This window comes from Marmota monax, unplaced genomic scaffold (genome assembly GCF_021218885.2).
Source record: "Marmota monax isolate L192 unplaced genomic scaffold, Marmota_monax_Labrador192_F-V1.1 WCK01_AAM20220418_F8-fsc00205, whole genome shotgun sequence".
NCBI lineage: Eukaryota > Metazoa > Chordata > Mammalia > Rodentia > Sciuridae > Marmota > Marmota monax.
Window position 1 is genome coordinate 565,658 of NW_026692417.1, and position 144,179 is coordinate 709,836.

Sequence of the window (144,179 nt, forward strand, 5' to 3'; positions counted from 1 at the left end):
GCCGCCCTAACTGCTATGGGTCCAGCTGCTGTAGGCCCAGCTGCTGTAGGCCCTGCTGTGTGTCTAGCTGCTGCCGCCCCAGCTGCTGTGGGTCCAGCTGCTGCCGCCCTGCCTGCTGCCAGACCACCTGCTGTAGGACCACTTGCTGCCGCCCCAGCTGCTGTGTGTCCAGCTGCTGCAGGCCCAGCTGCTGTAGGCCCAGCTGCTGTGTGTCCAGCTGCTGCAGGCCCTGCTGTGTGTCCAGCTGTTGCCGCCCCACCTGCTGCCAGACCAACTGCTGTAGAACCACCTGCTGCCGCCCCAGCTGCTGTGGCAGTTCTTGTTATTGAATGTCCTGATCTGGATCTGTGAAGCTGCTTGCCTTCATCATCTCAGTCCAGGCAGAAGGCATCTATTCAACAGAACATGTGGACCTCCTGAAATCATGAACTTACGAATAGATCCATGGAGTGCTTTGGAAAACCCTCGTCTATATGCTATTACTTATTCATTTTATAGAAACATTCCATTAGTAGTAATTTAGAATTTGCTGTCAAATTCTGCATCAATTTGTTCTAGAATTCCTAATTCTGATTCAAAATATAAAACTCCTCAAATGTTCCACTTTTAGATTTTTTGTTTTTAGTTTTCGGTATTTTTCCATGGGATCCATTTTCATGTCAAATTGATGTTTTTCAATAAAATTTTTTAGCATTCAGATGCACTGAAAGTGTTCATATCTCATTATTTCTGATAATGAAGTGGTCTGTTCATATTTCTGTCTCCTTTTCTTCATGTCAGAGAAGTACATGTTATCAGAGGGACTTAAAATTGAAAAATTAAATTGGCATTCATCCATGAGATTTTTTTATCCAAACCAGAATTCAGTCTGACAGTAGAAATGATGACATAAAGTTTTTAAAGAGGAATATTTTATGCTAACACATGTAACATAAGAGGTATGAATTGAAATTGATGCCCCCCCAAATCCCCCCACCAAATTATTCTGAATTGATTTAAACTGATTTAGATATAGCATAGACTATAGCTCAAGGATAAGAATTAAGACAGAATTGGAGCAATGATGTTAAATGCTGACCTCACCATTCTTCTTTAGGTGGTAATTAGTATTACAGGTGTCAAAGTAGACTAGACATTTATTTTAAGTCTGCACATTGGTTGCTAACATTATTGCTATGCTTAACCCTTCTTTTTCTAATAGGGGCTGGAAATTGACTGGAATACTACAAGTTCACAGGGTAGAGATCCGGGTTCTGAGCAACACTTACAACTCAGCCAAATAACAGAGAACATTACTTCACACACATAAACTACCCTTTCTTGAGCTCCATTCATACTTTAATACTCAAATTGGAGAGACAAAAACCCAAGCCAACCAAGTGGAACAACTAGAGGACATCTTCTGGACACATGCTCATGTAGCATAACCCTGAGAAGTCCCTAGAAGAAAACCAACTACACACCAAATGACACATACATAAAAGGGGAAGAGGAATCCATTAAACAAATGCACAAATTCAAAACATCTTATATTGTAATGAAACAGGCAAATAAATCCCCACCCACCAAATTCACAATTACCCAATTAAAAAACTCACAGATATGTATGTGGATGAAATTCCAGAGAAAGAGTATAAAAAAACTAATTATTAAAATGTTTAATGAACTAAAAGAAGAGCTAAATAATGAATTTAGGGAGGAAATACAGGAGGTGAAAGATCACTTCATGTATCAATATATCCTGAAAAAAAGAAAACAATCATAAATCCCAAAAACGAAAGACATATTGAATTAAATTAAAAATTCACTTGAAAGTATCATCAATAGACTAAATAGAAAACAAAAATTCATGCTTGGAAGACAGAATTTCAGGCCTTGGGTTCCAAGATGGCAGGCCAGAGGGAGGCAGCACTCTGTGTTGCTCTGTGACCTGGGGTTCAAGTTGTGAGAATATGGCTTCTCTGTGAGCAATATTCCTGCCCCCTATGCAGGAAGCACCATGCCCGTCCAGGACTCCAGCCCTCAGCATCAGAGTAGGTCTCCCAACTAAACTACTTGCCTATGCAGGACTATTGGATACCCAAGTGAGACCATCAGAGGGGGCAGCAGCACCTGCAAAGAACTGGAGCAGAAATCATGGATGCTGCTCTTACGGAGGACCCCTGGCAACTTCCCACAAGTAGGAGCTCCAGCCACCACCCTGTGTGGACCCCCATTTACCAACGTGGGGAATCCCTTGGTTGCCGCCATCTTGGGACTCTGCAGCAGCAGACTTATCCCCAATGCACCATATCCTGCCCGCACCCAGGAATTTCACACAGGCTCTGAAGTCAGCTGACACTGCAAGCCCCAGAGCTTGCCACTAAATTCACCATTTAACACCATCACCAGGCTCCCTCCACCAGAGCAGACACCCCACCACTGAAAGCAGGAGCCTCCATCTTGGGTCACCTTCATCAACATCTTCCAGGTACCCAGTTTCTAACTCCCCACTCTCCCCAGTAGCCGCCAACCCAGCATAGGGACACCCTGGTTACCTTCACTATCCTGCAGGTGGAGATACCAGCTAACAACAGCCAACCCCACCTACTGAATGAGAAGGGAAGCAGGAAAGATACTGATAACTAGTATATTAAAAAAAAAAAAAAAAGCCTTGTGTCTTCCTTCAAAAATTTGTTTTTCTCTTTCTCTCTCTCTCTCTCTCTCTCTCTCTCTCTCTCTATTTTTTTTCCCTCTCCCTCTCCTTTCTCCAACCCTCACATCCCCAACATATGTGAAACCAAGGACTTTGCATGAATTAGGATATTGAGGTCTGTGATGTCTGAATAGTATATTATGTTGTGTTTTACATTCTTTTCAGTCTTCTTTTTTTTTTTTTAATGGGATGGATTCAAACTAAAAAGCTTCTTCTCAGCAAAAGAAACAATTAGTGAAGTGAACAGAGAGCCTACAGCTTGGGAGCAGATGCTTTTCACTTGCACATAGAGCACTAATCTCTAGGGTATATAAAGAACTCAAAAAGCTAAAAACCAAAATAACGAATGACCCAGTCAATCAATGGACCAAGAACCAGAACAGACACTTCTCAGAAGGTGATATACAATCAAAAAATTGAAACAAAATAAACAACTGAAAAAAAAATTGACAAAACAAAAAGTCAGTTCTTTGAAAACATAAATAAAATTGACAGACCCTTAGCCATTCTAATGAAGAAGAGAGAGAAAACTCAAATTATTAACACATGTGAAGAAAAAGAAAATATCACAACAGACACTGCAGAAATACAGAAGGTAATTAGAAATTATTTTGAAAACTTGTACTCCAATAAAATAGAAAATATCAAAAGCATTGACAGGTTTCTAGAGTCCTTGCCCAAATTGAATCAGGATGATATACACAATTTAAACAGATCAATTTCAAGTGATGAAATAAAAGACACCATCAGAAGCCTACCAACCAAGAAAAGCCTAGGACTCTAGGGCATGGCTGCCGGCTTCCTGGTCTTCAGGCCGCACATGTGGCTGGGACGGCTCCTGGCGATCAGCCAGGAGGCGGTGCTGTGGGCGGTGATGGAAGAGACAGACCACCTCCAGGATAGGTCCAGGACTCTTCCGCCCTGGTGGACGCCTGGTGCCTTCCCTTACAGACTATGGGATGGGTGTAACATGTGAACTTGCTCCACCCCTCTGACCTTTATTCTGATTGGCTCCTGTGCAGTATATGATCTGTGTGTACTTTCTCATTAAATGAGATCCTGCTTTGACTGTTCTCCCTGGCATGTCTGATTGTCCTCCGGCAAGGGAGGGCTGGGTGTGGGCAGCCAGTCGACCTTGACCTCTCTTGGCTCATCTTGGTCGGGCGGTGCTTTCCCCGCTTCTCCCACTGGTCAGGAGGAGATGGGGGGCTAAAAACCCCGACATCTGGTGCCCAGAACAGGGACGCTGAACCTGGACATGGAACAGGGACACGAAGGAAGTATTGGCAAGCCAAGCCACTCAAATTTCAAGGTAAGGGTATCCCTGGAAAGATGGGGCAATCTTATACTAAGTATGATGACCCAGATTGTGAAGCCATTGTTAAGGAGCCTCTTGGGTCAGCGAGTCAGTCCTCTAGCTGCCCAGGAAGAGAAAGATTGAAAACCTCACTCTGACAATGGCATCCTAGACCCTTTTGATCCCTGGTCCTCTGGGTTCCACACCAAGTGCCCTTGTCCCAGAACACGTGGCAGAGAGTCAGGATGGGGAGCGGTGTCTGCCATATGATCACCCCTCCCCCCACGGAAATTCTATGCCCTCTCAAAAAAAAAAAAAACCAGAAAAGCCGGGTAAGCCGCCATCTTTATGGCTTTCCTGGTAAATGCTAACCCTGGGGGCAATAGACTGGCCTTATGGTATCCCTGGGAGGCCCAAGATTTGAAAGAACTCAAAAAGGTCGTCTCCGAGGATGGACCTAATTCACCCTGGGCCAAAACTATCCTCCAGGGTCTAGCCCACCAACAGTGTACCACCTAAGTTCCAATTTGCCTTAGATGTGTGGAGAAAGCTTTAACTTTGATGTCTCCCTTTTTCTTTTTTACAAATTTTGACATCCCAGGAGCCCCCACTCCACTTTCTTGGGGAAACCTACTACTGAAAAGTTGGGAGATATGGAGTGTGCCTGGTGCCTGGGGTGGGAAAAAACCAGAGGAACTAATCCTGTAAATGGGAGGAGGGACTGAGGGACTCCCAGCAGCTGCCAAAGCCCTTTTGCTTCGGGGAACTCCCTCCTTCCTTCCCTGCACTGTAAGGATTACTCCACCTCTGTCTACTTAAAAAAGGGGAAAAAAGGGGGGACATTGAATGTAGTAATGTCTTGATATTATAGATTGTTTCTTGGGAATAATCTTGGCTGAATGTGTGTCTAAAAGATGACGTTTTATTGTAACAATCTGGTATCTGAATGGGTTTTTGAAACTTTGAATAATCTTACAGTTAAAAGTTGGGTTTAGGTAATGGTTTAGTTTATGACTTCAGATAATTCATGCCAGAGAACTTAAATACTTAGTATGGAAAACTAAAGAACTGTACTTCCAAGTTGGCAAGTAACTCCCAATCATTCAGTTTTTTTCATCAATTTTTGAATTAGGTAGCCTGGCAAGATTTCATTAGGTGTACCAGTGCATTATTAATTTGGTCAAGGATAGTAATCTGTTCCCTCAGTGTGTAGGATTTAGGAAAGTGTTGGATTGGGACGTTGGTCTGACTTATTGAAATGACATTGAATAGCAACAGTCTTGGAAATTTTTAAAGTTTAATTTTGGATATAGATGGTAGTGTGTGGTTCTCTTTTGGAATTTTTCAGGTGATTTAATGTAACTTAATACTACTTTAGGAACTTCAGAACAAAGGAATGGCTTAATGATCCTGAAGGGATTTCTTCTGATAGTAGCTTTTATATTATCAAGTAAGATCCTATTTTCGATTGACTGGAAGATGGCGGTGAGGGGAGTGCATTGCCCCCGTGTGCTGCTTCATTGTGTGGGAGTATGACAAGTCAGGACTGCTAAAGGCTATCTTGTTAGGAATTTCCAGCAATAGTGGGGTGCTCCGGAACCTGGAGGAAGGATTCCCATCGCACGAGGATCGGCTACGGGGACTCAAACGTGAGAGGTTTGTTGCACGGAGGGTAACACTGCTTATTCAGCAAATCGCCCCGCGGCTAGAGTCTGCAGCGCGCGCTGGGAAACGAGGAGATAGCGACGCAGGGATACAGCGCTGCAGTTTCTGCCAGCCGTGCAAGCACCGTACTCAGGGCTGAATTCTGGGTTTGAGACGGGGGAAGGAAGCGGTCCATCTCGGTTCTCCACACCAGTCAGACCACAGAGGAGGCCAGCAGCCACCATGTTGGAAAGCTGACGTCACCATCCCGGTTTTCAACTGACCGCAGCTCATTCAGCCATAGAACAGGTAATTTCAGGCTGCCATTCGCCTGCGGCTTGCAGACAGATTGCTAGGGTTCAGTGCCTGGGGGCTTCTTAGAACCTGATCTTATCAGAGCGAACACCGAGCGTGGGGCGGCCGAGTTCCGGCTCCCGGAACCGCCCTGGCCCAGGGCTGGGGAGCCTGCGGAGGCTGCTTCTTGGACCCTGCTCCTATCAGAGCATACACCAAGCACTAAGCGGCCAAATTCCGGCTCCCGGAACTGAGCCCGCGGGGACTGCTTCTTGGAGCCTACTCTTATCGGAGCTTACACCGAGCACGGAGCGGCCGAGTTCCGGCTCCCGGAACTGCCCTGGCCCAGGGCTAGGAGCCCACGGAAACTGCTCCTCGGTCCGGGTCCTGCTGAGGGCCGGTCAGGACTCACCCGTTGCTTTGGTTGCCCGGCAAGGGGAACGAAATGCTGCCATTCGCATAGGATACCAACATGGCAGAGATCTGATGTCATCAGAAAGCGGCGGAGGAGAGAACTTCATCAATACCAGCGGCGACAGAAACAGTTGGTCTCCTGGTAGGGGCGGTGAGGCACAGACACCCGAGTCTCCTCAATTTGTCGTCGAGCCAGAGGGGAGGAGCCGGGCCGCCGCCAGCGCCCGGAGCAGGCCCAGCGGCTCGCCAGCGTGGTGACCACGTGACTCCAATTGGCGAGGGGGCGGAGCGGAGCCGCCACCCGCACCCGCAAGGTGGGCAGACCCGCGACCCAGTGGTACATGGGCATGGTAGGAGGGGCAGGGCAGAGCCGCCGCCCGCGCTTGCAAGGTAAACAGACCTGTGACAGCCTGGCGGGTCAGGCCCAGTGGCCTGCCAGTGTGGTACACACGTCACCCCAACTGGAGTAGGGGCAGAGCAGATCCTTCTCCCACACCCGGATCAGGCCCTGCCGGTGTGGTGGCCACGTGACCCCAATTGGAGTGGGGGCGGAGTGGAACCGCCACCCGTGCCCGCAGGGTGAGCAGACCTGTGACCAACCTGCAGATCAGGCCCAGGGGTCCGCAGGCGTGGTAGGAGGGGCAGGGCAGATCCGCCGCCTGCGCCTCCAAGGTAGGCAGACCTGCGACAGACCGGCGGATCAGGCCCAGGAGCCTGCCGGCATGGTACACACACCACCCTAATTGGAGTAGGGGCAGAGCAGAGTCGCCGCCCGTGCCAGGAACAGGCCCAGCGACCTGCAGGCGGGGTAGTCACGACACCCCAATTGGAGTAGGGGCAGAGCAGAGCCTCCACCCGTGCCCGAAAGGTGGGCAGATCTGCGACCGACCAGCGGGACAGGCCCAGTGGCCTGCTGGTACGACAGACACGTCACCCCATTTGGACTAGGGGCAGAGTAGAGCCGCCGCCCGCGCCTGCAGGGTAGGCAAACCTGCAACCGACCGGCGGATCAGGCCCGGTGGCCTGCCGGCGTGGTACACTCGTCACCCCAATTGGAGTAGGGGCAGAACAGAGCCACAGCCAGCGCCCAGAACAGGCCCAGTGACCTGCCGGCGTGGTAGCCACGACACCCCAATTGGAATAAGGAGAGAGCAGAGCCGGCGCCCACGCCTGCAGGAAAGATACGCAAGCAGTATGAAAAGACAAGGAAAGAAAGGACCACAAGCAATGCAGGTCAACGCAACTTTAGAAGAGGTAACAGCTGCAGCAGATGGAATGTCAGATAAAGAATTCAGGATATACATGCTTCAGATGATCTGGAGTATCAAGGAAGACATTAGACAGCAAAATCAGACAATGAAAGATCACTTCGACAATGAATTATGCAAACAAATCCAGGAAGCAAAGGATCAACTATACAGGGAGATAGAGGTTATAAAAAACAAACAAACAGAAATCCTAGAAATGCAGGAAGCAATAAACCACCTTAAAAACTCAATGGAGAATACTACCAGCAGAGTAGAACACTTAGAAGATAGAACATCAGACAATGAAGACAAAGTATTTCAACTGGAAAAGAACATAGACAGCTCAGCAAGACTGTTAAGAAACCATGAGCAGAATATCCAAGAAATATGGGATAACATTAAGAGACCAAACTTAAGAGTCATTGGGATACAGGAAGGTACAGAGCTCCAAACCAAAGGAATGAGCAGTCTATTCAATGAAATAATATGAGAAAACTTCCCAGACTTGAAGAATGAGACAGAATCCCAAATCCTAGAAGCCTACAGGACGCCGAATGTGCAAAATCATAAGAGATCCACACCTAGACACATTATAATGAAGATGCCCAACATACAGAATAAGGAGAGAATTTTAAAAGCTACAAGAGAAAGGAAGCAGATTACATTTAGGGGTAAGCCAATCAGGATAACAGCTGATCTTTCAACACAGACTCTGAAAGCTAGAAGATCCTGGAATAACATATTTCAAACACTGAAAGAAAATGGGTTCCAACCAAGAATTGTGTATCCAGCGAAATTAAGCTTCAGGATGGAATATGAAATTAAAACCTTCCACGATAAACAAAAGTTTAAAGAATTCGCAGCTAGAAAACCATCTCTTCAAAACATCCTCGCCAAAACATTACAGGAAGAGGAAATGGAAAATAACAATGAAAACCAACAGTGGGAGGTAGGACAGTAAAGGGGGGAAAATAATCAAAGAGGAAAACAAACCATGTTTAGTAACAGAAATAAACAAATATGGCTGGAAGAACAACCCATATCTCAATAATAACCCTAAATGTTAATGGCTTAAACTCACCAATTAAGAGACACAGGCTAGTAGAATGGATCACAAAACAAGACCCAACAATATGCTGCCTACAGGAGACGCATTTGATAGGAAAAGACATACACAGGCTGAAGGTGAAAGGTTGGGAAAAATCATATCACTCATATGGACTTCGGAAACAAGCAGGAGTGTCCATACTCATATCAAATAAAATAGATTTCAAGCCAAAGTTAATCAAAAGGGATAAAGAGGGACACTACATACTGCTTAAGGGAACCATACACCAACAAGACATAACAATCATAAATATTTATGCCCCAAACAATGGTGCAGCTATGTTCGTCAAACAAACTCTTCTCAAGTTCAAGAGTCTAATAGACCACCATACCATAATCATGGGAGACTTCAACACACCTCTCTTGCCACTGGACAGATCTTCCAAACAAAAGTTGAATAAGGAAACTATAGAACTCAATAACACAATTAACAACCTAGACTTAATTGACATATATAGAGTATACCACCCAACATCAAGCAGTTATACTTTTTTCTCAGCAGCACATGGATCCTTCTCAAAAATCGATCATATATTATGTCACAGGGCAACTCTTAGACAATATAAAGGAGTAGAGATAATACCATGCATCTTATCTGATCATAATGGAATGAAACTGAAAATCAACGATAAAAGAAGGAAAGAAAAAGCATACATCACTTGGAGAATGAACAATAGGTTACTGAATGATCAATGGGTTATAGAAGACATCAAGGAGGAAATTAAAAAATTCTTAGAGATAAATGAAACACAGACACAACATATTGGAATCTATGGGACACATTGAAAGCAGTTCTAAGAGAAAAATTCATTGCTTGGAGTTCATTCCTTAAAAAAAGAAAAAACCAACAAATAAATGATCTCATACTTCATCTCAAAATCCTTGAAAAAGAAGAGCAAAACAACAGCAAAAGAAGTAGAAGGCAAGAAATAATTAAAATCAGAGCTGAAATTAATGAAATCGAAACAAAAGAAACAATTGAAAAAATTGACAAAACTAAAAGTTGGTTCTTTGAAAAAATAAACAAAATTGACAGACCCTTAGCGATGCTAGCAAAGAGAAGAAGAGAGAGAACTCAAATTACTAGCATACGGGATGAAAAAGGCAATATCACAACAGACACTTCAGAAATACAGAAGATAATCAAAAACTATTTTGAATCCTTATACTCCAATAAATTAGAAGATAGTGAAGGCATAGATAAATTTCTTAAGTCATATGATCTGCCCAGATTGAGTCAGGAGGATATAGAAAACCTAAACAGACCAATATCAATTGAGGAAATAGAAGAAACCATAAAAAGACTACCAACTAAGAAAAGCCCAGGACCGGATGGGTATACAGCAGAGTTTTACAAAACCTTTAAAGAAGAACTAATACCAATACTTTTCAAGCTACTTCAGGAAATAGAAAAGGAGGGAGAACTTCCAAATTCATTCTATGAGGCCAACATCACCCTGATACCTAAACCAGACAAAGACACTTCAAAGAAAGAAAACTACAGACCAATATCTCTAATGAACCTAGATGCAAAAATCCTCAATAAAATTCTGGCGAATCGGATACAAAAACATATCAAAAAAATTGTGCACCATGATCAAGTAGGATTCATCCCTGGGATGCAAGGCTGGTTCAATACACAGAAATCAATAAATGTTATTCACCACATCAATAGACTTAAAAATAAGAACCATATGATCATCTTGATAGATGCGGAAAAGGCATTGACAAAGTACAGCATCCCTTTATGTTCAAAACTCTAGAAAAACTAGGGATAACAGGAACATACCTCAATATTGTAAAAGCAATCTATGCTAAGCCTCAGGCTAGCATCATTCTGAATGGAGAAAAACTGAAGGCATTCCCTCTAAAATCTGGAACAAGACAGGGATGCCCTCTCTCTCCACTTGTGTTCAACATAGTTCTCGAAACACTGGCCAGAGCAATTAGACAGACGAAAGAAATTAAAGGCATAAAAATAGGAAAAGAAGAACTTAAATTATCACTATTTGCAGATGATATGATTCTATACCTAGCAGACCCAAAAGGCTCTACAAAGAAACTATTAGAGCTAATAAATGAATTCAGCAAAGTGGCAGGATATAAAATCAACACGCATAAATCAAAGGTATTCCTGTATATCAGTGACAAATCCTCTGAAATGGAAATGAGGACAACCACTCCATTCACAATATCTTCAAAAAAAATAAAATACTTGGGAATCAACCTAACAAAAGAGGTAAAAGACTTATACAATGAAAACTACAGAACCCTAAAGAGAGAAATAGAAGATCTTAGAAGATGGAAAAATATACCCTGTTCATGGATAGGCAGAACTAACATCATCAAAATGGCGATATTACCAAAAGTTCTCTATAGGTTTAATGCAATGCCAATCAAAATCCCAAAGGCATTTCTTGTAGAAATAGAGAAAGCAATCATGAAATTCATATGGAAAAATAAAAGACCCAGAATAGCAAAAACAATGCTAAGCAGGAAGTGTGAATCAGGCGGTATAGTGATACCAGACTTCAAACTATACTACAGAGCAATAGTAACAAAAACAGCATGGTACTGGTACCATGGGTGGGTGGACCAGTGGTACAGAATAGAGGACACAGAAACCAATCCACAAAACTACACCTATCTTATATTTGATAAAGGGGCTAAAAGCATGCAATGGAGGAAGGATAGCATCTTCAACAAATGGTGCTGGGAAAACTGGAAATCCATATGCAACAAAATGAAACTGAATCCCTTTCTCTCGCCATGCACAAAAGTGAATTCAAAATGGATCAAGGAGCTTGATATCAAACCAGAGACACGCCATCTGATAGAAGAAAAAGTTGGCTACGATCTACAGTCGGTGGGGTCGGGCTCCAAATTCCTCAATAGGACACCCATAGCACAAAAGTTAATAACTAGAATCAACAAATGGGACTTACTCAAACTAAAAAGTTTTTTCTCAGCAAAAGAAACAATAAGAGAGGTAAATAGGGAGCTTACACCCTGGGAACAAATCTTTACTCCTCACACTTCAGATAGAGCCCTAATATCCAGAGTATACAAAGAACTCAAAAAATTAGACAATAAGAGAACAAACAACCCAATCAACAAATGGGCCAAGGACCTGAACAGACACTTCTCAGAGGAGGACATACAGTCAATCAACAAGTACATGAAAAAATGCTCACCATCTCTAGCAGTCAATGAAATGCAAATCAAAACCACCCTAAGATACCATCTCACTCCAGTAAGATTGGCAGCCATTAGGAAGTCAAACAACAACAAGTGCTGGCGAGGATGTGGGGAAAAGGGTACACTTGTACATTGCTGGTGGGACTGCAGATTGGTGCAGCCAATTTGGAAAGCAGTATGGAGATTTCTTGGAAAGCTGGGAATGGAGCCCCCATTTGACCCAGCTATTCCCCTTCTTGGTCTATTCCCTAAAGACCTAAAAAGAGCATGCTACAGGGACACTGCTACACTGATGTTCATAGCAGCACAATTCACAATAGCAAGACTGTGGAACCAACCTAGATGCCCTTCAATAGACGAATGGATAAAAAAAAATGTGGCATTTATACACAATGGAGTATTACTCTGCATTAAAAAATGACAAAATCATAGAATTTACAGGGAAATGGATGGCATTAGAGCAGATTGTGCTAAGTGAAGCTAGCCAATCCCTAAAAAACAAATGCCAAATGTCTTCTTTGATATAGGAGAGTAACTAAGATCAGAGTAGGGACGAAGAGCAGGAGAAGAAGATTAACATTTAACAGGGATGAGAGTTGGGAGGGAAAGGGAGAGAGAAGGGAAATTGCATGGAAATGGAAGGAGACCCTCAGGGTTATACAGTGGAGGGGGTAGAGAGAGAGGAGGGGAGGGGAGGGGAGAGGTGGGGAGGGGGGAGGGTGGAGGATGGGAAAGGCAGCGGAGCACAACAGACACTAGTATGGCAATATGTAAATCAATGGATTTGTAACTGATGTGATTCTGCAATCTGTGTATGGGGTGAAGGTGGGAGTTCATAACCCACTTTAATCAAAGTGTGGAATATGATATGTCAAGAAATTTGTAATGTTTTGAACAACCAACAATAAAAAATTAAAAAAAAAAAGATCCTATTTTCAGTTTTGTGTGAGCAAGTTATTCTAGTGTAGGAAAATTTTTTTCTTTGGCAAAACAAGATGTAAAGCTATGAAATTTTGTGAGTTGTATCTTAAACTTATATCATAGTTTTCAACATCCAAACCTGGGAATTATGACTTAAGGTTAAAATGCCTTGGGCATGAGGCTTCTGCTCAGAATAGCAGTTTTCTCTGCTCCTTTCCACATCTCAGCCAGGACTTAAGTTGAAATGCAAATGGAAGAAGCCTGCAAGCTCAGTAGGAGACTGATCTAGGGATCAAAAAAAGGGGGGGGGGTGGTGGGGAAGGGGTAAAGGTGTCTTTTACCTGAACTCAAAACTAGACAAAACCAAAAAGTAAATTGTATGGTATTACTAATTACTGGCCAATCATTTTTTCTAGGACACTTGCTTTTTCTTAGATTCTGCATTTTTTGAGCTCATGATTTTGATCTTACAGACCTAGGTTAATGTTTTTTCTGATCAACTCTATTTTTTATCAACTGTGGAGTTTTTAAACATTGCAATGGAGATTTCACCTGTGCAAAGCTACAAGGCCTTTACTACTGTGTTATGTGTGCACACTTGTGTTATGTGTTGTATGTCTGTGTGTGTGTATGTCCATATGTCATGAAGATTGGCAGATATATGAGGAGCGCTCATGAAAAATTAAAAAAAAATGGATCCAAATATCTTTTATTCACGTGATTTAAACAGTTCAATTTAAATTGGGTAAACAGATGAAAGTAAAGATGTCTTTAAAATTAAGCTTATCAGTCATATGTTAAAAGGACAAAGATTCCTTAAAACATTAGTTTACCCATAACATTGTGCTTTATTAAGTTTTGTTTCTTGTTTCTAGAGCAAGTAATCTTAAAGAAATTAAACAGCTGGCTAAACAAGAACTGTCATTCTAGAAAATTGTGCTACGTTATTTCTTTAAAAGATAAATTTAGTTAACATAAAAACATCAATGTAATTGTGATGCTATTAATGTGTTCATATCTTCCAGGTCTACAAGTGTGTAAGGTAGAAGCTTTAAAAGAGCATTATATCAATCTGGTGTTCTAAAGTTGTATGGTAATTTTAGGCTTAAAAGAAAAGCATGTTGGAGATTTGTTTGTATCATTTGATGTTCTACGGCTGGACCTGTTGTCGATGGGATACGTGGGGTTTTGTTTTGCTTTCTGCACTGAGGTATGATTCTTTAATTGTAAGAATGAAAGACCATTCTGGACGCTTTGCCTGGTTGTGGCCGGACTCCTCGTTGTCTCCCTCGTGGCATTTGTTGTGACCATGGGGATGGGAACTGGACTTGCTGGCCTCAGTGCACCATGTTGTCAGCACTGCCTCCAATCTCAACTCGATTCCTTGGCTGCGGTAGTCCTCCAAACTTGCTTACCTACCGAGAAGGAGGACTATGTCTGTTCCTACAGTAGGAGTGGTGCTGTTTCTAATTGGGCTCCTCCAGTTTCTCAAGGATCCAGCCAGAGCTGTTCAACTGATAGTGGTCTGGCAGCAATATGCTGTCTTACAAGATACTCACTGTGAACCCTATGAGGTTGGCCACGGTCCCTACTGGGATGTGTGGATGTAAGCCGGGAGCAGAGCCATCTCCGTTCCTTGAGGCTTCCCATTGGGCCTGCAGGCCCTGCAGGTAGGATTGCCCGAAGAGCTAGAGTGGTAGTCAGTGACGGGTAAGATCCCCAGAGGGGGACAACCTAAGAGAGGCACACTCTTGAGTAAGGCAAACACCTGCTAATAAAATGAAAAGGGGGAGATGTAGGGCATGGCTGCCGGCTTCCTGGTCTGAGGCTGCACATGTGGCTGGGACGGCTCCTGGCGATCAGCCAGGAGGCGGTGCTATGGGTGGTGATGGAGGAGGCGGACCACCTCCAGGATAGGTCCAGGACTCTTCCGCCCTGGTGGACACCTCATGCCTTCCCTTACAGACTATGGGATGGGTGTACACGTGAACTTGCTTCACCTCTCTGACCTTTATTCTGATTGGCTCCTGTGCAGTATATAAGCTGTGTGTACTTCCTCATTAAACCAGATCCTGCTTTGACTCTTCTCCCTGGCATGTCTGATTGTCCTCCCAGGAGGGAGGGCTGGGTGTGGGCGGCCAGTCGTCCTTTACCTCTCTTGGCTCGTCTTGGTCAGGGCATGCTTTCCCCACTTCTCCTGCTGGTCAGGAGGAGACGGGGGCTAAAAATCCCGACACAGGACCAGATGGGTACACAGCCGAGTTCTACAATCCTTTAAAGAAGAACTAATACCAATACTCTTCAATTTATTTCATGAAATAGAAACTTATTCTATGAGGCCAATATCACCCTGATTCCAAAACCAGGCAAAGACACATCAAAGAAAGAAAACCTCAGACCAATATCTCTAATTAAATAGATGCAAAAATTCTTAATAAAATTCTGGCAAATCAAAATACAAAAGCATATCGAAAAGATTGTGCACCACAATCAAGTGGGGTTTATCTCAGGGATGCAAGGTTGGTTCGACATATGGGAATCAATAAATGTAATTCATCAAATCAAAAGACTTAAAGATAAGAACCATATGATCATCTCAATAGACGCAGAAAAAGCATTCAACAAAATATAGCATCCCTTCATGTGATACAATCAGTCCACAAATATATGAAAAAATGTTCATCTCTAGAAATTAGAGAAATGCAAATTAAAACTACTCTTAAGATTTCATCTCACTCCAGTCAGAATGGCAGCTATTAAGAATACAAACAATAATAAGTGTTAGTGGGAATGTGGGGGGAAAGGCATGCTCATACATTGCTGGTAGGACTGCAAATTGGTGCAGCCAATATGGAAAGCACTATGGAGATTCCTTGGAAAACTGGGAATGGAACCACCATTTGACCTAGCTATTCCACTCTTTGGTTTATAACCAAAGGACGTAAAAAACAGCATATTACAGGGACACAGCTACATCAATGTTTACAGCAGCTCAACACAATAGCTAAATGGTGGAACCAACCTAGAAGCCCTTCAGTAGATGAATGGATTTTTAAAATGTGGCATTTATATACAATGGAATATTACTCAGCAATAAAAGAGAATAAAATCATGGCATTTTTAGGCAAATGGATGGAGTTGGAGAATATGATGCTAAGAGAAGTTAGCCAATGCCAAAAAACCAAATGCAAAATGTTTTCTCTGATATAAGGAGGCTGATTCATAGTGGGGTTGGGAGGGGAAGCATGTGAAGATTAGATGAACTCTAGATAAGGCAGAGGGGTGGGAGGGGAAGGAGGGGGTAAAGGGTGTAAAAAATATGGTGGAATGAGATGGACATCATTATCCTAAGTACATGTATGAAGACACTAATGGTGTGAATATACTTTGTATACAACCAGAGATATGAAAAAATGTGCTCTATATGTGTAATATGAATTGTAATGCTTTCTGCTGTCATATATAACGAATTAGAATTAAAAAATAAAATTAAAAAAAAGATTTCATCCCTTGAAGACAGGGCATATAAACTTCAATAATCAGAATGAAATACAGGTAAAATATTGAAGGCAATGATCAGAATGTACAAGGTTTCTGGGACAACCAAATCACCAAACTATAGAGTCTTGAGACATTGAGATACAGGCTGAAGGTGTTAAGAACCACTTCAGTGAAATAATAGCAGAAAATTTTTCATAATGTTAAAAGTGAGGTCCACATACAGAACAAGTATAAAAACCACAAATAGGTAAGATTAAAAAAATCTCTCTAAGACACATCATAATTAAAAAATGCCTAAACTAGTAAGGAAAGGGTATTAAAATTTGCGTGAAAAAAAAATCAGGTCACATTTAGAGACAAACCAATAAGACTCACATCTGATTTCTCAAATGAGACCCCAAATTCAAAGAGAGCTTGGGAAAGAGATATTCCAACCTCCAAAATAAAAGAATTGCAAGACAAGATTGTTACATCCAGGGTAGCTAAATTTCAATATTGATGGAGAAAAATAAATTGTATAATAAGGATAAACTAAAAGAAGTCATGACCACTAAGGCAGTACTTTAAAAAATACTTAAAGATACACTACAAACAGAAGAACTCAAAACAAACCTTAAGCCTCCTCTGCCGCGTGACCAGCATGCTAGCTTTATACTAGAGGTTCAAAGCATAGAAGTTAACTAGTGAGATCAAAATAAACACACATAAACTCAAATTACCTTTTTCTTTGACCAGGTCTGAGACAGCTCCCCCTCTGGCTCCTGCCTCGAGCCACCCAGTGGGGCAGCAAGGTTTACACAAGAGACTAGCAGGAGAGAGAGAGAGAGAGAGAGAGAGAGAGAGAGAGAGAGAGAGAGAGCGCATGCCAGAGAATGGCCTTTTATTGGGGAACAAGAAATTCAGGGGAAAATTCCATCCAATGAAAGTCGAGGGGGACAGCATTCCAAGGCCAGGGTCAGTGATTGGTCTCAGGGTCAATGGTCAGTCACACTCCCACACAGATGGGCTCTCGCACCTAGAAAGGGTGGGGATGAGTTCTGACACAGTTTAGCCAGAACGCCTCACACCCAATCAGGGAGGTGCCCAATCACGTGCGAGAACGGCTTCCCACACCTCCCAAATAGATAAAATTCTTTTGAAGAGCAACTAACCCAATAAAAAATTAAGACTCAATTAAATCTAGCAAACAAACCAAATGGAAAGAAATAATAAACTTTTATCTATAACAATGCTGAATGTAAATAATCTCAACTCTCCAGTTAAAAGAGTTAGATTGACAGAATGGATTAAAAATCAAGATCCAACTCTGTGCTGTTTGTAAGAGACTCATCTCATAGGCTAAGCTACCCATAGACTGAAAGTAAAAGGATGGATGAAATATTTCATGTAGATGGAGCCCCCAAACAACCAGGAGTAGTTAGTCTCATAAATGGGGAAGCAGATTTCAAGCAAAAACTAATCACAAGAGACAAACAAGGTCACTGAGTACTGGTAAAGGGAACAATCCAACAAGAAGATTTAATGATAGTAAAAATCCATGCCCCAAATAACAGTGCAACTAATTGGGTTTAAATAAACAACTTCTTGTCATTAAATCACAGAAAGACATAAACACAATAATACTGGATAATTTCTGTGCACTCCTATCACCAATAGACTTCTAGAACTGGAAAATAAATCTAACTAAGTAGCAAGATACATATATAAATCAATAGTTTTTATATTCCCATTGTGAATTTGTTGAGAAAGAAATCAGTAAAATTATGCCAATCATAATAACCTCAAAAAAATAAAATACTTGGGAGAAAAATCTAACCAAAGAGGTGAAAGACCTCTACAATGGAAAGTATAGAACACTAAAAAAAGAAATTATTGGAGACCTTAGGTGATGGAAAGACTTCCATGTTCTTGGGTAGACAGAATTAATATTGTTAAAATGGCCATAAGGTCAAAAGCACCATGTGGATTCAATCATATATACCAATATCATTTTTCACAGAATTAGAAAAAGCAGTGTTAAAATTAATTTGGAAGGATAAGATACACAGAATAGACAAAGACACAGAATAGACAAGAAGATGCTGGTGGCACCAGATCTCAAATTATACTACAGGTCTGAAGTAATAAAAAACAGCATGGTATTGGCATCAAAATAGACATGAAAACCTATGGAATAGAATAGAGGACACAGAGACAAACCCACATACTTACAGCCATCTGATACTTAACAAAAGAGCCAAAAATATATGTTGGAGAAAAGATAGCCTTTTTAACAAATGGTGCTGTGAAACTGGATATCCAAATGTAGAAGAATGAAAGCAGAGTACTCTCTCTCACCCCGCACAAAAGTCAAATCAAAGTGGATCATAGTTTTAGGAGTGAAATCCAAAGAATTGCAACTGCAGGAAGAAAACATGGCGTCAACACTAAAACATATTGGCATAGGCACTGACTTCTTTAACAAGACCACTAAATGAAGAGAAGTAAAATGAATAAGTGAGACAAAATCAAATTTAAAAGCTTCTGTGCAGTAAAGGAAATGATTTAGAATATGTAGAGAAAGCCTAAAGTGCGAAAAAAATTTTCCCAGTTATTTCTCTGAAAGGGGATTAATATGCAGAATATATAAAAACTCAAAAAGCTTAACAGCAAAAAAGAAAGATAGAATCCAATAACCCAATGAATAAATGGACAAAAAGAACTAAACAGACTATTCACAAAAAAGGAAATACAAATACCAACAAATATATTAAACAATGGTCAACATTCTTAACAATCAGGGAAATGCAAATCAAACCTAAATTTATGCTCCAAATCATTTCAGTTATAATGAAAAACATGAAAAGACAAATAGTAATACACGCTGGCAAGGATGTGGGGGAAAATATGCACTCATACATTGTTTATGGGCCTAAAAATCATTACAACCACCCTGAAAAGCATTATGCAGAGTCCTTGAAATTATAGGAATAGAACAACCACATGACCCAGCTATCCCACTCACCAATATTTATTCTAAAAAAAACCCCTAAAACCAGTATACTATAGTGATGCAGGCAAATAAATACATATAACAGTGCAATTCACAACAGTCAAGTTATGAAATAAGCCCAAGCATTGGTCAACAGGTGAATGGTGTAAGAAAATTATATATATATATATATATATATATATATATATATATATATATATATATATATACATATACATACACATACACACACACACACAATGGAGTTTTACTCAGCAATAAATAATTTCATTCTTATGATATTTTCTGGTAAGTGGATAGAACTGGAAAATATTATGGAATATAAAATAAGGCAGACTCAGAATATCAAAGGTCTAATATTTTCTATCTTAAGGGAAAACTGCAGCAAATTAAGGGAAAAAATGGTGAATATCAGGAGGATAGAGGAAAGATAGGTAGAATAAAAGAGGCATAATGAGTGAGAGGGAGGAGGGATGGGAAAAAAGAGGAAATGCAGAATGAATTTGAAAAAATTACATGATATGCATGTTTAAATATATCTTAGAGAAATCAACAATTATGTACAGGAAGGAAGGAGAGTTCAATATGATGTGTGTGACAAGGAATTCTCTTTTACCTTCCATCAGCACAGATGGACCCTAACTGATACCAGAAGATGACCTATCAAATCAAAGATCCAATTGTAGCTGATCTGATGGACGACAAACCTTGGCCAGGCTAGACTGAGAGACACTCTGCTAGGGCATGCATGGAGACCCAAGTGGAAGCCAAACCTTTGCAATTCCCAAGGAAGAAGAGACATACGTGGATCCAGTTCATAAGGAACCAAGTACAGTCTCCACTCTCTGTGGGCTATGTGAATTCTCCTGCTCTTTGTCACTAAAATGAAGTCCAAAATGAAGTGGACATTCTGAACACTGCACAGAATACCAGGTCTGATGAGCAAGAAAGAGGTCTTTCAAGGATACCTCAGTAAGATACCTATATCCCCCATGATGGTCAAGAAGCCCAACAAAGAGCTGGCTACATTTGTACCTTACCCAAGAGTCCCAGCTGGAGAATTCAAGGGCATCCTCTGCTGTATATCTGAGCATTTGTCAATACTCCAACATGGAGGCTCTAGGAAGGTACCACCCCTTGAGCACTTCAGCCAGTTTCTTGATTCAAACTAGGGTTTTGTATGTATTCTGGAGAGGTACCTGCCTTTTCAGCTTGGGTTGCCTCAGTGAGCACCACAATGTGGGGGATCCAAGCATTTGATCCAGTTCCATGGAATCCTAGTATAATGTCAACAGACACCAATATGCAGCAAAGCAGGTGGGACAATGGAGACATGACCACAGGATCCAAGGTCACAACTTCATTCTTTACCCCAAAGTAACTGAACCGATATGGTCATGTGACACTTGAAGCCATGGCATGGTGCCATGTGGTCATGACCCCTTGTGAGGATGGAGCACTAACCTTCAGGAAGCAGGAGGCACATGAAACCAATGACCAACATGTGGGTTGTGATCCCGGTTGTGAGAAGACACTAATATAGAAAATCAAGACATGGAAATTCAATCTGCCTGACTAACCTATACTCCCAGTGATCCTCTGTAGGATATCTGTGCTTCCTTCCTGCATAACTTGAGTTTCTGTGGAAATAGATGTCTTGGCTCCAGAGGCAGGGACACTGCACACGACTTATACTAAAAGCCCTAATGGAATGAAAGCTATGATAGTCACTTTATCACTTTGGGCCTCTCCAGGCCCTAGGTGAATTACTTCTAGGCATTCTTTAAACTTATCCCCTGATTTCTGCTCCTATCCATTCATCATTCACAAGTGTATTATTTAATCTCCAGGTATTAGAGTGGTTTCTGCTTTTTATCTCATCATTGATGGCTAATTTCATTTCATTAGAATCTGATAGGAGGCAAGGTATTTTCAATAGTTTTTTTTTTTTTTTTAATAGACTAATGTGGGAAGCCGTTCTCCCACATGATTGGGCACCTCCCTGACTGGGTGTGAGGTGTTCCGGCCAAGCTGTGTCAGAACTAATCCCCACCCTTTTTAGGTGCGAGAGCCTGTCCGTGTAGGCGTGTGACTGACCATTGACCCTGAGACCAATCACTGACCCTGACCTTGGAATGTGTTGAGAGCCACAGCCAAAGGGGCCCCAGCAAACTTCCAGCTGCCAGCAAACTTCCAGCTGCTGGCTGATGATTGGCTCACAGCGGCCCCAGCAACATCTAGCTGATTGGCTCCTCGGCCCCAGCAACATCTAGCTGATTGGCTCCTCTGTGGTGATGCTCATTGGGCTGTTTCCCTGCCCTTTCAGACCACGGAGCTGCTCATTGGGGGACTTTTTTGGCTCCGCCCACGTGACCCAGCCAATCGGCCTCAAGAGCAGGAGGATTGTGGGAGGTGGAGAGAAGCTGGTGGGGGGGAGAGAGAGGCTTGTGGAAAGCCGGTGGTGGCAGTTGAGGCTCTGAGGGTTTTTCCTGAGAGGCTATTTTGTTTGGCGTGTGTGGTTCTAAAAATAGTTAGTTTCTTTTGACAAGTGGCTCCTGATTGTGCCCAGCCAGACTGCGGCATTTGGTGGCTCGCACGGGGAGCGACTGAGGGTAAGTGAAACTGCTCGCCCCTGAGGGCAGGGCGAGAGGATGGGTAGCCATTTTAAGATTCCTCTTTTATTTTGCTTCACTTTTGTTTTAAGTTGCCTGTCCCTGGAGATGAGTGAGATGGAAGAAAAACCGCTCACATCTGAGGAAAAACTATTTACGTCTGAGGAACAGATAGGGAGAAAGGACGGATGCACATGTCAGGAGGATAGAAAGGCTATAATGACTTTTTGTTGTTCCCTTTTTATTTCATTCTGTCTCGGTTTTGTTTGGCGTCATCTTGTTGGGTTGTATTATAGTAGAAATATGGGATCAGAAATTAGTAAAAAACAAACTGAAAGAGTGTTAAGTAAATTGTTAGAGGAAGGAGGCATCCCAGTAAAATCAAGAGCAGTCAGGGCATACGTTGATACAATACAAAAATGTAGCCCATGGCTTTTTAAGGAGGAGTTGTTAAATATATCACAATGGAACCATCATGGTGAAGATTTAAAAAGAATAGAAAAGAAAAGCCCAGGGACTCTGCCAGTTGGCACATTGCCATTGTGGACATTCGTATCTTGTTTGCTTAGTCCAAAGCCTTCAGTTCAGACAATGGTAGAGGAAGGAGAAGACATAATGATTCAAGTAAAAGAGAAGGTCTCTCAAGTTAGTCAGACAGAGGAAAAGATTCAAGTAAAAGAGAAGGCCTCTCAAGCTAGTCAGACAGAGAAAGAAAGTGTAAAACAGAAAAAGCCATCAGGGGGAAAGTTACAACAGGAGACTGCTACTAACACCTTTCTATCACCAGAGGGTGTAAGTGTCCAACCAACAGCACCACCTCTACAGGAGACTGCTACTAACACCTTTCTATCACCAGAGGGCGTAAGTGTCCAACCAACAGCGCCACCTCCATATGCTGGGAGGCCCCCAACCCCCGCAGTTGATAGTTGGGATCCTGAGACAAGATCTCAAATATTAACATGCCCTGTATTTGAGGCAGGAGGGCAGCGATTTTACCAAGTTTTAAATTTCAAAACAGTGAAGCAGCTAAAAGAGGCTGTAACAACCTATGGTCCTCAAGCACCCTTCACTGTAAGCATGGTCGAATCCATTAACAACTTGAACATGACGCCAGCAGATTGGGCTAATATGTGTAAAGCTGTGCTAAATGGAGGACAATACCTGTTATGGAAGGTTGCCAATGAGGAATTTTGCAAGGAGACGGCTAGGCGAAATGCAGCAGCTGGTTATCCTCAGAGAAATCTAGATATGTTGTTAGGAAAGGGACCTTATGAGGATCAGCAGCAACAAATTGCATATGATCCTGGCGTATACGCACAAATTGCTGCAGATGCAATTAAGGCATGGAAGACTTTACAAGGACATGGAGGTTTACAAGGTCAATTATCTAAGGTAATACAAGGAGCTAATGAACCTTATGCTGAATTTGTAGATAGGCTTATTCAAACAGCTACCAGAGTTTTTGGGAATACAGAACAAGCAATGCCATTACTAAAACACCTGGCTTATGAGCAAGCGAATCGTTGGTGCAGAGATATCATTAGACCATGGAAACATGAAGATTTAAACACATATATTAAATTATGTAGAGACATTAATGAACAAGAGCAAGTCGTGGCAGCTGCAGTAAAACAGGCTTTAGATGCCAGAGACATTAATGAACAAGGGCAAATTGTGGCAGCTGCAGTAAAACAGGCTTTAGATGCCAGGCCAAGAACATGCTACAATTGTGAACAAACAGGACATTTTAAAAGGAATTGTCCCATTGGAGGAGGGTTTAACAAAACTAGGTATCAAAGGAGTAGAATACCAGGTATTTGCCCACGGTGCCGTAGAGGGAGACATTGGGCTAATGAATGCCATTCTCAAACCACCATAGAGGGTACTCCATTATCAAAAAACGAACAAGGACCAGGTGTTTCTCCACGATATCGTGGAGAAAGGCATCGGGCTCCATTGCCAAAAAATGGACAGGGGGCCCAATGCTCCGGGGCCCCAAACCACAAATATACGGAGCACTGGAGGAACCCAGCAACCCCATCAGGGTAGTGCCCAGGACACATTGTCCATCAGATCCCTCATCAGACAAACCAGAGGGAGCGCAGGGTTGGACATCTGCGCCTCCGCCAGAGCAGTACTAACTCCAGAGATGGGAGTTCAAATCATTCCCACAGGGGTGAAAGGACCTCTTCCCAAAGGAACAGTAGGCTTATTATTGGGACGCAGCTCTTCTACTCTAAAAGGACTTATGATAAGTCCTGGGGTAATTGATCCCGATTATGAAGGTGAAATAAAAATTATAGCCAGTTCTCCAAAGGGTATATCAGTAATTTCACCAGGAGATAGAATAGCACAGTTACTAATAATACCCAGCCTACAAGATAAATTTTCCAGTCGTACTGTAGAAAGAGGTTCCAAGGGATTAGGCTCCACAGGTGTAGATTGGGCTATGCTTTCTTTAAATTTAGATTCTCGCCCCATGCTAAAACTAAATATTCAAGGACATGAATTTAATGGGCTACTGGATACAGGTGCAGACCTTAGCATCATCTCTCGTCAAGAATGGCCAAAACATTGGCCATTACAACAAGCCACTCAAACGCTTCGAGGCCTAGGAGTGGCGACTAATCCCCATAGAAGTGCAATGGTATTAGATTGGAAGGATCCTGAAGGATGTGAAGGAACTATACAGCCATATGTATTGGATCATCTTCCTATAAATTTATGGGGACGAGATGTCCTAGATCAATTAGGTTTGACATTAACAAATAACATCAACCAAAATGCACCCACTATTATGACTAGACAAGGTTTTAGGAAAGGAAAAAGATTAGAAAAACAAGAACAAGGTATAGCAGCACCAATACAAATAGATCAAGGAACAGACAGACATGGGTTGGATTTTCAGAAAGGGCCACTGAGACAATAAAAATTACTTGGAAATCAGAAAGACCAGTATGGGTTCCTCAGTGGCCCCTGACTAAAGAAAAGATACAAGCAGCCCATGACCTGGTCAAACAACAATTAGCAGAAGGACATATACAACCTTCTGTATCTCCCCATAATACTCCCATTTTTGTCATCAAAAAGAAATCTGGTAAATGGAGATTATTGCAAGATTTAAGAGCCATTAATAATGAGATGGTTATTATGGGACCTGCTCAATCAGGGATTCCTCAGTTGTCTGCTTTGCCAAAAACCTGGTATGTTTTAGTTATAGATATTAAAGATTGTTTTTTTTCAATTCCAATTCATCCTGAGGATAGTCCACGTTTTGCATTTACTATCCCTGCACTGAATCATGAAGGTCCTGATCAGAGATATGAATGGAAAGTACTCCCTCAAGGGATGGCTAACAGCCCAACTATGTGTCAAATTTATGTTAACAAAGTAATCCAGCCACTTAGAAATCAAAATCCTGAACTACAAATATTTCACTATATGGATGATGTATTATTAGCACACAAAGTTAAAAACACATTGCTAGAATGTTATGCCACACTTACAAACTTATTAAAAAATTATAATCTAGAGATAGCAATAGATAAAGTACAATTAAATTTTCCAATTAATTATTTAGGAGTTCTATTATCCTCAACCATGGTCCGTCCACCAAAAATTCAAATACGAGTAGATCAACTCAAATCACTTAATGACTTTCAAAAGTTATTAGGAGACATAAATTGGATAAGGCCTTATTTAGGTATACCAACAGGAGAGTTGGGACCTTTATTTGATATCCTAAAAGGTCCATCAGATCCAAATTCACCCCGAATGTTAACGCCTGAAGCAAGAAAGGCATTAAAAATCATTGAAACATATATGGAAAATATGCATTTGGATAGAATTGATATAAGTTTGCCTTTATTATTTATTGTACTACCAACAAAAAATATTCCTACAGGAGTATTTTGGCAAGAAGGTCCATTATTATGGATACATTTATCTTATTCTCCTAACACTATTCTTACTAGGTATCCTGAGGCTGTAGGACAATTAATACTCAAAGGAATAAAAGCAGCAAAGGGAGTGTTTGGAATTTCTCCCAATAAAATTATTACTCCATATACTATGAATCAAATTGATGAGTTAGCTAATGAGTTAAATACTTGGGCAATAATCATGTGCAAATCTAATGTTTCATTTGATAACCACTTACCATGTAATCCTTTATTGTCTTTTTGGTCATTGCATCCTGTAATTTTTCCAAAAATGACAAGAAAAACACCTATCATGAATGCTCCAAATATATTCACTGATGGGTCTAATAATGGTACAGCAGCAGTAGTTACCCCTGATCAAACTTTTACATTTTTAGTACCCAAACAATCAGCTCAAAAGGTAGAGCTTAATGCAGTTTTACAAGCTTTTGTGATGTTTAAAGATTCTGTATTTAATTTATTTTCTGATAGTCAGTACGTAGTTAATGCTATAGTATCTCTTGAAGATGCTGGTAGGATTTCCCCTTCTTCTACTGTTTTCTCTTTGCTTTCCACTATACAAAGTCTAATCTGGGACAGAAAAGATCCATTCTTTATAGGACATATCAGGGCACATACAGGATTGCCTGGAGCCCTTAGTTTGGGCAATGATTTAGCAGATAAAACTACACATGACATACATATTTTCTCTACACTAGAAGAAGCTATAAATTTTCATAAAAAGTTCCATGTCAATGCTAATACTTTACAAAAGCGTTTTAAAATAACTAAGGAACAAGCTAGACAAATAATAAAACAATGTCAAAATTGTGTGACCTTTTTTGCCACAAGTTAATCTTGGAGTCAATCCTAGAGGATTGATACCTAACCATATTTGGCAGATGGACGTCACACACTTGCCAGAATTTGGAAAATTAAAATATTTGCATGTTACAGTTGATAGTTCTTCTGGATTTTTGATGGGCTCCCTTCATGCCGGAGAAAAAACTAAAGATGTTATAGCTCATTGCTTACAAAATTTTGCCACTGTGGGTGTTCCAAAACAGTTAAAAACAGATAATGCCCCTGGTTATACTTCTACCTCTTTTAAACAATTTTGCTCAACATTTGGCATTACTCATATAACAGGAATCCCATACAATCCACAGGGACAAGGCATAGTTGAAAGAGCTCATCAAACTATTAAAATGTACTTATTAAAGCAAAAAGAAGGAATTGGGAAGGGGTATATATTCCCCAAAGATAAACTTAAAATAACCCTTTTTACTCTAAACTTTTTAAATTTGGATTCATCAGGACTTAGTGCTGCGGAAAGTCATATGCTTCCAAAAAATGTACATAAGCCCAAGGTACTTTGGAAGGATATTCTAACAGGACAATGGAAAGGTCCTGACCCAGTAATTGTCTGGAGTCGGGGGTCTGTTTGTGTGTTTCCACAGGGAGAACAACAGCCGATTTGGATTCCAGAGAGATTAACCAAGGTCCTGACCCAGTGATTGTCTGGAGTCGGGGGTCTGTTTATGTGTTTCCACAGGGAGAACAGCAGCCGATTTGGATTCCAGAAAGATTAACTAAAGCGATTTCTACAGACCAAAAAGAAGATGATTTGGCTCAAATCCATAACAACTGATATCCAAAACTCCAGTTTGGCTATTCTTACATCTGCAACAGAACCAGGATGCTTTTTTCAATATCTATTTTATTATTGCACTTTGCCATATCATGAAGTTCTATTTTGTTTTTTGAGCTCATACAGACCTAGGTTAATGTTTTGCTGATCAGTTCTATTTTTTGACTATAGAGTTTTTAAACATTGCAATGGAGATTTCACCTGTAAAAAGTTATAAGGCCTTTACTATAATGTTATGTGTTGTATGTATTATATTATGTGTGCACACTTGTGTTTTGTGTTATGTGTTTGAATGTACGTATGTCCATATATCATATATGATGAGCGCTCATGATAAAATGGATCCAAATATTTTTTTCACGTGATTTATATGGTTTAATTTAAATTGGGTAAACAACTGTTGAGGATTGTTTTAATATGTAAACAAAAAAGAAGGTTAACAGATCTGTTTGTTTACTTTCACCTTTCCTTTTCATTATATTTAATAATTATCTTAAAGATAATGTAAATTGTTAAGAAAATTTTTTCTTTTAGTGCCTTCTGTAATGTTACATAATTTTTTCTTTAGCCATTATTGCCAGAATTCCTATCTTCATCCCAATGCTGGTGAAGACAATGTAAATTGTTAAGAAAATTGTTTTCTTTTAGTGCCTTCTGTAATGTTACATAATTTTTTCTTTAGCCATTATTGCCAGAATTCCTATCTTCATCCCAGTGCCGGTGAAGACAATGTAAATTGTTAAGAAAATTGTTTTCTTTTAGTGCCTTCTGTAATGTTACATAATTTTTTCTTTAGCCATTATTGCCAGAATTCCTGTCTTCATCCCAGTGCTGGTGAAGTCAAAGATAAAACCAATCTACAGCTTCTACAATAGCCATCACTGAACTGCTTGCAGAACTTGCCTGGACACATTGTGAGCTCACCTGTATGCATTGTGAACTATCTGTTGGTACAGCGAATTGTGGTAGTGCTGGAGTATTTTTGCTGATGGTGTCACCGGTGGTACAATTTTTCAAAGGAGCCCTCAATTGGCTTAATGTCATGGCATTTTGCATCCTCCTCTACTAGTGATGGTCTAAAATTTGGGGGCCAACAGAGGTGAGGCAAAGAACCTCACCCCCCACACACAGGTGCAAAGGCCTATCCACAAGTATGGCTGTATCCTGGACCGGTAGTCAGTGACGGGTATGATCCAATTGCAGTGGTACCAACCTAAGACAGGAGGCTGACGCCTAGAGGTCAGTTCATCCGATGACGGGTAAGGACCATATGTTGAATTGGACTGCCTAACAGGCACGGTCCCTAAGCCACATGCTTGTTGTTTAAACAGAGAGGGGGAGATGTTGAGAGCCACAGCCAAAGGGGCCCCAGCAAACTTCCAGCTGCCAGCAAACTTCCAGCTGCTGGCTGATGATTGGCTCACAGCGGCCCCAGCAACATCTAGCTGATTGGCTCCTCGGCCCCAGCAACATCTAGCTGATTGGCTCCTCTGCGGTGATGCTCATTGGGCTGTTTCCCTGCCCTTTCAGACCACGGAGCTGCTCATTGGGGGACTTTTTTGGCTCCGCCCACGTGACCCAGCCAATCGGCCTCAAGAGCAGGAGGATTGTGGGAGGTGGAGAGAAGCTGGTGGGGGGGAGAGAGAGGCTTGTGGAAAGCTGGTGGTGGCAGTTGAGGCTCTGAGGGTTTTTCCTGAGAGGCTATTTTGTTTGGCGTGTGTGGTTCTAAAAATAGTTAGTTTCTTTTGACAAGTGGCTCCTGATTGTGCCCAGCCAGACTGCGGCAGGAATGCTGTCCCCCTCTACCTTCATTGGATGGAATTTTCCCCTGAATTTCTTGTTTCCCAATAAAAGGCCACTCTCTGGCATGCCCTGCCTCTCTCTCTCCTGCTAGTCTCTTGTTTAAACCTCGCTACCCCACCAGGTGGCTCGAGGCAGGAGCCAGAGGGGAGAGCCATCTCAGACCTGGTCAAAGAAAAAGGTAAACTGAGTTTATGTGTGTTTATTTTGATCTCACTAGTTAACTTCTATGCTTCGAACCTCTAGTATGAAGCTAGCATGCTGGTCGCATGGCAGAGACTAAGATTTGCTTTGTGACCTCAAACATGGTTATTTTAGAAAATGTTCCATGTGCTGCTGAGAAAAAAGTGAAATCAGACACTGATGTATGAAATATTCTAGAGATGTTTGTTAGGGTCCATGTTACTTATTGTAATGTCACCTTATCACTTGATGCCTTTCATGCCAATGGACTCTCAGACTACAAAAGAAGCTATTCCCACTCGTAACTGACCTCACAATCAGGAGAAATTAGCCAGATGCTACATGATGGGGTGAAGAGAAACCTATTTAGCACATATGAGAGCGAAGGTGTTATCCCTGGAAATATTGTTCCAGTTTTAACTGCAAATGGGCAAATAGAAGAATACAGACCATGAAGGCTCAGAACACAGAGGGTGAGTCCTCGGTGCCTTTTTCAGGCAAGTCCACTAGATCAGCCAAAATCCTGCCAAGTAACACTCATAAGATCACTTTCTCTAGAAATGTTATCTAATTAGTTGGGAAGACATTGGATGACCAATGGGTGGATGGAATGGACCATATGCTTTCCTACCCATAGAGCTTTCACCCTAAAGTGCTCCCACCCTCAAGCTGGTTGTGTACACAGTAGACTGGGCTCATGCTGCTTACTGGCTCTGTTCTCCAGAAGCCACTTCTTCTGGAAATTTCTGCCCTATCTGAACCAAACCTCCTTCCATGGGATCATCCACAGATTATGACAACTGAGTAGAAGGGCTAAGGTCCAGCCTCGTCACCTCACAAGAAGCAGAGATATTCTACCTCTCAGTATCTGGACTTCCTGGAAAATCAGAGTGGGTAGCAATCACAGAGTGTGTTCCATGAGGGAGTCTGACTTGTCTCCCACAGTTTCTTTTAAATATCTCATGAAAGCTTTTCTTCATTCACCTTTCCTAAAACAAAACAGAAGAAAACAAAATAAGGAAACCTCCAATTCAGGTTGTTTTTAGTGAGGCCTAGGGTGGTAGCTTCTTCAGAAAAGTGGTCTTTTGTATATACCTCAGATGCAGTGAAAGAAAGCATTCACAACGACTACTCTGAAAGACACTGAAAATTGGTACGAAACAGCACTTGTTCAGAGGACTTACGAGTTTAATGGACAGTCAAACCAAGAATTGACTGATGATAAGGCAACCATCCACGTTGCATGAAACGTTGTTAAGGAGCAGGCACACTGAGAGTAAGAAAACAAGATAACTCGTCTGGATAAATGTTCAGACAGATCCTCATTTGGGGTTTGGGATCCAAGAATTTATTTGCAAATTGATCCCAGGAAACACTATAGGGATGATGGAAAATGTTCCAACGTGGAGAGGGAAGATAGCAGAGAGTGACATAATGAAGAGATCATTCCTGAAGGTATCTGAGCTCCGACCTCAGTGAAGATCTCTGGTCGACCAGAAGGCTCACCCAGGTGGAATCTGTGCACCTATCCCTATTCACTGGTTGAACCCTGTTCTGGGGGCTTTTTTTTTTTTTCCTCTTTTTTCTTTTTTTTTTAATTTTTATTGTTGGTTGTTCAAAACATTACATAGTTCTTGATATATCATATTTCACACTTTGATTCAAGTGGGTTATGAACTCCCATTTTTACCCCGTATACAGATTGCAGAATCACATCAGTTACACTTCCATTGATTTACATATTGCCATACTAGTGTCTGTTGTATTCTGCTGCCTTTCCTATCCTCTACTATCCCCCCTCCCCTCCCCTCCCCTCCCCTCTTCTCTCTCTACCCCCTCTACTGTAATTCATTTCTCCCCCTTGTATTATTTTTCCCTTTCCCCTCACTTCCTCTTGTATGTAATTTTGTATAACCCTGAGGGTCTCTTTCCATTTCCATGCAATTTCCCTTCTCTCTCCCTTTCCCTCCCACCTCTCATCCCTGTTTAATGAACCCTGTGAACAGAGCTTGGTTTGTATCCAGAGAAGGTCCTCGGGCAGGGAGGACCAGGTGCTTGCTTTCCAAACTATCTTCCTGTATTAGGTTGTGAAATGCTCACCTCAAATTGTATGCTATGATTTCTCAATGTTTAGTGATGAACTACCAAAAAGGGTGACAAAGAAGGACAAAAATTCAAAAAGGAAAAACAAAGAGACACCATAGCTTTATGTTTGTATGCAGGTCTAAGTTACATTTATTGAAGATATAAGATTCTATTGACACAAGGAAATATAACACAGGGCAGTTGGTTCCATGGGGTAACATGAGAGCAGACAGATTCAGGGAAAAGAGAACTCCTTTTGATTTTGGAGACAGCTGATAACGTGGTGGAGGAGGGGCTACCCATGTGGAGGCCAAACGCTATCAAACCACCCACTGGAATGAAGGTTTGTAAGTGGCCTGTGCTGACTGTGCCCAGAGATGGACTCCATCAAGTCTGTTGGTTGAAGAGCAGTGGGGTGGGGGGGGGCGGGGGGGCAGGTGCGGGTGCTGAGCATAAGAAGCAGTGGAGCAGGAGGAGAGGAATGAAGTGGTGGGGCAGCTAGCAGCAGTTGGGCTGGTGGCACAGAGACTAGCAGCAGCAGCTTGGGCGACAGCAGCTGGCCACACAGCAGCAGGGTCGGCAGCAGGTGGTCCTGAAGCAGGTGGTCTGGAGGCAGCAGGGGAGAGACCAGCAGGAGCCATAGCCACTGGAACCTCCACAGCCACTGGAACTACCACAGCAGGGGCTGCAGCAGCTGGAGCCGCAGCAGCTGGGGCGGCAGCAGGTGGTCCTACAGCAGATGGGGCGGCAGCAGCAGGAGCCACAGCCACTGGAGCCACAGCCACTGGAGCCACCACAGCAGGACCCACAGCAGGTGGGGCAGCAGCAGGTGGTCCTGCAGCAGGTAGTCTTACAGCAGATGGGCTGGCAGCAGCAGGAGCCACAGCCACTGGAACCTCCACAGCCATTGGACCCACCACAGCTGCAGCAGCTGGAGCCACAGCAGCTGGGGCGGCAGTAGGTGGTCCTACAGCAGATGGGCTGGCAGCAGCAGGAGCCACAGCCACTGGAACCTCCACAGCAGGGGCTGCAGCAGCTGGAGACACAGCAGCTGGGGCGGCAGCAGGTGGTCCTGCAGCAGGTGGTCTGGCAGCACCTGGGCTGGCAGCAGCCACAGCCCTGGCCAGAGCAGCAGGAGCCACAACAGGAGTTGCACATGGTGTCAGAGACTGGAGGTTCTGGGGGTATTTCCAGGAAGGTGGGTTTCAAAGGTTTGGAGGTCTCTCTGATCCACGTCCCCTTTTATACCCTGCTAAGGGGCTGCTGTCTTCATATGCAACATCCTTTCCTTGTTATTGTTTGTATTAGTAAACAGGCTATTATTCAATTAGGCTCACTCATTTTTGGTCCAATTTCAGGTGGAATGGAGAACAGGATTTCCTTTCCCTGATGTGTTAGGATTCATTTGTCAGTTCTTCCTGGATCATCTCTCAAGTGTCTTTCTAGCTCTCCTTCCTCAAAGAGACGTGTCACATGACATTCTGCCTCTTTCTGCTGGGCTTCAGTGTCAATGTCAGAGTACATCATGTGTGTCTTGGGAAAGATTGACTTTAGCATCCCATACTTATTTCCGGGGCCACAAAATTAAGCATTGGCTTTGTCATCTCATGGCTCTTTCCCTAAGGGTCATCTGGGGTAAGAAGTTTGGAATGTGCATCACAGACCATGCACCAGAGCAGCGAGGACACTAGGACATATTCCCCATTCCCACTCTCAATCTTGTGCATTTTAGTCATTTAATGGAATACACAGAACATTTGTCAGGGGGGAACCTAGGTCATGATATTCCATGTTTTTCTCTCCCCTGCAACCAATATCTAAAAGGAACTTCAGGGTCTCCTGAGGGAAGTTGGCTGTTGAGATCAGCTACACCACAACCTTGAGGTCCTGCCACCCTCTTCTTGGTGGAGAAGTGCTTTTCTCTGTTTTGGCTTCCCTGACTCTGTGGTCCTTACAGGCCATATTGACTCATCCTCTGTGTCCAGCACTCTCTTGACAACCTCTGAGGTTCCTCCTTTTTCATTTCACTCCCACCTGCCGTGATGACTAGGCTTTGGAGATATCAAGCGTTCTCTTTTTTCTTTGTTGTGGTTATTGATCTGGTTTCACCATTTAGGTTTTATAATCTAACAAATCAAACAACCAAATGAAAATCAGAGGCAAACTGAAAACAGTTATCTCGACAATGCATATCAGTGACATATATCCATAGTGAGGATGAAGTCAAAGCTCTAAGGTCACCAAATTCCACTGCTAAAAGCCTTTGACTTCTTTTGCTCAAAAGGAGGGATGCTGCCAGTCCAGTAGGTAGTCTTCTGCATGTAACAAACAGGAAGGAAGAGAGTATTTGGTTTCTCTGTGGTGGCAATCTTCATTGTTTTTATCAAATTTTAGTTAGGCTCTTTAAAGAATAAACCCTTTTAATATTTCCATCCTATTATCTTGCTTAGGAAACGTCTGATTCAGGTGTTCTTATATTAAGGGTTTGTTTGCTGAGACAGGAGAATAAGACGTGTTTAAATACTACAATGTTTGAGTGGGGAGATAATTCACTGGATTGGTGTGCAGGCATGGCAGAGGAAAAATGAAACATATTCAAAAATTTTGATTACTATCAGAAAGTTTTCTACAAACATTTAGGGAGTTTCGCAGAATCGTTTTTCCACAGCAAAGAATCCTATTGTTGAGGAGGAACCATGAAGATCATGGAATATCACTGTCAACCACACACTGGATTCTGATGGAGGAAACTGAATACAGGAGAGACATAACTCTATGCACTCCTTCCTTAATTTTACTCATGGTCTAGGGAAATAGAATGGAGAATTCACTTCTGGTCCATATGGATGAATTATCTGAGGTCTACAAACTCACCTTTTTTATGATTTGGAGTTTTAGAGACAGTGTAGAATGTTTGTTCTCAGTAGGTTTTCCTTTCCTGTATTGAATGGTACGATAAAGAACACATGATGGTAGACACAACTAACACTTTCCAGGAATTGGGTTATGTATGTGAGTAGCATGGACTCATGGCATTAATATATCTTTGAAACAAAGGCATGAAAAAGGCACATTTCCTCTCAGGTGTCACATTTCATTATTGCACAATCTTTTTAAAGTAAATATTTGTAACATATTGTGTCCATAGTTAATATGTACTAGAATTATCTGAATTCACAAGTCTTAGTATAACATATCATCCAAATAGAGACAAAATACTCATGTCTAATTGATAGGAAATTCTACATAGTTTCTATTCAAAGAATTTATTTCCCAGTTAAACTCATAGCTCATTTAAATATTGAGGAATGAAATATATATATAATATTATATATTATAATAATAAATATTGTGAGTTTTTATTTGAAGCAATATAGGTAATCAGAGAAATATGTAGAGTGATAGAAATGTGTCATTGCCATAGATTGTATTTGTATCTGTTCTTACAATATCATTATACATTACTATCTAAACTCATTTCCATATATTTCAGAAAACATTTCAGCTGCAAGAGAAAAATTACCAGTCAAAGGTAGAGTTAAAACAATAGGATTTCACCTGATTTCTCAACCAAGATCCTGAAAGACTGCTGGGATTGGAATAGTATATTCCTACTTCTGAAAGAAAATAGATGCCAACCAAGAAAGCTACAGCCATCAAACTTAAGCTTCAGAATCAAAGATGAAAGCAAACCTTATATGATAAACAGACACTAAATTAATTCAGAACCACAATGCCTCTAATTCAAATGCATACTAAATAAAACATTTTATGAAGATGAATTGAAAAATAAAAACCAAAATCATTATATGAAGGAATTACACTAGAAAAAGACTTGAGTAAGGAACAATCAAGACCAACTGAAACATTAAAAATCATTGAATATGGCAGGAAATAAAATCATCTCTCTATAATAACCCTGAATACAAATGGTCTGAAGTCCTCAATTGAAGACATGAGGGTGGCAGCCTGAAGTACAAACACAAGACCCAGCAATATGTTGTCTGCAATAGACTCACCTCACAGGCAAAGCATCCACAGACTGAAGGTAAAAGAACAGGGAAAACATACACCATTCATGTGGGCCTCATAAACAAGCAATGGTAGCTATTCTCATATCAGAAAAAAAAAATGGACTTCAAGCCAAGATTAAATGGAAGACACAATAAAGAACTCTCCATAGTGCTTTCAGGTATCATCCAACAAGAGATAATGAGCATTAATACTAAGCCTAAAATAATGGAACATCCAAATACATAACCAATCCTCAGTATTAAGAATCACAGAGATGATGATACAATAATACTGATTGACTTTTACATACCTCTCTCAAGACTGGATATATCATCCAGAAAAAGACTTAGTAAAGATTCCACGGAACTAAACAATATAATTAGTAACCTGGACCTAATAGATATCTCTAGAATATTTCATCCATCAATGTCTGACTTCACTTTTTTCTCAGCGGCATATGGAACATTTTCTAAAATAAACCATGTTCTAGGTCACAAAGCAAATCTTAGCCAATTCAAAGTATTATTGAAAATACCTAGCTTCCTATCAGATCATAATGAAATGAAATTAGGAACCAAAGATGATGTAAAAAACAGATCACTCTAACACCTGGAGATTAAATAGTATACTTGTGAATGATGAACAGATAGGAGCAGAAATCAGGTGACAAATTTTAAAAATTCTTAGAAGTAAATGAGAATAAGAATACAATATATGAATATCTCTGGGACAGTATGAAGCCAATTCTAAAAGGAATCTTATAGCATTGAGTTTATGTATCAAAAGCAAAGAGAGATATCAAATATATAATCTAATATCTCATAGCCCTAGAAAAACAAAAAACGAATCAACACCAAATTAGAGCCTAAATCGATGAAATTGAATTTTTTTAAAAATGCAAAACATCAATGAAGCAAGCAGGTTGTTTTGGAATGATTCAACAAGACTGATAAACTCCAATGAAACTAATTGAAAATAAAGAGAGAAATGAGCATATTCACAAAATTTGAGATGAAAAAGTAAAGATCACCACAGACACTATTGAAATCCAGACGATCATCAAATACTTTTTTGGAAATTGATACTTCAATCTGCTAGAAAATTTTAAAGATATGGACATATTCCTAGGAGCATATGATCTACCCAAATTGAACCATGAAGATATCTAAAACTTAAATAGATTAACTCAAGAAATGAATTCGAAAAAATAATCAAACCCTTCCAATTAAAGCCCAGGAATGGACAATTTTTAACAGAATTTTTAACAGAATTCCACCAACTTCTGGCAATTTCTACCACACTTTTTTAAGAAGAACTAATCCAAATCCTTATCATACTATTCCCTGAAATAGAAAAGGAGGGAACACTGCCAAACTCATTCTATGAAGCCACTATCACCCTGGGCAACAATCAGAGAAAGATTCACTAAGGAAAGAACACTTCGGGCCAATATCCTTGATGCTTCTAGAATAAAACATTAGTGGACATCCAAAAACATATTAAAAGACAATGTTCTATGGTAAAGTGGGTTTCATCCCAGAGATACTAGTTTGGTTCAAAATATGGGAATCAGTAAATGTAACCCCACACAATGGTCTTAAGAATGAGAATCACACAATTATCTCAAAATATGCAGAAAAATAATTGGAGAAAATACAGCACACACTCATGTTTAAAACACACACACACACAAAAATAACTAAGGCTAGAAAGAAATTACCTCAACATTGTCAAGACTCTATATGGCAAGCCCAAGACAAACATCGCACTAAACAGAGAAAAATGAAAAGCACTTTATATAAAAACAGGAATAAGGCAAGGATGTCCACTTTCACAATTTACATTCTACATCATTCTTGAAACTCTAGTCAAAGTAATCAGTCAATAGAAGGAAATTAAAGAAATATGAATAGGAGAGGAAGAGCTCAAATTCTCTCAATTGAAGATATGATCCTCTATTTAGAAGAAGCAAAGAACTCCACCAGAAGACTTTTAGAGATCGTTGTAGATTAGCTATGTAGTAGCATATGAGATCAACACTTGTAAATTAAATGTTTTCCTATACTCAAATGATCCATCTGCTAAAAAGCAAAATACCCAAATCACAGTGCCCCCCCCCAAATAAATGGGAATCACTCTCTCAAAACTAATTAAGGACTTCAACAATGGAAAAAAAAAAACAGTGCACTAAAGAAAGAAATTGAAGCAGATGTTTGAACATGGAAAGGCTTCTCATGTTCTTGGGAAGCAGAATAAATATTATCAGACTGTCCATATAGCACAAAGTGCTATACAGACTCAATGGAATTTCCATCAAAAGTCCAATGACATTTTTCACAGAACAAGAAAAAGCCATTATGAAATTCATTGAGAACAATAAGAGATTCTGAATAGCCAAAGCCACCTTTCATGAGAAAAGCAAAGGTAAAACATGTCAATATCACCTCAAATTATACTACAGAGCTCCATTTAGAAGAACAGCATGGTATTGGCACCAAAAAAAAGCATGAATACAAGTGCAATAGAGTGGAGGACAGAGAGAAAATCCCATGCCTTTGGTGTTGATATTCTGTCCTTGGTGAATGGAACCATCTCTCTGCTTCTTCATCACCATGTCCTGATCTCTGTGGCTCCTCCACATCCTTCTGGCCTGGTGTTGTGCCTCCTCTTAGGCCCAGAGCACCAAATCAGCCATCTATGGACTGAGACATCTGAGTCCCTGAGTGCCAAATAAACCTTCTGTCCTCAAAAATTGTTCTTGTCAGGTCTTTTCGTCAGAACCATGAAAAAGTTGAATAAAACATCATCCATCAAGAGACCAACACAGAGGTCCTATTAAGGTACCACACCTGAGGATATCAGCCAGTTATTTGTTTCTGGCTGGGGTTGGCTTTTAGTCTGGGTAAGTGTCTACTTTTCAGCCTAAAGAGCCTCAGTCACCATATTGAGGCTTAAACACATTTGATGTAGCACCATGGAGACTTCAGTTACTTCACCTAGGATTAATAAGCCCAAATATACAGGAAAAGTTGTAGGACAATTAATATATGCCCATGGGAATTCACCGTTCCTACATTCTACATTTTTTCTCATCACCTAGAAGCAGTTGAATGAATAATATGATGTCTGGACCACTTTACACCATGGCACCAGCCTCAGCATGGTAATGTCCACATGTGAGGATGGAGCACTACCACTCATGACACAGTAAACACATAAATCAAGGACCATGTGGTGGAGCTGTGGCTCCTATTGTTAGAATACACTAATACAGGAAAAAAAAAAAGCATTGAATGTGGACCTATCTCTCTGACTTATATACCAAGGCATCTTTAGCAGGAAATCTATACTTCTTTACTATACAAATTTAGTCTTTATGGTAGACGGTGTCCTGGCTCCAGAAGTGAGGAGACTCCAGGAGAGGTAGCTTGAGTTCCATTGCAATGAAAACTATGGCTGTCACCTTATCACTTTAGGCCTCTCATGCCAATGGATGCTCAGGCTATGAAAGAAGCTATGCCAACTTGTAACTGACCTCATTATTGGGAGAAATTAGCAGGAATGCTGCATGATGGAATGAAGAGAAATGTTTTTAGCATATGTGAGAGTGAAGGTGTTATCCCTGGAAATATTCTTCCAGTTTTAACTGCAAATGAGCAAATCGAAGAGCTACAGGCCATGAAGGCTCAGAACTCTGAGGGTGAGACCCAGGTGATTTTCTAGGCAAGTCCACTTGATCAGGTGAAATCCAGCCTAATAACACTTCTAAGATAATGTTCTCCAGAAATGTTATCTAACAAGTTGGGAAGACATTGGAAGACCAGTGATTGAATATAATGGACCACGATTCCCTGCCAATAGAGCTTTTACCTTAATGTGCTCCCATCATCAAGCTAGTTGTGTACACAGTGCCCTGGGCTCAAACTGCTCACTGGCTCTGTTCTCCAGCATAGATGCCACTTCCTCTGGAACATTCTGCCCTGTCTGTACCAAACCCACTTCCCCAGCTAGTGACAACTGAGTAGAAGTGCTACGGTCCAGCCACATCACTTCTACAAGATGCAGATATAGTCTCCCTCTCAGTGTCTAGAGCTTCCTGGAAAATCAGAGTGGGTAGAAATCACAGAACATGTTACATGAGGTAACATGTCTCCCATGGTTGCTTTCAGATATCTCCTGAAAGCTATTCTTCATTTACCTTTCCTAAAACAAATCAGTATAAAACAAAACAAAAAAAAATCCTCCACTTCAGGTTCTGTTTTTAGTGAGCCCTGATGAACACACAGATCACAGGGTGACACATCCTTATACACAGCCTCATCCCACACAGCCTAGGGTGGTACCTCCTTAAAAGAGTTAGGAAAGGGATATTTTTTCATGTACCTCATATGCAGTAATGTACAGAAAGTAAACATTCAAGATGACAACTCTAAAAGGTACTGTAAAAATTGATAAGAAACAGCCATTTGCTCAGAGGATTTATGAGTTTGGTTTATGAGAGTCAAACCAAGAATTGACCATGATGAAAAGTTGTTCAGGAGCAGGCACACAGAGAGTAAGAAAACAATATAACTTGTCTGGATAAATATTCAGAAAGATCCTCATTTGGGTTTTGGGATTCAAGAATTTATTTGCAAATTGATCCCAGGTAACACTATAGGAAAGATGGAAAATGTTCCAGCATGGAGAGGAAAGACAGCAGAGTGACATAATGAAGAGATCATTCCTGAAGGTATCTGAGCTCCAACTCCGTGAAGATCTCTGGTTGACCAGAAGGCTCACCCAGGGGGAATCTGTCCACCAATCTCTATTCACTGGTTGAACTCTGTTCTGGGGGCTTGAACCCTGGGAACAGAGCTTGGTCTTTATCCCAAGAAGGTCCTTGGGCAGGAGGACCAGGTGCTTGCTTTTCAAATTATCTTCCTGTATTAGGTTGTGAAATGCTCACTGAGCAGAGATGGAGCACCTCAAGTCGTATGCTATGATTTCTCAATGTTTAGAGATGAACTACCAAAAAGGGTGACAAAGAAGGACAAAAATTCAAAAAAAGGAAAAATAAAGAGACACAGATGTTTGTATGCCAGTCTAAGTTACATTTATTGAAGATGTAGGATTCTATTGACACAAGGAAATATAACACAGAGCAGTTGGCTCCATGGGGTAACATGATAGCAGACAGATTTAGGGAAAAGAGAACTCCTTTTGGGAGACAGCTGATAATGTGGTGGAGGAGGGGCTATCCATGTGGAGGCCAAATGCTATCAAACCACCCTTTGGAATGAAGGTTTGTAAGTGGCCTGTGCTGACTGTGCCCAGAGATGGACTCCATCAAGTCTGTTGGTTGAAGAGCAGTGGGGGGGGGGCAGGGGGGCAGGTATGGGTGCTGAGCACAAGAAGCAGTGGAGCAGGAGGAGAGGAATGAAGTGGTGGGGCAGCTAGCAGCAGTTGGGCTGGTGGCACAGAGACTAGCAGCAGCAGCTTGGGCGGCAGCAGCTGGCCACACAGCAGCAGGGTCGGCAGCAGGTGGTCCTGCAGCAGGTGGTCTGGAGGCAGGTAGGGTGACAGCAGCAGGAGCCACAGCCACTGGAACCACGACAGCAGGGGCTGCAGCAGCTGGACCCACAGCAGCTGGGGCAGCAGCAAGTGGTCCTGCAGCAGGTGGTCCTACAGCAGATGGGCTGGCAGCAGCAGGAGCCACAGCCACTAGAGCCACAGCCACTGGAACCACCACAGCAGGGGCTGCAGCAGCTGGAGACACAGCAGCTGGGGCGGCAGTAGGTGGTCCTGCAGCAGGTGGTCTGGCAGCACCTGGGCTGGCAGCAGCCACAGTCCTGGCCAGAGCAGCAGGAGCCACAAGAGGAGTTGCACATGGTGTCAGAGACGGGAGGTTCTGGGGGTGTTTCCAGGAAGGTGGGTTTTGAAGGTTTGGAAGTTTGTTGGTCCTATATCCCCTTTTATACCCTGCCAAGTGGCTCATGTCGGCACACACAACAACCTGTTTTTTTACTAATGTGTATAGTAGGAGATAGTCAATTACCATATTAGACCCATTTATATTTGGTAGAATTTTCAGTCTGGAATGAAAACATGATTTCCTTTTCCTCATGTGTTAGTATTTATCCCTTGGTTCTTTCTGAGTCATGTGCCATAATTCTTTCATGCTCTATCTTCTTCAAAAATAGGTATCACATGACATTCTTTCTGTACTTGAAACTGAGTGTCAGGGTGCCTAGAACATCATGTCAGTTCTTGAGTAATGATGACACACATTTTTCTTTTGTAGACAGAGAGGACAAAGCTGGCTTTTCATCCTCTTGATCATTCATTCTGGCCTCATTTGGGCAAAGAAAGTTTGAATGTGCAATCCAGAAATCCTGACATGAAAACAGGAAGGCAACTTGGACATATGTCCCCCTTCATGTCAGTCATGAGCTCTGTTCTAGAGCTTTCCTGGGATACACAGAACTTTTGTGACTTGGAAAGCTGTAGTGATTTGTAGAGATTTTCCCCAGTTAAAAAAAAAAAATTCAAAAATGTATTTTTAGGCACTTTGAGATGAAGTTGACCATAAAAATCAGCTACACCATGGGGTTCAAATTCCACAGCTCTCCACTTGTGGGTGAAGTGTTTCTTTTCCTGATTTTGTGGCTTTAACAGACCATATTGACTTATGTCTCCTGTTTCCAGGACTCACTTGACAACCCCACATAGACGCCTGAGGCTCGGTGCCCCTTATACAACTCCCACTCTGCTCTCTGATTCTGTGTTGGATTGCTTGTCCCTGAACATGAAATATACTGTCCTTTCTCATTATTCATTTTTGAGGCTGTTGATTGGAATTCAATGTTTAGATTTTTTTTCTTTCTCTGTCTCTCTGTCTCTCTCTCTCTCTGTCTCACACACACACACACACACACACACAAACACACACACACAGAGAGAGAGAGAGAGAGAGAGAGAGAGAGAGAGAGAGAATTAGAAAGAAAAAGACAAAAAAACCCATATATCTAGACCAATGGATTTCATCTGATGCATAATCATAGTGTGGCCGTAAGAAGATCTTAAAGTGTACAAAACAGCCAAAGCATTCAGCTAGGCACACACATTCTTATCTAAACTTGTTTTCTTACTTTTCAAAAAACTTTTCAGGTGCAAGAGAAGATTGTCTGCTCACAGGCAGAAATAAACCTATAGGATTTCATCTGATTTCTCAACCAGATCCTGAAAGATTAGAGGGCTTGGAATGATATAGACCTATCTCTGAAAGAAAGTGGATGCCAATAAGGAATACTATAGCCCAAAAAATTCATCTTCAGATCCAAGATGAAATGAAACCTTACATGGTAAACAGAAGCTAAACCAATTCATAACCACTTAAGCCTTCCATATAGAACATGCTTAATAAATATTTTATGAAGAAGAAATGAAAAATAAAAATAAAAACCATCCTAGAGAGTACTTACACTAAAAGAACAGTCTAGTAAAGGACAATCAGGTCCAATTGAAACATTAGGAACAAATGAAGATGGCAGGAAGTAAAATAATTTCTTTATAATAACATTGAATATAAATGGTCTAAAGTCTTCAATCTAAAGACTCAGGCTCTCTCTTAGGCTGGCTGGCTCTCTCTTAGGCTGGCTGTCTCTCTCTCTCTCTCTCTCCCCCCTCCCCCCCCCGTGCTTGAACCCAGCACCTTGTACATACAAGGCAGGCCCTCTAACCCCTGACCAGCAGGGGCAGCTGAAATAAGGTCACTCATGTGAATTTGTGGTTATTCAAAATAAAACACAGACACAATTTACCTTTACACAAGCTTCAGGGGAACTTCCTCTAGCTCTCTGCCTCAAGCTCCCCAAAAGGGAGAGCAAGAGAAAGTCATGAGAGACTGATGAGAGAGAGAGGGAGCTCGTTTGGAAGTGAGCTTTTTTCAGGGAAATGCTGTTCTTAAAAGGTTCTATCCATAAAAGGGCAGAAAGCGTAGGATTACAAGGGAGCAGGAGAGTGTAACTCAACCCCAGGGGTATGCCTACACCTGAAGACCCGCCTTGCTGTCTGAGCTGGATCAACGCCCAAGTCACCATGAATGTAGTGATTGGTCAGAGCCTCCTGCTTCAGGACTGGAAGGTGTGGTCATTCAGAGCAGCTCCCCACACTCTACCAACTGAGCTATATCCCTAGCCCTGAAGCCTTAGGCTCTCTGAGTGGATTAAAAAAACAAGCCCCAATAATATACTTTCTGCAAGAGACTCACCTCACAGGCAAAGACATCCACACTGAAGGTAAAAAGATGGGAAAAACATATACCAACCCATGGGACTCAAAAACAAGCAAAGATAGCTATTCTCATATCACAAAATGGACTTCAAGCCAAGATTAAGTGGAAGAGACAAAGAAAGTCACTTCATAGTTCTTATGGGATCATCCATCATGAAGACATAAAGATCATCAATATTTATGCCCCAAACAATGGTGCATGTATTTAAATACATAGAAAAATCCTTTTCAATATTAAGAATCAAACAGACTAGTTTGACTTTAACACACATCTCCCACAACTGGATTGATCATCCAGAAATAAAAACCAAGTTTCCATAGAATTAAACAATAAATTAGTAACATGAACCTATCAGACATCTATAGAATCTTTTATCCATCAATTTCTTTTTTTTTTTTTTTTGAGTAGAAATTAGAAGTTTATTAAAGGACAGCAGAAAAGACTTCTCCCGGAGGAAGAAGGGGACCCAAGAGGTGGAATCCGTGGAAGGGATGTTGTCTCCCCTTTTTATAGTTCTTTCAGTGATGGAATGTAGGTGGGAAGGACCGAGGGGTGGGACACAGGTGGGCCAAAGAAGTAATCTGGTCAGGAAGGACTTCTGAGTCAGCACCTTTTTGCTGGGGGCTGTTCATTAACATTTCTTTGAGGTGGACTTTGGCCTAGGGCCTTTTCGGGACTTCATTAACATTCCATGAGTTGTCCTGTTTCCCCGGAATCATTGCCAGCATGGCCTCCATTTTAGATTTCACTCGGCATTAGACCCGGATTTATCTAACTACACTGACTACCTAACTTTAAATCTGGCTTCATTCCCCCCTCTAAGTTGGGAACTCCTTACTGCTGTAAGGAAGGGGGGCGAAGAAGATCTTTCTGGCTTCTTCAGGCTGAAAAGGGACGGTGTGGGGCAAGCAGTTTGGAGTCCCCCTTTAAAAATCGGGTCTATTGAGTGGTCCATGATAGAAGTCTGATTGAGAAGTAATAGGCTGGAGGGCCATTTGAGTGATGGATGGTCTATAAGAGAAACAATAATTCATTAGTACTGGAACCATATTGATGCAGCAATAAATGCCATAGCACAGGAATATGCCAATGAGTATGATGGCAAAGACAAAGACTAACAATGTTTTCCACCAGGAAGTACCAAGAACCAGGAGCTAAGATATTGTTTCCATAACAAAGTTGCTGAGGACATGGCTTCTATCTGAGCATGTAAATCTTTAAGGATATTTGTCACATTGCCAGAATTGTCAGGAATGTAAACACAACATTTAACTTTTAGGGTTACAGATGTCCTTTCCCTTAAGATATAGTTTAACAAGCTAATGTCATCTGATCTTGCAAAATCCTTTTACTAGTATGACCTCTGTGTCTAATAGAGAAATCTTTAATTCTGTTACTTAGGGCTGGATAACCATACTTGCAAACACTAAGCCTACCTGTGTAAGTTAGAAATAAAGGCCTTAAACTAAAAACTACTCTGGCAGTTCCTTTTGATAGTTATCAGGCATTCCTGTCTGAGAATCTCTTTTGTAGCCTCCAGTTTACTTATTTTTGGAAGTTACATTTAACTATTATTATTATTTAAAATGTCCAGGAACAGCTGTGCTTTGGCTTTGACTGTCTTTGCTAAGTGTTTAAGATGAAGCAAGTCAAACTGACTTTTGTTTCTATCTATTGTTAACAGTCAGCTGAGTTTCCCTGGGAGTCCTCGGGAACTTCACAGCAGCTTCTCAGTTCAGCTAGTGCCATTTGCGCTGCTAGTGCCATTTGCGCTAGGATGGGTCCAGGCCTTGCTTGACCATGTGGCTTCCCTTGGAAGCATCAGGGATGTCTCCCTTTTCTGATGACCCTCCTCTTCACAGCAAATGCACTGATTGGCTTTCTGTCCTCCACTGGTCTCATTAATCTCCCTACTCAGGAGGTTATGTGGCCTAGAGTTGCAGAGCCCTTTGGAGAAGTCCCCTATTCCCTGATTCAGACTGACTTAGAGGGCAAGAGCCAATTATTGGTTTTCTTGGCCCTTTTAATTTAACTAATTTTAAAACTTAATCTTAAACATCCAGCAAATAAGTTTCAACAGCCTTATACTAAGAGTACTGGGCTTTAATGTCTATCTCTCTATCCTGTAGGTGATAACTCCTTATCTTAAATTAACCCAGGTTGTGTGTTCTTAAAGCAGTACCTCTGCAAAACATTAACAGGCAATCTTAAATCATTTATAAGAAAAGTACAAAATAAAATTATCAAGAGTAAAAACATATTTAGTTCATGTAATAGCTACCTTGAATTCTGGCAGGGTTATACATCATAATTCCCTGTTTGAGATCCTAGTAATCTTGGCAAAAAACTACTTTTGGACACAACTTTAAATGTACTGAAATCTGGCCTACTTCTTCCATAGTCACTTTCAAATGTAGTGAGATGGGACAGAGCCTTATCTCAAGTAAGGCAGGGCTCTTCATAAATCTTAAGTACTATAGTTCTGAAACTGATCTTTGCTTTTCAAACATCATTTTACAAAGCCTACATAAATTGTTGCTCAAGTTCACATGAATATTAGCTAACACAATATAATATCACACCTAAAACATGAATTAAAGAAAAGCTGAAAGCTTTTAACCTTTTGTAGAAAAGTAGTAATGTACTTTTGTGTTTTGCAATAAAACCTTCACACAGATTAGGCTCTCATTAACTTAAAAATACATTTAAATTGTATCTCAGTGTAAAAAGTAACATAGAACTTTACATATCTTATTGATAACAAGTCCAGTTATAGAACACAAATGATATAAATAAATCTCCAACATGTTTTTCTTTTTAAGCCTAAAATTACCATACAACTTTAGAACACCAGCTTGATATAATGCTCTTTTAAAACTTCTACCTTACAGACTTGTATACCTGGAAGATATGGGCACATTAACACCACAATTACATTGATGTTTTTATATTAATCAAGTTTAGCTTTTTAAAGAAATAACATGGCACAATTCTCTAAAAACAGTACTTGTTTAACCAGCTGTTTAATTTCTTTAAGATTACTTGCTCAAAAACTTACACGTACAAGCAACTTACACAGACCTTTTTTTATATCATTTACTTAAACCCTCTTAATCATATAGACTCTTATCCAGAAACACATTTTCCCTCTATTAAATCCATATCTAGAACCTTCTAGTTTCTCTTTTTTATCTGTTAACCTCCTTCTGTTCACATTTTGAAACAATACTTGTAAATTTTTGAATTTAAGCAGATTTAACATTTTATTAGGGCCTTTTTGAACATCTAGAAAAACTTATAAGCTTAATTTTAAAGACATCTTTACTTTCATCTGTTTACCCAATTTAAATTGAACCATTTGAATCACGTGAATCAAAGATATTTGGATCCATTTTTTTAAAAATTTTCCATGAGTGCTCCTCATCTATCAATTGTCATATCACTGCATGATATATGGACATACACACATACAGACATACCGACATACAACACGTAACACAAGTGTAACACAACACAATAGTAAAGGCCTTGTAGCTTTCTCAGGTGAAATCTCATTGCGATGTTTAAAAAAAAAACTCCAGTTGATCAAAAATAGAACTTATCAGAAAAACATTAACTTGTCTGTAGGATCAAAATCATGAACTCAAAAAAAATACAGAATCTAAGAAAAAGCAAAAGTCCTAGAAAAAATTGACTGGCCAGTAATTAGTAAATGCCATACAATTTACTCTTTGGTTTAATCTAGTTTGAGTTCCCATAAAAAGACACTTTTACTCTTTTTTTTGGGGGGGGCGCCTCAGATCTGTCTCATACTGAGTGCTCCAGGCTTCTTCTATTTGCATATCAACTTAAGTCCTGGCTGAGGTCTGGAAGGAACTGGGAAAACTGGAATTCTGAGCAGAAACCTCATGCCTAAGGCATTTTAACCATAAGTCACAATTTTCAGGTTTGGATGTTGAAAATTATGATACAAGTTTAAGATACAATTTATAAAATTTCATACCTTTACATTTTCCTACACTAGAAAAACTTGCTCACACAAAACTGAAAATAGGATCTCTACCATCAGAAGAAATTTCTTTAGGATCATTAAGTCACTTCCTTTGTTCTGAAGTTTCTAAAGTAGTATTAAGTTACATTAAATCACCTGAAAAAATCTTAAGAGAACCACACACTACCATGTATATCCAAAATTAAGCTTTAAAAATTTAAGACTGTTGCTATTCAATGTTATTTCAATAAGCCAGACCAATGTTCCAATTCAACATTTTTTTCCTAAATCTTACACACTGAGGGGAACAGATACCATATCATAATTTACTATCCTTGCCCAAGTTAATGCACTGGTACACCTAGTGAAATCTTCTCAGGCTACCCAGTTCAAAATAAAACTAAATGATTGGGAGTTACTTGCCAACTTGGAAGTAGAATTCTTTTAATTTTCTATCCTAAGTATTTAAGTTCTCCTGCATGAATTATCTGAAATCACAAACTAAACAATTACCTAACCCCAACTTTTAACTGCAAGATTATGCAATGCTTCAAACTCATTTAGATACCAGATGTTACAATAAAAAAATCATCTTCTAGACACACATTTAGCCAAGATCATCCCCAAGAAACAATCTATAATAACCTTTAAAATAGAGAGACCAGATAAGAGAAAAATCTCTCCAGGTTTTTAACTTCCATTTAATTATGACTCCTATCAGTGGCACCATAGATTTCCCATGAGTGGACCAGATGTTTTCACAGAGGGGCAACTATAGGTGTAAAATCAAGGGTCTCAGTGTGACTGACTTTACTGCATTCAGTGTCCCTTCTTTTTAAGTGGACAGAGATGGAGCAATCCTTACAGTGCAGGGAAGGATGAGGAAATTCCCCAAAGCGAAAATGGCTCTGGCAGCTGCTGGGAGTACCTCAGTTTCCCTTTTACTTACAGGATTAGCTCCTTTGGATAGATCCAATCCCAGGCAATCTGGCATATCTCTTAACTTTTCAGTAGAGTCAGTTTTTATCTGCCTTAGGTCTTGAAGGGGGAAGGGGGTATGTACTTTGATCGGCCCAAATTTTTCTCTTGATTCTTTTTCCTCAGTGAGTCCAAGATTTTTTCTCTTCATGGCAGATATCATAGCTAAGTCTACTTTACACTGTTGGCATAATTTAGGATTTTCCCTTAGAGCAAAGAAAATCTGAACATACAGCACCTCACACCATTTCCTTTTTTGTAAGTTTTATCAAACTGTAAAATTGTATTAAAATTGATATTTCCCTCTGGTGGCCAGGTTTCTCCATCAGAGAGTTTGTATTGAGGCCAGGCCAAGAAAATGAGGCGCTTTTTCTTGAGCGTCTGAGGTTCAAATTTATCCCAATTTTTCAATACGCAGGCTAGTGGTGCACCAGGCGTATTGGAGAGAGAGAAGCTCCCGTCTCAGTGAGAAGAAAACAGGACTCAGGCGCCCACGCCGCGCCAGAGAAAACTGTTCTCATTAGGGATGTCTCCCTAAGCTTGAGCTTCCTAAACGGTCCAGAAAACCCGTCTCTCACCTTGCTTTGCCAAGGGGTTTCTGGTCCCCTTTAGCAAAGTGCTAGGGTCTCAGTTTGCCCTGTGCCAGAGACCCTGGGAGGATTCAGACTTAAGGGCATTACTGCTTATCCTCCCGGCCACTAAAAAATCCATTGCAAAAGAGAATCGTGTGCTCTTTTGTTGCCTTTGCTCTGTAGACTAAAGGAGCCGCCTAAGTGTTAAGGGATATCTACTGGTTGTAAGGTAGCAGATTACCAGAGGAGTTGATTCTAAAAATGCCTCTCTAGTAGCTTAAAGAGAACACAGCTCATTTTAAACATTGGGGCGGTAAAACAGACTAGTGAAAGTTACCTATGCATCTTAGAGAACCTGGGCAGATTTTACTAATTATCTCATGCCTTTCTCAGTCCTACAACCTGAATTGCTAACATTTCTGACCTGCGAAGGAAGGGGAGCATCCAGGAGGAATGGATGCGAGGTTGGGAGTGTTGCATGGCCCATACGGAGGCAAATGTGATTGGGGCTTTCCCTCAGTGCCATTCATCTACCGATCACCCTAGATACCCCTGAGGGCTGTCGGGAGGGGGCTCAAGAGAAAGGAACCTTAGGAATCATCTGAGTGTAGCCCAGACCGGAATTCCGCAGTTGTTCCAAACTCCTTCCTCCACCTCCACGCATCCGAGGCAGATCGGGATTCGGGACACTGTGTACTCACGCCAATTGCCCTCCAGGCCCAGACAGAAAAGTTGGAAGCGGCTTTGGCAGAACCCAACATGCCTGCTCTGTATTGAACAGGTGATTGAGAGCTGCTTAGGCCGGGAAACCTCTCACCCGAGTCTTGAAGAGTGGCGGCTGCACTAATTGCGTTTAAGTAGCCGTCAGGTGCCCACCTTACCCTCCAGAAAGAAAGAGAGAGAAAGATGCACCTCAAACAGACATGGGGTGCGTGCACTTACCTCGGTGTAGAATCTCGGTCTGGGACCTCCAATATGTTACCGCTGTTGACCGGTGACGAGTCCTTGCTTCCCCGATGTTGAAGAATAACACCAAAGAAGCATGCCGAGGCAAGGTCAGAGTAGAAATTAGAAGTTTATTAAAGGACAGCAGAAAAGACTTCTCCCGGAGGAAGAAGGGGACCCAAGAGGTGGAATCCCTTATCCATCAATTTCTGAATTCAGTTTTTTTCTCAGCAGTACATGTGACCATATTTTAGTTCACAAAGCAAATATTGGCTAATTCAAAGAACCAGAGAAATCTTATCAGATCATACAAAATGAAATTAGAAATCAATGAAAGATTAAAAAAAAGAAACCACTCCAATACCTGAAGATTAAATAATACACTTTTGAGCATTGAATGGATAGGAGGAGAAATCAGGGAAGAAAATTTAAAAAAAAATTCTTAAGAGTAAAGGAGAATAATGTTAAAACATGAAGATCTCTGAGACAGTATAAAACCAGTTTTAGTGGAAATTTTAAATCATTGAGTTCGTGTATCAAAAGAATAGAAAGATACAAAATAAATAATCTAACATTTCATCTCATGGCCCTTGAAAAAAAAAGACAGAACAATACCAAAATCAGTACAAGACAATAGTTAAAATCAGAGCCTAAATCAATAAAATTGAGATTTTAAACATGCAAAAGATCAATAGAACAAGGTTTGGCATTTTGATGGATTGAACAAGATTGACAAACCTGCAGATAAACTAACCAAAAGAAAGAGAGAAATGCTCAAATTAGCAAAATCTGAGATGAAAAAGGAAAGATCACCACAGACACTACTGAAATTCAAAGGATCATCAGAAACTATTTTTAAAATTTATAATGCAATAAGCTAGGAAGTCTTAAGCATATGTACAAATTCCTGGAGGCATATGATCTACCCAAATTGAGCTCTGAAAATATAAAAAATTTAAACGTATCCATTCAAAAAATGAAATTGAATCAGCTATCAAAATCTCTCCAAACTAAAGCCCAGGAATGCATGGATTATTTGGCCATTTCCACAAGACTTTTAAAGAAAAACTAATATCAATTCTCCTCAGGTTATTCTATGAAACAGAAAAAGAGAACAATGCCAAACTCATTCAAGGAAGTAAGTGTCTCCGAGACCATTACTAGTGAAAGACACATCAAGGAAATAAAACTTCAGGCCAGTACCTTTGATGAACATAGAAGTAAATATTCTTATTAAAATATTGGTAAAACACATACAAAATCACATTAAAGAGAGTGTACCGTGGTCAGGTGGGTTTCATCCTAGGGATGCAAGTTTGGTTGAACATATGGAAATCAATAAATGTAATTCACCACATAAATAATATTAAGGGGTAGAATCATGTGGTTTCCCCAAGATAGGTAGAAAAAAACATCTGACAAAGTATGGTACCCATTCATGTCCAGAGCACTAGAAAAACTGCCACAGTCTGGCTGGGCACAAATGCCACAGTCTGGCTGGGCACACAATCACGAGCCACCACACAGCTTGTAGATTCAAACAGCAACTCTTTATTCCCGAACTCACACCAGCCGTCTACAATCACGTTCTGGGGAAATCCACGTTCTCTGCCCAAATCCATGTTCTCTGCCCAAATCCACCTCCACTGGGCTTCTATCTCCAAAATATAATGTCTGAATCCCGTGAGAACTCAAGGGGAACTTAGGCAGCAGGATACGCCCTATTCCCAGCCGGAATAATCTTAAACCTTAAACCTGGAACCTAAACCGGGAATGCCCTAATCCGCCTTGGTCCTTGAGCAAGGTCACCTACATTCAATGTCACTGCAACATGGGGTACGCTGGCAAGGAAATTGTCATACCCATTTGGCTAATGGCTCCCAGCATCTCACCCCTTCTGATTAATTAAACAACAAGCAATGTGGCTTAAGGACCGTGCCTGGTAGGTTGTCCAATTCAACATATGGTTCTTACCCGTCATCGGAAAACTGACCTTTAGGCATCAGCCTCCTGTCTTAGGTTGATACCACTACAATTGAATCATACCCATCACTGACTACTGGTCCAGCATACAGCCATACTTGTGGATAGGTCTATGCACCAGTGGGGGGGGTGAGGTTCTTTGCCTCACCTCTGTTGGCCCCCAAATTTGGCCTTGGTGCCAGTGGGGGAGTGAGGTTAATGTGGCTTAAGGACCGTGCCTTGTAGGTTGTCCAATTCAACATATGGTTCTTACCCGTCATTGGAAAACTGACCTTTAGGCGTCAGCCTCCTGTCTTAGGTAGATACCACTGCAATTGGATCATACCCGTCACTGACTACCGGTCCAGCATAAGCCATTGGCCCCAAAATTTTAGACCATCACTAGCAGAAGGGAGGAGGATACAGAAATGCCACGACACCAAGCCAATTGACGGCTCCTTGGGAAAAATTGCATCACTGGTGACACCATCAGCAAAGATAGGTCAGCACTACCACAATTAACATGGGGCGTGCTGGCAAGGAAATAAAAATTGCATCACTAGTGACACCATCAGCAAAGATATGCCAGCATTACCACAATTCACTGCACCAAACAATAGTTACATAGTCCAGGCAAGTTCTGCAAGCAGTTCAAAGCAGAGGAATCTATCAATATGTCCATTTCCTCCCAAAATCCGTTTCCTCCCAAAGAAAGTTGACTCCTTGATTGAGCATTACTTGTTGAGTTAAATTCATTGATGCACCAGTTTATACAGTTTACTGTGATAGCTATCATAGAAGCTGTAGTCTGGTTTTATCTTTGTCTTCACCGGCACTGGGATGAAGATAGGAATTCTGGCAATGATGCTAAAAAGACATTATCCTGAAAAGAATTATTAAATATAATGAAAAGGAAAGGTGAAAGTAAACAAACAGATCTGTTAACCTACTTTAAAAACAATCCTTAACAGCTGTTTACCTAATTTAAATTAAACCATTTAAATCACGTGAATAAAAAAAATAATAATAATTCGGATCCATTTTTTCATGAGCGCTCCTCATATAAGAAATATGGACATACGCACATACAGACATACAACACAAAACACAAGAGTGTACACAAACGTACAACACATAAGAAAATAGTAAAGGCCTTGTAGCTTTACCTAGGTGAAATCTCCATTGCAATGTTTAAAAACTCCACAGTCAAAAAATAAAACTGATCAGAAAAACATTAACCTAGGTTTGTATGAGCTCAAAAAATAAAAATAGAACCTTATGATGTGGAAAAATGCAATAATAAAATAGATATTGAAAAAAGCACCCTGGTTAATCACTATCACAGATGTAAGAATGGCCAGGCTGGAGTTCTGGATATCAGCTGTTATGGATTTGAGTCAAATCATCTTCTTTTCGATCTGTAGAAATTGTTTTAGTTAATCTCTCTGGAATCCAAATTGGCTGCTGTTCTCCCTGTGGAAAAACACAAACAGACCCCAAACTCCAGACAATCACTGGGTCAGGACCTTTCCATTGTCCTGTTAGAATATCTTTCCAAAGTACTTTAGGCTTATGTACATTTTTTGGATACATGTGCCTTTCCGCAGCACTAAGTCCTGATGAATCCAAATTTAAAAAGTTTAGAGTAAAAAGCGTTATTTTAAGTTTATCTTTGGGGGATATATACCCCTTTCCAATTCCCTCTTTTTGCTTTAATAAGTATGTTTTAATAGTTTGATGAGCTCTTTCAACTATGCCTTGTCCCTGTGGATTGTATGGGATTCCTGTTATATGAGTAATACCAAATGATGAGCAAAATTGTTTAAAAGAGGTAGAGGTATAGCCAGGACCATTATCGGTTTTTAACTGTTTTGGAACGCCCACAGTGGCAAAATTTTGTAAGCAATGAGCTATAACATCTTTAGTTTTTTCTCCGGCATGAAGGGAGCCCATCAAAAATCCAGAAGAAGTATCGACTGTAACATGTAAATATTTTAATTTTCCAAATTCTGGCAAGTGTGTGACGTCCATCTGCCAAATATGGTTAGGTATCAGTCCTCTAGGATTGACTCCAAGATTAACTTGTGGTAAAAATGTCACACAATTTTAACATTGTTTTATTATATGTCTGGCTTGTTCCTTAGTTATTTTAAAACACTTTTGTAAAGTATTAGCATTAACATGAAACCTTTTATGAAAATTTGTAGCTTCTTCAAATGTAGAGAAAATATGTATGTCATGTGTAGTTTTATCTGCTAAATCATTGCCTAAACTAAGGGCTCCAGGCAATCCTGTATGTGCCCTAATATGTCCTATGAAGAATGGATCTTTTCTGTCCCAGATTAGACTTTGTATAGTGGAAAACAAAGAGAAAACAGTAGAAGAAGGGGAAATCCTACCAGCATCTTCAAGAGATACTATAGCATTAACTACATACTGACTATCAGAAAATAAATTAAATACAGAATCTTTAAACATCACAAAAGCTTGTAAAACTGCATTAAGCTCTACCTTTTGAGCTGATTGTTTCGGTACTAAAAATGTAAAAGTTCGATCTGGGGTAACTACTGCTGCTGTACCATTATTAGACCCATCAGTGAATATATTTGGAGCATTCATGATAGGTGTTTTTCTTGTCATTTTAGGAAAAACTACAGGATGCTTAGACCAAAAAGACAACAAAGGATTAGATGGTAAATGATTATCAAATGTAACATTAGATTTACACATGATTATTGCCCAAGTATTTAACTCATTAGCTAACTCATCAATTTGATCCATAGTATATGGAGTAATAATTTTATTGGGAGAAATTCCAAACACTCCCTTTGCTGCTCTTATTCCTTTGAGTATTAATTGTCCTACAGCCTCAGGATACATAGTAAGAATAGTGTTAGGAGAATAAGATAAATGTATCCACAATAATGGACCTTCTTGCCAAAATACTCCTGTAGGAATATTTTTTGTTGGTAGTACAATAAATAATAAAGGCAAACTTATATCAATTCTATCCAAATGTATGTTTTCCATATATGTTTCAATAATTTTTAATGCCTTTCTTGCTTTAGGAGTTAACATGCGGGGTGAATTTGGATCTGATGGACCTTTTAGAATATCAAATAAAGGTCCCAACTCTCCTGTTGGTATACCTACATAAGGCCTTATCCAATTTATGTCTCCTAATAACTTTTGAAAGTCGTTAAGTGATTTGAGTTGATCTACTCGTATTTGAATTTTTGGTGGACGGACCATGGTTGAGGATAATAGAACTCCTAAATAATTAATTGGAAAATTTAATTGTACTTTATCTATTGCTATCTCTAGATTATAATTTTTTAATAAGTTTGTAAGTGTGGCATAACATTCCAGCAATATGTTTTTATCTTTATGTGCCAATAATACATCATCCATATAGTGAAATATTTGTAGTTCAGGATTTTGATTTCTAAGTGGCTGGATTGCTTTGTTAACATATATTTGACACATAGTTGGACTGTTAGCCATCCCTTGAGGGAGTACTTTCCATTCATATCTCTGATCAGGACCTTCATGATTTAATGCAGGGATAGTAAATGCAAAACGTGGACTATCCTCAGGATGAATTGGAATTGAAAAAAAACAATCTTTAATATCTATAGCTAAAACATGCCAGGTTTTTGGCAAAGCAGACAATTGAGGAATCCCTGATTGAGCAGGTCCCATAATAACCATCTCATTATTAATGGCTCTTAAATCTTGCAATAATCTCCATTTACCAGATTTCTTTTTGATGACAAAAAGGGGAGTATTATGGGGAGATATGGAAGGTTGTATATGTCCTTCCGCTAATTGTTGTTTGACCAGATCATGGGCTACTTGTATCTTTTCTTTAGTCAGGGGCCACTGAGGAACCCACACTGGTCTTTCTGATTTCCAAGTAATTTTGATTGTCTCAGTGACCCTTTCTGAAAATCCAACCCATGTCTGTCTGTTCCTTGATCTATTTGTATTGGTGCTGCTATACCTTGCCCTTGTTTTCCTAATCTTTTTTCTTTCCTAAAGCCTTGTCTAGCCCTAGTAGTGGGCGCATTAGGATTGATGTTATTTGTTAACGTCAAACCTAATTGATCTAGGACATCTCGTCCCCATAAATTTATAGGAAGATGATCCAATACATATGGCTGTATAGTTCCTTCACATCCTTCAGGATCCTTCCAATCTAATATCATAGAACTTCTATGGGGATTAGTCGCCACTCCTAGGCCACGAAGCGTTTGAGTGGCTTGTTGTAATGGCCAATGTTTTGGCCATTCTTGACGAGATATGATGCTAAGGTCAGCTCCTGTGTCCAGTAGCCCATTAAACTCATGACCTTGAATATTTAGTTTTAGCATTGGGCAAGAATCTAAATTTAAAGACAACATAGCCCAATCTACACCTGTGGAGCCTAATCCCCTGGAACCTCTTTCTACACTATGACTAGGAAATTTATTATTGTAGGCTGGGTATTATTAACAACTGTGCTATTCGGTCTCCAGGTGAAATTACTGAGATACCTCTTGGAGAACTAGCTATAATTTTTATTTCACCTACATAATCGGGATCAATTACCCCAGACTTATCATAAGTCCTTTTAATGTAGATGAACTACGTCCCAATAATAAGCCTACTGTTCCTTGGGGAAGAGGTCCTTTTACTCCTGTGGGAATGATTTGAATTCCCATCTCTGGAGTTAATACTGCTCTGGCAGAGGCGCAGATGTCCAACCCTGCGCTCCCTCGGGTTTGTCTGATGAGGGATTTAATGGACAAGGTGTCCTGGGCACTAGCCTGATGGTGTTGCTGGGATCCTCCACTGCCCCGTATATTTGTGGTTGTGGGCCCCGGAGCATTGGGCCCCCCTGTCGTTTTTTGGCAATGGAGCCTGATGCCTTTCTCCACGATATCGTGGATAAATACCTGGTCTTTGTCCATTTTTTGATAAGGGAGTACCCTCTATGGTGGTTTGAGAACGGCATTCATTAGCCCAATGTCTCCCTCTACAGCATCGTGAGCAAATACCTGGTATTCTATTCCTTTGATACCTACTTTTGTTAAACCCTCCTCCTATGGGGCAATTCCTTTTAAAATGTCCTGTTTGTTCACAATCATAGCATGTTTTTGGCCTGGCATCTAAAGCCTGTTGTACTGCAGCTGCCAAGACTTGCCCTTGTTCATTAATATCTCTACATAATTTAATATATGTGTTTAAATCTTCATGTCTCCATGGTCTAATAACCTCTCTGCAGCAACGATTTGCTTGGTCATAAGCCAGTTGTTTTATTAATGGCATTGCTTGTTCTGTATCCCCAAAAATTTTGGCAGCCATTTGAATTAACCTATCTACAAAGTCAGCGTAAGGTTCATTAGCTCTCTGTATTACCTTAGATAGCTGACCTTGTAAATCTCCATGTCCTTGTAAAGTCTTCCATGCCCTAACTGCGTCTGCAGCAATTTGTGCATATATAGCAGGATCATATTCAATTTGTTGCCGTTGACCCTCATAAGGTCCTTTTCCTAACAACATATCTAGATTTCTTTGAGGGTAACTGGCTGCTGCATTCGCCTAGCTGTCTCCCTGCAAAATTCCTCATTGACAACCTTCCATAACAAATATTGTCCTCCATTTAGTACAGATTTACACATGCTAGCCCAATCTGCTGGCGTCATGTCCAAGTTAGTAATGGACTCAACCATGCTTACCGTGAAGGGAGCTTGAGGACCATAGGTTGTTACAGCCTCCTTTAACTGCTTCACTGTTTTAAAATCTAAAGCACGGTGAATTCGCTGCCCTCCTGCCTGTTCAAGTACAGGGCATGCTAATCTTTGAGGTCCTGTCTCAGGATCCCATTTATCAACTACGGGGTTTGAGGGCCACTCAGCTGTCTCCATTGGTGGGGCTGTTGGTTGAATTATGCCCTCTTGTGATAAAACAGAGTTACTAACAGCCTCCTGTTGTGGCCTTTTTCCTAACAACCCCTTTTCCTTTAAATTTTCTTCCTCTGTCTGACTAGCTCGAGAGACCTTCTCTTTTGCTTGATCTAAAATGTCTTTCTCCATGGTCTGAACCTCTAACAATTTACTTAACATCTTTTCGGTTTGTTTTTTACTAATTTCTAATCTACTATAAAGATAACGCAACCCAATAAGATAACACAAAACAAAACCGAAACTGAATGAAACAAAAACGGAATAAAAAATCGTTGTATCAATTTTCTCTTCCTCAGGGCTGACAAACTTCAAACCTTTAGCCAACTATTTTTCCCAGTTTGCCTGAGAAATTTCTAGGGATAGGCAGCTTGAAACAAAAACAAAATAAATCACAACAGGAACACATTGTTTTTTGAATTGATCACCCATTCTCTCGCTTTCCCTCAGGGGCAAGCAATTTCACTTACCTCCAAGTTTCAGATGTTCCCCATATGAGCCGCCAAATGCTGCAGTCTGGCTGGGCACAAATGCCGCAGTCTGGCTGGGCACACAATCACGAGCCACCACACAGCTTGTAGATTCAAACAGCAACTCTTTTTTAAAAACTACTGATAGAAGGAACTAACTCAACACTGGAAAGGCTGCATTTGATAATCCCATGGCCAACATTATACTGAATGGAGAGAACCTGAAAGCATTTCCTCTAAAATCAGAAACAAGGTAAGGATACAGCCTTCACATCTCCTATTCAACATAGTACTTGAAACTCTAGCCACAGCAATCAGGCAACAGAAGGAAATGAAAGGGATATAAATAGGAAGAGAAGAGCTCAAATTATCTCTGTTTGCTTGTGACATGATCCCTATATTAGAAGAACTAAAGAACTTCTACCTAAAGACTTCTAGAACTCATAAATGGACTTATGAATATAACAGGATACAAGATGAACATTCATAAATGAATTGCATGTCTATACTCCAATGACGAATCTGCTGAAAAAGAAAGTAAGAAAGCTATTCTGGTCACAATCACCTAAAAACAAAACAAAACAAAAAACATTTTGGGAATCAATCTGACCAAGGAGGTGAAGGACCTCCACAATGATAACCATAGAAAACTAAAGAAAGAAAGTGAGAAGCCCTAATAACACAGGAAGACCTCCCATAATCTTGGGTAGGCAGAATTAACATTGTCAATATGGCTATACCATCAAATGTGCTATACAGATTCAATGGGATTTCCATCAAAATTCCAACAACATTCTTCACAGAACAAGAAAAAGCAATTATGAAATTCGTTTGAAACAATGAGAGACTCAGAATAGTCAAAGAATCTTTAATGAGAAAAGAAAAGCTGAGGCATGTCAATACCAGACCTCAAATTATACTACAGAGCTATAGTAACAAAAACAGTGTGGTACTGCATCAAAATAGGCATGAAGACAGAGTAGAACAGAAGACACAGAGATAAGACACATAAATACAGTCATCCGATCCTTCATAATGGTGCCAAAAACATATATGTGTTAGAGGAAAGATCGCCTTTTTAACAAATGGTTCTAGAAAAAAAGGAAAATCGAAATATACAAGAATGAAACTTAACCTTTATCTCTCACCCTGCACAAAAGTCAACTCAAAGTGTATCAAAGGCCTAGGAATTAGATTAGAACCTAAGGAACTCTACCTAAAGACTTCTAGAACTCATAAATGGACTTATGAATGAATTAAATAAAATGTAGGTCCAACCTTCCCACATGTTGGCACAGGAATCAACATCCTTACCAATATTCTTAAAGCAGAGAAATAAAATTAAAATACCAATAAGTCAGGTGAGAGTGTGAAGAGAAAGCCAAAAGAATAGGAGATCTTTGCCACCTACAGGTGGCAAAGATCTTCAGAATATACAGTGAACACAATAAAAGGAATACCAGGAAACTATTAACATGATCAATAAGTGGGCAAAAGGACTAAACAGACACTTCCCAAAAGAATAAATACAAGCAATCAATAATACACATGACTCTGGAAAGCAATATGGAGACACCTTAGAAAAAAGGAATAGAAGCACCATATGCCCCAGGTATCTCACTACCCAGCATATATCCAAAAGATATAAAAACCAGCATACTATGGTGATGCAGCCACCTCAATGTTTATAGCTGTACATTTCAAAATAGCCAAGCTATGAAACCAACCTAGGTGCCCTTCAACCGATGAATGGATAAAGAAATTGTGGTATATTCTGGAGTTTTAGCCATAATGAAGAATGACATTATGGATTTGCTGGTAAAGGGATGGCAATGGAGACAATCATACTAAGTGAAATAAGTCAGTTCTCAAAAGTCAAGGGTCAAATGTGTTCTCTCATATACAGAAGCTAATCCAAGGTAAGGGTTTGAGGAGAGAGAGAGAGAGAGAGAGAGAGAGAGAGAGAGAGAGAGAGAGAGAGAGAGAGAATCATCACCAAGAAATTCAGGACTGCCTTTCTCTAAAGTTGAAGTCTATAACAGTTGTGGAACTTAGCTCCCCAAGAGCAATGGGATCGTTGAGATCACAGTCTAGAAAAACCCAAAGGGAGATAATAAACTATAAAAAATTATCATGGGTATAAGTATACAATGGTGGCATTATAGCAAACACAACTGGGGCAGAGGAGCATGTAACTCACAAAGAATTAGGGATAGTGATAAGAGAATGTGGAGTTGCTCCCAGTAGGAAGTAGGGAACCACACGTGGTATACCTGGAAGCTCTGTGGATTGGTATCTATGTCAGAATACATGTACTTGCATATATCTATCAATCTATCTATCTATCTATCTATCTATCTATCTATCTATCTATCTATCTATATACATACATACATATCTTATGATGGGTTTATTTCCAGTTGTAATGAGTGTATTTTCCTTAAAGTACCTCAATATTCTTATTCTGTTATTTGTATTGATATTTTCTCTTTGTTTAATTTTAATTTTTATTTGTTCTTTTCAGATATACATGACAGTAGAGTGCATTTTGACACAGTATACATACAGGCAGAATAACATATTCTAATAAGGATCCCATTCTTGTAGTTGTAAAGGATGTGGCATTTCACTGGCCCCATATTCATATATGAACATAAGAATGTTATGTCTGATTCATTCTATGGTTTTTTCCATCCCACATAGGTATATTTTTCAAAGGTTAAGATTAAATGAGCAAAGGGCTGAGGTCATATGTTCAGGTGGAAAATCATGATTCTTCCTCCAGACTCCAGTACTGGTACAGATCTCAGAACTTCGACCCATCACCTGGAAAGGAGGCCATTCATTCAAGAGACAGGACCACAGCACATATAAGCACTCATCTGTGTGGTCCATTTCCAAACATACCGTTAGCAATCTACTCAGGAAAAAAATGGGATACTCACATATTGATATGCTGTTGGATAGCAGAGCAGAGGCAATACCCACAGTGCATGCAAAAATGCCAACAGTTCTCATTATAATAAGATTGTAGTGATCAGAAAATAAATAAAGTCTTGGCCCAGGGCCCGCATTCTTGCTACTGGGTCAACAAACACACCTGGTGGTCATTTACCTGGTTCACAAATGTAAAATCAAGCACATTTTTTTCCTTGAGTTACAAAGTAAGAATATATATATATATATATATATATATAATATGTATATATATATATATAATATGTATATATATATATATATATATATATATATATATATATTTAATTGTTATGGTACTAGAGATTGAACCCAAGAGGAGCTCTTAACCACTGAACTACATCCCCAGACCTTTTTATTTTATTTTATTTTCATGTTGACTCAGGGTCTCACTAAGTTACTTAGGGTCTTGCTAAGTTGCTGATACTGACTTTGCACTTTGCTGATGCTGAGCCACTGGGATTACAGGTGTGCACCACCACACCTGGCCAGAGTAAGAATATTATAAAAGGCCAAATAAAAGCTGTGGATCTGCCTTACCATCACCACCATCCCTTAAGAAATCTAGAAACCAAAAATCAGAAATTAGTGCTATCTTGAAAGACTTCATAAATGAAGCAGAATTGAATCCCATATTGTTTCCAGAAAATTTACTAGGATAGCCTCCACAAAACCAGGTGGATCATAACTGCCCCCAGTGGATGACCACCAGACCTATCAAATTAATAAAAGATACAAGTAAAGCTAATGTGATAGATATAGAATCCTGCCTACAATAGATTAACATAGTCTATGATGTCTGGGGTGCGTGGATATTTAACTGGGAAATAAAACCTTCAGAATCTTCAAGGAAGGAGAGGCAGAAGTGGATTCAGTTGACACGGAACCAAAAGCAGTATCAACTTGCTGTCTTGACCCAGCGCTAGGCAAATTCTCTTCCTCTTTGTCACAATGAAGTCCAATATGAAGTGGACATTCTGGACACCCCAATGAGGCTAGCAATGATCATGATATCAATGATATCAGGCCAGTGAGATCTGATGAATTGAATAATAAACATACCTAATATAGAAATGTCGTTAAAACACACATGCCCCTCCCTAACGATGGGATATAAATCTCTCAAAGCTTCCAGGCATCTCCACATTAATGCCATGTTCAAAAGTTGTAACTGGAGAATTCCAGGACATCTTCATCTGAATGCATGATGGTCTGTTGTTGTTTAGATATGACATATCCCCCAAAAGCTCATGTGTGAGACAATACATGGAAGTTCAGAGGCAAAATGATAGGATTATAAAACAGCCTAAACCCAGTAAGTGCCTTAATCCACTTATAGGAATTAAATGGACAGTAACTGTAGGCAGGTAGGGAGTGGCTGGAGGAGGTAGGTCACTGAGGCCATGCCTTTGGGGTTGATATTCTGTCCCTCATGAGTGGAACCATCTCTCTTCTTCTTCATTGTCATTTCCTGATCTGCTTGGCTCCTCCACACCCTTTGGAATTCTGTAGTATCTCATATTAGGCCCAGAGCAACAGCGTCAGCCATCTAAGGACTGAGACTTCTGAGTCCCTGAGTGCCAAATAAACCTTCTCTCCTCTACAATGGTTCTGTCAGGTCTTTTGCTTAGAACAATGAAAAAGTTGACTGAAACACTATCCCTCCAGAGACTAACACAGAGGTCCCATAAGGTACCATGCCTGAGGACATCAGCCAGTTATTTGTTTTCTGACTGGAGTTGGCATTTAGTCTGGGTAAGTATCTGCCTTTTCTGGGTAAGTATCTTTCAGTTCTCAAAAAGAAATATAAATTGTTAATAAACATATGAAATATTGTTCGTCATCTCTAATAATTAAGAAAATGCAAATCAAAACTACATTGAGTTTTCATCTCACTCCAGTCAGAATGGTAATTATCAAGAACACAAATAATAAATGTTGCAAGGATGTGGTAGAAATGATACACTTACACATAGTTGGTAGGACTGCAAATTAGTGCAACCACTCTGGAAAGCAGTATGGAGATTCCTGAAAAAAATGGGAATGGACCTACCATATGCTCAAGCTATCCCACTGCACAGTATATACCCAAAAGTTTTCAAATCAGCACACTACAGTAATGCAGCCACATCAATATTTATAGCACCACAATTCACAACAGCCAAGCAATAGAGTCAACCTAGGTGCCCTTTAACAGATGAAAAGATAAACATAAAGTAGTAAATATACACAGTGGAGTATTACTCAGCCATAAAGAAAAATGACTTTATGTCATTCGCTGGTTAATGGGTGAAGCTGCAGACTACCATGCTAAGTGAAATAAGCCAATCACAAAAAGACAAAGTGAAATTATACTGTTACCATGTGTGCCTGTATGTATATGTAATGACAAATACCATCATTGTTATGATTATAAAAAAGGTGGAAATGTTTAATCTTAGAAGAAAAAGAAGACATATAGTGAGATTCTATTTATATAAAATTTAAAGGCATGTATAGCTGAATTTCACAGTTGAAATGTATATATAGCTGGATAAAGTACAAAGAAAAATCAGGATAGCAATTCTCCATGGTGGAGGGAGGGAGGTGGGGTCAGAAAAAGACATACAAGAGTCCTTGGTGATGTCAACAGTCCCTTCCTGGACTTGAGCTTTGTGCCTATATATACTTGCCTGATAATTATTTATAACACTATACAGATATACCTTGTACACATTTAACAACAAATGAAATTTCCATAATAAAAAACTGTGGAATTTTTAAAATCATTTTGTTGTTACTGCTTTCTCTGGTGTTGGGCATATTATCCAGGGATGCTTTAAAACTGAGCTAAACCACAAGCTCATGTTATTTTCACTTTGATATAGAGTCTTACTCACGTGTCCAGGCTGACCTCCCTCACACTTGGGATCCTCTTGCCTCAGCCTTCTCAGTGTGTGGCATTGCAGGTGTGTGCCCTTGGGGCCAATAAAAGTTTTCCTAAGAAATCAGGTGAGTGGAAATATTCCTTCAAAAAATAAAATACAATGTTAGATAAGAAATGAATGAAGATATTTCAAGGAAAAATAGAAATCTAATCAATGCTAGGCAGAAACTTTTATTACTTTAAATACTACTCTGATTACATATACAACTTTATACCCAAACTGGTAATACTGGTTAATACGTATTCTTAATTATTTGAAAGCAACATGATTTTCATTGTAATAACTGAGCTGAATTAAAAGTACATTAATTTCCCTATCAACCTACATGGTTCTTGTAGGTGTCTCCATTTAGAGCATGGTTATGGGTTGAATATAAACTCCCCAAAGCTCCTGTGTTTAGGTAAAATTGTTCACAGGTGAAATAATTAGACAGTGGGGGCTACTTTTAAAGAACTGAGTGATAACTGCAGGCAGACGGAGCATGACTGGAGGAGGTGGGTCACAGGGGATTCCCTGGAATTATGCCTTTTCCATGTGGCCCCGTCCCCCTTTTTGCATCCTGGCTGTGATTAATGGATCAAGGCTTCTTCACCATACCTTTCTGTCATGTTTGGGTCCAATGCAGTGTTGTCTGTCCAGTGTGGACTAAACCTCTAATATCATGATCCAAAAATAAATCTTTCCTCCATTAAGTAATTCTTATCATGTATTTTGGTCACAGAGGAGAAAGGCAGACTTACACAATTACAATGTTGTTACTAACACACTGTAATTCAAATAATTCAAAAAATAAGAACACTGAAATCAGGTGTTTGCTAAGAAAGCTAAACTGATGGGAATATTACAAGGATCATATTCCTTAGGACTGTAATTTAAAAAAATGATGAAGAACTGAAGGATGCCATCATAGAAAGGCCAAATAGTTTCTTCCTTCCTGTTTCTTGACACACAGGAGACCAACTAATGGACTGGCAGCATTCCTCATTTTTAGGAACAGTAGTCAATGGCTTTTCACATTGGAATTTGGTGACCTTTGCATGTTGACTTCATCCTCAATCTGAATATATGTCAGCTGATTCCAATTATCAAGATATCTGTTTACTTCTATCACTCTGATTTCCTTTTGGTTTTTGGTTGGTTGTTTGGTTTTGCATTCTTAGAACATAAAACATACATGGTGAAATAAGATTAATAACCATAACAATAAAAAAAGAGAATACATAGCATCTTCAGAGTCCAGCAATCAGTGGAGACAGTAAATGGCAGGTTGGAGGTATATGGGGAATGAGGAACCTCAGTGGTTTAGATTAATGGGGAAAAAAAGTGGTATACAAACACAATTGAATAGTACTCATAAAAAAGAATGAAATTATGGCATTTGCTGATAAATGAATGCAACTGGAGATTATTGTGCTAAGTGAAATAAGCCAATCCCAGAAAACAAAAGGCCCAATGTTCTCTATGATATGTGGATACTAACACACAAAAAGCGGGTATCGGGAGAAAGAATAGAAGTTCATTGTATCAGACAAAGGAGAATGAAGGGAAGGGAAGGCGGATGGGTATAGGAAAGACAGTAGAATGAATCCGATATAACATTCCTATGCTCATATAACTACACAGCCAGAGTGTAAGTTCACATCATGTACAACCACAAAAATGGGAAGTTGTACTCCATGGATGTATAATATGTCAAAACGCTCTACTGTCATGTGTATCTAAAAAGAAAAAAATTAAAACTTAGTGTTCATTTAAAATTTTTTAAAATAAATAAATGAATACATAAAAAGCATAGCCCAAGTTTACCTTTAGATTTGTTCTTACAAAAAAGAAAAACACCCAGTTTCACTACATCATTTCTACCTGAAAAATCTCTTTGTGTTCAATTAAATTTCAAGATGGACATCAACATTTAGAGTATGGAACAGGAAACATGTCCTAATGGCCTGCCTGCTCTCACACATGATCTATGTTGCACATTCAAAACTTCTTTCCCCAGAAGGCCCATAAGAATGATGCATCAGAAAAAAATGAAGCCTTATCTTTTTCTATGCCCAGGAAGAATTATGAAATCCCAAAGTCAATCCTTCCCAAGACAGATATGATATACTCTGCACACTGACACTGAAGACCACCAGGAAGAGGCAGAATGTCATGTGGACACCTCCATTTGAGGAAGGAGAGCTAGAAAAACACTTCAGAGATGATTAAGGAAGAAGAGCTGACAAATGAATCCAATCACAATGGGAAAAGATCACACATTTTCCATGCAACTGGAAATTAAAACCAAAAATAAATGGGCCTGATTTGATAATTGCCTGTTTACTAATTCAAACAATGACAAGGAAAGGGTGTTGCATATGAAGACAGCAGCCCCTTTGCAGGGTATAAAAGGGGACGTGGGTCAGAGAGACCTCCAAACCTTTGAAACCCACCTTCCTGGAAACACCCCCAGAACCTCCAGTCTCTGACACCATGTGCAACTCCTCTTGTGGCTCCTGCTGCTCTGGCCAGGGCTGTGGCTGCTGCCAGCCCAGGTGCTGCCAGACCACCTGCTGCCGCCCCAGCTGCTGTAGCTCCAGCTGCTGCAGCCCCTGCTGTGGTGGCTCCAGTGGCTATGGAGGTTCTAGTGGTTGTGGCTCCTGCTGCTGCTGCCCCACTTGCCTCCAGACCACCTGCTGCAGAACCACCTGCTGCCGCCCCAGCTGCTGTGGGTCCAGCTGCTGCAGCCCCTGCTGTGGTGGGGGCTCCAGTGGCTGTGGCTCCTGCTGCTGCCAGCCCATCTGCTGTAGGACCACCTACTGCCGCCCCAGCTGCTGTGGCTCCAGCTGCTGCAGCCCCTACTGTGGTGGCTCCAGTGGCTGTGAAGGTTCCAGTGGCTGTGGCTCCTGCTGCTGTCGCCCCTGCTGCTGTGTCTCCACTTACTGCCACCCTTGCTGCTGCCGCCCCATCTGCTGTAGGACCACCTGCTGCCCCCCCAATTACTGTGGCTCCTGTTGATGCGCCCTATGTGCTGACAGTCTGTGCAGCTGGCCCCCTTGCTCCCAGTCACCCCAGGAGCTACATATCAGCTCCTGCAGACCCTCTGCTGCAGCCCCAGAAGCTGCCAGAACCCCTGCTGCACATCCCAGTGCTGCCCTCACCTGCTGGGCTTCCAGCTGCTGCCCCCCTGTTTGTCTCCAGTCCACCTGATGCTCCCAGTCTGCTCTAATGGTTCCTGCTGCTGAGATCTGACCTCATCTCTGTTCTTCAACCAGTGTCCTCCAAGGCCTCCATCTCTCAGCCCCACAGGATGCAATAACAGGACACTCCCATCCCCCACTGCCTGCTCAGTCTCTGACCAATGTCAGCCTCCCTCTACTCTCATCTTACCCCTTTGGATAGTATTGCTCTCTGACTTGCTGTCTCATGTGGACATAGACCTGCATCTTCAATAAATATACAACACCCATAATGGCCTCGTGTCTCTTTCTTTTTCCCTTTTGAGTTGCTGTGCTACTCTGATTTTATATGTATATTTTTTGGGGGGGAGGGGGGAGCACATCTATCAAATTTAAAAACCATAACAGACCATCTCAGATGACCCTACTCCACTCTGTGAGCACTTGTCATCCTAATATCTGAAGATGGTTGGAAAGCAAGCCCCTGGAACTCCCTGACTGAGGGCTTTGTGCGAATGGAGACCGACCTCTGGGCAGGGGGGTTTAGGGTCCAGGAGCAGACCTCGCCCAGTGACTGGGAGTTGGTGCAGAGAAGCTCCAGCTCAGTGTTATCTGGGTGGTCCTTCCAGTCCTCCCTAGGTCCTCTGAGGGACTGGACCTATTATGACCTGAGTGTTGTGCTGCTCATTGTCTCTGCCTTCTTTCTGCCCTGAATCAATTTCCAAATTCCCTGCAGTGCTCTGTGTGAATATTTCCCAATGTTCTAAGTCCTACATCATTTCTATCTGAATATTTTCAAAGCAACAAAAACTAGGACCCCTCTCCTCCCATTCTCAGTGTGGTGTCCTAACACAACCTTTCAAACAACATGGAAGGCCTCTATCTTGTCAGGTCAATCTTAGCTTGACCCTGTATCATACTGATAAATCTTTTTAACAAATGGTTATTTCCTACCAATCTCTTCACAGTGTCCTGAAGATAACACTGGATATACCACTCTATTACTGGACCTTAGGGACAGGGGACAATACCAGGTGGACACCCTCATCTTTGATGTCCTCCAGCCCTGGCTCTGAGTGATGGGCCTCAGTGCTTGTTGGCTTTGGCTGGAGGTTGTCCTCAGCTCTTTCCCTAATGCATCCCTGTCACACTGCAGCTAAATTCATCTCAGCTAGTGACAGAAGTACAGCCTGTAAAATAAGGCGTCTCACCTACAGGAAAATCTCAGTCTTTGTAACTTAAGTGCTGAATGTTGCTGCCACGTAGGAACTGAGCGCCCCTTAGCCTTGAGCGATGAGAATGTGGAGATGTGGCAAGGCACATGGGCTGTGTGTGTGTGGACGATGAGCATTGAGCGCACAGGGTGGACTGAACCCACATTGTCCCCCATTTTGGTTGGCCTCGCTCTGGTCTTTTGCTTGCTCTGCCATGATCCCCACACAGCTCATGAGATGGGCATGGCCTCCCTAGATGTCAGTCAATCAGCTGACAGCAGACAACAGGAATCTAGACTCAACCCCCTAAAACTTGACCCCTTGCCTCATTTGGATGGCTTCTCCCCAATAAAAGGGTTCAGGATGTGCTCCTCACTCTCTTTCCAAGGACCCCTAAGGTCAGAGGAGCCGTCACAGTTCCCAAAGAAAAAGGTATTTCTCTGTCTCTGTGTGATTATTTCATGCAGCCCAGTTCACCTGGAGTGACCCCGAGTGTTTAGTCATGGGACGTGTCACTATTGGTCAGAAGGAAATTCTCAAAGGCGAGGCAATTACATAAACTACTTTATTACTCCCTTTACATTAATGAAATGAAATAACTGAGGCAATGCACTTACAAAAGGCAGCTTTATATCCAGTCACCATCAAGTGGCACTATATCTGTGGGTCTTTGCTGCGGTTGCTGTGTGGCAAAGGCAAGAAGCTTGTCATAGAGCAAACTGCCCCCGTCACCACCTAGAAAAACACAGAAAGGGCTGGTTTCCCCCAATTCCATTGGAAGGTCCATAACGTTGCCCAATTCAGTCAGTCTGGGAGGCCATCCTTGACCATAAGTATGTGAGGCACTATTCATATGTGAGGCACAGTAACTTTGAACATCCAGGATGTAGAAAAAGGTGGGGCCACCTGTCGGCTGCTCATCCCAGCTAGTGCAGAGTACTGAGCCATGCAATAGAAATATAAGACGTATACGGTGATTCTATTCATACAAAATGCAAAAGCGTGTATACTAAAGTGTACAGTTTAAAAATATATGTGTAGGTGGACAAAGTACACAGAAAAACAATGATGAGATATTTTCAAAATCAGTATGATGATTGTCCTTGGGTTAGCGAGGGAGATGACATCAAGAAAAGACAAGCAAGAGTCATGGTGATGCCAAATTCCTCTTCTTAGAGTTGAGCTGGGGGCATGTAAATATTAGCCTGGTAATTATTTATGACCATATACATATCTATATATCTATATCTGTCTATCTATCTATATGCATACATGCATAAAAGTGTACAAGATATAAATATTTGTGTACAAAATATATATATTTGTATAGCTTGTATGCATATATTTTTATTTTGATATAGAGTCTCAGTATCGTGTTCAGGCTGACCTCACCCTTTGATCCTATTTCCTCAGCCTTCTCAGCATATGACATTGCAGGCATTGCCTTTGGGACCAATAAGAAAGTGTTCTTAAGAAGTTAGCTGAACTGAAATATTCCTTCAAACATTAAAACAACAATTTTAGATAAGAAATGAATTAAGATGCGTCAGGACAAATAATCAATCAATGCTAGGTGGACATTTTCATTACTTAAAATATTGCTCTGATTACATGTACCACTTCATATCAAATATGGTAATACTGATTAATACACATTCTGAAATATTTGAAAGCAACTGGATATTCATTGTTAAGCACCTAAGTTGAATGAAAAGTACATTAATTTTCCTATTGACCTACATGGTTATTCTAGGGGTTTCCATTTAGAGCATGGTTATGATTGAATATAAACTGATAAGATGTCTCCCTAAAGCTGCTGTGTTGAGATAGAATTGTTCACAGGTGAAATAATCAGATTGTGAGGGGTGAAACCCAAGGAATCCATCCTAGTTTCAAATGACTGAGTGATAACTGCAGGCAGCTGTAGCATGGCTGGGGGAGATGGTTCAGAGGCGGTGGCACAGAAGGTGCTTCTTCCCTGTAGCTCCTTCCTGGCTGCAAGTAATGCAGCAAAGTAAGGCACGTTCACCATGCACTTCTGCCATGTGTTCTGCATGTCTTGGGCCCACAAAGTCCAAGCTACAGCGTCTGCTCAACATGTACTGAACATCTGGTATCATAAACCAACATGAATCTTTCCTCGTTAAGGTATAATCGTCATGTATTTTGGTCACACTGGTGAAAGGCTTTTAACCCATTCACTACATATGTAACACATTATGAGGCTATTACTAACAAACTGTGATTCAAGTGATCACAGTACATAGTAACTTTGGAAACAATACCTAGGTTGTATAAATTTGAAACCTGTTTTTCATTTACACCATATAGGGACATCTGAAAACAAATTCAGTTTTGTATGCCATTCTCTAACAGATATACTAGCACGATGTGTCCAGAATGCTCACAGACATAACCTAATTCCTAGGTGGAGCTTGCAAATGTCAATTGTGTCTACCTCATTCAAATTTCTTCAGTGTTAAATTATCTGGATTATTTTGTACTGTGGCATTTGAAATAAAAAGAAAACTGTTTAGAGGGAAAACATTACACTCTGTTTATGACTCCTTCTCATAAAAGAAGTGAACTTCTTGTAGATCATCAGTAATCTCTGAATATGATCCAGATAGTATTTAACCATTAAGTTTCACCAGACCTCAGGTAGAGTTCAGCAAGGAGTGCACAGAGTGACGTCTCTCCTGTGTTGAGTTTGCTTCTTCACAGTGCAGGGCACTATCTACAGTGATTTCCCTTTGTGCTTGGTGCCCTAGTGGTCCACGCTCATCCATGGGAGTCTTTTGCTTTGGAATAAGAATTATCTAAAACCCTAAAGAGGAATATGCAATTTTTAAGTCCCCATTGCTCAAACTTTAGTGTTCCAATATCAGCATCAGTAACTCTGTTACTTAGATGCCATCAATTAAAACTTATTGATTTTGGTGACTTCTGTGCTTAACTAAAATTGACACAAATGCATGTAATGGGGACAATTTAATGAGGAGGGTCTCAAATTTGCATCCTACAAGGGTAAAGTGAGGAACATGAAAAACTTGTGATGTCCAGACCTTCCACAGAGCAATTTAATCAAAATCATTCTGGGCAGGAGCCAGCCATGACAGTTTGGAACACTCCCAGGTCACTCCTGTAGTAGCCTACTGGAGAACCACTGGTGCCGGGCTCTCACATTCACTGGCCCATGATGGTAATACACTCTGGCTTTTATAGCTGGTCAAAAGAGTACTGTCATAGCTCCTAAACTTATACTAAATTATTTCTTCTAGAAATCAAAAAGCCAAACTTTTATTTCTTTTTTGTGCACTTTATCTTTCTTGTGCAAGAAACCCATGAAATATCTCCATGCTCAGAAAGTATGTTTATTTACCTACGTCATATTCTCCAGTTTTACCAACACATGCCTTAAAAATAAGACCCAGTAAAATAGGTGTTTGCCACACAAGCTAACATGACGAAAATAGGTCCAGGGGCTTATTCTTTAAAGGACTGAATTGAGACATTAAAGACACATCAGAATGCCATCACAGAGATACCCCTAGTCTCTGTGAACAACTTTCTGACACACAGAGAACCAACTAAGGGTAACAGTATTCCTCATTGTTAAGAACAAGAGTCACCTGGCTATTAGCAATGACAGTTCTATCCTCTTTCAGCTTTGACTTCATTTCCCTAGGAATATATGTCATCTGGTATCCTGGAGACACCTGTTTCCTTTTCTGAATTCTTTCTGTGTGTTTGTTCAACAATAAGACCTAATCATTAAAATCGGATCAATGACCTCAATAAAAACAAAAGAGAGTGCAGTTTATCTACAGAGTTCAGTGACACCAGGGTACACCAAGGTGGCAAGTTATGAGTGGTATAAGGGGCAGGTTCCCTCAAGCATCATATGTGGATGGACAAGGGTGTTCAGGAAACCCAAGACTTGAGTCAATATGGCCTGACCCAACCACCAAGACAGGAAGCCAGAGCAGAAGGAAACAATTCCAAGCAGGTGGACTGTTGAGGATCTGAACCTCCTGGTGATGCTGATTTTATCTCTGCAGCCACATCGCCTCATAGGACCCCCTAAGAACCATGCTGGCAATATGTTGCTGAATCAAATCATCCAAGGTTCACTATGTGTGTTTGCACTCACTAAAGGTCTGTGTCTCCTGTGAAGAGCTCCACAGCAGAGGGAATGCTTCAGTGGGGAATGGGGAAGTGTGCTAATGCCCTTCCTGCTCCAAAGACAAGGGTCTCTGTTGCACACTCAAACCTTCTTTGCCCACCAGATGCATAATGAAGGAGCCAGGAGATGAAAATACAGCTTTTTACCTTTGGGTCCCCAGAAAGAAATAAGGGACACAGAAGTGGATCTTTACCAAGAGCAGACACGACTTACTGCCCAAACTGCCTCTGAAGCCCACCAGACAGAGGCAGAATGTCACATGACACCCTCTCTGTGAGGAAAGAGAGCTAAAAAGACCCTTGAGAGATGACTCAGGAAGACCTAACCAATGACACCTAACACAGCAGGGAAGGGAAGTCATGTTTCCCAATCAACCTGAATATTTAAACAAAATTAAACAGGCCTAATTTGATAATTGCCATTTACAAATACAAACAATGACAGGAAAAGACTGTTGCATGTGACAACACCAGACTCTGGGCAGGGTATAAAAGGGGACTGGGTCAGAGAGAACCTCCAAACCTTTGAAACCCACCTTCCTGGAAACACCCCAGAACCTCCAGTCTCTGTCACCATGTGCAACTCCTCTTGTGGCTCCTGCTGCTCTGGCCAGGGCTGTGGCTGCTGCCAGCCCAGGTGCTGCCAGACCACCTGCTGCAGGACCATCTGCTGCCGCCCCAGCTGCTGTGGCTCCAGCTGCTGCAGCCCCTGCTGTGGTGGTTCCAGTGGCTGTGGCTCCTGCTGCTTCCGCCCCACCTGCATTAGGACCACCTGCTGCCGCCCCAGCTGCTGTGGCTCTAGCTGCTGCAGCCCCTGCTGTGGTAGTTCCAGTGGCTATGGAGGTTCCAGTGGATGTGGCTCCTGCTGCCACCCTTGCTGCTGCCGCCCCATCTGCTGTAGGACCACTTGCTGCCCCCCCAACTTCTGTGGCTCCTGTTGATGCGCCCTATGTGCTGACAGTCTGGGCTGCTGGCCCCCTTGCTCTCAGCCACCCCAGGAGCTACATGTCAGCTCCTGCAGGCCCTCCTGCTGCAGCACCAGAAGCTGCCAGAACCCCTGCTGCACATCCCAGAGCTGCCCTCACCTGCTGGGCTTCTAGCTGCTGCCCCCTGTTTGTCTCCAGACCACCTGATGCTCCCAGTCAGCCCTAGTGGTTCCTGCTGCTGAGATCTGACCTCATCTCTGTTCTTCAACCAGTGTCCTCCAGGGCCTCCATCTCTCAGCCCCACAGGATGGAGCAATGGGACACACCCCTCCCCCACTGCATGCTCAGTCTCTGACCAATGTCAGCAAGTTTGAATTTTCTCTAGCCTCCCTCTACTTTCACATTCCCCCTTTGGACACAATTGCTCTCTGACTTGCTGTCTCATGTGGACATAGACCTGCATCTTCAATAAGAATGTATTTTACTGGCAAAACACATAATGGCCTCATGTCTCTTTCTTTCTTTTTCCCTTTTGAATTGCTGTTCTACTCTGACTTTATATATATATATAGTTTTGTGGGGGAGGGAGCAAGACATCTATCAAGATTTAAAAACTGTAACAGACCATGTCAGATGACCCTACTCCACTCTGTGAGCATTTGTCATCTAATATCTGAAGATGGTTTGGAAAGCAAGCCCCTGGACCTCCTTGCCTGAGGGCTTTGTGTGAATGGAGAGCAACCTCTGGGCAGGAAGGTTTAAGGGTCCAGGAGTTGGTGCACAGAAGCTCTAGCTCAATGTCGCCTGGGTGGTCCTTCCAGCCCTCACTAGGTCCTCTGTGGGACTGGACCTCCTATGACCCCAGTGCTGTGCTGCTCACCGTCTCCTGCCTTCTTTCTGCCCAGAATCACTTTCCAAATTCCCTGCAGTGCTCCGTGTGACCATTTTCCAAAGTTCTAAGTCCTAAATCATTTCTATCTGGATATTTTCAAGGCAACCAAAACTAGGACCCCTCTCCTCCCATTCTCAGTGTGGTGTCCTAACACAACCTTTCAAACAACATGGAAGGCCTCTATCTTGTCAGGTCAATCTTAGCTTGACCCTGTATCATACTGATAAATCTTTTCAACAAATAGTTATTTCCTACCAATCTCTTCACAGTGTCCTGAAGATAACACTGGATATATCACTCTATTACTGGACCTTAGGGACAGGGGACAATACCAGGTGGACAACCCTCATTTTGATGTCCTCCAGCCCTGGCTCTGAGTGATGGGCCTCAGTGCTTGTTGGCTTTGGCTGGAGGTTGTCCTCAGCTCTTTCCCTAATGCATCCCTGTCACACTGCAGCTAAATTCATCTCAGCTAGTGACAGAAGTACAGCCTGTAAAATAAGGCTTCTCACCTAGAGGAAAATATCAGTCTTTGTGTTGGGAGCTGTCACATAAGAATCCAGCGCCCCTTAGCCTTGAGCGATGAGAATGTGGAGATGTGGCAAGGCACATGGGCTGTGTGTGTGTGGACGATGAGCACTGAGCACACAGGGTGGACTGAACCCACGTTGTCCCTCTGTTTGGGCGGGCCTTGCTCTGGTCTTTTCACTTGCTCTGCCATGATCCCCACACAGTTCATGAGATGGGCATGGCCTTCCTAGATGTCAGTCAATCTGTTGGCAGCAGAAGCTGGACTCAACTCCCTGAAACCTGACCCCTTGTGCTGAGAGCCACAGCAGAGTGAGAAGGACACATGGCATTTTTGCCAGAAGGGAGTGGTTGAGAGATGATGCCAGCGAGCCATTGAGATGATGATGGATATGTTAAGCTGTGTATTCAATTGTATATTAGACCCCTGCTGTCCCCCTGGGGTGCCCCCTACTTTGGAGTTCTCAGGGGATGCCTAGGGAGTTCCTGTTGGTTGGGGAAGTTCCAGAGAAGGGATTTCCGGTTGGTGGTGTTCCCGAAAGGGCCGCGTGGGTGGCGTTCAGGAGAATTCCTGTTTTGAACCTACAAGTGCCTCATGGCGGCTCGGTTATTTTGTGCCCAGCCAGACTGTGGCACCCTTGCCTCATTTGAATGGCTTCTCCCCAATAAAAGGGTTCAGGATGTGCTCCTCACTCTCTTTCCAGGGACCCCTAAGGTCAGAGGAGCCATTACAGGACCCAAAGAAAAAGGTATTTCTGTGTCTCTGTGTGATTATTTTGTGCAGCCCAGTTCACCTGGAGTGACCCCGAGTGTTTAGTCATGGGTCTCGACATTATTGGTTAGAAGGAAATTCTCAAAGGCGAGGCAATTACATAAACTACTTTATTACTCCCTTTACATTAATGAAATGAAATAACTGAGGCAATGCACTTACAAAAGGCAGCTTTATATCCAGTTACGATCAAGTGGCACTATTTCTGTGGGTCTTTGCTGCGGTTGCTGTGTGGCAAAGGCAAGAAGCTTGTCATAGAGCAAACTGCCCCCGTCACCACCTAAAAAACACAGAAAGGGCTGTTTTTCCCCAATTCCATTGGAAGGCATGCTTCCATGGCTTAATTGCTTTCAGGAGACCTCAGCCTTTCAAAGTCCATAGCATTGCCCAATTCAGTCAGTCTGGGAGGCCATCCTTGACCATAAGTATGTGAGGCAATATTCGTATGTGAGGCACAGTAACTATGAACATCAAAGATGTAGAAAAAGGTGGGGCCACCTGGCGGCTGCTCATCCCAGCTAGTGCAGAGTATTGAGCCATGCAATAGAAATATAAGACGTATACGGTGATTCTATTCATACAAAATGCAAAAGCATGTATAACTAAAGTGTACAGTTTAGAAATATATATGTAGGTGGACAAAGTACACAGAAAAACAATGATGAGATATTTTCAAAATCAGTATGATGATTGTCCTTGGGTTATCGAGGGAGATGACATCAAGAAAAGATAAGCAAGAGTCATGGTGTTGCCAACTTCCTCTTCTTAGAATTGAGGTGGGGGCATTGGTTATTATTAGCCTGGTAATTATTTATGACCATATACATATCTATATATCTATATCTATCTATCTATCTATATGCATACATGCATAAAAGTGTACAAGATATAAATATTTGTGTACAAAATATATATATTTGTATAGCTTGTATGCATATATTTTTATTTTGATATAGAGTCTCTGTATCATGTTCAGGCTGACCTCACCCTTTGATCCTATTTCCTCAGCCTTCTCAGCGTATGCAGGCATTGCCTTTGGGACCAATAAGAAAGTGTTCTTAAGAAGTCAGCTGAACTGAAATATTCCTTCAAACATTAAAACAACAATTTTAGATAAGAAATGAATTAAATCAATGCTAGGTGGACATTTTCATTACTTAAAATATTGCTCTGATTACATGTACCACTTCATATCAAATATGGTAATACTGATTAATACACATTCTTAGATATTCGAAAGCAACTGGATATTCATTGTTAAGCACCTAAGTTGAATGAAAAGTACATTAATTTTCCCATTGACCTACATGGTTATTGTAGGGGTTTCCATTTAGAGCATGGTTATGATTGAATATCAACTGATAAGGTGTCTCCCTAAAGCTGCTGTGTTGAGGTACAATTGTTCACAGGTGAAATAATCAGATTGTGAGGGGTGAAACCCAAGGAATCCATCCTAGTTTCAAATGACTGAGTGATAACTGCAGGCAGCTGTAGCATGGCTGGGGGAGATGGTTCAGAGGGGGTGGCACAGAAGGTGCCTCTTCCCTGTAGCTCCTTACATCTCTTTGCTTCCTGGCTGCAAGTAACGGAGCAAAGTAAGGCACATTAACCATGCACTTCTGCCATGTGTTCTGCATGTCTTGGGCCCACAAAGTCCTAGCTATGGCATCTGCTCAACATGTACTGATCATCTGGTATCATAAAACCAACATAAATCTTCCTCATTAAGGTATTCTCATCATGTATTTTGGTCCCACTGGTGAAAGGCTTTTATCACAATCACTACATATGTAACACATTGTGATGCTCTTACTAACAAACTGTGATTCAAGTAATCACAGTACATAGTAACTTTGGAAATAATACCTAGGTTGTATAAGTTTGAAACCTCTTTTGCATTTACACCATATAAGGACACCTGAAAACAAATTCAGTCTTGTATGCCATTCTCTAACAGATATACTAGCATGATGTGTCCAGACTGCTCACAGACATAACCTAATTCCTAGGTGGAGCTTGCAAATGTCAATTGTGTCTACCTCATTCAAATTTCTCCAGTGTTTAATTATCTGGATTATTTTATACTGTGGCATTTGAAATAAAAAGAAAACTGTTTAGAGGGAAAACATTAAACTCTGTTTATGACTCCTTCTCATAAAAGAAGTGAACTTTTTGTAGACCATCAGTAATCTCTGAATATGATCCAGATAGTAATTATCCATTAAATTTCACCAGACCCCAGGTAGAGTTCAGCAAGGAGTGCACAGAGTGATGTCTCTCCAGAGTTGAGTTTCCTTCTTCACAGTGCAGGGCACTGTCTACAGTGACTTCTCTTTGTGCTTGTTGCCCTAGTGGTCCATGCTCATCCATGTGAGCGTGTTGGTTTGGCATAAGAATTATCTAAAACACTAAAGAAGAATATGCAATTTTTAAGTCCCCATTGCTCAAATTTTAGTGTTCCAATGTCAGCATCAGTAACTCTGTTACTTAGATGCCATCAATTAAAACTTATTGATTTTGGTGACTTCTGTGCTTAACTAAAATTGACACAAATGCATGTAATGGGGACAATTTAATGAGGAGGGTCTCAACTTTGCATCCTACAAGGATAAAGTGAGGAACATGAAAAACTTGTGATGTCCAGACCCTTCCACAGAGCAATTTAATCAAAATCGTTCTGGGCAGGAGCCAGCCATTGGGTGTTTGGAACACTCCCCGGTGACTCCTGTAGTAGCCTACTGGAGAACCACTGGTGCCGGGCTCTCACATTCACTGGCCCATGATGGCAATACACTCTGGCTTTTATAGCTGGTCAAAAGAGTACTGTCATAGCTCCTAAACTTACACTAAATTATTTCTTCTAGATATCAAAAAGCCAAACTTTTATTTCTTTTTTGTGCACTTTGTCTTTCTTGTGCAAGAAATCCATGAAATATCTCCATGCTCAGAAAATATGTTTATTTACCTACATCACATTCTCCAGTTTTACCAACACATGCCTTAAAAATAAGACCCAGTAAAATAGGTTTGCCACACAAGCTAACATGTCAAAAATAGGTCCAGGGACTTATTCTTTAAAGGATTGAATTAAGACATATTGAAGACATATCAGAATGCCATCACAGAGCTACCCCTAGTCTCTGTGAATCACTTTCTTGACACACAGAGAACCAACTAAGGGTAACAGTATTCCTCATTGCAAAGAACAACAGTCACCTGACCATTAACAATCACAGTTTTATCCTCTTTCAGCTTTGACTTCATTTCCCTAGGAATATATGTCATCTGGTATCCTAGAGACACCCATTTCCTTTTCTGCCTTCTTTCTGTGTGTTTGTTCAACAATAAGACCTAATCATTAAAATCGGATCAATGACCTCAATAAAAACAAAAGAGAGTGCAGTTTATCTAGAGAGTTCAGTGACACCAGGGTACACCAAGGTGGCAGGTTATAAGTTGTATAAGCGGAAGATTTCCTTAAGGTTCATATATGGATGGACAAGGGTGTTCAGGAAACCCAAGACATGAGTCAATATGGCCTGACCCAACCACAAAGACAGGAAGACAGAGGCAGAAGGAAACAATTCTCAAGCAAGTAGAGTGTTGAGGGATCTGAACCTCCTGGTGATGCTGATTTTATCTCTGCAGCCACATCTCCTCATAGGACCCCCTAAAAACCATGCTGGCGATATGTTTCTGGGGAAATCAAGTCATCCAAGGTTCACTATGTGTATTTGCACTCACTAAAGGTCTGTGTCTCCTGTGAAGAGCTCCACAGCAGAGGGAATGCTTCAGTGAGGAATGGGGAAGTGTGCTAATGCCCTTCCTGCTCCCAAGACAAGGGTCTCTGTTGCACACTCAAACCTTGTTTGTCCACCAGATGCATAATGAAGGAGCCAGGAGATGAAAATACAGCTTTTTACCTTTGGGTCCCCAGAAAGAAATAAGGGACACAGAAGTGGATCTTTTCCAAGGGCAGACATGACTTACAGCATACACTCCTCTGAAGCCCACCAGACAGAGGCAGAATGTCACATGACACCCTCTCTGTGAGGAAGGATAGCTAAAAAGACCCTTGAGAGGTGACTCAGGAAGACCTAACCAATGACACCTAACACAGCAGGGAAGGGAAGTCATGTTTCCCAATCAACCTGAATATTTAAACAAAACTAAACAGGCCTAATTTGATAATTGCCTATTTACTAATACAAACAATAACAAGGAAAGAGTGTTGCATATGACGTCAGCAGCCCCTTAGCAGGGTATAAAAGGGGACTGGGTCAGAGAGTCCTCCAAACCTTTGAAACCCACCTTCCTGGAAACACCCCAGAACCTCCAGTCTCTGTCACCATGTGCAACTCCTCTTGTGGCTCCTGCTGCTCTGGCCAGGGCTGTGGCTGCTGCCAGCCCAGGTGCTGCCAGACCACCTGCTGCAGGACCACCTGCTGCCGCCCCAGCTGCTGTAGCTCCAGCTGCTGCAGCCCCTGCTGTGGTGGTTCCAGTGGCTCCAGCTGCTGCTGCCCCACCTGCCTCCAGACCACGTGCTGCAGGACCACCTGCTGCCGCCCCAGCTGCTGTGAGTCCTGCTGTGGTGGTTCCAGTGGCTGTGGCTCCAGTGGCTGTGGCTCCTGCTGCTGCCAGCCCATTTGCTGTAGGACCACCTGCTGCAGGACCACCTGCTGCCGCCCCAGCTGCTGTGGCTCCAGCTGCTGCAGCCCATGCTGTGGTGGCTCCAGTGACTGTGGAGGTTCTAGTGGCTGTGGCTCCTGCTGCTGCCGCCCCACCTGCCTCCAGACCACTTGCTGCAGGACCACCTGCTGCCGCCCCAGCTGCTGTGGGTCCTGCTGTGGTGGCTCCAGTGGCTGTGGCTCCAGTGGCTGTGGCTCCTGCTGCTGTCGCCCCTGCTGCTGTGTCTCCACTTGCTGCCACCCTTGCTGCTGCCGCCCCATCTGCTGTAGGACCACCTGCTGCCCCCCCAACTTCTGTGGCTCCTGTTGATGCGCCCTATGTGCTGACAGTCTGAGCTGCCGGCCCCCTTTTTCCCAGCCACCCCAGGGGCTACATGTCAGCTCCTGCAGGCCCTCCTGCTGCAGCCCCAGAAGCTGCCAGAACCCCTGCTGCACATCCCAGAGCTGCCCTCACTTGCTGGGCTTCCAGCTGCTGCCCCCCTGTTTGTCTCCAGTCCACCTGATGCTCCCAGTCTGCTCTAGTGGTTCCTGCTGCTGAGATCTGACCTTATCTCTGTTCTTCAACCAGTGTCCTCCAAGGCCTCATCTCTCAGCCCCCACAGGATGGAGCAATGGGACACTCCCCTCCCCCACTGCCTGCTCAGTCCCTGACCAATGTCAGCCTCCCTCTACTCTCATCTTACCCCTTTGGATATTATTGCTCTCTGACTTGCTGTCTCATGTGGACATAGACCTGCATCTTCAATAAATATACAACACCCATAATGGCCTCATGTCTCTTTCTTTCTCCCTTTTGAGTTGCTGTGCTACTCTGATTTTTTTGGGGGGTGGGGGGTTAGGACATCTATCAAGATTTAAAAGCCATAACATTCCATCTGAGATGCTCCTCCTCTGCTCTGTGAGCATTTGTCCTTTTAGTGCCCAAAATGGGTTTGGAAAGCAAGCCCCTGGACCTTCCTGCCTGAGGACTTTCTCTGGATGAAGAGCGACCTCTGGGCAGGAGGGTTTAAGGGTCCAGGAGCAGAGCTCACCCAGTGACTGGGGGTGGGTGCACAGAAGCTCCAGCTCAATGTTCCCCGGGTGGTCCTTCCAGTCCCCATAGGTCCTCTGTGGGACTGGACCTCCTATGACCCAGTGCTGTGCTGCTCAGTGTCTCTGCCTTCTGTTCTGTGGGTCACTTTGCACATTCCCTGCAAGGCTCCCTGTGATCATTTCCAAATTTCTGAATCCTAAATCATTTCTATTAGAAACTTCTCAAGGCAACCGAGGCTTAGATCCCTATAGTCCCATTCTCTGTGTTGGGATCCTTCAACAGCTTTGCCATCACGATGGAAGTTCTCTGTGTTGTCAGGGTCAACCTTTTTGACCCTCTATCAAACTGGCAAATCTTCTTAACAAATTGTTATTTCCTACCAATCTCCTCATAGTTTCCTCAAGATATGACTGGATATATCACTCTATCACTGGATATGAGGGTCAGGGGTCAATACCTGATTGGTACCTCTCACCGCTGATGTCTTCCATCCTCTGCTCTGAGTGATGGGCCTCAGGGCTTGTTTGCTGTTGAATGCAGGTTGTCCCCAGCTCTTTCCCTAATGTGTTCCTGTGACACTGTAGCTGGATTTGTCTTAGCCAGTGACAGAATAAGAGCCTGCAAAGTAAGGTTAGTTACCTACAGGAAAGTCTGAATTTCTAATTTATGTGCTGAAGGTTGCCATATGCTATTGGTTCAAAGGAAGTTCTCAAAGGTGAAACAATGATATAAATTACTTTATTATTCCTTTCATACTGATCAGTTGGAATAACTGAGATAATGCACTTACGGAAAGCATGCTTTTGTTTTTCACCATCTGGAGGTTACAGTCATGACCAAGTGGCCCCCTTTCTGTGGTTGTTTGCTGAGGTTGCTGAGTGGCAAAGGAAATAATCTTGGTGTAGATCAAACTGCACCCCTCACCAACTAGAAAGAAAAAGAGAGAAAGTGCTGAGGTCCCCATTCCCTTTGAAGGGCATGTTTCCATGGTCTAGTATTATCCCAAGAAAACTCACCTTCTCAATGTGCATGACATCTCCCAGTTCAGTCAGTCTGTGAGGCTATCCCTGACCACAAGCACAAGAGGTACTGTCCATATTCATGGCACAGTAACAATGGACACCAGGAATTAGAGAAAGTTGAGGCCACCTACACACTGCTATTCTCAGCTTTTCCAGAGTATTGAGTAAAAAAAATGGAAATATAAAAGTGTATACTTATTTTTGCTGTTTTATTCCTGATAATTGCCATTTTGACTGGAGTGAGATGAAATATTAGAGTAGTTTTAGCATGCATTTCTCTAATTGCTGGAAATGTTGAACACTTTTTTCATATATTTGTTGATCCATTGTAATTCTTCTTCCGTGAAGGATCTGTTCAGGGCTGTTATGTTTTTTTAGTTCTTTAATATATCCTATAGATTAGTGCTCTATCTGATGTGCATGTGGTAAAGATTTTCTCCCATTCTGTAGTCTCTCTCTTCACATTATTGATTGTTTCTTTTGCTGAGGAGACCTTTTTAGTTTGAATCCATCCCATTTATTGATTCTTGATTTTATTTCTTGCAATTTAGGAGTCATATGAAGAAGTCAGGTCCTAAACTGACATTTTAAAGATTTGAGCCTACTTTTACTTCTATTAGGCACAAGGTCTCCAGTCTAGTGCCTAGGTCTTTGATCCACTGTTGAGTTTCGTGCAAGGTGAGAGATAGGGGTTTAATTTCATTTTGCTGCATAGGGATTTCCAGTTTTTCCAGCACCATTTGTTGAAGAGGCTATCGTTTTTTCCCGTGTATGTTTTCCGCACCATCGTCTAGTATGAGATAACTGTATTTATGTAGGTTTGTCTCTGTGTCTTCTATTCTGTACCAATGTTCAATATGTGCATTTTGGTGTCAATATCATGCTGGTTGTGTTACTATAGCTCTGTAGTATAGTATAAGGTCTGATATGTTGATGCCTCTTGCTTCACTCTTCTTGCTAAGGATCACTATGGATATTCTGGGTCTCCTAATTTTCCAAAGTAAATTTATGATGCTTTTTCTAATTCTATGAAGAATGACAATGGGATTTTTAATAGGAATTTCATTAAATCTGTATAACACTGTATAACACTTTTGGTAGTATGGCAATTTTGACAATATTAATTCTGCCTATTCAAAAACATGGGGGATCTTTCCATCTTCTAAGTTCTTCTATTTCTTTCTTTAGTTCTCTGTAGTTTTCATTGTAGAGGTCTTTCATCTCCTTTGTTACATTGATTCCTAAGTATTTTACTATTTTTGAGGCTATTAAGAATGGAGTAGTTTTCCTAACTTCTCTTCAGAGTATTCATCACTGATGTACAGAAATGCATTTGATATGTGGGTGTTGATTTTATAGCCTGCTACTTTGCTGAATTCATTTGTTAGCGCTAGAAGTTTTCTGGTGGAATTTTTGGATCCTCTACGTATAGAATCGTGTCATCAGCAAATAAGGATAGTCTGAATTCTTCTTTTTCAATTTATATCCCTTTAATTTCTTAATTTCTTTTGTCTAATTTTTCTGGCTAGAACTTCCAGGATTGTGCTGAATAGAAGTGGTGAAAGAGGGCATCACTGTCTTCTTCCAGTTTTTAGAGGAATACATTCAATTTGCCTCCTTTTAGAATGATATTGGCCTTGGGCTTAGTATAGATAGTTTTTACTATGTTGAGGTATGTTCTTACTATCCCTAGTTTTTCTAGTGCTTTAAACATACAGAGGTGCTGTATTTTTGTCAAAAGCTTTTTCAGCACCTATTGAGATGATCATATAATTCTTATTTTTTAGTCTATTGATGTCATGAACTATGTTCATTGATTTTTTTATGTTGAGCCAAACTTGCATCCCTGGGATGAACCCTACTTAATCCTGGTGCACTATCTTTTTAATATCTTTTTGTATGCAATTTGGGAGAATTTTATTGAGAATTTTTGCATCTATGTTCATCAGAGACATTGGTCTGAAGTTTTCTTTCCTTGATGTGTCTTTGTCTGGTTTAGATATCAGGGTGATACCAGCCACATAGATTGAGTTTGATAGGGTTCTCTTCTTTTTATTTCATAGAATAATTTGAAGAGTATTGGTGTTAGTTGTTCATTGACAATCTTGTAGAACTTGACTAAGAATCCATCTGGTCCTGGTCTTTTCTTGGATGGTAGGCTTTTGATGGTGTTTTCTATTGAATTGCTTGAAATTGATAGGTTTAAATTATGTATGTCTTCCTGATTCAGTTTGGGCAGATCATATATCTCTAGAAATGCGTCAATGTCTTTAAGATTTTCTATTTTATTGGAGTATAAATTTTCAAAATAGTTTCTAATTAACAATGAGTGTTGGTGAGGATGTGGAGGAAAACATACACTCATACATTGCTGGTGGGACTGCAAATTGGTGCAACCACTATGGAAAGCAGTACAGAGATTCCTTAGAAAACTTGGAATAGAACCACTATTTGACCCAACCATCCTCAGTTTATACCCAAAGGACTTAAAATCAGCATACTACAGTGATGTAGCCACATCAATGTTTACAGCGGCACAATTCACAATAACTGAACTATGGATCCAACCTTTTATGCCCTTCAACAAATGAATGGATAAAGAAAATGTGGTATATATACACAATGGAATATTATTCAGTCTTAAAGAAGAATGAAATTATGGCATTTGCAGGTAAATGGATGGAGTTAGAGAATATCATGCTAAGTGAAATAAGGCAATACAAAAAACCAAAGGCTAAATGTTTCCTCTGATATGCAATGCTGATCCATAATGGTGGTGGTGGGGGGCTAGAGAAGAAGGGAGAAACTTGGATTTTGCAGAGGGGAGAGAGGGGTGTGGAGGAGTGTGGGGGTGGAAAGATGGTGTAATGAGATGGACATTATTACCCTATCTACATGTAAGATTGTATGAATGGTGTGACTCTGCACTGTGTACAGCCAGATAATTGAGAAGTTGTGCTCCATTTGTGCAAAATGAGTTGAAATGAATTCTGCTGTCATGTATAACTAATCAAAATAAATAAATACTGGTGTATATGGTAATTCTATTTAAATAAAATTCAAGGGCATATATAACTGAACTGTTAGAGTTTAGAAATCTATAACATGTAGGTGAATGAAGTACAAAAAAAAAACAACAATGATAAGACTACATTAAAAATCAGGAGAGTGATTCTCCATGGTGGAGGGAGGGGGACAAGATAAATTAAAAAAAACAAAAAACATACAAGAGCTCTTGATGATGCTCAGTTTCTCTTTCTGGACTTGAGTTTTGGGCATGTGGATACTAGCCTGCTACTTATCATAGCAAGATAGATAGTAGATAGATAGATAGATAATACAATTTTCACATTAATATCAATGTGTTTCTTCATTCAAATTTCTTTGGTGTTTAGATATCTGGATTATTTTATCTTGTGGCATTATAAAAAGTCAAAGAAAACTGTTTAGAGGGAAAACATTACACTCTGTTTATGACTTCTTCTCATAAAAGAAGAGAACTTTTTGTAGACCATCAGTAATCTCTGAATATGATCCAGATAGTATTTAACCATTAAATTTCACCAGACCACAGGTAGAGTTCAGCAAGGAGTGAACAGAGTGATGTCTCTCCTGAGTTGAGTTTCCTTCTTCCCAGTGCAGGGTGCTGTCTACAGTGATTTCCCTTTGTGCTTGGTGCCCTAATAGTCCACGCTCATTCATGTGAGTCTCTTTCTTTGGCATAAAAATTATCTTAAAATATGCAATTTTTAAGTCCCCATTGCTCAAACTTCAGTGGTTCAATGTCAGGATCAGTAACTCTGTAACTTAGATGCCATCAATTAAAACTTATTGATTTGGGGGACTTCTGTGATTAACTAAAATCGACACAAATGCATGTCATGGGGACATTTTAATGGGGAAGGTCTCAGCTTTGCATCCTAAAGGATAAAATGAGGAACATGAAAAACTTGTGATGCCCAGACCCTTCCTCAGAGCAATTAAATCAAAATTGTTCTGGGCAGGAGCCAGCCATTGGCGGTTCAGAACACTCCCCAGGTCACTCCTGAAGTAGCCTACTGGAGAACCACTGGTGCCGGGCTCTCACATTCACTGGCCCATGATGGTAATACACTCTGGCTTTTATAGCTGTGCAAAAGAGTACTGATAGCTCCTGAATTTATACTAAATTATTTCTTCTAGAAATCAAAAAGCCAAACTTCTATTTTTTTCTTCTTGCACTCTATCTTTCACAGAAATATCTCCACATTCAGAAAAGATATTTATTTATCTAGGTCATATTCTCCATGTTACCAACACGTGCCTTGAAAATAAAACTCAGTAAAACAGGTGTTTGCCACGCAAGCTAACATGACGAAAATATGTCAAGGGGCTTATTCCTTAAAGGACTGAATTTAGACATAATGAAGATACATTGAAATGCCGTCACAGAGATACCCACTAGTCTCTGTTTCTTGACACACAGAGGACCATCTGATTGGTAATAGTGTTCCTCAATTTTAAGAACAGCAATCACCTGGTCATCAACAATGACAGTTTTGTCCCCTTTGAGCTTTGACTCCATCCAAAATTTAGCAAGGAGTACACAGAATGATGTCTCATTTGCTTTAAACTTCCTTCTAAGAAAAATCCAAGGTGCTATCTATAGTAACTTCCCATGTGCTTCCTGCTTCATCCATGTTAATTGGTTCATTCCCATCCATGTGAGTCTGTTGGTTTTGGTATTAGAGTAATCTAAAATAGTGAAGAGAATAATCAGCATTTCAGTCTGAATTGCTCAAAGTTCAGTGTTTCCAATTCAGGATCATTTGCTCTATTATTTATGTAATATCAGTTGAAATTTAATTATCCTTGCAACTTCTCAATTGAATTTGGTACAAATGCATCTGATACAATTTAAGGAGCTGGACCTCAAGCTTTGCCACCCATCAGGAGAACCCGAGGAGCATGAAAACTTCCGATGCCCAGACCCTGCCCTGCCCCAGAGCAATTAAATCAGAGTTGTTCTGCATGGGGCAGCAGATTATCTACAGAAAGAGAGTGGTCTGTAATGAGAATGGACTCTGTCTTTTTTAGCTGTAGTGAAATGTTTCTTAGCCTCTCCAAGTTTATATAGAAAGCTCTCCCCTAACAATACAAACACTCTCTCTCTCTCTCTCTCTCTCTCTCTCTCTCTCTCTCTCTCTCTCTCTCCCCTTCTCTCTCTCTCCCCCTTCTCTCTCTCTCTCTCTCCCCCTTCTCTCTCTCTCTCTCCCCCCTTCTCTCTCTCTCTCCCCCCTCTCTCTCTCTCTCTCTCTCTCTCTCTCTCTCTCTCTCTCGCTTCAACAAATCCAGTGAAAATCTCCCCAGTCTAGACATAAAATTGTTTAAATCTTTCATGTTCTTTAGCTTTACAGACACAAGTCTATAAAATAGGACCAAGTCAATCAAGTGTTTGCTAATAAGTTAATGTGATTTAAATGTTACAAGGTTTTCTGCTTTTAAATGCTCTTAATTAAGACATTTCAGGATTCACAGGGTTATGGATGAGTCTCTGTCTGGTCCCACAGGGGACCAGCTGACAGGTGAAAAACACCGTTCATTTTTGAAATATTAGTCACTTAGCCAATGACACAGGCATGTTTGCTGCAGCTGCCCAGCTGTGTCCAGCTGCTGCAGGCTTAGCACTACTGTCCACATGCTGCCTTGAACCCTTCACTCTGTCTCCGCTCCAACCAATGAGCTCATGTCCTTTGATCTAGGTAACTGCTCTCTATCGTTGTTTTTGTTTTGTTTTGTTTTGCTTTGAATAAAGACTTAAATTCCAGCAGATCAGGATGCCAAGGCAGGAGGATCACAAGTTTGAGGCCTTATCTCAAAAAAATAAAAAGGGCTGGGGATGTGACTCAGTGGTAAAGCATGTCTGGATTCAATCCCTAGTACCCGCCCCCCCCCCCAGTAAAATAAAATACCTAAAGAGTGACATGGTCTAATCAACCACGTGAAAAATGAAGCAGGGGCTCAGTCTACAGGGTTCATTGACTGAGCCTGGAGCAGTCAGGTGGGATGTAAATGAGAGTAAAAGGCATGTTTTATTTGAACTTTCTTGATGCTGTGACCAAAAGACCCAATAAGAACAGTTTTAGAGAAGGAAAAGTTTATTTGGGGTTCACAGTTTCAGAAGTCTCAGTGACTCCATTCCTTGGGGCCCAGGTGAGGCAGGACATCAGAGCAGAAGGGTGTGGCAGAGGAAAGCAGCTCAGGGCATGGCACCAGGAAGGAGAGAGAGAGAGAGAGAGAGAGAGAGAGAGAGAGAGAGAGATCCACAGAACAAGGACAAAATATAAGCCCCAAGGCACAAGCTTAGTGACCTGTCTCCTCCAACCAAAACCTACCTGCCTTTAGTTACCACCCATTTAATTCACCCATTCAAGTGGACTGATGCACAGATCACGTTAAGACTTTCATAACTCAGTCATTTTACCTCTGAACTTTCTTGCATTGTCTCACACATGAGCTTTGCGGGGGTGGGGGGGACACCTTATATCTAAACCATAGCAAGGCAGTAACACTGGGTCATCCCGCTTGGTTGGGCAGGTAAATATTAGAAATTGTGGATATGTATCAAAAAGAGAGGTGGTCAAAGACAGAAGGAAAATATACCCCCAATACATTACGGCATAGCTAAGCTCTGCAGCCAACATCCCCAAAGAGGCCCTAAAAATGATTTCCAGGTTTGTTTCTGGTGGAAAAATAAAATAAAATTTTATCCTTTGCTTTTACACCTTGAAACAGTTCAGGATGCCCATAAAATGTCTAGAAAATGGATTATGATTACAGTAGAGAAGGGGATGTGTCCAAATGGACTTGAATTTGAGCAAATGATCTGCGTTTCACATTCAAGTCTTGGATCATCAGACCTTTAATGAATGAACCATCCAACTCAAGCATAAGTTACCCTCTTGGATCACCAGAAAGAACTATGGGCCTATATGAATCATTATCACCCAAGAGTAGTCATGCTATACTAGACAAAATGAGAACGAAGCATACAAGACCAGGGGGCAGAATGTCATATGACACCTGTGGTTGAAGAAGCTGTAGAAAGAAAGTTTTGGAAGAGCCGATAGATGAATCAGAAAAAGGAAATCATGTTTTCAATGCATCTTGAAAATTTAATGAGGAAATCAATCTTGTTTAATTTGATAATCACTTAAAAAAAAAGCTGTAACAAGGAAAGGGATGTTACAGGTGAATACAGCTGCCCCTTAGCAGGGTATAAAAGGGGATATAGGACCAACAAACTTCCAAACCTTCCAAACCCACCTTCCTGGAAACACCCCCAGAACCTCCAGTCTCTGACACCATGTGCAACTCCTCTTGTGGCTCCTGCTGCTCTGGCCAGGGCTGTGACTGCTGCCAGCCCAGGTGCTGCCAGACCACCTGCTGCAGGACCACCTGCTGCCGCCCCAGCTGCTGCAGCTCCTGCTGTGGTGGGGGCAGCAGTGGCTGTGGCTCCTGCTGCTGCCGCCCCATCTGCTGCAGGACCACCTGCTGCCGCCCCAGCTGCTATGGGTCCTGCTGTGGTGGGTGCAGTGGCTGTGGCTCCAGCTGCTGCCACCCCACCTGCCTCCAGACCACCTGCTGCAGGACAACCTGCTGCAGCCCCAGCTGCTGTGGCTCAAGTTGCTGTAGCCCCTGCTGTGGTGGCTCCAGCTGCTGTGGTTCCAGTGGCTGTGGCTCTTGCTGCTGTCGTCCCACTTGCTGCTGTCGTCCCACTTGCTGTTGTCGTCCCACTTGCTGCCAGACCACCTGCTGCCGCCCCAGCTGCTGTGTGTCCACCTGCTGCCGCCCCTACTGTTGCTAACCCTCCTGTCGCTCTCCCGCCTGCTCTAGTGGATCTTGCTGCTGAGTGCTCTAACCTGCACTCTCCTGCCTACTTCAGCCAATATTCTTGACGTAGTCTATCTGCGAGAGCCCAGTCATGAGAGGTCAAGTCCCAGCCGAGACCGATTTGGATCTGCAAACTACTCCCCTCTTCCCTACAGGTTACTGTCTCTCTCTCAACTGAACACAAGTTTGAATTTTCTCTAAAACCTGTCAACTACCATGTCATCCCTCTGGAAATGTTTGTCCTCTGCCATGTTTTCTTATCTGAAGATATTCTTGCATCTTAAATAAATCTGAATTTTGCAGCCATACAAAAATAAGGGCATCGTGTCTCCTTATTTTTCCTCTTCAATTATCATTCTTACTGTCTATTTTTCTGTAATTCATCTGTAAGGAATGGGACCAGAGCAAATAATTTGAGGTGCTCAATCTCTGTTCTGTGAGCATTCCTGATGCAGAGACATGCTTTCAAGACCAAAACCTGTATCTCTTGCCTAAGAACTTTGGATGCAGAGCAAGCTCTGGGCAGAAGGGTTAAGAACTTCTAGGAACAGAATTCACCCAGTGAGTGGGAGTTGGTGCACAGATACTCTACTGAATTTCCCTTGAGTGAGTCCTTGCAGTCCTCCAAAGGTCCTCAGTGGGACTGGACCTTAGCTGCTCCCAGGAGTGTTCTGCTCCTGTGTTACTCTCTACAGCCTTCTCTCACTGGCCAGGATCAATTCCCAAATTCCCTACAGTGTTTCCTGGCCTTATCTACCAAGTAAACTACTTGCTCTCAATCCTCTGTATGATGGGCTTTTCCAGGGGGCACCCAGTCTAAGACACTCATGTTCCTAATCTCAGCATCGGTGGTCTTCAAAACATTTTTTCATGCAATCTGGCCTTGGCACCTGACTGTTTCGTTTCCTGTTTTCTAGGTTTGCAAACATAAATCATAAAATAAGAACAAGTAAATCAAGTGTTTGCTAGGAATGTTCATGTGATAAAAATGTCACAAGGGGTTTTCTCTTTAAATTGTCCTAATTAATTTAAAGATGTCATTGTAGGATGAAAAATTTGTCTCTGTATTCCTTGGACTTTCCTACTCTTTGTATTGAGAGATTCCTGATTTCTGGGAACTCCGTAAGTCCTAGGTAATCAGTTCAGTTGATGACCGTATGATCTAATTTGATAGGAATCATTAAAATGAAATCTTGGTGTTCATTGGTATTGCTTGAATGAACTGGTGAGTTATCCACCAACACAGAAACTCTCCCAGACATATGCCAATCTAAAGACAGAAAAGAAATGATCCTCCGTATAATTTATTTCAATTCTAGAACAAAACTAAATCATGAAGAAAAAGTATTACAACACTGGCCTGCCTCTATTTTGGTGGATCTTACTAAAGTGACATTTGGGAGACTTCTAGAGTCATGTAAAATGTTCTCCATCTTGATCAGTGGGAAAGTTACACAGATGCATTCATTTATCAAAACCAAATAGTTCACATTAGGAGTTGGAAATGTAGCTCAGTGACAGAGCACTTGCCTCTCAGACACCTGGTCCTGCATTCTATCCCCAGTACCACAAAAAAACAAACAGCAAGAACAGCAGTACACTCAGAAGTTGTATACTTCACTGTATGTAAATTTTATTTAATCATACAACATTAAAAATGACAAGAAATGTTAATTTTGGAATATGTTTACCAAATTGCATGTTAGCTAATTTGCTCTAAGCAAAACTATTTTCATGAAATAACACTGTCATGAGCTCTTTGATGTTACTTCACCATACACTATTACAATTATGTGTGTGTGTGGTCCTCCCCGTACACTGAATTCTATGGGAGGAGACTCTAAATCATATTTCTAACACCAATATGTGCCTCACAGATGATCTATTCAACCAATTTATTTTAGAAACAAGGCAGGAACTTGATCTAGGTGGTTTATTGCAAAGCTTTAATGGACAGTGTGAGCTGTAGTCTAAGCCTGGACCTTGAATCTTCAGGTTTTTTTGTTTGTTTGTTTGTTTTGGTACCCGGGATTGACCCCAAGGGTGCTTAACCACTGAACCACATCTCCAGCCCTTTCTTGCATTTTATTTAGAGACAGGGTCTCGCTGAGTTGTTAAGAGTGCCTCGCTAAGTTCATAAGGCCGGCTTTGAACTCTCAATCCTCTTGCCTCCGCCTCCAGAGTCACTGGGATTTTAGGTGTGCACCACAGTGCCCAGCGGGTCTTTAGTATTAACAGCATTTGGGCACTTGCTAAAAAGCAGGGCCTGAGCCTCCTCCCAACAATCAGAAATTCTGGGAGTTAGCCCTGTAATCTGTATTTCACATGCCCTCTGGATCATTTTGATACATGTGTAAGTTAAACTACCACTCAATAGAGGATACGTGAAATTATAATACAATAAGGTGAAATTTGCCAAAATTCACTAATATTCTAGTTTGATTCAAAAAACTTGTGTCATGGGTTTCTCAGAAGTAAGAAGTTGCTCTGGAAGTAAGTTCTGAAGAGATGAATATTCAAAAGACTTTCTTCCACTGAAGAAATGAAAATTAATGGAGAAATAAAAATGAGGCTGTGTGTTCCAGAATTTAAGAGAGCAGCTGGAGAGACATGTAGACATATAAGACCTCAAAGCAGGAATTTAAGAAACTGTGACACTAACCACACAGAGAAATTGCCTGTCAGCATTGAAGGCTGTAGAGCATGATCTGAAGTCTGAAACATCCAGAGAAACCCATTCCAGTGGTGCAGAGGTCACCAGCATCACACCTACCTGGAGCAGTTCCCTTCCTCATTGCTGAACAGTGACCCACCTAGAGGGCCTTTACCTCTGGTCCCAGCAGATGACATATGAAGCTGATGGGCTTCCTCTCCATCCGTGGAAGAAATGCACAACTGAAAGTGTGACTGACCAACTCCCATGGTGACAAGGGATTCAGGAGGAGAGAGTGAAGAGTGTCATTCCAGCCACACAGCGGCAGGTGCCAGCCCTCGGTGGGGGAGTTGAAGAGACTGTGGTCTGGAAGATGTCAACAAGTGGGGTCAAAAGGAAAAACAGATGGGTAGAATTTGTTACTACCCGACAGAAAATTGTGTTCCTAACAAATTAAGCCATTAAATAGACAAACATCATTATGTAATCAGATAATTACTTAGCTATTCAGGAAATAAAAAACAAGGAAACTACATCAACAACAGGAAAGCGGGCAGTATATAAGAGGCAGTGGCAGGAGAGAACTTCTAAACTCCAGAACTTCACCCTCCTGGAAACCCACCCAGAACCTCCAGTCTCTGACACCATGTGCAACTCCTCTTGTGGCTCCTGCTGCTCTGGCCAGGGCTATGGCTGCTGCCAGCCCAGGTGCTGCCAGACCACCTGCTGCAGGACCACCTGCTGCCGCCCCAGCTGCTGCAGGCCCTGCTGTGTGTCCAGCTGCTGCCGCCCCTCTTGCTCTGGTGGGTCCAGCTGCTGTGGCTCCAGCTGCTGCCGCCCCTGCTGCTGCATCTCCAGCTGCTGCCGCCCCTCCTGTGACTCCTGCTGCTGCCAGACCTGCTGCCGCCTGCGTCCAGTCTGTGGCAATGTCTCCTGCCACACCACTTGCTATCGGCCCACCTGTGTCATCTCCACCTGCCCCCGCCCCATGTGCTGTGCCATCCCTGACTGCTGATCTCTTTCTGGAAAGCCTATCACATGGTGGATGCCTTCATTAGACACATAAAATACATGGCCAGCCACTTACGGGGAAAATAAGACTCTTGCCTGTCAACACTTCCTCAGACAGGGCATTCAGAGTTGCATTCAGATCCTTCAAGAAATAACAGATGTAAACACCTTTTGTAAAAGACTTTAACCCAAGCCCCAATTGCATCTATTTTTAGACAAGCAATGCCTTCCACTTAAGTGTACACTAATTGTGATGATCTCACATAGTGTTGTTTCTGTGTATTCTCAATAAACAGCCACTTCCTAATATTGAAATCTCCTGGTTTGTTGTGGTGAGCCGCTTCTGCCTTTTCTGCAGATTATGGTCGCCATTACAAGATGACGCTGGCTCCGCTGTGGTCTGTGACAAACAACTCCTTATCTGGGAGAGTTGGCACATGATTTTTCACCACCCTGTACACCACCCTGTGAGAAAGCTCCACGCGGCAGCTTTGCATTGGGGCTTGGGATGCTTTATTAAGGCTGGGAGGGGCATCCGAGAGAGAGAAGAAGAAATATCAAGGGCCTGAATAAACTGTTGAAAGAAGATTCCGGAGTTGCGTCTTCCTTGCGGGCAAGGGGTCGCGACAGTTTGTTAATGATTTGATTGTGCCTGTGTGTTTATGTGACACTTCACCCCAAGGCCCATCTTTCTCCAAGTGCAGGAGAGCATGTTTAAGAGCAGGGGTTCTTGATTCACCACCTATGTTGGAATCAGGACTGCACTAAATGCTTCTTATTACAACATGGGAGAAATTATTTTTATCAGTTTATTTTTAGTTATACATGACATAGAATCCATTTTGATATAATTATACAAGCATGGAATACACTTTCTTCTAAATAGGACCTTATTCTTGTGGATGTACATGATGGTGGGGTTCACTGTAGTGTATTCATGTAGCTACGTAGGAAAGTTATGCCATATTCATTCCACTGTCTTTCCTTTTCCTTTCACTCCCCTTTATCTGATCTATTGAACTTCTGTTGCCCACCCTCTTATTGTGGGTTAGCTTCCACATATCAGAGAAAACATTTGACCTTTACCTTTTGGGAACTGGCTTATTTCACTTAGTGTAATCATCTCCAGATCCATTCATTTACTGGCAAATGTCACAAAGATTTTCTTTATCCGTTCATCTGTTGAAGGTCACCTAGGTTTGTTCCACATCTTGGCTATTGTGAATTGAGCTGCTGTAAACATTGATGTGGCTGCATCACTTGTACTATGCTGATTTAAAATCTTTGGATATGTACCAAGGAGTGGGATAGCTGGGTCAAATTGTGGTTCCATTCCTAGTTTTTTGAGGAATCTGGCATTGGAGAACTTAGCAACCTTTTTAGGCCTCAAGATTTATTTATTTCTCTGGGAATTATGAATAACACATTACATTGTTTGAAGGACCTAATTCACATAACACAGTTAACACAAGCCTGTCACATAATATAGGTTCTCAAAGTGATTTTTATTGTTACTGAGATATTACTCTGGACCAGAACAATATCTTCGCATAGTGTTCTCTTCGACAGAATGGTAGAAAAATGTATAAAACAGTTTTACTGTCCTTTATAACTTAAAATTAAGCTTTGGTATATCTTTCAAAGGTCTGTTTTAGACAGCTTTTCTCTTGCTGTGAACAAAAGATTTGACAAGAACAATTTAGAGGAGGAGAATTTTATGTGTCACAGTCTCATAGGTCTCAGTCCTTAGACAGCCAACTCCATTGCTCTGTGCATGAGAGAGGCAGAACATCCTGGCAGAAGGGGAAACAGCTCAGGACATGGCCACAGGGAGAGGAGAGAGAGAGAGAGAGAGAGAGAGAGAGAGAGAGCGCACTCCCCTCACCAAAACAAAATATAAACCCCCAAGTCACAACCTCAGTCACCCACCTCCCCCAGCCACACCCTACCTGCCTGGAGTGACAAGCCAGCATTAAGGCCCTGATTAGGTGAGAACTCTCATAACCCAATCATCCCACTGCTAAACTTTCTTGACTTGTCTCACACATGAGCTTTTAAGGGATACCTAACCTAAACCATAACAATGTCCCTTAAAATTCGATTTGTTGAACGTCATGAAGGCGCCTATGTTTCACCTGACTGAATTATTTCTTCCAGTATGCTCCATGATTAGTTGTATAAATAAATTTCCAGTGCCTTCCCTCCTGCCCTCCCTTCCTTTCTAAATATAAATGTCTCTTCAGAACACAAAATGTACCTTCTAAATCAAAACTTCTGGAAATTTATGGATTTCATGGCAACTTCCCCATAAACATTAAAAATTTTATTAATAGATGCTCAAAATTTTAGAATTTCCTGACTGAAATTCCTTCCTCATTTCACCTTCTTTAGTAATTGAGGTTTCTATATCTTTGTGATCATTTCACTCTCTCGTTTGGGGTTCCCCTCACCTTCTTGGTCTTTGCTCAGAGAACCTGGGAAGCCAACATGGCAGCCTGCATTGCAGGGGTTGTGGGGCTGCAATTGACCTGGGTCAGAGCGTCAGAGCCGCCAGGGTCCTGCTCCCTGTGCTTGCCCCTGTCTCCTGGCATTCTTGAGTTGGAATTCATTCCTCCATGGACCAAAACAAATCCTGAAATTTCCAATAGAGAGAAAAAATATGTAACAATGAAGAAGAGCTTGCTCCACATTCCAGTTCTATGTTGGAAGCATAGTTTTACGTTTTACTACAACCAGCCCAAGTGCCCATGGAATCACCAGCCAGTTTCTGGGGATTTGCATTCAGACATCAGTAAAAGGACTTGGTGTTGCTTTTATCCTGAGGGATAATATTGAAGGACATGCTGTTGAAAAAATTTTTTTGAACTGTATAACCCTCAAATCTACAAGATCCAAGTGGTCAACTTAGAGAAATGCCTGGATGGTAGCTTAAGGTACTGACGAGATGCCCTTCTTGAAAACTGCACTTAGATTTGAAGATGAAGCCGGTGATATCAGAGCCTCATCAAGAGGTTCTGTTAATGAGCTAAAAGTAAAAATGAGGCCTTGTAAGTCCTGGTCTAAAAACTGGAAATGCCAAGATTTGCATATTAAAGGAATTATATTTGATCTTTTCTTAACTAAAGAACAAATGAAAGAAAGTCAGAAGTGCAGTCAGCCACTGTTTGAGTTTGATATGATACGGGAATTTGATACTTCAAAACCTGAAGCTGCAAAATGGGATGAAATTGAAACATCAAAACATCCCAGTTCTGAGAATGCATTTGACCACTCACCCAGGATGCATTGGTTCTTAAAGGACTTTTTTAAGCCAGTTTAATCCCATTAATAAGAAAAAAGTCCTTAAATGAACTCAGCAATTCATTATTTAATAGCACTTTAAAAATAAAATTTGCACACCACCAACAACAACAATAAAAAGAGAACATGGGCAGGATATTTCTCTTTGAGACTCAGTTTTCTCATCATCAAAACTTAGGTAAGAATGATCTTTCTTAGCTGGGAAAATGTGTCACAAGATGTACAATAATATCATGTTTATACAAATAAAGGGGTTTGCTGAGAGCCACGGCCGAGTCTGTATGGCCCCTGGCATTTTGCCAACAGTATTGATTGACAGGCGAGGCATTACTATCCGCCTCTGCCGCAACTTTTGAGTTCTCGCACTATTTTGGAGTTCTCGTGGGGATTTCCGGGGATTCCCCGAGAGTTCCCATTGGTTGGGGAAGTGCAGGAGGAGGGATTTCCGGGAGAGATATTTCCGGCTGGGGGTTCCTGGACAAGCCTCGTGGCGTTCGGGAGGATTCCCCGGGAGCTGTGTGAAGTGTTTTCCTGCAGTTTAAAAATAAAGTTTGTTCCTGCTTCAGTGGCTCGTGATTTGTGCCCAGCCAGACTGCGGCATTTGGTGGCCCGTACGGGGGAACGTCTGAAGCTTCGGGGTAAGTGAAATTGCTTGCCCCTAAGGGAAGGCGAGAGAATGGGTGACCATTTTAAAAAACAATGTGTTCTTGTTTTGATTTGTTTTGTGTTTGTTTCAAGCTGCCTATCCCTAGAATTTTCTCAGGCAGATTGGGAAAAATGGTTGGCTCAAGGTTTGAAGTTGTTCGCCCCTGAGGAAGAGATAGAAATAGACCACAAATGCACATGTCAAGAAAATAGGAAAATTGATACAACGATTTTTTGTTCCGTTTTTGTTTCATTCTGTTTCGGTTTTGTTTTGTGTTATCTTATTGGGTTGCGTTATCTTTATAACAGATTAGAAATTAGTAAAAAACAAACTGAAAGAGTGTTAAGTAAATTGTTAGAGGTTCAGACCATGGAGAAAGACATTTTAGATCAAGCAAAAGAGAAGGTCTCTCAAGCTAGTCAGACAGAGGAAGAAAATTTAAAGGAAGAAAGCTTAGAGGAGAAACAGCTATTAGGGAAAAAGCTACAACAGGAGGCTGCTACTAACACCGTTCTATCACCAGAGGGCGTAATTCAACCAACAGCACCCCCTATGGAGATAGCTGAGTGGCCCTCAAACCCCATAGTTGATAGATGGGATCCTGATACAGGACCTCAAAGATTAGCATGCCCTGTACTTGAACAGGCAGGATGGCAGCGAATTCACCGTGCTTTAGATTTCAAAACAGTGAAGCAGTTAAAGGAGGCTGTAACAACCTATGGTCCTCAAGCACCGTTCACTGTAAGCATGGTCGAATCCATTACCAACTTGGACATGAGGCCAGCAGATTGGGCTAGTATGTGTAAATCTGTGCTAAATGGAGGACAATATTTGTTATGGAAGGTTGCCAATGAGGAATTTTGCAGGGAGACAGCTAGGCGAAATGCAGCAGCCGGTTACCCTCAAAGAAATCTAGATATGTTGTTAGGAAAAGGACCTTATGAGGGTCAACGGCAACAAATAGAATATGATCCTGGCATATACGCACAAATTGCTGTAGATGCGGTTAGGGCATGGAAAACTTTACAGGGGCATGGAGGTTTACAAGGTCAATTATCTAAGGTAATACAAGGAACTAATGAACCTTACGCTGAATTTGTAGATAGGCTTATTCAAGCAGCTTCTAGAATTTTTGGGGATACAGAACAGCAATGCCATTTATAAAACAACTGGCTTATGACCAAGCAAATCGTTGTTGCAGAGAGGTCATTAGACCATGGAGACATGAAGATTTAAACACATATATTAAATTATGTAGAGACATTAATGAACAAGGGCAAGTCTTAGCAGCAGTACAACAGGCTTTAGATGCCAGGCCAAAAACATGCTATAATTGTGATCAAACAGGACATTTTAAAAGGAGTTGCCCCATAGGAGGAGGGTTTAACAAAGCTAGATATCAAACGAATAGAATACCGGGTATTTGCCCACAATGCCGTAGAGGGAAACATTGGGCTAATGAATGCCGTTCTCAAACCACCATAGAGGGTATTCCGTTATCAAAAAACAGACAAGGACCAAGTGTTTACCCACGATATCGTGGAGAAAGGCATCGAGCTCCATTGCCAAAAAATGGACAGGAGGTCCCAATGCTCCGGGGCCCACGACCACAAATGTACGGGGCACTGGAGGAACCCAGAAACACCATGGAGGAACCCAGCAACACCATCAGGGTAGTGCCCAGGACACATTATCCATCAGATCTCTCATCAGACGAACCAGAGGGAGCGCAGGGTTGGACATCTGCACCTCCGCCAGAGCAGTACTAACTCCAGAGATGGGAGTTCAAATCATTCCCACAGGAGTAAAAGGACCTCTTCCCCAAGGAACAGTAGGCTTATTGTTAGGACGCAGTTCTTCTACGCTAAAAGGACTTATGATAAGTCCCGGGGTAATTGATCCCGATTATGAAGGTGAAATAAAAATTATAGCTAGTTCTCCAAAGGGTATATCAGTAATTTCACCAGGAGATAGAATAGCACAGTTATTAATAATACCCAGCCTACATGATAAATTTTCCAGTTGTACTATAGAAAGAGGTTCCAGGCGATTAGGCTCCACAGGTGTAGATTGGGCTATGCTGTCTTTAAATTTAGATTCTCGCCCCATGCTAAAACTAAATATTCAAGGACATGAATTTAATGGACTACTGGATACAGGTGCAGACCTTAGCATCATATCTCGTCAAGAATGGCCAAAACATTGGCCGTTACAACAAGCCACTCAAACGCTTCGAGGCCTAGGAGTGGCAACTAATCCCCATAGAAGTGCAATGGTATTAGATTGGAAGGATCCTGAAGGATATGAAGGAACTATACAGCCATATGTATTGGATCATCTTCCTATAAATTTATGGGGACGAGATGTCCTAGATCAATTAGGTTTGACATTAACAAATAACATCAATCCAAATGCGCCCACTATTAGGGCTAGACAAGGTTTCAGGAAAGAAAAAGGATTAGGAGAACAAGGCATAGCAGCACCAATTCAAATAGATCAGGGAATAAATAGACATGGACTGGGTTTTCAGAAGGGGTCACTGAGGCAATAAAAATTACTTGGAAATCAGAAAGACCAGTATGGGTTCCTCAGTGGCCCCTGACTAAAGAAAAGATACAAGCAGCCCATGACCTGGTCAAACAACAATTAGCGGAGGGACATATACAACCTTCCGTATATCCTTACAATACTCCCATTTTTGTCATTGAAAAGAAGTCTGGTAAATGGAGATTATTGCAAGATTTAAGAGCCATTAATAATGAGATGGTTATAATGGGACCTGCTCAATTGGGGATTCCTCAATTGTCTGCTTTGCCAAAAACCTGGTACGTTTTAGCTATAGATATTAAAGATTGTTTTTTTTCAATTCCAACTCATCCTGAGGATAGTCCACATTTTGCATTTACTATCCCTGCACTGAATCATGAAGGTCCTGATCAGAGATATGAATGGAAAGTACTCCCTCAAGGGATGGCTAACAGCCCAACTATGTGTCAAATTTATGTTAACAAAGCAATCCAGCCACTTAGAAATCAAAATCCTAAACTACAAATATTTCACTATATGGATGATGTATTGTTAGCACACAAAGATAAAAACACATTGCTAGAATGTTATGCCACACTTACAAATTTATTAAAAAATTATAATCTAGAGATAGCAATAGATAAAGTACAATTAAATTTTCCAATTAATTATTATTTTTTTTAATTTTTTATTGTGGGTTGTTCAAAACATTACAAATTTCTTGACATATCATATTCCACACTTTGATTCAAGTGGGTTATTAACTCCCACCTTCACCCCATACACAGATTGCAGAATCACATCAGTTACACATCCATTGATTTACAAATTGCCATACTAGTGTCTGTTGTGCTCCGCTGCCTTTCCCATCCTCCACCCTCCCCCCTCCCCACCTCTCCCCTCCCCTCGCCTCCTCTCTCTCTACCCCCTCCACTGTATAACCCTGAGGGTCTCCTTCCATTACCGTGCAATTTCCCTTCTCTCTCCCTTTCCCTCCCACCTCTCATCCCTGTAAAATGTTAATCTTCTTCTCCTGCTCTTCATCCCTACTCTGTTCTTAGTTACTTTCCTTATATCAAAGAAGACATTTGGCATTTGTTTTTTAGGGATTGGCTAGCTTCACTTAGCATAATCTGCTCTAATGCCATCCATTTCCCTGTAAATTCTATGATTTTGTCATTTTTTAATGCAGAGTAATACTCCATTGTGTATAAATGCCACATTTTTTTTATCCATTCATCTATTGAAGGGCATCTAGGTTGGTTCCACAGTCTTGCTATTGTGAACTGTGCTGCTATGAACATCGATGTAGCAGTGTCCCTGTAGCATGCTCTTTTTAGGTCTTTAGGGAATAGACCAAGAATGGGCATAGCTGGGTCAAATGGGGTCTCCATTCCCAGCTTTCCAAGAAATCTCCATACTGCTTTCCAAATTGGCTGCACCAATGTGCAGTCCCACCAGCAATGTACAAGTGTACCCTTTTCCCCACATCCTCGCCAGCACTTGTTGTTTGACTTCCTAATGGCTGCCAATCTTACTGGAGTGAGATGGTATCTTAGGGTGGTTTTGATTTGCATTTCTCTGACAGCTAGAGATGTTGAGCATTTTTTCATGTACTTGTTGATTGACTGTATGTCCTCCTCTGAGAAGTGTCTGTTCAGGTCCTTGGCCCATTTGTTGATTGGGTTGTTTGTTCTCTTATTGTCTAATTTTTTGAGTTCTTTGTATACTCTGGATATTAGGGCTCTATCTGAAGTGTGAGGAGTAAAGATTTGTTCCCAGGGTGTAGGCTCCCTATTTACCTCCCTTATTGTTTCTTTTGCTGAGAAAAAACTTTTTAGTTTGAGTAAGTCCCATTTGTTGATTCTAGTTATTAACTTTTGTGCTATGGGTGTCCTATTGAGGAATTTGGAGCCCGACCCCACCGTATGTAGATCGTAGCCAACTTTTTCTTCTATCAGACGGCGCGTCTCTGATTTGATATCAAGCTCCTTGATCCATTTTGAATTCACTTTTGTGCATGGCGAGAGAAAGGGATTCAGTTTCATTTTGTTGCATATGGATTTCCAGTTTTCCCAGCACCATTTGTTGAAGATGCTATCCTTCCTCCATTGCATGCTTTTAGCCCCTTTATCAAATATAAGATAGTTGTAGTTTTGTGGATTGGTTTCTGTGTCCTCTATTCTGTACCATTGGTCCACCCGCCTGTTTTGGTACCAGTACCATGCTGTTTTTGTTACTATTGCTCTGTAGTATAGTTTGAAGTCTGGTATCGCTATACCGCCTGATTCACACTTCTTGCTTAGCATTGTTTTTGCTATTCTGGGTCTTTTATTTTTCCATATGAATTTCATGATTGCTTTCTCTATTTCTACAAGAAATGCCGTTGGGATTTTGATTAGCATTGCATTAAACCTATAGAGAACTTTTGGTAATATCGCCATTTTGATGATGTTAGTTCTGCCTATCCATGAACAGGGTATATTTTTCCATCTTCTAAGATCTTCTTCTATTTCTCTCTTTAGGGTTCTGTAGTTTTCATTGTATAAGTCTTTCACCTCTTTTGTTAGGTTGATTCCCAAGTATTTTATTTTTTTTGAAGATATTGTGAATGGAGTGGTTGTCCTCATTTCCATTTCAGAGGATTTGTCGCTGATATACAGGAATGCCTTTGATTTATGCGTGTTGATTTTAAATCCTGCCACTTTGCTGAATTCATTTATTAGCTCTAATAGTTTCTTTGTAGAGCCTTTTGGGTCTGCTAGGTATAGAATCATATCATCTGCAAATAGTGATAATTTAAGTTCTTCTTTTCCTATTTTGATGCCTTTAATTTCTTTCGTCTGTCTAATTGCTCTGGCCAGTGTTTCGAGAACTATGTTGAAGAGAAGTGGAGAGAGAGGGCATCCCTGTCTTGTTCCAGATTTTAGAGGGAATGCCTTCAGTTTTTCTCCATTCAGAATGATGCTAGCCTGAGGCTTAGCATAGATTGCTTTTACAATATTGAGGTATGTTCCTGTTATCCCTAGTTTTTCTAGAGTTTTGAACATAAAGGGATGCTGTACTTTGTCGAATGCTTTTTCCGCATCTATCAAGATGATCATATGGTTCTTATATTTAAGTCTATTGATGTGGTGAATAACATTTATTGATTTCCGTATATTGAACCAGCCTTGCATCCCAGGGATGAATCCTACTTGATCATGGTGTACAATTTTTTTGATATGTTTTTGTATCCGATTAGCCAGAATTTTATTGAGGATTTTTGCATCTAGGTTCATTAGAGATATTGGTCTGTAGTTTTCTTTCTTTGAAGTGTCTTTGTCTGGTTTAGGTATCAGGGTGATGTTGGCCTCATAGAATGAATTTGGAAGTTCTCCCTCCTTTTCTATTTCCTGAAGTAGCTTGAAAAGTATTGGTATTAGTTCTTCTTTAAAGGTTTTGTAAAACTCTGCTGTATACCCATCCGGACCTGGGCTTTTCTTAGTTGGTAGTCTTTTTATGGTTTCTTCTATTTCCTCAATTGATATTGGTCTGTTTAGGTTGTCTATATCCTCCTGACTCAATCTGGGCAGATCATATGACTTAAGAAATTTATCTATGCCTTCACTATCTTCTAATTTATTGGAGTATAAGGATTCAAAATAGTTTTTGATTATCTTCTGTATTTCTGAAGTGTCTGTTGTGATATTGCCTTTTTCATCCCGTATGCTAGTAATTTGAGTTCTCTCTCTTCTTCTCTTTGCTAGCATCGCTAAGGGTCTGTCAATTTTGTTTATTTTTTCAAAGAACCAACTTTTAGTTTTGTCAATTTTTTCAATTGTTTCTTTTGTTTCGATTTCATTAATTTCAGCTCTGATTTTAATTATTTCTTGCCTTCTACTTCTTTTGCTGTTGTTTTGCTCTTCTTTTTCAAGGATTTTGAGATGAAGTATGAGATCATTTATTTGTTGGTTTTTTCTTTTTTTAAGGAATGAACTCCAAGCAATGAATTTTTCTCTTAGAACCGCTTTCAATGTGTCCCATAGATTCCAATATGTTGTGTCTGTGTTTCATTTATCTCTAAGAATTTTTTAATTTCCTCCTTGATGTCTTCTATAACCCATTGATCATTCAGTAACCTATTGTTCATTCTCCAATTGATGTATGCTTTTTCCGTCCTTCTTTTATCATTGATTTTCAGTTTCATTCCATTATGATCAGATAAGATGCATGGTATTATCTCTACTCCTTTATATTGTCTAAGAGTTGCCCTGTGACATAATATATGATCTATTTTTGAGAAGGATCCATGTGCTGCTGAGAAAAAAGTGTAACTGCTTGATGTTGGGTGGTATACTCTATATATGTCAATTAAGTCTAGGTTGTTAACTGTGTTATTGAGTTCTATAGTTTCCTTATTCAACTTTTGTTTGGAAGATCTGTCCAGTGGCGAGAGAGGTGTGTTGAAGTCTCCCATGATTATGGTGTGGTGGTCTATTAGACTCTTGAACTTGAGAAGAGTTTGTTTGACGAACATAGCTGCACCATTGTTTGGGGCATAAATATTTATGATTGTTATGTCTTGTTGGTGTATGGTTCCCTTAAGCAGTATGTAGTGTCCCTCTTTATCTCTTTTGATTAACTTTGGCTTGAAATCTATTTTATTTGATATGAGTATGGACACTCCTGCTTGTTTCCGAAGTCCATATTGGTGATATGATTTTTCCCAACCTTTCACCTTCAGCCTATGTATGTCTTTTCCTATCAAATGCGTCTCCTGTAGGCAGCATATTGTTGGGTCTTGTTTTGTGATCCATTCTACTAGCCTGTGTCTCTTAATTGGTGAGTTTAAGCCATTAACATTTAGGGTTATTATTGAGATATGGGTTGTTCTTCCAGCCATATTTGTTTATTTCTGTTACTAAACATGGTTTGTTTTCCTCTTTGATTATTTCCCCCCCCCCTTTACTGTCCTATCTCCCACTGTTGGTTTTCATTGTTATTTTCCATTTCCTCTTCCTGTAATGTTTTGGCGAGGATGTTTTGAAGAGATGGTTTTCTAGCTGCGAATTCTTTAAACTTTTGTTTATCGTGGAAGGTTTTAATTTCATCCTCCATCCTGAAGCTTAATTTCGCTGGATACGCAATTCTTGGTTGGAATCCATTTTCTTTCAGTGTTTGAAATATGTTATTCCAGGATCTTCTAGCTTTCAGAGTCTGTGTTGAAAGATCAGCTGTTATCCTGATTGGCTTACCCCTAAATGTAATCTGCTTCCTTTCTCTTGTAGCTTTTAAAATTCTCTCCTTATTCTGTATGTTGGGCATCGTCATTATAATGTGTCTAGGTGTGGATCTCTTATGATTTTGCACATTCGGCGTCCTGTAGGCTTCTAGGATTTGGGATTCTGTCTCATTCTTCAAGTCTGGGAAGTTTTCTTGTATTATTTCATTGAATAGACTGCTCATTCCTTTGGTTTGAAGCTCTGTACCTTCCTGTATCCCAATGACTCTTAAGTTTGGTCTCTTAATGTTATCCCATATTTCTTGGATGTTCTGTTCATGGTTTCTTAACAGTCTTGCTGAGCTGTCTATGTTCTTTTCCAGTTGAAATACTTTGTCTTCATTGTCTGATGTTCTATCTTCTAATTGTTCTACTCTGCTGGTAGTATTCTCCATTGAGTTTTTAAGTTGGTTTATTGCTTCCTGCATTTCTAGGATTTCTGATTGCTTGTTTTTTATAACCTCTATCTCCCTGTATAGTTGATCCTTTGCTTCCTGGATTTGTTTGCGTAATTCGTTGTCGAACTGATCTTTCATTGTCTGATTTTGCTGTCTAATGTCTTCCTTGATACTCCAGATCATCTGAAGCATGTATATCCTGAATTCTTTATCTGACATTCCATCTGCTGCAGCTGTTACCTCTTCTAAAGTTGCGTTGACCTGCATTGCTTGTGGTCCTTTCTTTCCTTGTCTTTTCATACTGCTTGTGTATCTTTCCTGCAGGTGCGGGCGGCGGCTCTGCTCTCTCCTTATTCCAATTGGGGTGTCGTGGCTACCACGCCAGCAGGTCACTGGGCCTGTTCTGGGAGCTGGCGGTGGCTCTGTTCTGCCGCTACTCCAATTGGGGTGATGAGTGTACCACGCCGGCAGGCCACCGGGCCTGATCCGCCGGTCGGTTGCAGGTTTGCCTACCCTGCAGGCGCGGGCGGCAGCTCTACTCTGCCCCTACTCCAAATGGGGTGACGTGTCTGTCGTACCGGCAGGCCACTGGGCCTGTCCCGCTGGTCGGTCGCAGATGTGCCCACCTTTCGGGCACGGGTGGAGGCTCTGCTCTGCCCCTACTCCAATTGGGGTGTCGTGACTACCCCGCCTGCAGGATGCTGGGCCTGTTCCTGGCAAGGGAGGCGACTATGCTCTGTCTCTACTCCAATTAGGGTGGTGTTTGTACCACGCCAGCAGGATCCTGGGCCTGATCTGCCGGTCTGTTTTAGGTCTGCCTACCTTGAAGGCACGGGCGGCGGATCTGCCCTGCCCCTCCTACCACGACTGCGGACCCCTGGGCCTGATCTGCAGGTTGATCACTGGTCTGCTCACCCTGCGGGCACGGGTGGCGGTTCCGCTCTGCCCCCACTCCAATTGGGGTCACGTGACCACCACACCGGCAGGGCCTGATCCGGGCGTGGGAGAAGGATCTGCTCTGCCCCTACTCCAGTTGGGGTGACGTGTGTACCACACTGGCAGGCCATTGGGCCTGACCCGCCAGGCTGTCACAGGTCTGTTTACCTTGCAAGCGCGAAGGGCGGCTCTGCCCTGCCCCTCCTACCACGCCCATGTACTACTGGGTCGTGGGTCTGCCCACCTGGCGGGTGTGGGTGGCGGCTCCGCTCCGCCCCCTCTCCAATTGGGGTCACGCGGTCACCATGCTGGCGAGCCGCTGGGCCTGCTCCAGGGGCTGGCGGCGGCCCGGCTCCTCCCCTCTGGCTCGAGGACAAATTGAGGAGACTCGGGTGACTGAGCCTCACCCCCCTTACCAGGAGACCAACTGCTTATGTCACCGCTGGTATTGATGAAGGTCTCTCCTCCACTGCTTTCTGCTGACATCAGATCTCTGCCATGTTGGTATCCTATGCGAATGGCAGCATTTCGTTCCCCTTGCTGGCAACCCAAGCAACGGGTGAGTCCTGACCGGCCCTCAGCAGGACCCGGACCGAGACGCAGTTTCCGCGGGCTCCTAGCCCCGGTCCAGGGAAGTTCCGGGAGCCGGAACTCGGCCGCTCCGTGCTCAGTGTAAGCTCCTATAAGTGTTCCAATTAATTATTTAGGAGTTCTATTATCCTCAACCATGGTCCGTCCACCAAAAATTCAAATACGAGTAGATCAACTCAAATCACTTAACGACTTTCAAAAGTTATTAGGAGACATAAATTGGATAAGGCCTTATCTAGGCATACCAACAGGAGAGTTGGGACCTTTATTTGATATCCTAAAAGGTCCATCAGATCCAAATTCACCCCGAATGTTAACGCCTGAAGCAAGAAAGGCATTAAAAATTATTGAAACCTACATGGAAAATATGCATTTGGATAGAATTGATATAACTTTGCCTTTATTATTTATTGTAATACCAACAAAAAATATTCCTACAGGAGTATTTTGGCAAGAAGGTCCATTATTGTGGATACATTTATCTTATTCTCCTAACACTATTCTTACTAGGTATCCTGAGGCTGTAGGACAATTAATACTCAAAGGAATAAAAGCAGCAAAGGGAGTGTTTGGAATGTCTCCCAATAAAATTATTACTCCATATACTATGGATCAAATTGATGAGTTAGCTAATGAGTTAAATACTTGGGCAATAATCATGTGTAAATCTAATGTTTCATTTGATAATCACTTACCATCTAATCCTTTGTTGTCTTTTTGGTCTTCACATCCTGTAGTTTTTCCAAAAATGACAAGAAAAACCCCTATCATGAATGCTCCAAATGTATTCACTGATGGGTCAAATAATGGTACAGCAGCAGTAGTTACCCCTGATCAATCTTTTACATTTTTAGTACCCAAACAATCAGCTCAAAAGGTAGAGCTTAATGCAGTTTTACAAGCTTTTGTGATGTTTAAAGATTCTGTATTTAATTTATTCTCTGATAATCAGTATGTAGTTAATGCTATAGTATCCCTTGAAGATGCTGGCAGGATTTCCCCTTCCTCTACTGTTTTCTCTTTGTTTTCTGCTATACAAAGTCTAATCTGGGACAGAAAAGATCCATTCTTTATAGGACATATCAGAGCACATACAGGATTGCCTGGAGCCCTTAGTTTGGGCAACAATTTAGCAGATAAAACTACACATGACATACATATTTTCTCTACACTAGAAGAAGCTACACATTTTCATAATAGGTTCCATGTCAATGCTAATACTTTACAAAAGCATTTTAAAATAACTAAGGAACAAGCTAGACAAATAATAAAACAATGTCAAAATTGTGTGACCTTTTTACCACAAGTTAATCTTGGAGTCAATCCTAGAGGACTGATACCTAACCATATTTGGCAGATGGACGTCACACACTTGCCACAATTTGGAAAATTAAAATATTTGCATGTTACAGTTGATACTTCTTCCGGATTTTTGATGGGCTCCCTTCATTCCGGAGAAAAAACTAAAGATGTTATAGCTCATTGCTTACAAAATTTTGCCACTGTGGGCGTTCCAAAACAGTTAAAAACAGATAATAGTCCTGGTTATACTTCTACCTCTTTTAAACAATTTTGCTCATCATTTGGCATTACTCATATAACAGGAATTCCATACAATCCACAGGGACAAGGCATAGTTGAAAGAGCTCATCAAACTATTAAAATGTACTTACTAAAGCAAAAAGAGGGAATTGGAAAGGGGTATATGTCACCCAAAGATAAACTTAAAATAACCCTTTTTACTCTAAACTTTTTAAATTTGGATTCCTCAGGGCTTAGTGCTGTGGAAAGGCATATGTGTCCAAAAAATGTACATAAGCCTAAGGTACTTTGGAAGGATATTCTAACAGGACAATGGAAAGGTCCTGATCCAGTGATTGTCTGGAGTTGGGGTTCTGTTTGTGTTTTTCCACAGGGAGAACAGCAGCCGATTTGGATTCCAGAGAGATTAACTAAAACAATTTCTACAGGCCAAAAGGAAGATGATTTGACTCAAATCCATAACAGCTGATATCCAGAACTCCAGTTTGGCTATTCTTACATCTACGACAGTGATTAACCAGGATGCTTTTTTCAATATTTATTTTATTATTTGCCTTTTCCCACATCATAAATTTCTATTTTATTTTTGAGCTCATACAGACCTAGGTTAATGTTTTTCTGATCAGTTTTATTTTTTGACTGTGGAGTTTTTAAGCATTGCAATGGAGATTTCACCTAGGTAAAGCTACAAGGCATTTACTATTATCTTAAGTGTTGTATGTTATGTGTGCACACTTCTGTTTTGTGTTGTATGTCTGTATGTGCGTATGTCCATATATCATATATGAGGAGCGCTCATGAATAAATGGATCCGAATTTTTTTATTCACGTGATTTTAATGGTTTAATTTAGATTGGATAAAGAGCTGTTGAAAATTGTTTTAATATGTGAACAAATAAGGAGGTTAACAGATCTGTTTGTTTACTTTCACCTTTCCTTTTCATTATATTTAATAATTCTCTTAAAGATAATGTAAATTGTTCAAAAAATTGTTTTCTTAGTGCCTGTTGGAATGTTACATAATTTTTTCTTTAGCCATCATTGCCAGAATTCCTATCTTCATCCCAGTGCCGGTGAAGACAAAGATAAAACCAAACTACAGCTTCTTCGATAGTTATCACAACAAACTGTAAAAACTGATGCATCAATGAATAATAACTCCACAAGTAATGCTCAATTAAGGAGTCGATTTACTTTGGGAGGAAAGGGACATATTGACAGATTCCTCTGCTTTGAATTGCTTGCAGACCTTGCCTGGACTATGTATCACTTGTATGTATTGTGAACTATCTGTTGGTATAGCGAATTGTGGTAGTGCTGGAGTATTTTTGCTGATGGTGTCACCGGTGGTACAATTTTTCAAAGGAGCCCTCAATTGGCTTAGTGTCATGGCATTTTGCATCCTCCTCCCTTCTACTAGTGATGGTCTAAAATTTGGGGGCCAACAGAGGTGAGGCAAAGAACCTCACCCCCCCACTGGTGCAAAGGCCTATCCACAAGTATGGCTGTATGCTGGACCGGTAGTCAGTGATGGGTATGATCCAATTGCAGTGGTACCAACCTAAGACAGGAGGCTGACGCCTAGAGGTCAGTTCATCTGATGACGGGTAAGGACCACATGTTGAATTGGACTGCCTAACAGGCACGGTCCCTAAGCCACATTGCTTATTGTTTAATTAAACAAAAAGGGGGAGATGCTGAGAGCCACGGCCGAGTCTGTATGGCCCCTGACATTTTGCCAACAGTATTGATTGACAGGCGAGGCATTACTATCCGCCTCTGCCGCAACTTTTGAGTTCTCGCACTATTTTGGAGTTCTCGTGGGGATTTCCGGGGATTCCCCGAGAGTTCCCATTGGTTGGGGAAGTGCAGGAGGAGGGATTTCCGGGAGAGATATTTCCGGCTGGGGGTTCCTGGACAAGCCTCGTGCATTCGGGAGGATTCCCTGGGAGCTGTGTGAAGTGTTTTCCTGCAGTTTAAAAATAAAGTTTGTTCCTGCTTCAGTGGCTCGTGATTTGTGCCCAGCCAGACTGCGGCAGGGGTTTATAAGTTTTGGTTTCATAATGCAAAATATGATAAAAACATTTTAAATACAATACTTTAGTTTTCCATACATTATATATATTAGCATAGTCATATTTCCAAGTAACAAGTATAATCAACCAAGAGTGGATTATTATTTCTAAAATTAAAATAATAATAATAATAAAACTTAAGATGTCAAAAGACAAAACAAATAGAAGCTGGGTTTCACATTAACATAGGTTGGGTGTTACATTATTTGAATATGAAAGACATTTTCAGCTCCACCCTTTCCACTTGATCTAAATTGTTCTACAGAGGACAGACCTGTCTTCCCATTTACCAGAATTAATAAATCTTTTATCCTTCCTTATGTTTTTCTTTGACAACATCTAATTACAGAATGCAAACTCTGGTGTTAACATGATGCATTATTATTAGCTTGAGCTAAATCAAAGAATAGAGGTTTTATGTGTTCTTTTCAGTATCAAAGTATATGAGGCTTATAATTCCCTGTTTTTTACAAGAGCAGGAATGAGAAGGAACACTGAATCTATTTGCAAAGGTGTCAATACAGTTAAGGGAAAGCTCAGTAATAATAAGGAGAGTTTATAATAACAAGGAGCAGACCAGAAACCTTATACCATGATTTGGGTGAAGAGTGTGGCATGCAACATATCTTTTATCAGTTCACACAGGTATTTAAGTACAGTAATTGCTTTCAGAGAGAGTTAAAGTGATGGTAGAGAGGTAAGGGTAGAAAAAAATCAAGGTACAGATAAAGTTATGAATGGAAAAGTGACTGGAGTGATTATTTTATGTCCACATGAACTCTATTTAAATGTATAGTGGGGGTGGATTTTTAACTGAATAAAACTTTGATGAAGTCATCCCTTCACTCGGTTTTATTTGGCCGTGTACTTTTGGAATTGGCTTGAGTCTGTCTAGTACTAAATACTGAGCAATGCAGAATTACAGAAGGGCAATGAGAGGTGCTTTAGTGTGGGAAACAGCTGAAGTGGGAGTCTTAATTCCCCTAAACTCCTATCTAATGTTCGTGTCTGGCCAGGATATAAGAAAGATAGTTCCTGGAGGTTACTGATGGAATCTCTGTGAACAAACAAGGCAGACCCCTGGTGGCTTAGGTTGACCTAATGTATAGGAACTTTACAGGGGAGCGCAAGCCCAGCAAAACCACTGTACCAGTCCAGTCAGATGCAAGTTACACGCTCATGGCAAGGATCTCTGTATGTATCACTCCAGAAACACACCAAAATACATACGGGAACTTAGTGTATGGAAAGGTAGCATTTGCAACCATTAGGGAAAAGATGTATTGTTTAATAAATGGTTTGGGGTTATGGTCAGACCCAATTGCAAGCTATTTAAGCCTCATATCTTATACCTGTGTACGTTCCTAATGGAGAAAATATTTAAAAATACAAAGCATCAAACCTTGAAATTAAAAGATATTATGAGACATTGTTTATGTAAGTCTTTTAACTTACATAATATGACACAAACCCCAGAAATCATACAATCTAACTGCATCAGATGCAACATGCGGGTAAAGAAAATTTCCTTCACATCTGATTTTGCAGAAAGGCAGTATAATTGTAGTGACTGGAAAATTGGACCCAGTGCTGGGGTGGCAGGGAACAAGTCACTGCTCCCCTACTTACTGGTTTTTATCTTCCCTGGGCCTCAGATCCTCACCTCGAAGAGGGATTCTTGCAAAGTGTGTGCTTGTTACATTGTGGTTCCTGTACCCAGAAAAGTGCCCTGCCTACCACACTCAGAGCCTGCAGAAGGAAGGGAAAGGACAGGGTTTCTATCACTCACCATATTTGCATTTGGCTCGGGCTCCTGGGAGAACACTGTGCAAATACCCCACCCTCATCTTTTGATGTAAATATTTCTTCTTTGTCTCTAAGTAGCCTTTTTTTAGATCCTTCCTTTTTAGGTACAACTTCCCCTTTCTGATTCATCTTTTAAATTTTTTATATTATTGGCTTTTAGGAGGTAGGGACTATAAATCATATTCATAGAAAGTCATAAAATATATAAACAAAGAGCTAAACTGGGATATCTTACCAAGAGCCCTCTTGCTACATAGGTTGAATGGTGAATGCCCTCCCTCCAAAGGCTTAGATGTTAAAGGCTTGGTCCCTGTGGTGCTGTTATTGGGAGGTGGTGGGATCTTTGAGACATGGGGCCTATTGGGAGGTCCTTTCATAATCAGTGGCTGTTCCTAAAGGGAACTATGGGACCCCAACCCTTTCTTCTTTCTCTCTTGCTTTCTGGCCGTGGGGTGAGTAGTGTTTGCTCCTCCATGTGCTCCTGCCACAAAGAACTGCCCCGCCACAGGCACAAAAGCAACCGCCAACTGATGACAGATTAGAGCCCCCAAAAGTATGAACCAAAAAAATTTTTATCTTTATAAGTTGATTATTTTAGGTACTTTGTTATAATGATGTAAAGCTCACACACCTCCTTATGCCACTTTCTTCCATTTTTTCCAAGTCTCTGCCAAATCTTTCTTTGACGTTATTTTATTATTATTTTATAATAAATAAATTTATTCTTTCATAACAAAGATAACAACTTATCTTCATTATGTCAATTGCCTTTACTTGAGGCTGAGTGTCCACCTCTAACCCTGTCTCGCTTTAACCTTTTAAACAATATCTCTCCTCAGAAATCCAAGAATGTTTTGGAATTTGTAAAGGTAGATCAAAACAATTGTTCAAAATGGCACAGGCATAAAGAGTACCTTACGTTCCTACCTAAGGGCTTTGCAGAGCTCCCCAACATTACTTCCATAACTCAAAGCCACCTCTCTTCTATTAATCTCAACTTACCTCTCATTTCTCAAAACAGACCCAGCAGTACATCACCTTCATCAATCACAAAGCCAGAGTTAAGTCCAGTTTCAATTGTATGGTTCTTCTTTGAAATCCCCTTTCTCTCCACCTACTTGCATGATATGTGTTCTCAGAGGTCAATATGTGGCCCTTAAAGGACTTATCAGGTCATTTATTATGCATATATCTCCTTTACGGAAAACACATTCTACATCAGGTCTTGTCATGCAAAGAGGATTAAAGCAGAGTCCCTGCCTTAATGGACTTTGTATTGTATGGGGAGCCAATAGACAAATGCGTTTGTGATAGAAAATCAAATCATAGAACTCATGAAATATATAAAACACAAAAAAAGCACAACAAAGAAAGAACTTTGTTTTTGTGGAGCCAAAGAAGATATGGAAGGAAACAGTACTCAGACTCTCCAATTACAGACAACTAAGAGAATGTTGTGTTCACAAGTTTCCCCCTTTCCAGGCAAAGGGAATATCCTCAAGGTAATTTGTTCTTTTCATAATATATATATATATATATATATATATATATATATATATATATATAAAACTATAGATAGATAGATACATATTGCTCTGAATGCTTGTGACACTAAAAAAGAATCCTTACGTTGCACCATTTTCATATGAGACTTTTGTGTAAATAATTATTAGAATTAGAAGATATTAAGAAGTGATACTACCAAATTGCTAGAATTTTTAACTCAGAACATATGAAAATACTTAATAACATGTCAATAAAGAATAAGGATGACATATTTTTATATTCCAAAAAGTAGATTAAGAATTACTATCTAAATTACCCTACCTCAGCCTGGAGGACAATTCTGACGATAGACCTAGATCACTCCCAGATGACTCCTTAGTCCTTAAAACACTGAGTCACTGTTAACTGCTTCAAGATGCATCTCTGGGTGATGAGAACAAATACAGCTTAGAATGTCCTGGAATTTCATTAGTTCACTGACCACCTAAAACACCACATGGATAGTGAGCTTCCTCATGTCTTACACCAAACAAGTGGAGCTTCTACTTCCTTTATTCATCCCAGCATTCCGTCTGACCGAATCTTGCATTTATCCACTAGAGAGCCCAGCCCTATCAGAAGCTCTCCCCAAATGACCTCAATATGAGAAGCAGACTAGAGACCCACCTATGTAACATGATACCCAGAGTCTGAGCCACGTGATGCCACACCCAGGGGAGGAAAGAGAAGAGGTGATTCATGGGAGAACATTAGGGAACTTGAGAAATAGGAAATAATTATCATTATACTTTGGGAGACTTTACTACAAAAATATGATTTATTAAGTGCATTTCTGTCATGTAAACAAAAACAAGGAAATTGTCTTTTCATAATTATAGAAATTCCTCAGCTGGGTATAAAAGAGGACAGGTACCAAGAAGACTCCAAAACTCATAACTCATCCTCCTGCAAACACATCCAGAACCTCCACCCTCTGACACCATGGTCAACTCCTGTTCTGGCTCCGTCTGCTCTGATCAGGGCTGTGGAGAAGGCCTCTGCCAGGAGACCTGCTGCCAGCCCAGCTGCTGCCAGACCACCTGCTGCCGCCCCAGCTGCTGTGGCTCTAGCAGCTGCCGCCCCTGTTGTGGTGGTTCCAGTGGCTGTGGCTCCTGCTGCTGTCGCCCCACCTGCCTCCAGACCACCTGCTGTAGGACCACCTGCTGCCGCCCCAGCTGCTGTGGGTCCAGCTGCTGCCGCCCTTGCTGTGGTAGTTCCAGTGGCTGTGGTGGTTCCAGTGGCTGTGGCTCCAGCTGTTGTCGCCCCACCTGCCTCCAGACTACCTGCTGCAGGACCACCTGCTGCCGCCCCTGCTGTGGTTCCAGTGGCTGTGGCTCTAGCTGCTGTCGCCCCACCTGCTGCCAGACCACCTGCTGTCGCCCCAGCTGCTGTGTGTCCAGCTGCTGTCGCCCTACTTGCTGCCAGACCACCTGCTGCCGCCCCACCTGCTCCAGTGGTTCTTGCTGCTGAATGCTCTGACCTGTCCTCTCCTGTTCTTCATCAACCAATATTCTCTATGTGATCCACATCTGAGGCCAGTCATGAAAGGCCGATGGTAAAACCTGTGTTCCAACGAGGATTTTGGTTTCCACATATGCTGCCTTCTGTCCTAACAGGTTACTAACCTCCCCCCCCCAACTGAACATAACTTTGAATTTTCCCTAGAGTCTGTCAATTATCAGATCATTCCCATGGAAGTATTTGCTCTCTGTCATATTTTCTACCTTGAATAAATCCAAATTTTTCAGTCATACAAATTCAATGGCATCGTGTCTCCTTATTTTTCCTTCTTCAATTGTTGTCCCCTGACAGTTTTTTTGGTAGTTCATCTCTAAAGAACAAAAAGCCCATAGCAGATGACTTGAGGTGCTCCACCTCTTCTGTGAGCACCACTCTTTCTAACACAGGAAGGTGTATTAGTCAGCATCTAATGCATACTCCCTGCCTGAGGACTTTCTCTGAGAAGGCAATTCAAAGCCCACAGGAGCAGAGCTAATCCAGGGAAAGGTGTTGGTGAATAAATGCTCTCTAGCTCAATTCCCCTGGGGCGACTCCTTCCAGTCCTCCACAGGAGCTCCATGGGATGGGATCTCAGCTGCCTCCAGTGGTGTTCTGCTCATTATGGAACCTTCCACTAGCTTCCCTCACTGCCCTGGCTCATTTCCCAAGTTTCCTACAGAGCTTCCTAGGATCCTTTCCCAAACTGCTTGCTGTCAAACCCCTGTATCTTGGGTTACTCTAACGGGCATCCCAACTAAGACACCCACATGCCTAATCTCCATGTTGGTGCATTTCAACACTTTTTCATACTGTAGGGATGGTTACCATTGTGTCAGGGTCAAGTCTTGGGTTACTGTGTGATAAACTGGGTGTGGTGCTGGGATTGAATTCAGGACTGATGCATGACAGAAAGCCCTGTACCACCGAGCTACATCCCTGGTCCAGAACATTAGTGTATCTGAGAGCTAGGAATCAACCACCATGGTAGTTACTCTCATCCAAAAAAAAAAAAAAAAAAAAAAAGCTGTGTTTAATGAGGTGTCATCTTTGTTTTGTGTGCTCAGTGCAATTCACTCAAGGAGGAATTAGAAACAAGTATTTTGGAAGAAAAGTTGAACAAAGAAATGCTCTCTAGAGAAATCCAGAAGAAGCCGTGGGAAGCAAGTTAAAGCAATAGAAGCATCTGGGCCAAAATGTGCTATCAGTGAATTCTACCCCATCTCCTCCACTCCAAGACAGCTCTAGAGTATGAGTGGAAGCACAGCTCTGCCTCTTCTGGAGGCCAGATGGCTGGACTCAGCACAACTTTCCAGGCCTTGCTTTTCTGTATTAGTGTATTCTAACTATTAGGGACATAGCCCGACATGATGGTCATTGGTTTACACGTCTACGTCATCCTGAAGAACAGGGCTCCATCCTCAGAGGAGGTCATTACCAAGCTGGCACCTCTGCCATGGGTATCAAGAGAGGCTGTCATCACAGGATCTATTCAACTGCTTCCAGAAGGTGAGGAATAATGCAGGAACAGTGGGCTTCCATGATCATATATTAATTGTCCTACATCCTTTGCTATAGGTTTGGGTCTGTTAATCCTAGATGCAGTGATTTAAGATTCCATAGATCAGATAGATTTGAGGGCCAATCCCATGTGCTGACTGAGAAGGCCCTGCAAACCTAAAAGGCAGACACTTAACCCAGACTAGATGTCAACCTCACTCAGAAACAAATAACCGACTAATGTCCCAGGGGTGGTACCTTACCAGGGTCTCTGTGTTGGACTCTTGATGGATGGTTAGGTGCCGCAGTCTGGCTGGGCACAATCAGGAGCCACTTGTCAAAAGAAACTAACTTTATTTTTAGAACCACACACGCCAAACAAAACAGCCTCTCAGGAAAAACCCTCAGAGCCTCAACTGCCACCACCGGCTTTCCACAAGCCTCTCTCTCCCACACAAGCTTCTCTCCACCTCCCACAATCCTCCTGCTCTTGAGGCCGATTGGCTGGGTCACGTGGGCGGAGCCAAAAAAGTCCCCCAATGAGCAGCTCCGTGGTCTGAAAGGGCAGGGAAACAGCCAATGAGCATCACCGCAGAGGAGCCAATCAGCTAGATGTTGCTGGGGCCTAGGAGCCAATCAGCTAGATATTGCTGGGGCCGCTGTGAGCCAATCATCAGCCGGCAGCTGGAAGTTTGCTGGCAGCTGGAAGTTTGCTGGGGCCCCTTCGGCTGTGGCTCTCAACATCTCCCCCTCTCTGTTTAAACAACAAGCATGTGGCTTAGGGACCGTGCCTGCCTTAGGTTGTCCAATAGTACATATGGTCCTTAGGTTGGTACCATTGCAATTGGATCTTACCCGTCACTGACTACCGGTCCAGTATACAGCCACACCTGTGGAAGGTCTTTGTACCAGTGGGGGGGTGAGGTTCTTTGCCTCACCTCTGTTGGCCCCCAAATTTTAGCTGGACGATCATGACAAGCAGAAGGGAGGAAGATATACCAAGCCAATTGACGGCTCCTTTTGGAAAAATTGTACCACCAATGACATCATCAGCAAAAATACCCCAACACTACCACAAGTCCCTGCACCAACAGATAGTTCACAATGCATACAGGTGAGCTCACAATGTGTCCAGGCAAGTTCTGCAAGCAGTTCAGTGATGGCTATTGTAGAAGCTGTAGATTGGTTTTATCTTTGACTTCACCAGCACTGGGATGAAGATAGGAATTCTGGCAATAATGGCTAAAGAAAAAATTATGTAACATTACAGAAGGCACTAAAAGAAAACAAGTTTCTTAACAATTTACATTGTCTTCACTGGCACTGGGATGAAGATAGGAATTCTGGCAATAATGGCTAAAGAAAAAATTATGTAACATTACAGAAGGCACTAAAAGAAAACAATTTTCTTAACAATTTACATTATCTTTAAGAGAATTATTAAATATAATGAAAAGGAAAGGTGAAAGTAAACAAACAGATCTGTTAACCTTCTTTTTTGTTTACATATTAAAACAATCCTCAACAGTTGTTTACCCAATTTAAATTAAACCATATAAATCACGTGAAAAAAAATATTTGGATCCATTTTATCATGAGCGCTCATCATATATGATATATGGACATACGTACATTCAAACATATAACACAAAACACAAGTGTGCACACATAATATAATACATACAACACATAACATTATAGTAAAGGCCTTATAACTTTTTACAGGTGAAATCTCCATTGCAATGTTTAAAAACTCTATAGTCAAAAAATAGAACTGATCAGCAAAACATTAACCTAGGTCTGTATGAGCTCAAAAAACAAAATAGAACTTCATGATATGGCAAAGGGCAATAATAAAATAGATATTGAAAAAAGCATCCTGGTTCTGTTGCAGATGTAAGAATAGCCAAACTGGAGTTTTGGATATCAGTGGTTATGGATTTGAGCCAAATCATCTTCTTTTTGGTCTGTAGAAATCGCTTTAGTTAATCTTTCTGGAATCCAAATCAGCTGCTGTTCTCCCTGTGGAAACACATAAACAGACCCCCGACTCCAGACAATCACTGGGTCAGGACCTTGGTTAATCTCTCTAGAATCCAAATTGGCTGCTGTTCTCCCTGTAGAAACACACAAACAGAACCCCGACTCCAGACAATTACTGGGTCAGGACCTTTCCATTGTCCTGTTAGAATATCCTTCCAAAGTACCTTGGGCTTATGCACATTTTTTGGACACATATGCCTTTCCGCAGCACTAAGTCCTGATGAATCCAAATTTAAAAAGTTTAGAGTAAAAAGGGTTATTTTAAGTTTATCTTTGGGGAATATATACCCCTTCCCAATTCCTTCTTTTTGCTTTAATAAGTACATTTTAATAGTTTGATGAGCTCTTTCAACTATGCCTTGTCCCTGTGGATTGTATGGGATTCCTGTTATATGAGTAATGCCAAATGTTGAGCAAAATTGTTTAAAAGAGGTAGAAGTATAACCAGGGGCATTATCTGTTTTTAACTGTTTTGGAACACCCACAGTGGCAAAATTTTGTAAGCAATGAGCTATAACATCTTTAGTTTTTTTCTCCAGCATGAAGGGAGCCCATCAAAAATCCAGAAGAACTATCAACTGTAACATGCAAATATTTTAATTTTCCAAATTGTGGCAAGTGTGTGACGTCCATCTGCCAAATATGGTTAGGTATCAATCCTCTAGGATTGACTCCAAGATTAACTTGTGGTAAAAAGGTCACACAATTTTGACATTGTTTTATTATTTGTCTAGCTTGTTCCTTAGTTATTTTAAAATGCTTTTGTAAAGTATTAGCATTGACATGGAACCTATTATGAAAATTTATAGCTTCTTCTAGTGTAGAGAAAATATGTATGTCATGTGTAGTTTTATCTGCTAAATCATTGCCCAAACTAAGGGCTCCAGGCAATCCTGTATGTGCTCTGATATGTCCTATAAAGAATGGATCTTTTCTGTCCCAGATTAGACTTTGTATAGTGGAAAGCAAAGAGAAAACAGTAGAAGAAGGGGAAATCCTACCAGCATCTTCAAGAGATACTATAGCATTAACTACATACTGACTATCAGAAAATAAATTAAATACAGAATCTTTAAACATCACAAAAGCTTGTAAAACTGCATTAAGCTCTACCTTTTGAGCTGATTGTTTGGGTACTAAAAATGTAAAAGTTTGATCAGGGGTAACTACTGCTGCTGTACCATTATTTGACCCATCAGTGAATATATTTGGAGCATTCATGATAGGGGTTTTTCTTGTCATTTTTGGAAAAATTACAGGATGCGATGACCAAAAAGACAATAAAGGATTACATGGTAAGTGGTTATCAAATGAAACATTAGATTTGCACATGATTATTGCCCAAGTATTTAACTCATTAGCTAACTCATCAATTTGATTCATAGTATATGGAGTAATAATTTTATTGGGAGAAATTCCAAACACTCCCTTTGCTGCTTTTATTCCTTTGAGTATTAATCGTCCTACAGCCTCAGGATACCTAGTAAGAATAGTGTTAGGAGAATAAGATAAATGTATCCATAATAATGGACCTTCTTGCCAAAATACTCCTGTAGGAATATTTTTTGTTGGTAGTACAATAAATAATAAAGGCAAACTTATATCAATTCTATCCAAATGCATATTTTCCATATATGTTTCAATGATTTTTAATGCCTTTCTTGCTTCAGGCGTTAACATTCGGGGTGAATTTGGATCTGATGGACCTTTTAGGATATCAAATAAAGGTCCCAACTCTCCTGTTGGTATACCTAAATAAGGCCTTATCCAATTTATGTCTCCTAATAACTTTTGAAAGTCATTAAGTGATTTGAGTTGATCTACTCGTATTTGAATTTTTGGTGGACGGACCATGGTTGAGGATAATAGAACTCCTAAATAATTAATTGGAAAATTTAATTGTACTTTATCTATTGCTATCTCTAGATTATAATTTTTTAATAAGTTTGTAAGTGTGGCATAACATTCTAGCAATGTGTTTTTAACTTTGTGTGCTAATAATACATCATCCATATAGTGAAATATTTGTAGTTCAGGATTTTGATTTCTAAGTGGCTGGATTACTTTGTTAATATAAATTTGACACATAGTTGGGCTGTTAGCCATCCCTTGAGGGAGTACTTTCCATTCATATCTCTGATCAGGACCTTCATGATTCAGTGCAGGGATAGTAAATGCAAAACGTGGACTATCCTCAGGATGAATTGAAATTGAAAAAAAAAACAATCTTTAATATCTATAACTAAAACATACCAGGTTTTTGGCAAAGCAGACAATTGAGGAATCCCTGATTGAGCAGGTCCCATAATAACCATCTCATTATTAATGGCTCTTAAATCTTACAATAATCTCCATTTACCAGATTTCTTTTTGATGACAAAAATGGGAGTATTATGGGGAGATATGGAAGGTTGTATATGTCCTTCCGCTAATTGTTGTTTGACCAGGTCATGGGCTGCTTGTATCTTTTCTTTAGTCAGGGGCCACTGAGGAACCCATACTGGTCTTTCTGATTTCCAAGTAATTTTTATTGTCTCAGTGGCCCTTTCTGAAAATCCAACCCATGTCTTTCTGTTCCTTGATCTATTTGTATTGGTGATGCTATACCTTGTTCTTGTTTTTCTAATCTTTTTCCTTTCCTAAAACCTTGTCTAGTCATAATAGTGGGTGCATTTTGGTTGATGTTATTTGTTAATGTCAAACCTAATTGATCTAGGACATCTCATCCCCATAAATTTATGGGATGATGATCCAATACATATGGCTGTATAGTTCCTTCACATCCTTCAGGATCCTTCCAATCTAATACCATTGCACTTCTATGGGGATTAGTCGCCACTCCTAGGCCTCGAAGCGTTTGAGTGGCTTGTTGTAATGGCCAATGTTTTGGCCATTCTTGATGAGAGATGATGCTAAGGTCTGCACCTGTATCCAGTAGTCCATTAAATTCATGTCCTTGAATATTTAGTTTTAGCATGGGGCGAGAATCTAAATTTAAAGAAAGCATAGCCCAATCTACACCTGTGGAGCCTAATCCCTTGGAACCTCTTTCTACAGTACGACTGGAAAATTTATCATGTAGACTGGGTATTATTAGTAACTGTGCTATTCTATCTCCTGGTGAAATTACTGATATACCCTTTGGAGAACTGGCTATAATTTTTATTTCACCTTCATAATCGGGATCAATTACCCCAGGACTTATCATAAGTCCTTTTAGAGTAGAAGAGCTGCGTCCCAATAATAAGCCTACTGTTCCTTTGGGAAGAGGTCCTTTCACCCCTGTGGGAATGATTTGAACTCCCATCTCTGGAGTTAGTACTGCTCTGGCGGAGGCGCAGATGTCCAACCCTGCGCTCCCTCTGGTTTGTCTGATGAGGGATCTGATGGACAATGTGTCCTGGGCACTACCCTGATGGGGTTGCTGGGTTCCTCCAGTGCTCCGTATATTTGTGGTTTGGGGCCCCGGAGCATTGGGCCCCCCTGTCCATTTTTTGGCAATGGAGCCTGATGCCTTTCTCCACGATATCGTGGAGAAACACCTGGTCCTTGTTCGTTTTTTGATAATGGAGTACCCTCTATGGTGGTTTGAGAACGGCATTCATTAGCCCAATGTCTCCCTCTACGGCATCGTGGGCAAATACCTGGTATTCTACTCCTTTGATACCTAGTTTTGTTAAACCCTCCTCCAATGGGGCAATTCCTTTTAAAATGTCCTGTTTGTTCACAATTGTAGCATGTTCTTGGCCTGGCATCTAAAGCCTGTTTTACTGCAGCTGCCACAATTTGCCCTTGTTCATTAATGTCTCTGGCATCTAAAGCCTGTTTTACTGCAGCTGCCACGACTTGCTCTTGTTCATTAATGTCTCTACATAATTTAATATAAGTGTTTAAATCTTCATGTTTCCATGGTCTAATGATATCTCTGCACCAACGATTCGCTTGCTCATAAGCCAGGTGTTTTAGTAATGGCATTGCTTGTTCTGTATTCCCAAAAACTCTGGTAGCTGTTTGAATAAGCCTATCTACAAATTCAGCATAAGGTTCATTAGCTCCTTGTATTACCTTAGATAATTGACCTTGTAAACCTCCATGTCCTTGTAAAGTCTTCCATGCCTTAATTGCATCTGCAGCAATTTGTGCGTATACGCCAGGATCATATGCAATTTGTTGCTGCTGATCCTCATAAGGTCCCTTTCCTAACAACATATCTAGATTTCTCTGAGGATAACCAGCTGCTGCATTTCGCCTAGCCGTCTCCTTGCAAAATTCCTCATTGGCAACCTTCCATAACAGGTATTGTCCTCCATTTAGGACAGCTTTACACATATTAGCCCAATCTGCTGGCGTCATGTTCAAGTTGTTAATGGATTCGACCATGCTTACAGTGAAGGGTGCTTGAGGACCATAGGTTGTTACAGCCTCTTTTAGCTGCTTCACTGTTTTGAAATTTAAAACTTGGTAAAATCGCTGCCCTCCTGCCTCAAATACAGGGCATGTTAATATTTGAGATCTTGTCTCAGGATCCCAACTATCAACTGCAGGGGTTGGGGACCTCCCAGCATATGGAGGTGGCCTTGTTAGTTGGACACTTACGTCCTCTGGTGATAGAAAGGTGTTAGTAGCAGTCTCCTGTTGTAACTTTCCCCCTGATGGCTTTTTCTGTTTTACACTTTCTTTCTCTGTCTGACTAGCTTGAGAGGCCTTCTCTTTTACTTGAATCTTTTCCTTTGTCTGACTAACTTGAGAGACCTTCTCTTTTACTTGAATCAATATGTCTTCTCCTTCCTCTACCATTGTCTGAACTGAAGGCTTTGGACTAAGCAAACAAGATATGAATGTCCACAATGGCAATGTGCCAACTGGCAGAGTCCCTGGGCTTTTCTTTTCTATTCTTTTTAAATCTTCACCATGATGGTTCCATTGTGATATATTTAACAACTCCTCCTTAAAAAGCCATGGGCTACATTTTTGTATTGTATCAACATATGCCCTGATTGTTCTTGATTTTACTGAGATGCCTCCTTCCTCTAACAATTTAGTTTACACTCTTTCAGTTTGCTTTTTACTAATTTCTGATCCCGTATTTCTACTATAATACAACCCAACAAGATAACGCCTAACAAAACTGAAACTGAGTGAAACAAAATTGGAACAACACAAAATCATTATAATAGCCTCCTGAAATGTCCATCCGTCCTTTCTCCCTATCTGTTCCTCAGATGTGAGCGGTTTTTCTTCCATCTTACACATCTCCAGGGACAGGCAACTTAAAACAAAAGTGAAACAAAATAACAAAAGAAGAATCTTAAAATGGCTACCCATCCTCTCGCCCTGCCCTCAGGGGTGAGCAGTTCACTTACCCTCAGTCGATCCCCTTGCGAGCCACCAAATGCCGCAGTCTGGCTGGGCACAATCAGGAGCCACTTGTCAAAAGAAACTAACTTTATTTTTAGAACCACACACGCCAAACAAAACAGCCTCTCAGGAAAAACCCTCAGAGCCTCAACTGCCACCACCGGCTTTCCACAAGCCTCTCTCTCCCACACAAGCTTCTCTCCACCTCCCACAATCCTCCTGCTCTTGAGGCTGATTGGCTGGGTCACGTGGGCGGAGCCAAAAAAGTCCCCCAATGAGCAGCTCCGTGGTCTGAAAGGGCAGGGAAACAGCCCAATGAGCATCACCGCAGAGGAGCCAATCAGGTAGATGTTGCTGGGACCGAGGAGCCAATCAGCTAGATGTTGCTGGGGCCGCTGTGAGCCAATCATCAGCCGGCAGCTGGAAGTTTGCTGGCAGCTGGAAGTTTGCTGGGGCCCCTTCGGCTGTGGCTCTCAACAGTTAGGTATCCAGATGAGAATGTCCTGGCATTGTCTCCAGCTGGAACTCTTGAATGTGGCAATCCTTGAATGCTTTGTTGAATTTATCTCCCATCTTCAAGGGCATCTTATGAGGTGTCTTTGGTATTTATGTTTCTTGTACATCAGACGTGACTAACCTGATGTCTTCAATATCACAGATCAGTATGGTGTTCTGTGCAGTGTCTAGAATGCCCACTTCATTTTGAACTGCACTGGGTCCAAGAAGATTTACCTAGCCCTGGGTCAAGGCAGGGAGTTGACTCTGATGTTGGTTCCATGTGACCTGGATCCACTCCTGCCTCTCCTTCCTTAGGAATCCTGAAGGTTTTATTTTCAAATTCAGTTCCCACATAGCCCATTCCAGAGACCATACTGTAGCCAGGACTCTACATCCAGCACATCAGCTTCAAGTGAATCTTTTATTTGACAAGTCTTGTGGTCATGCACTGTCAGCAATGATGAGGCATCTAATCTTTGTGGATCCTGAACTAGTGAATTCTCTGAAAATAATATGGGTTTCAATGCCCGGTCATTATTTAAATTTTTGATGGTGGCTCTAAGCTCTAATTTTTATTGACTAGCTTTCCTGTGGGATGGTATCGAGGGTTGGGCTGTACCTAGGGTTTTCGTCTGGCCTTTTCTACTATAATATTCTTACTCTGTAGTTCAAGGAAAGAATGTGCTGGGGTTTTTGTTTGTGAACAGGTTAAATGACCACCAGATATTTCTGTGGACTCGGTGGACAAAATGTGACACTCATCTGGTCCAAGACTCCAATTATTTTCTGACCATCACAGCCGTATTCTAATGGGCACCATGTTGGCATTTTGGATTCCAGTTGTCAGTATCAATTATACTTTGCTATCTGGAAATATCCAAATATATGGGTGTTCCCGAATAGATTGCTGAAGGTATCTTAGCAAATGGAATACAGGTCGATTTTAGAGCTAATGTATGTTTGCCGTGGTCCCTTCTCCTGAAGGATTGGTCTCTCTGTTCAGGTGATGGGTCATAGGTCTGACAACTCTATACGATGCCAGTCTTGCTTTCCATTGGAACAACTCTCCTTAGCCCTTTGTTCATTTTATCTTAACCTCTTTTAAATTTACATATACACATACATATGCTCTAATAGAGATTCTGATCCTCAGAGCCTACAATTATGACTATACTATTTTGGGCCTCCCGTATCCTATTGTGAGGCAATGCTTATTCTGTTATTCCTATTCATGGATCCCTATAAGTTAAATACTCTTCTGCCCCAGTTGCCACTCCTAATTTGTGGCCCATCCCATGGCTATCTCCATGTTAATTCTTGCATTTAAATGTCTCCCTCTCATCTTTGCTATTCTTTAATCTTAACAATTCCCATTATCCTTGAGGTGCTCAGTTCTAGAACTGTAATTCTTACCACAAGCTCCCATTTTAGAGAAAAGGCGACTGAATTTGTCACTGATAATGCTCAGTGACCTTTTTGCTTGGTCTTGCCTTGCGGTGTTAGTAAACAGAGTCTCACCTGGGAACACAGTCAGCCTGTTGGGTTTTCAGGCCTTGTGATTAGATATATTCTAGTCTATCCCCCTTTATCCAACCTTTAGCTTTTCTGTTTCTTCTGTGGGTTGTGCAGAAACAGATAAATCTGGATGAGCTGTCCATTTTCGTGCAAGTATCTTAAAACTTAGGACCTTAAAATACGTTTATTATCGCACAGTTTTTGTGCATCAACAATAGCTTGGCTGCATTCTCCACTTTATAGTGTTTACAAGGCCTCAATCAAGAAGTTATCTCACACTGGGGTCTCATGTGACGACCTGATTCAGAAGGATCAACTGCTCAGTTCACTCCTGTGGTTGCTGAGGGTATTCCTGGAGGCTATGGGAATGGAAGCCTCGGGGCCGTCCTCAGCTCCTTCCCAAGTGCATCACTCCCACACAGCAGTTGGATTCATCAAAGCCAGTGACAGAGGGAGAGTCTGTAAGAGAAGATGGGCTAGCTAGAGGAAAGTCAGGTCTCTTCTAACTTAATCACTGGATGCTGCCATACGCTGTTGATTAGAAGTAAGTTCAGTCAGGGGAGGCGACTACTCAGACCACCGTATTAGTCAGCTTCACCTGAGTAAGTTCACTACAAAGAGTAAAGTCTCATTTTGCTGACCATTCTGGAGGTTCCTTTCTTTAGGGCCTCTGGCGAGGGCACTGGATGGTAATGCCAGGGAGCACATCCCAGAGCAGACTATTCCCACCACCAGCTAGGAAGAAGACAGAAAGGGCTGAGGTCACACAATCCCTTTGGAGGACATGCCCCCACTGACCTGAGAGCTTCCTATGGACCCTCAAAGTCGGCATCATCTCCCACTTTGACCACCCTGGGGACGGAGGCTTGACCACACGGAACACTAGGGATACATCATGCATACTCAAAGCACAAACACCATGAACACCAGGAGGTGAGACCACTGGGGCTGCCTTACAGGCTGCCATTCTTGGCTAGTATATAATATGGAGTCGAGAATGCATTGGAGAAGACAGAGTAAGATTCTATTTATATAAGATCAAAAGTCATGTAAAATTAAACCCCATAGTTTGGGAATGCATATGTAGGTGGGTAAAGTGTAAAGAAGAACAAAAAATAAATAAATTTAAAAATCAGGATAGTGATTCTTCATGGTGTGGGGAGGGAGATGGATGGGGTCAAAAAAGACATACAGGAGCCCTTTTTGGTGATGGCTACTTTCTTTTTGGACTTGAACTTTGAGGGCATAGATACTTGCTTAATAATTATAATTATGTGCCTTGTATACTTTTCACTATATTTATGATTTTCATAATAAAGAGTGTTAATCATTCAGGAGAACTGAAATGCTCTCTCAAAGATTAAAAATAAGTTTAGATAACCAATGAAGATATTTGAAGGACATAAAGAAATCCAAATCAGTGGAAGGTGGATATTTAATTACTATATTTTTCCACATTTTTTATTGGTGCTTTATAGTTGTACATATTGATGGGATTTATTGTTATGTATTCCTACATGCACACAATATACACTATAAAATCTAACTTGGCCAATATCAATTACTTTAAATATTGCTCTGATTACCTATACCACTTCTTATCAAGATTGGAAATACTGTGTGTGTATGTGTGTGTGTGAGTGAGTGTGTGTGTGTATGTGTTATAAAATGTTTAAATGGAACTTGATTTCAGTTGTAAAGTAAAATAGTTGAATTGAAAATATATTAATTTTCCTGACAGACCTGGTGGCGTGCCACAATCTGGCTGGGCACAAATAACCGGGAGGTCATGAGCCACTTGTAGATTCAAGCAGAAACGAACTTTATTCCCGAACCCACTCGAACCCCACCCACTCGAACTCTCACGGGAACTTCGCGAGAACTCAACGGAAACTCCACAAGAACTCAAAAGTAGCGGGCACCCGAGGCAGCAGGAGCCGCCCCTTCTGGCAAAATGCCAGGCACCATCTTGACCTGGCTGTGGCTCTCAACAGTGGCGCACTCCTCTAATCCCAGCAGCTCAGGAGGCTGAGTCAGGAGGATCATGAGTTCAAAGCCAGCCTCAGCAATTTAGGAAGGCCCTAAGCAACTCAGCAAGATCCTGTCTCTAAATAAAATATAAAAAATCCTGGGAATGTGGCTCAGTGGTTGAGCACCCTGGGTTCAATCCCTAGTATCAAAAAAAAAGAGTAAATTTTCCTATCCATTAAACATCACTACCATATCTCTATTTAAATCATGATGTTATAATAACAGCATAGTTCATCTCTTTTTTAGCTATGAACACAATACCTATGATGTATTTATTGTTTCTATAATTATATCAAAATGGATTCTACTGTCATGTATATTGAAAAGAACCAATTAAAAAAAGGCTGTGCCCTAATACCATGTAAGTAACACCTGACAAGAAGTCTGCTTTGCATGCCATTCTCTAAAGAATATACTAACAGGATGTGTCTCCTGTTAGTATATTCTTTATATTCATTCTGCTCCCAGACATAACCCAGTTCCTTGATGGTGCTTGCAAATATCAGTTAGGTCCACCTCATTCAAATTCCTTTATTAGTGTTTTCTTAATTCTTTTTTATTACTTCTTTTTAGTTATACATAACAGTAGGATTCATTTTGACATAGTGATAAAAGCATGGAATAAAATTTGCTCTAATTCAGTTTTTGTTCTTCTGCCCATTGCACTCTAAAAAGACAAGGAAAAATTGGTTAGAGGGAAAAAAATTACTCTCCATCTCCTGCACTGTCATAAAAGAGGTACAGTTTGGATAAAACTTAGATAATTTTTAAGTATGGTCTGGATGTTAACTATTCATTCTATTTTAATAGACTGTGGGCAAAATTTAGCAAGAAGTACTTAGAGTGATGCGTCTCCTGTTCTGGGTTTCCTCCTTCGAAACCCATTGTGCACAGGGATTTCCATTGTGCTTTGTGCTGTGCTGGACCATTCTGGTCCATGTGGGTCTGTTGGTTTTAGTGCTAAGGAGAAATGAAACAGTAAAGAGGAATACCAGAGGGTCGGCTGTCCTTGCTCCAAGTTCAATGTTTCCAATTCAGGATCATTTTCTCTATAATTTAGATGCCATCATTAAAATTATTTTTTGCAAGTGTTCTCAATTGAAACTGAAACACATGGATGAAATACAGGCAATTTAAGGAGCAGGGTCTCAGCTTTGCTGCTCATCAGGAAAACCTGAAGAGCATGAAAAGCTTCCAAAGTCCAGACCCTGCCCAAGAACAATTAAATCAAAATAGAAAAAGGAAAATGGAAAGGGAAGGAGCATTGGCAGTGTTTAACACTCCCTGGGTGACTCCAGTATGCAGCCAGCTGTGAGAACTATCAATTTAGGGACTGTAAATACCTATACTTTGGTCTATGAGTGTGATGTGCGCCCCCTTTTCAGCTGTGGTGAAAAGATTTTGTTAGATTTCTCAAATTTATATAGAGACCTTTCCCTTGGTAATCAAAACATCTTTCTTTGTTGTCTTAATTTTTTCCCTCTGTCCCTCTTGCACAGCAAATTCAGTAAAATATTTCTCCACTCAGAATATTGAAATATTTAAATATTTCACATTCTCCCATCTTCCCAACACATCCCTTAAAAATATGAACCAGTAAATTAGGTATTTGCTAAGCAAGCTAACATGATGGAAATATGTCGAGGGTCTTATTCTTCAAATGAATGTAATTAAGAATTAATAAAGACACGTAAGGATGCCATCATATAGGTACCAACTAATCTTTATCCAGCTGTTTCTTGATCCACAGGGGACCAACTGATGTACTGGCAGCGTTTCGTTTTTCCATATTTTTCATTGATACATTTCAATTATACATGATGATGGGATTCATTGTTATATATTTTTTCATGTGTATACAATATAACAAAAACATTGCCCAATATCATTCCCCAATTTCCCCTTCCTAGGAACATCAGTCACCTTAGCCATTTGTATTTGCAATTTTGAGCTCTTTAAGATTTTACTCCATCTTCATTATGAATAAGTGTCAGCTGAAATCCATTGATCTACATGTTTGCTTGAACTCTCTGATTTTCTTTTGGTTTGTTGGCTTTTGGGAAAATAAAGACTAAATAATAAAATCCAATCAAAAACCTCAATACTGACAAAGCACACTACAATACACCTTCAGAATCCAGGGAGAGCGAGGCAGTTACATAAGGGGCCAGGACTCTCAGTATCTAAATTAAGTTGGCAAGTGTGTTCTGGAAACAGAAATTAGTCAATAGGACCTGTTAAAACCACAAAGACAGGAAGTCAAAAACAGAAGAGAACACTTCTCCACCACCAGGAGAGTTGAGGGTGTAGCTGATGTGTACAGTCAACTTCCCTAAGAGACCCTAAAAATAATTTTTGAAGGTTTACTTCATGGGAAAAAAAAAATATCCAGTTTCAGCACTAAGGCTTTCACCTGTTCTGTTACAAACGATCTGTGGATCCCGAGAAAAGATCTAGGAAAGAGGTCATGATTGACAGTGGGGGATGGGAACCTGTCCTTACAGACTTTCTGTTCTCATGCCAGTGGTCTATTTTGCATCTCTAAATCTTCGTTTCCCAACAGACCCATAATGAATAAGCCATCAGACTATAATCCACCTTTATCCTTCTGTGTCCCCAAAAAGAATTATGGGACTCTAAGGTCATTATTATCCAAAGGCTGAAATGAAGTTCTACACAAACTGATACTGAAGCCTCCAGGACAGGGAGAGAGTGACACCCAGAACGTGTCTTTGAAGAAGCTCGAGCAAGAAACACACTTCAAAGATGATTTCAAAAGAGCTAAAGAATGAAACCTAACACATCAGGAAAAGGAAATGATGTTTTCCAATCAATCTGAAGGTGTAAACAAAAATAAACAGGCTTAATTTGATAATAGCCCATTTACTAACACAAACAATGACAAGGAAAGGCTGTTGCATATGAAGACAGCAGCTCCTTAGCAGGGTATAAAAGGGGACTGGGTCAGAGAGACCTCCAAACCTTTGAAGCCCACCTTCCTGGAAACACCCCCAGAACCTCCAGTCTCTGACACCATGTGCAACTCCTGTTGTGACTCCTGCAGCTCTGGCCAGGGCTGTGGCTGCTGCCAGCCCAGGTGCTGCCAGACCATCTGCTGCAGAACCACTTGCTGCCGCCCCAGCTGCTGTGGCTCCAGCTGCTGCAGCCCCTGCTGTGGTGGTTCCAGTGGCTGTGGCTCCAGTGGCTGTGGCTCCTGCTGCTGCCAGCCCATCTGCTGTAGGACCACCTGCTGCAGGACCACCTGCTGCCGCCCCAGCTGCTGTGGGTCCAGCTGCTGCAGCCCCTGCTGTGGTGGCTCCAGTAGCTGAGGAGGTTCCAGTGGCTTTGGCTCCTGCTGCTGTCGCCCCACCTGCCTCCAGACCACCTGTTGCAGGACCACCTGCTGCCGCCCTAGCTGCTGTGGCTCCAGCTGCTGCAGCCCTTGCTGTGGAGGGTCCAGTGGCTGTGGCTCCTGCTGCTGTCGCCCCACCTGCCTCCAGACCACCTGCTGCAGGACCACCTGCTGCCGCCCAAGCTGCTGCTGCTAGTCTGTGTGCTGCCAGCAGTCCAGGGTGCTGTGTGTCCAGCTACTGTAGGCCCTCCTGCTGCATCTCCAGCTGTGGCCAGCCCTCTGGTAGACCACCTGTGGCTGACCAACCTGCTTTGGTGGATCTTGCTGTTGGGTGCACCCTGACCGGGCCCCTCCTCTTCTTCATCAACCAATATTTTTGATGGAGTCTCTCTGTGCACCCTATCCTCAGGCCAATTGTAAGCATTAGTTCCAACTGCTTTTAAGATTGGTTTGCCCTTCAGATATACTGCCCCTTTCTCCATGAGATAACATCTCTCCCAAGTGAAAACAGGTTTGAGTTTTCTCTCTGTTCTGTCAACTCTAATGTTACCCCCATGGAAATGATTTCTCTATGCCATGTTTTCTCATGTGGTGATAATCCTACATCTTAAATAAACCTGAATTTTATTGGCACCCAAACATAAAGGTATTGTGTCTCTTTATTTTTCCTTCTGGAATGTTTGTCCTCCTTTCACACTTTGATGGTCGCTCCTTTCTAAAGAGCCAGAGACCACGGCATACAACTGAAGACACTCCATGTCTGCTCTTTAAACATTTCTCCTGCTCATGGAGGAAGGTGGTTTGGAAAGCAAGCCCCTGACTCTTCCTGCCTGAGGACTTTCTCTGGATGAAGAGCAAGCTCTGGGCAGGAAGGTTCAAGCACCCAGACACAGAGGTCAATCAGTGAATGGGAATTGGAGCACAAATGCTCCTGCTCACTTCCCCTCGGGTGCATCCTACCAGTCACCCTGAGGTCCTCTGTGGGATTGGACCTTAGCTGCCTCCAGGGTGTTCTACTCAGTACTCTCTCCTGCCTTCTGTCACTTCCCCCATCACTTCCCAAGTCCCCTACAGTGCTTCCTGGGGTCGTTTCCCAACCAACCTATTTTCTTTCAAACTCCTTTATCTGGGTCTGGTGGCAAGATCACCCAGACTAGGACTCCCGTGTGCATCTTATCAGTGTGGGTGCCCTTGACCCCATTTCACACAGATGCACGCTTGCCAGGTTGTCAAGGTGAACTCTTGGTCAACTGTCCACCAATCTGGCAAATCTTCTGAACAACTCAATGTTTATTTCTAATTTTCTAGTAGTTTCTTTTAGAATGGTCATTTTGGATGCCTTTTGCCCCCACTATATCACTGGATCTGAGGTATAGGCAATAATAATACCACACTAGTAACTCTTATTCTAAAGGGGCTACCACCTGAGGCTGTGTATAAGGACGTGCCACTCTGTGATGTGGACATTAACTGGGATTCACTGAAAGCACATCCTGAAACAGCTATTTTTTTTTTCAAGAAAATTTAATAAAGGAAGGGTTTCAGTCGAAATAGAGAAGATATTGTGGGAAGCAAGTTAAGCATCTGAATTAAGCAAATAGAAACACCTCAGCCAAAATATGATTAAATTCACCGTCATCTGACCCTTCTAAAGCTCTAGAAAGTGACAACACAGCGCTACCTCTCCAAGATGTGAGATGGCTGGTCCTCAGCACTCTTTCTCAGCTGTCACTATCCATGGACTACCCAGGGCAGGACAAAGGGCATACACAGGGCAGAAAGATCCAGAGGAAACAGCATCTATATCTGAGGACAATTTCCTGAAGAACAGAGCAGGTCAGTGGTGTAGGACACCTTCGTTGTGCACTCACACTAGCTTGAGAATGACAGACCTTTCTCTTTAACAGTTTGTTTTGATATTAGAGTGATATAAAGAGTATAGATAGGCACTGGGGTTGTAGCTCAGTGGTACAGGACTCACCTAGCACGTGTGAAGCACTGGGTTCGATCCTCAGCATCACATAAAAATAAATAAATAAAATAAAGGTATTGTGTCCAACTACAACTAAAAGAAAAAAATATTTTAAAGAAGTTTTTTTTTTTTTAAAAAAGAGTACAGCTAATCATCATTCTTTTAATTTTCAGTGGCCAAAGTTTAGTGTTTCTAGCTCAGGACCCTTTCTTTAGGACATAGATACCACCAATGATATTTTATTGTTTTAGCTAATTCAGTTTGAAATTGACACAAACGCATATAATACAGAAAATTTAAAGAGGTGTGTGTTAAACCTTCAGTTCTGGAAGTCTCATTTTGTTATCTTCTATTTCCTTTATAGTGACATCTCTGTATCTTCTTGTTGTTGCTTTTAAGTAAATTTCCACTTTCCTGGCATTAAAAAATGACATTTTCTGGTGTCTGTTGCTGTGTTAATCATTGTTCCCAGTTAACTGGGATATTATATACAAAACACAATTAAATAAAGCTTTCCAATTCCTGCTCTCACCATGAAGTCAATCCCAACATGTTATGAATTGAGAGAAAAAAAATATATTGATGTTCCAAAAGCATTGAAGAATAACAAATATTTTATTTAATTTTCTTAGGGGTAGGAGAAGCAAGGTCAAGCAGCAAATCTTCCTTCATCTTTGAAAGCATATCTTCCCTAAGATTCCACTCCTCTTATTTGCTTTATCCCTCCATTCGGCCCTTCCTTGTTTGTTTCAATTTCTTTCTTTACTGTTCTATACTTTTCATTACAGAGGCCCTTCACCTCTTTCATTAGATTGATTCCCAAGTATTTTTTTTTTGGACTATTTTGAGTGGGATAGTTTTCCTAATCTCTTTTCCAGCAGATTCATCATTGGAGTATAGGATTTATGGGTGTTGATTTTGTGTCCTGATACTTTGCTGAATTCATTTATGAGTTCTAGAATTCTTCTGGTGACAAGTTTTAGGTCTTCTAAATATATAGTTTTGGGGGCTATATCATCAGCAAATAGAGATAGTTTGAGATTCTCTTTTCCTATTTGTATCCCTTTAATTTTCTTCTCTTGCCTAATTACTCTGGCTAGGATTCTGTTGAAATACAAGTAGTGAAAGTGGGCTTCACTGTCTTGTTTCTCTTTTTAGAGGAATGCCTTCATTTGTTTTCTCCACTGAGAATGATGTTGGTTTTGGGTTTGCTAGATATAGCCTTTACAAGGTTGAAGTATGTTTCTTCTATCCTTAGTGTTTCTGGCGTTTTAAACATGAATGGATGCGTATTGTGTCAAAGGCTTTTTCTGCATCTGATAGATAATCATGTGATCCTTTTCTATTGATGTGGTGAATTACATTTATTGATTCCCATATGTTGAATCAAACTTGCATCCCTGGGATGAACCTAAAAAAGTGAAATTTATAGGAGCAGAAAATAGAATGTTGGTTACTAGACGCAGGAAGTTGGTGAAAAAAATGGGGAGATATTGGTCAAAGTGTACAAAATTGCAGTTATATAGGAGGAATAATGTTAGGTATCTAATATCCATCGTGGTGACTATAGTTAACAGTACTATGTCTTAGAAACTTACTAAGAACGCGGCTGTGGAGTGTCCCCACACATCCCTGGGAGGGAGTGAAGATGTTGATTAACTTGTACAAAATATCATGTTCTATACCTTAAATATGGACTATATTAGAGACAAACAAATAAAGCAAGCCTGCAAGGAGGAAAAACAACACATATTTTACCAAAAATAAGAGTAAATCTGAACTCCAACTGATGAAGAGACAGCTTCAAAATGCTGGGGGTGGAAAAACACTACCAGTATAGACTCAAATACCCAGAGAAATAGAAATGACAGTGAAATAAAGTCATTTTCTTTCTTCAGGCAGAGATAAATGTCATATAGAGGCAAGGTGATATTGAAGGACTGATGATCGCAACAAAGGTAATTCCATGACATACTTTTCTAAATTTGTTGTTTTCCATATATTCAATTTCTTAAATATTATTTCTATATTTATCTTTGCCTTTTAAATCAATTAATTTATAGCATCTTTCAGAATCTTCCGTTATCTCAGTGCCTGGGAGTTACATTCCCTTTCTCTATATTAACTGTGAACCCATGATCGATTATTTCTTACGTACTTTGTAACATTGGCCTGTGCAATTATCTTATGTAGGAAGTGTCCCCCAGGAACATCCCATATAGTCTGTGTGTGGTTTCTTAAGATTTATTTCTCTCTGTGTTTAATGTTTTGTTCTGTTTTTTTTTTTTTTTTTTTTTTTTGGGGGGGGGGCGGGTAGTTATTTCTGTCTGGGAGTTATTTTGTTTTTCGCTTTTGTGTCTGATGACTCCAAAGACATTCTCTATTTAGTAGCAGTTAGTTTCTAACCTTGATTCCTTCACTGTGCACACAGTGTAACTTAGGAAGTTTGGAGGCAATGCATGGTTTAAATGTTCATGAGAGATTTGATTGCCATGTAGAATTTCTGAAATCAGACTTAGGCTTTCTTGTCTCCATCTTCTTCATAAGATACAACTTTAAGAATACAAACATTACGCAGGGGCCTCATATCCTAGACCCTGCCTTGTGATATAGTTCAAGGTCCAATTTCTTATACCTGCCTGAGGCCACCAGCCACCAATTCTGAAAGCCTACAACCAGATGCCAAAACTTCATAGGCCACAAGACATCTGCTACAATTTGCGATTTGAGTTCCCTCTTTGATTCTGAAAAATAAGAAATTTTCTATTTTTTTTCCTTTCTTCTTCAAATTCATCTATGTAATTGAAATATTTTTTTAAAAAAAATTTTGAATCACTTCTATTTGCTTGTATCAGGAGGTGGATCTGTCCATAACCGCTTGGCGAATCATGTTACTAGAAACTCTTTAGTTTTAGGGGAATCAAGAAGGTGAAAGAATTACTGTGTGTGTTAGATCAATAAAAATGGGTACTTATAATAGAAGCCCCTTTAAAGTAAAACTTATCAAATACTTTGGCTTCCTCCTCAAAGATTCAAACTACCCATTCCCCCCCCCCGCCCCTTTGGCACTAGGATTGAACCCAGGGGTGCCTAACCATTGAGTCACATCCCTAGGCCCTATTTTATATTTTATTTAGAGACAGAGTCTCACTGAGTTGCTTAGGGCCTCACTAAGTTACTGATGCTGTCTTTGAACTCACAATCCTCCTGCATCAGCCTCCCGAGATGCTGGGATTACAGGCGTGCACCACCAAGCCTGGCTAAACTACTCACTCTTAATATACCAACACTGAATAAAAATTTTTGGAGGAACTTTGATGGGACAAAGGGGAGGGAGAGGTGGGGAGGGAGCATGGGGGCAGGAAAGATAGTGAAATAAGATAGACATCATTACCCTAGGTACATGTATGACTACACATGTGGTACAACTCTACATCGTGTACAACGAGAGAAATGAAAAGTTGTGCTCCATCTGTGCACCATGAATCAAAATGTGCCGCAGTCTGGCTGGGCACAATCAGGAGCCACTTGTCAAAAGAAACTAACTTTATTTTTAGAACCACACATGCCAAACAAAACAGCCTCTCAGGAAAAACCCTCAGAGCCTCAACTGCCACCACCGGCTTTCCACAAGCCTCTCTCTCCCACACAAGCTTCTCTCCACCTCCCTCAATCCTCCTGCTCTTGAGGCTGATTGGCTGAGTCACGTGGGCGGAGCCAAAAAAGTCCCCCAATGAGCAGCTCCGTGGTCTGAAAGGGCAGGGAAACAGCCCAATGAGCATCACCGCAGAGGAGCCAATCAGGTAGATGTTGCTGGGGCCGAGGAGCCAATCAGCTAGATGTTGCTGGGGCCGCTGTGAGCCAATCATCAGCCGGCAGCTGGAAGTTTGCTGGCAGCTGGAAGTTTGCTGGGGCCCCTTCGGCTGTGGCTCTCAACAAAAATGCATTCTGCTATTGTGTATCCCTAATTAGAACAAATTAAAAAATAAAATAAATAAAAATAAAAAAATAAATGATACTAATTTTGATCCAGGGTTTAATGTGTATTCTCAAGCTTCTTCACAGTAAAGTTAGCATTTTTCCCTTTGGAGTTAATAAATGGTTAATGGGAAAATATTTATTTTTCTCATTTATTTGTTTTTGATTGGTGCATCCTACATATACATAAAGGTGGGATTCACTGTGGTATATTTATACATGCACATAGCATGATTTTCTTAAATTAATTCCCATTTCCTTCCCTTTTCCATCCCTCCTTCCTCTCCTTCTCCTTCTTCTATAACACTGATCTTTCCTATGGTATCCAATTCCCTCACCTTTTCCCCTTATTTTGCACTAGATTCCACATATGAGAGAAAACATTCGACCCTTGGTTTTCTGAGTCTGGCTTAATTCACTTACCATGATGTCTTCCATTTTGATGGGGAAATATTTTGAAGTGTACAAATACCCTGTTCCTGATCAAAATTTTACCCAATGGTTATTGCATTCATTGATGAAACTTACTTAATTTTATTATGATATATGTAAATAAGTGATTTTGTGACTTCATTATTTCTCTACATTTATTAATTGTCATTCTACTGACAGGGATAACTTTCTCACCTTCCTTTATCATTTCTATAATTAGTCTCACTATGGACTTATGAATTATTGTTTTATTTGATGGGCTAAAATCTATTACTGCCATAATTCATTTTGATATTCAAGTTGTCCCAGATGGGGCCAGTGAGAGTCCCTTCAAAGTGTCTCCAAATGCATTTTCTTATGTAAAACAATGAGTCATTGTAAGAGTTTTGAATTGAATGAAGGAAGTAATTCCTGATGCATTCCTGGAAGTAGTCTAGACAGTCCTCTATCTAATAAGCATTTATGACTCACAAATAGGATAGTGTTCCTCATGACTCACAGGGAACTACTTACAAAGAGAACCTTACTTTTTTCTATTTCCCTACTATAATTCTGATTCTCTTTCAACATCAAAAGAGATCTTGGCATCATGAGACTAATCTGCCCAAAAAGCATCATGAGTGATACACAGACCACAGATACATACCAATGACTGAATCCATGAGATGGGCCCTCCTGAGAAAATAGAGTTGACAAATGAGGAAATAGAAATGACAATTCAGTGAGAAAGACGGGATTGGACCATGGTAACACACAGGGGAAAGGAAACCTTAACATATTTAGAAAGAAAAACACAATGATGTCACAGAATGACTAATATTTCCTTAGGGGGAAAAAAAGGCAGGAAATGGTCCCAGGAAATGGTCACAACAGCCTCAGCAGAGTATAAAAGAGGATGCATGGTGAAGGGACTTTAAAGTTCACTAAAACTCACTCTCTAGCTAACATCAGAACCTCTAGTCTCTGACACCATGTGCAACTCCTCTTGTGGCTCCTGCTGCTCTGGCCAGGGCTATGGCTGCTGCCAGCCCAGGTGCTGCCAGACCACCTGCTGCAGGACCACCTGCTGCCGCCCCAGCTGCTGCAGGCCCTGCTGTGTGTCCAGCTGCTGCCGCCCCTCTTGCTCTGGTGGGTCCAGCTGCTGTGGCTCCAGCTGCTGCCGCCCCTGCTGCTGCATCTCCAGCTGCTGCCGCCCATCCTGTGACTCCTGCTGCTGCCAGACCTGCTGCCGCCTGCGTCCAGTCTGTGGCAATGTCTCCTGCCACACCACTTGCTATCGGCCCACCTGTGTCATCTCCACCTGCCCCCGCCCCATGTGCTGTGCCATCCCTGACTGCTGAATCTTGCCTTTGAACACCCCACCTCCTTATCTCCTCCCTCCCCACAGATGAAGAGTTCTTTCACTGCTGACCACTAGGTCAAATGGAGAGGGATTGATGTCACTCCTCTAAGCTGGGTCTTGTGATTTTAATAAGCCCACAATAGGCCCAGTAATGCCACAGGCACATCCTGGCCTCCATGCTCTGCCTGTGCATGGCTCTCTCACTCCTATCCATGTGTGAATTTGCTAGTAATATACCAACTGCCATGTTGACCTGACTAGTTCTCTCCACAATTTCCTTCCTAACTCTTGGGCACCAGGTCATCAAGCTCAAGAATCCATGGGTTGATTTCAATATTTCTACCTTACGGATTTTCACAGTCTTTCTCTTTAAGTTTTTCTTTTATAATTATTAATCCCCACTTTTTCCTTTGTTATATTTCTATGCCAAAATAAACCATCACCTTCCTGAATGGGAAATTCAGTGTGAACGTGTTCTTCTCTGAGTTTCTGTTTGATCTGGATAATTGTATTTTACCCACAATGTGGGAGAGAGCAGGGCTGTCGATTTTACATGAGATGTCAAGACACATTTATCACAGCCTCGTTGTCACTACAGTCTCTTTAATGGCTAAAAAATGAGAATAAAAAGCTTTTTGGAAAGACTGTAAACAATGTTGTAGGGAACAACATCTTCTGAGACGTTATATATCTGTGAAAGCAGTTTATAATAACTATATGAATAACAGACCTGGATGACTGTTGCTGGGAGCGATTGGTGATCTAGAAAAGCAATACAAGCTGAAGGTGCAGCTAAAGTCAGAAATCACAGGACAAATGTGAAAGACAGAGTTTTCATGACAGAATATAAAGCCTCATCTCCTGCAGCCAGAGGCTGGATGAAGCTAAGGACCAAGCCTAGGATTTAATACTAGAGTAGCCGAGCTCCAGGGTGTTTTCTTTCTCAGACCATTTGCCATGCCAAGGTCAAGACTGCAAATGGGAAAGTACAAGACCTGGAGACACGGGATGGGAATGTCCGGGTTGATGCAATTGAAGATCTTGGATTCCCCAACTTCCCTGAACTCTCTGGGCTTGCAGAAGTGGTTGGTTTTCCTTGTTGGTGTCGAGGACCGCCCTTTTTCATAAAGATGATGTAGAAGCATCAGTCTTGAAAAATAACTCAGGCTTCCCTCACTGTCTTCTCTCTCCTCTCCTCTTGGCCACACACCAATGATGAGAATTAAGTTACGTGAACTTTACCCAGAGATCAGCTGAGCCTGCTAATAGGAGACAAACCCACAAAGACCCTTAGGACTCTACAACTATATCATGGGGAGCGCTGTGCTTCTCCACTGGGGCAGATGGGGGCAGGGTGGGGCACGTAGCATCCAGTTGTCTCTATAATATTAGCAGCTGCTCCTGATCATCACCTAGAACCATCATTTCATGAAGCATGGAAAAACTGTGATATTACAAATGTGTTACTGTCATTGATTACCTGGGACAATTCCGCAGGGAAACATCCTCTAATGAATCCTCTTATTATGCTCTCATGGATGTGTGTTTACACTGAAGAATAATGTTTCTAATTATTCTCCATTTATTTACTGGTATGCATCATCCAAGAGTGACTAAGTGAGTGCTTTTCCTCCTTTAAAAAAAATTCCTGCCAATAAGAACTCATAGATTTCAGTAGATTGATGAGGTATCAGTTCATTCCAGCTCACGTCTCTTGTGATGCTCAAACAAGTAACTTCAAGTTGGCTCCCAAGTCCTTTTGACCAGAATCTAGTAGACTCTGAAGGTTTTCCTGGTTTTTATATAACAAAATATTCCAGACTTCTTTGTACATTTCCTTCCCCAGACATAATCAGCCACCTTTCCACGGAGCCCTGATTCCTTTTAGTGGAAAGTGACCTGTAAAACCATAAATTGAAATGTGATAGTGCGTGTAAGTTGATTTTTTTCTCATCTCAGTTTTTTCAGTGTACAGAGTTAGAAAATATTTTTTAAAGAACAAGCTACATCCCAGGTTGCTCCAGAGAACTAGAGGGTTCTATTTAACACCAACCTCTCAGCCTACACATCTCCTTTCTCCCGTGCCCAAAACAATACTTCTCCGTCATAGTGACCCATAATTCCTTCCTGCACAATACCTGTACAACAACCTTGGAATGACATTGCCAATACCAAGAGCACCAATCTGATTGCTGAAAACAAACTAGACATTCTTATTAAGGTTTTCAAAAAACCTTTTTGTTCTTGAGGTAATTACTTTCCCTGAAGTTAACCTAGATGTATGGTGAGTTTGCATCATCGTTGCTGTTATCATTGTTTTTGCGACCTTGGGAGATTTTTGAAGTTTGATTTTGTTTTATAATAGTGCCTAATACTAACATGGATCCAAAGAGAAAGCTTCAGAGCATGGTCTGTTCAAGAAATCTAGCACCTACCTGTATTTTCTCCACTCTCTTCCGTTCACCCTCTCTCTGAAAGGAAGAAAACAAATTATGGTTGATACTCCTATTCTTTTTATTTTCTTTTCTCTTATTTCAGCTTCATTAGGTACAACCGATCTGCAATAGACTACTTATTTAAAGTGCACAATCAGAGGTTTTGACAACCCCAGCATCGAAGTAATGAACATTCATCATATCCTTTGAAATTCCTCCCCATTCCACAACTCCAGGAAACAAATGATCTGCTGTCACTATCAATTTGCTTGCATTTTTGTATAATTGTACATAAATGGAATTACATATTGTGTACATTTCTTACCTAACTTTATTCTCAGCATATTGAGATTCAAGGTGTCATATATATCAATATTTGATTCCTTTTGATTTTAGAGAAATTTTTCTTTGCAAGGACATATTGGTTTGTTTATCCATTCACCCTGTTAAATTGTTTCCAGATTTTTTTCTGATACAAATACAGTTACCATAAATACTTGTGAACAAATATTTATGTAGACATATGCTACTCCATCTTAACCAGAATCAGAAATCCCTTTTTCTGGTGTTCTTATTTCTATGTTTTTTTTTTTTTTTTTTTGTAACCTGAGTTAGACATATTGTACCATATGAAACACATTTTTTCCATGTGCTTAATCATCTCTTAACAATATATTCCTGGAGATGACTTCATAGTAGCATATAGGGATACAACTGATTCCATTTTTATACATTTTAGACATGTGCCATGGTTTATTCATCAGTACCCCATTGAAGGACACAGGTTATATCCAGTTTTTTGATGCTATTTTGTTTTGTTCTTACAGATAGAACTGTTATGTATAATTTTGTGCAATAACTCTTTATAGTTTTGCCTAAGTATCTTTGGGATACTTTATAGAATCGAGATAACTACATCAAAGAATAATGCTGCTAGTTATAGTCAAATCTGCACAAAGTGTGAGTGTGCTTATTTCCACATTATCCCACTGTCAGATTGTCAAATTTTGAATTTTTGACCATTT

General features: G+C 41.2%; 7 protein-coding genes, 1 long non-coding RNA gene and 2 pseudogenes across 10 annotated transcripts in view; 7 read left to right on the top strand and 3 right to left on the bottom strand.

The window, feature by feature from the left end:
* Positions 1-640, top strand: part of LOC124091589 (keratin-associated protein 4-6-like) — an 860-nt gene extending 220 nt beyond the window's left edge. Inside the window, exon 1 of the mRNA XM_046442666.2 lies at positions 1-640. This exon is cut by the window's left edge and continues 220 nt beyond it. Within this exon, the coding sequence (XP_046298622.1) occupies positions 1-329 (329 nt within the window). The 3' untranslated portion in view covers positions 330-640.
* Positions 641-32,041: 31,401 nt separating this feature from the next.
* On the bottom strand, positions 32,042-32,757 carry LOC124091684 (keratin-associated protein 4-3-like). The gene has a single exon (XM_046442871.2). The coding sequence runs from the start codon at positions 32,717-32,719 to the stop codon at positions 32,090-32,092; it is 630 nt and encodes a 209-aa protein (XP_046298827.1). The 5' UTR covers positions 32,720-32,757; the 3' UTR covers positions 32,042-32,089.
* An 8,283-nt stretch (positions 32,758-41,040) lies between these two features.
* Positions 41,041-41,445, bottom strand: LOC124091685 (keratin-associated protein 4-12-like). Its single transcript, XM_046442872.1, has one exon. The coding sequence runs from the start codon at positions 41,443-41,445 to the stop codon at positions 41,041-41,043; it is 405 nt and encodes a 134-aa protein (XP_046298828.1).
* A 2,152-nt stretch (positions 41,446-43,597) lies between these two features.
* Positions 43,598-68,061, top strand: LOC124091686 (calphotin-like). Its single transcript, XM_046442873.2, has 2 exons — positions 43,598-43,699; positions 67,072-68,061. The coding sequence occupies exons 1-2, from the start codon at positions 43,598-43,600 to the stop codon at positions 67,825-67,827; spliced, it is 858 nt and encodes a 285-aa protein (XP_046298829.2). The 3' UTR covers positions 67,828-68,061.
* A 12,544-nt stretch (positions 68,062-80,605) lies between these two features.
* Positions 80,606-81,738, top strand: LOC124091687 (keratin-associated protein 4-2-like). The gene has a single exon (XM_046442875.2). It carries the CDS (start codon positions 80,645-80,647, stop codon positions 81,290-81,292), a length of 648 nt encoding a protein of 215 aa, XP_046298831.1. The 5' UTR covers positions 80,606-80,644; the 3' UTR covers positions 81,293-81,738.
* Positions 81,739-90,343: 8,605 nt separating this feature from the next.
* On the top strand, positions 90,344-116,948 carry LOC124091590 (keratin-associated protein 4-12-like). Of its 3 annotated transcripts, XM_046442667.2 has the most exons (3): positions 90,344-90,866; positions 92,043-92,049; positions 94,271-95,193. In XM_046442667.2, exons 1-3 carry the CDS (start codon positions 90,383-90,385, stop codon positions 94,575-94,577), a joined length of 798 nt encoding a protein of 265 aa, XP_046298623.1. In that variant the 5' UTR covers positions 90,344-90,382; the 3' UTR covers positions 94,578-95,193. The 3 variants fall into 3 exon arrangements, with proteins under 3 accessions (XP_046298623.1, XP_046298624.1, XP_058434715.1); XM_046442668.2 differs by lacking the exons at positions 90,344-90,866; positions 92,043-92,049 and adding an exon at positions 116,196-116,948 and having other exon boundaries at positions 94,167-94,437; XM_058578732.1 differs by lacking the exons at positions 90,344-90,866; positions 92,043-92,049; positions 94,271-95,193 and adding an exon at positions 116,104-116,948.
* Positions 97,061-97,892, top strand: LOC124091675 (large ribosomal subunit protein bL19m-like; annotated as a pseudogene).
* Positions 116,949-132,678: 15,730 nt separating the features above from the next.
* Positions 132,679-133,808, top strand: LOC124091598 (keratin-associated protein 4-2-like; annotated as a pseudogene).
* Positions 133,809-140,306: 6,498 nt separating this feature from the next.
* The window catches only part of LOC124091591 (keratin-associated protein 4-9-like), a 7,452-nt gene continuing 3,579 nt past the window's right edge, over positions 140,307-144,179 (top strand). Inside the window, exon 1 of the mRNA XM_046442670.2 lies at positions 140,307-140,699. Within this exon, the coding sequence (XP_046298626.1) occupies positions 140,349-140,699 (351 nt within the window). The 5' untranslated portion in view covers positions 140,307-140,348. The remainder of the gene's footprint in view (positions 140,700-144,179) is intronic.
* Positions 140,730-144,179, bottom strand: part of LOC124091600 (uncharacterized) — a 7,363-nt gene continuing 3,913 nt past the window's right edge. Inside the window, exons 2-3 of the long non-coding RNA XR_006851390.2 lie at positions 143,155-143,190; positions 140,730-142,618 (exon numbers count right to left, since the gene is read on the bottom strand). This is a non-coding gene — a long non-coding RNA (uncharacterized LOC124091600). The remainder of the gene's footprint in view (positions 142,619-143,154; positions 143,191-144,179) is intronic.

Bases quoted from the DNA above. Each gene is read 5' to 3' on its own strand.
- LOC124091684 (XM_046442871.2), bottom strand. From the start codon at position 32,719: ATGTGCAACTCCTGTTGTGGCTCCTGCTGCTCTGGCCAGGGCTGTGGC.
- LOC124091687 (XM_046442875.2), top strand. From the start codon at position 80,645: ATGTGCAACTCCTCTTGTGGCTCCTGCTGCTCTGGCCAGGGCTGTGGC.
- LOC124091590 (XM_046442667.2), top strand. From the start codon at position 90,383: ATGTGCAACTCCTCTTGTGGCTCCTGCTGCTCTGGCCAGGGCTGTGAC.
- LOC124091686 (XM_046442873.2), top strand. From the start codon at position 43,598: ATGCCTACACCTGAAGACCCGCCTTGCTGTCTGAGCTGGATCAACGCC. The intron at 43,700-67,071 runs GTGTGGTCATTC...AAACACCCCCAG, and splicing joins TCCTGCTTCAGGACTGGAAG to AACCTCCAGTCTCTGACACC.
- LOC124091685 (XM_046442872.1), bottom strand. From the start codon at position 41,445: ATGTGCAACTCCTCTTGTGGCTCCTGCTGCTCTGGCCAGGACTGTGGC.